Source organism: Budorcas taxicolor, chromosome 22, assembly GCF_023091745.1.
Source record: "Budorcas taxicolor isolate Tak-1 chromosome 22, Takin1.1, whole genome shotgun sequence".
Classification (NCBI taxonomy): domain Eukaryota; kingdom Metazoa; phylum Chordata; class Mammalia; order Artiodactyla; family Bovidae; genus Budorcas; species Budorcas taxicolor.
This window is the reverse complement of record NC_068931.1, coordinates 47,999,022-48,143,200: the sequence shown is the minus strand read 5'-3', so window position 1 is coordinate 48,143,200 and position 144,179 is coordinate 47,999,022. Positions and strand designations below refer to the sequence as shown.

The following is a 144,179-nucleotide window of genomic DNA, read 5'->3' as shown; positions in this document are numbered from 1 at the left end:
GCCACTGCATCCATCCTGGAACATTTGCCTCTGCCATTGTTGTGATACAAGAAAAACAATCCTTCTTTCCTTAATGTCACTGTAGTAAGGTTACTCTGATGTGAGGCTACATGCCATTGCTAGCCGATAGAGCAGATTAGAAAACCAAGGAGATGGATTTCCCTGGTGGTACAATGGTTAAGAATCCACCTTCCAATGCAGGGGACATGGGCTTAATCCTTGGTTGGGGAGCTAAGAACCCCTCCATGCTGCAGGGCAACTCAACTCTTGTACTGCAGCTAAAGAAGCCCGCATGGCACAGTGAAGATGCAGTGCAGCCTAAATCAAAAGGAAAAAGAAATAAAACCAGAGGAAGAAAAGAAAAGTCAGATAGCCAAGAATCAAAAAAGTGTAGCATCTCAGAGGCCAGGGGTTTGCACCAAAGAGGGTCATTTGCTGGCGGTTGTAGAATGAGCCACATGCAGAGAGGGCCCTCTAAGGACAAGTTCAGCAAAGCCAAGCCCTGAGTGAGATGGTGAGGGTGTCAGGGCAGCTCTGTGTGGAGTCGAGGAGGCAGAAGTCAACACATTCATCATGTTGTTGACATGAATGTTGAAAGCTACTGGGATGATAGCTGTGTGGAAAGAAAGAATGAGAATCAGATGCCAGAGAGTTATCTAGGAGCTGAGAAATGGGCCCCCTAGAGGAGGACGAATGTTGCCTTGAAAGAGAGTAACAGCTGGCCCCCAGATAGGGTCTCACCAGACAGTCTTGTCCTGGTGGTATCACAGTTTGTTTCCATTTTATCTATAGTTGGCCAGGTGCTCAGGAACCACACTGCTCTCCAGATTAATAAAGTTAGACTCAGAAACCCATGTGCCTATTGACTTAGTGGGAAATATGCCTTTTCTTGGATCAGCACACTCGGAATTATGTCTGTTCTTCTTGGCCCCCTTTACCTCGTATCCAGGTAACTGGGAAATCAAATCCACAGACAGAAGAGAGTTTAATGAGCCAGCACTAAAATGAGAGCACTCCTGCTTAGATTAGTGTGCTTTTTCCAGAGTGGTGGTTCAGATGAATCCCCTCGTGCTCCTTTCTGTCTGGCTGTGTGCATATCACTTAACTCTGGTCCCCTAGTCTTTCTTCATGCAGAGCCCCTCGGGGCTGCCTGGTCTATGGCCTTCCTCACGCTGCGATCTGAGTGTAAGGCTATCCACTGGGCAGGCCTGATGCAGGTGTGTCCCTTGTCATCTCAATAATTATTTAGCTATAAATGAATATATTACATTATTTATTCTTTGCCTAGAGAATCCCATGGACAGAGGATCCTGGCAGACTACAGTCCATGGGGTTGCACAGAGTCGGACACAACTGAAATGACTTAGCATGCACAAACACGCCTTTGCGAGCTTGTGGACTGTAGCGTGCCAAGCTCCTCCGTCCATGGAATTTCCCAGGCACTAATACTGGAGTGGGTTGCCATTTCCTACTCCAGGGGATCTTCCCATCCAAGGGATCAAACTCACATCTCCTGCATTGGCAGGTGGATTCTTTACCACCGAGCCACCTGAGAAGCCCATAAAATTATATATTTATGTATTTATATAATGTATATGAAATACCATATAGACATAAATATAGACAGCTATAGCTAGGTGGAGAGACTTCTGTAGTTGGTTATTCTCATCTATCATGATTAGTACATTTCACTTTCAAACAATAACTGTTAACTAGGTGAAGTGAAGTGAAAGTGAAGCTGCTCAGTCTTGTCCGATTCTTTGCGACCCCATGGACTATAGCCCACCAAGCTCCTCCATGGGATTCTCCAGGCCATTTTCTTCTCCAGAGGATCTTCCCGACCCAGGGATCAAACCCAGGTCTCCCGCATTGCAGGCAGACACTTTAACCTCTGAGCCACCAGGGAAGCCAAATCAGGGAGTGTATTACTGATATTCCTATGAATCAAAGACGAATGTGGATAAACATCAGTTTAGCTCTTCCCAAGTTGACTTCATAGTCTTCAAAGAACAGCACAACTCCAAATGGTCGCCACACTTCTCCCTAAACTTCCAAGAACCAGAGGGAGCCCTTGGGCAGAGTACCAGCCTGCCTATGCTTGTGCCTGCTCCTTTCTGAGCCTGCTGCACATGGGATGGTCTTCCCTGCAGAGCAGGCAAACATTTGGCTGGTGGCTGATGCATGTACTAGAAATGGCTACTCAACCCACGGGATATCATTTGTTCAGAATGTTTACAGGGAAAGTAGGGAAATATTCGGAAAAGGTGAGCAAGATCACAAGTGATATCCTTTTGTCCCTAGGCACAACTGTGTGCCTTTGGTCTGTGTTGGCCTCCGCTTTGCAGCCCTGCCCTGGTCTAACTGCCTCCTTTTTGGACAAATGGGAGCAAGGTGCCTGCCACGGAGGAGGGTGGTCCTGAGGAGTGGAAGACCCCAAAGAAGAGCAGTCTGAAGGTAAGTTTGGAGGTGCCAGGGCAGCAGTCATCATATTCCTGAAAGGACCACTAGGAAGTCAAGTTTCACCTTGATGTAAGACGCCCTTAGATTCTCTGGAGGTAGAACGGCTTATCTGGGGAGGAAATGGGCTGCCCGTGGAGGTTACCCCAGGGGGAAGTTGTGTGACACTGTCAGGAAGACCATGGAAGGAAGTCTTTTACTGGCAAAACATCACACCATAGGACTTTTGAGGTCCCTTCCAGCACTGAGGTATTAGATTCTATGGCTCGGTACTATAGAAATTTACCTTATATCTTCTGACCATTTATTGTTTAAAAATCTTCTCAATTCTCATCTTGAAAGGAATAGAAAGAAAAGTTTTGGTTGAATGTAAATGAACACAGAATATCACAGTTTTAGAGGTAAATCTTTAAGTGCTAGGTATATTTGGCATTGAAAACAAAGAGCTGCCTTGCTACATATATGCTAACATGGAACACTTGCTACATATATGCTAACATGGAACACCAGTCAAGAAATATTAAGTATAAAAAAGAAAGCAAGAGGCAACAGTATATATATATATATGTATGTATACATACACTTGTGTATTCATGGAATAACTCTGTGAAGATACCCAAAAATCTTATAACAGCAGTTGTGTCTCAGGAAAACTGAGCGGTAGAGTGTGTGAAAGAGAATGACTTTCCACTGGAATTTGGTGGGGGAAGGTTACTTCTGTTCAGTGTGCTTGTATTGGGCTTCCCAGGTGGCTCTAGTGGTAAAGAACCTGCTTGCCAATGTAGGAGACAAAGGTGATGTGAGTTCAGTCCCTGAGCCGAGAAGATCCCCTGGGGGCGGGCTTGGCAACCCACTCTAGTATTCTTGCCTGGAGAATCCCATGGACGGAGGAGCCAGGCGGGCTACAGTCCCTGGGTGTGCGAAGAGTCGGACATGCCTGAAGAGACAGCACGCACAGTATGCTGGTATTACCTATCCAAATGATAATAATAATGATAAACTTCAGCTGCTTTACTGAGAAAACCCAGTTAGTGGCAGGTGCAGGAAGCTCTGAAAAGGGAATCTTTGAAGGTCCCAGGGGGGTGAATGGTTCATATTTAAAAATAATTCATCCCTGCCCAAGTTTAGAAATCATCTGTGGAGAATTCCAAGTGAGAGCTAGATGAGTCTGAATTTAAGCCGCCCTCAGGTGGATCATAAAAATGTAAAGGATTTCATGAACGTCGATAAGTAAACAAGTGGTCTAGCCTTGATCGTGAGCATTCTCCTCAAACTCTGGTACTCCCGGACGAGCAGTCAGGACAACCAGGTGGGGTCCTCACTCTGCCACTGGCCGACATATGACCTTGGGCATATGTTCCTCTCGGCCTCCTGGAAAAGCAAGGAGCTCGTGAGTTCATTACGTCATTCGCTCTGAACCAGGGTGTGTGTGGAAAACCCACCGCAAGAGCAATAAAAACCGAAGTCTGGTCTCGGGAAATCAGAGAGCATATCAAGGAAACCACAGCAGAGCTGGGCTAAGCCTCGAGAGAATTACCATATCCTGTTTTCTGTGAGTCTCGACAGCATCTTTACCGGGTCCAGTGAGTCACCAGATCTCTGTCCCGCTCTCCTCCAGGAACCGCTCACTGCACAGATGGTACCGGGAGCCTCGCGAGCCTCGCTAGGTGGTAAATCTCTTCTCCAGCGCTAATCCCAGTAAGCATACGCTTAATTAGGCAGGGATATACCAGACTTCCCCAATACAGATGATGAAAGTCAGTGCAGGAGATGGCTCATTTTCATCTTAAAAATTTTTTAAAGAGATATATATGAAGTAAGGTGTGTCTAAATGAAGGAAAGCAATTTTGTTAACCTTTGAATTTTTATTGTATACAGTCATCCTTTGGTATCCATGGGGGACTGGTTCCAGATAGCCAAATCCACAGCTGTTCGAGTCCCTTATATATTAATACAAGGTGTGGGGACAGTGGGACTTCCGTATCTGCGGGTTCCACATTGGTGGATTCAACGCCCTGTGAATGTGGGATGCGCAGAGCCAATTGTACATAACTTCAGAGAAATTAATTTTAGCTAAAACATCAGCTTAGATTTTCTTCTGCTTTCTCTTTCATTCTGTTAGATTCCTCTCTTGTTTAAAATAAAAGCATATCTTTAAAATGTTTATTGTATTCATTTATTTCAAAGGCAATGCGTGGTTGTTTTTTTTTTTTTTAAAAAAAAGGACAATGTTCATGCACTCAGTCGCTCAGTCACATCTGACTCTGTGACCCCATGGGCTGTAGCCTGCCAGGCTCCTCTGCTCATGGAATTTTCAGAAAAAAAAAAGAAAAAAGAAAGACAGTACCAAAATGTACAACAGAAAAAAATAAAATTCAAGAAAGAAAAAAAAAAGATATCATGTTAGCAGGAGGGTCAATTACTCAAGTTACATTTCTGCATGTTAGAAGTATAGTTTCATTGTGCTTTGAAAACACTCTGGTATTCCTTGTGAGCGCCTCCCCTCTGGACGGTGGGAGCCCTTATGCTTGCCTGTGAACGGTATTCCCGGGTCCTCTGGTTAAACACGTATTTTTGATGTACAAATTCAGACTTTTCAGAAACCAGTTCCCCATAAGGCAACAACTTCTCGGACACTGGAATGATCCGTTACCTGAACCTGGTACTGCTGAAGGACACCTGTCCCCACCTGGCCTCTTGGGATGATGTTCTAGCATCCATCCACTGCTGGGGTTTTTGAGCTTGCTTCTGTGGTCCTCTGACCCTGTCAGCCTTGTTGCACTCTCTACCAAGGCACGTGGCTTCACGTGAATCCTTTGCTTGCTGCAAGCTGGCCATGGACAACCAGGAGTGTGCAGTTTGTCTAACTGTGCACCCCCTGTTCAGCCTCTCTGTGGGCTTGCCATGGGTAAGGTTTTTCTGTGTCACATCTGGGCAAGGAAACTGCTAGCCCCAGTGGCCTTGGGCTCCCTAAAATTTATCTGGATGTTCTTAAGTATATGCCTGGCATAAGTGGTAAGGAAAAAAAAATCAATCTTTCTCTGGTGTTCTCTTCATTTGAGCAGGAAAGATCTGTCTTTGTTCTCCCTGCTGCCTCGATATTATATCCTTCTTCTCCCGAAGTCAACCTATCTCGGCATTTAGCCATCATGGGCAGAAATGGAAGTTTTTTCCTTCCACACGGGAGTAGACTGCATGCTCTGAGTCCTCCTGGGTTCGTCCCTAGTCTGGTTAAATAGGAGCTACAGGAATTTACAAATCCTGTTTCTCCTGACAAAGTCTGTCTCTCAAGACTTTTACCATGCTGTACAAACCTATTTTGGTATTGAAAGCAAATTATTAACTCTTCCTTTTTCTTATGGTAAGAACACTACCTGCCTCCCACTCTCGCAGCTCTTCTCCTTTCCCTTAACTCAACACAGATGGATTTCATAGGCTGGGGAACAGCAAGTGTTCATTAAGCAAAATTAAGAACCATTAAGCAAAGTGACTTAGCAGCAGCAGCAGCAGCAGCAGCAAGCAAAGCAAAACAAACAAAAAACCCATCCAAAGCCCCACATCAGTCAGATACTTAGAAATATTACTCCAGTTACAAAACTTTTAATGTGCAATGTTTTTGGTGCCTGGTAAAACTGAACATTTTAAAAAACATCTCATGTTTATATAAATTAAAAAAAAATTTTTTTTGCTCTATATTGTATTAAGGGTATTAAATCTTTGCTTTATCTAACGCACAATGTTTCTCTCTCTTTTTCAAAATTTAGAGTATAGTTGCTTCATAGTGTTGTACAAGTGAATCAGCGATATGTGCACAGATGTCCCCTGCCTCTTGGACTTCTCTCCCACCCCACCCCCCATCTCACTCATCTAGGTCACCGCAGAATACAGAGCTGAGTTTCCTGTGCTGTATAGCAGGTTCCCACTAGCTGTCTGTTCTACACATGGCAGGGCACATATGTCAATCCCAATCCCCCAGTTCATCCCTGTTGACCCCCTCTTGTGCCTATGTGTCCATTTTCTATGCCTGCATGTCTATTCCTGCTCTGCAAATAGGTTCATCTGTACGTTTTTCTAGATTCCACATATATGTGTTAATATATGTTGTTTCTTTCTTTCTGACTTACTTCACTCTGTAAGGTACAGTGTTCCTATAAAATGTTTTTTGGTCTTATGTTTTATGTAAACAGATATATCATTCTTGCATTTACATTTCTTTCATAATTTTATGCTTAGAAAATCTGTCCCAAGACCATTTAAAATATTCGCTTATATTTCATTCACATTTTTAATCACTAAAATTCATATGACTTTTACTTTTTTCACTTTGATATATTGGGAATTTATTTTAGGCTATAGCGTAAGGTGAAGGTCTAATTTGATTATCTATAGATAGCCAATTTTTCCAGAATCCTTTGGTGAATATTCTAGAAACATTAATATATTTGTTGCTGTATTTGCTGCAAATGCATTTGTTTATGCTTTTTTATCTCTTAACTTCTTTTAAATGGCAAGCATATACATCCTTTTCTATCCAAATGAGTGGTTCCCCTTCTGAGTAATCTCTTTAGAAGATTACGTAACTATTTTAAGGATGCTTCCACTGCCGGAAAGTTTTTTGCTGATTTCATTTTGGAAATTTTTTTGGGAAGCAGCTTTTGAGCCACATAGAAAATCAGTCTTATAACTTAATAATGCTTTTCTCAAACCTGAAATTGCATACTGTGGCTTGATTTGCCAGATAACATGGTTCCAAATAACTCCTTCCTATTCCAAAGAGAAAATACACATTTGAAGCACATTGAAGATGGGCAGAAGGATGGACCTCAGTTCTATGTTTGTTTTAAAATTAGTCTTATGATTTATGGTTGCATTTAATTAGATATGTGTATTTGTTGTTGTTGTTTAGTCGCCAAATCGTGTCCGACTCTTTTGCAACCCCATGGACTGTATAGCCTGCCAGGCTCCTCTGTCCGTGGGATTTCCCTGGCAAGAAAACTGGAGTGGGGAGCCTTTCTCTTCTCCAGGGGATCTTCCCAACCCAGGGATCAAACCTGGGTCTCTTGCATTGGCAGGCAGATTTTCTACTGCTGAGCCACCAGGGAAGCCCAGATGTGTTTACGCATGCACGCGAAAAATTCAATCTTCCTGCCTTGCATTGTTGACTGTAACTATAAATTAAAATCCAATCTGACAAAGAGAAGCATAAGAAAGAGTCATGTACCCTTGGGGGGAAAATGGTCTAATAAAGATACTGACCTCTAAACAAAGTTGAGGATGAGACAGTTGGATGGCATCATTGACTCAACGGACGTGAGTTTGAGCAAACTCCGGGAGACAGTGAAGGAAAGGGAAGCCTAGAGTTCTGCAGTCCAAGAGTCAGACACAACTGAATAACAACAACGGGTGAATATGGCGGCTGAGGAAAAGCTTCACAGTCCAATGTACTCAACTTTTGAAGCGTTGATTGTGCAACCACAAACAGTGCATCATTGACTCAACGGACGTGAGTTTGAGCAAACTCCGGGAGACAGTGAAGGAAAGGGAAGCCTAGAGTTCTGCAGTCCAAGAGTCAGACACAACTGAATAACAACAATGGGTGAATATGGCGGCTGAGGAAAAGCTTCACAGTCCAATGTACTCAACTTTTGAAGCGTTGATTGTGCAACCACAAACAGTGACCATGACTTTTTTTTTGGTGCAACTTTGGCTTAGGAAGTGCTTTGGCGCTTCTTCTCAGACCAATCACTAAGCCAGTCAACACCGGTTGTTGTATAAAATCCACTTTTTGTCACAAGTCACAATCCAATAGAGAAATGGTTTGTTGTTGTTGCATAGAATAAGAGATGACACTTCAAAACGATAGTTTTTTGTTTGTTTGTTTTCTGTCAGCTCATGAGGCACCCACTTATTGTGCTTTTTCATGTTTCCAATTTGGTTCAAATGCTGAACGACTAACGAATGGTCGATGCTGAATTCTTCAGCACGCAGTTGTAAGATCAGCTTTGGTGATCCTCTCGCCTGGTTGTTGTCAATTTCCAACAGCTGGCCACTTTGCTCCTCATCTTCAAGGCTCTTGTCTCTTTTGCAAAAGTTCTTGAATGACCACTGCACCCATACACTCATAAGCAGGTCCTGGGCTAACTGCATTATTGATGTTGTGAGTTGTGTCTGCTGCTTTATGACCCATTTGGAACTCAAATAAGAAAATCGCTTGAATTTGCTTTTTGTCTAACATCATTTCTATAGTCTAAAATAAATATAAAATACACGGCAAGTAATAAATCATCAGCAAAAAAAAACACAAAGCAAGAAATGAGCATTAAAATGATGTATAACACAACCACTTGTATTTAAGAATGTATTCCAATATTAATCAAATGGCAAAGTTCAACAATGCAAGACCGCAATTACTTTTGCACCAACCTAAGAGATATGAATTCACCAGTGGGATAACAAAGAATTCATGGAACAAGATGAGCTCTATTCGTCAGTAGCAAAACCCATGGTTCCATTTAATTTTTTTAGGGCTCCACACATATCTAACAACAACGTTGTTTGAAGAAAAGAAATGCCAAAATTGATTCCCTCTGGATTTTATACATTTTCCAATTTTCTAATTGCTACAGAGACTGCCAACAGAACACAGTGAAAGACTGCCCCATGAGGAGAGGTCTCAGAACACACCACAGGATAGGATTGCAAATTTCAGTGATTACAAACAATTAAAGTGGGCAGCCAACATGTAATTTTCTTTTTAGGCATGGACATAGAATGAGAAACTACTTACTGGGTTGGAATAGATAGAGACAGAGCCATTTCTCTTTGTGTAAAAATCATACTTGATCAAGTTGAGATTAAAGCTAATGTGTCCTCCCGCATTAGCTTTTAAAATTGAGGGATGTGGAAATTAGTGGAATTAAACTCACAGCTGCATTAGTTGCAAGTAACAAAAAATTCCGTTTGATCTTGTGTAAACAGAAAAGAAGAATGTTTTGGTTGTGGAAGAATAGAAAGAGTTGAACATCCAAACAATGGGAAAGGCAGGGAGGCAGTGGAGCCTCCAGGAACAATTGGAATCGTGGCCCCAAAATGACCAGAAGCACCTCCCTCTCTTCTGTATTTGGCTTCTTTCCACCAACTGACTTCATTCTGTCTCACTGCAGACCAGCCTTCTCCATGTGTCAGAGTGGATGACTGTCCTTGGCTCCTGAATGTTATCATCAAAGACATTGCCTGTCATATTGTTTTTAGTTTGAAGTTCAAAAATCCTGCTGGAGAAAGTCACTGCACAAACTCAGGGGCACTGTTCATAGTGTAAATATTGTAGATTTCAATAATTTCCTCACATGCATGCTTGCTAAGTCACTTCAGTCGTGTCTGACTCTGTGCAACCCTACGGACAGCAGCCCACCAGGCTCCTCTGTCCACGGGATTCTTTAGGCAAGAATACCGGAGTGGGTTGCCATTTCCTTCTCTCAGTTTCATCACAGATGGCCATAAAAAGAGTCCTGAGGAAGGGACGTCTTTTCTAATTCCCACAAAGTTGCCATATGGGCTGGTAGTGGTCCTAGGTAGGGTTCTGATTGCCACAGATGAAGTCAGATACTCTTCACCTCCAGGCCAATCAACTGTGGCCACAGGATTGAGGTAATCTAAGAACATGGCAGCCTTTGTGGGATCTTCTTAAGTGGAAGAGGAGTCGTTTGGGCAGGCAAATACTGATATTCATTGTTCACTATACCACGAGAGCAGTGTTGTGAGTCTGTTGTACCTTTTCTCTCTCCTGTGAAAGTATTTCTAGGTCTTTTTCTCTGATAGGACAATGACTGAGGCTCCATATGTTCCCAGACCCAGGGCAACTATCATTTGTTAAAAGAATATATATATCAGTTCATCTTTTAGATAGTTAGTGTAAGCAGGCAACATCTTCATTGGATTGATTAACTTATTTTCTTTGGTTTTAAACTATCATATAAAATTCTAACTAGGTAGTTACCTTAGGATGGTACTTCGACTCTCTACCTCCATCTCTTCTTCACACAGGGAAAGTTCTATGTGCCCAGACCTCTTTCAGAAGGTGTTGTAAAGCCACAAGAGCAAAATTAACAATGTGAAAGTGTCAGTAACATAGGAAATGCAATAATATGTGCTAGGAAATTAAGATTACTCTTCAGGCATTATTCAGTAACATCACTTCCCTCATCAGAAAATGACAGGTTCTTCTTACTGATTTTGCAATCCTAGTAAGATCCCTAATTATAGGCTTTTGTACTTCTATCAGTTGGCTCTTAGAAAATAACTGTGATGTGGCCATTGTTATGGGGGAATTAAAAACAATGACTGGTTAAATTTCATAATCCTATATCACATAAAAAGTGTTAGACTAAGGGGAGATAAATACTTTTCTAGTTCCAACTCATATTGTTTCTTTTGTCATTCTGGACTTGGGTACATTGACGAAGTACATTTTCCAACTAAATTCTTTTTGTTTCTTCAACTTCATTTATCCTAATTACCTTATTTTTCACATTTTAATCTTATTAACATTATAAATGGCAATAGTTACTTACTGAATCCTACAAGTAATATTAATAGCTATTTACTGAATATTTTGATGTGTCCAAAAATATGCTTACTGTGTTATTCCAATTAATTCTCCCCCAAATCCAATCTGATAAGCATTATCATCATCTCCATTTGACAGAGGAGGAAAAAAGGCACATGGACAGAAAGTTGTGGTGCTGAGTGTGTCTGATACCAAAGCATGGGCTTGTCTGGCTAAGTGATAAAGCAAAATCCCTGGTAAATTGTTGCTGGACAACATCATCTTACAGAAGAATTGATGCTTTTGAACTGTGGTATTGGAGAAGACTCTTGAGAGTCCCTTGGACTGCAAGAAGATCCAACCAGTCCATTCTAAAGGAGATCAGTCCTGGGTGTTCTCCAGAAGGACTGATGTTGAAGCTGAAACTCTAGTACTTTGGCCACCTCATGTGAAGAGTTGACTCATTGGAAAAGACTCTGATGCTGGGAGGGATTGGGGGTAGGAGGAGAAGGGGATGACAGAGGATGAGATGGCTGGATGGCATCACTGGCTCGATGGACGTGAGTTTGAGTGAACTCTGGGAGTTGGTGATGGACAGGGAGGCCTGGCGTGCTGTGATTCATGGGGTCGCAAAGAGCCGGACATGACTGAGCGACTGAACTGAACTGAACTGAACAGTTTTAAAGGCAGGTTCTATGTCATTGCCTTTATAATTTTTACAACTATTATCATGTCTTGCATATAGCAGGCACTCAATATGTGCCAGCCACTTTAATTTCTTTTTAGCACATTGACTTGATTCTCATTACAAAATCCAGAGATATATGTCTTAATTATTATCTCTGTTTTGTAGAACTGAAGCAGATAAATCAAAGTGATTTGCTCAAAGTGGCCCAGTCAAGGTAGAGGCCATGTCTTGACCTTTCCCTCCACCCCCTCCCCCCAAGTCCCTGTCCTACAGTGTGCTCCTCTGGGACCCTGCCCTTGAATTCAAGATATGTAGGCCTGCGCTTGCTGGTTGCAGATGCTGTCTTGATACAGGGCTCAAGCCTGTGAGTTTTTGCTCTAATCTTCTCCCAATGAGCCTGTTAACCCTCCTCCAACCAGCAGGGTTTTCTAAACGATCCATGGGTCTTAGTTCTTACTATTGTTATTCAAACTTTCCATAATCTGTCTAATTTCTGTCTACTTGATATAGGAATTTCTAAAAGAGGCAGGTTAATGTTCTACATTGGGGTGGCAGATTTGTCCATTTCTCCCTATAAATGTATCACTTTTTATTTTGTGTAGTTAAAAGCTACATGATTAGTAAACATATGTTTATGAATATTGTATATCCTTTTAAGATCATTACTTTTATTGTTATATGTCTTCCCTGATGGCTCAGATGGTAAAGAATCTGTCTGCAATGCAAGAGACCCAGGTTTGATCCCTGGGTCGGGAAGATCCCCTGGAGAAGGGAATGGATACCCACTTCGGTATTCTTTGCCTAGAGAATTCCATGAACAAAGAAGCTTGGCAGGCTACAGTCCATGGGGTCACAAAGAGTTAAATAATACTGAGTAACTAACTTTAACTTTATACCCATTATCCCTATGTGGGGTTTATGCTGTAAATTTTGTTTGGTGTTATTGCTATTGTCCTTATTTTCTTTTGGATAGTATTAGCATGGTATATATTTTTTCCATTCTTTTATTAACATTTTTTATATGGTTTCGTGTAGATGTGTCTTATAAGCGACATATAGATGAATTTTTAAAATCCAATCTGATAATCTGTCTTTTATTATGTGAATTTAATTCTTTTCTATATATTAAAATTGTTAACATATTTGTTTCTACCATCTTAATTTGTTTTCTATTTACTATATTCTTCTTTGCTTCTTCATTTCCATTCCACTTTTGTATATAGATAAAATTTTCTATATTTCTATTCTTAAATCCCCTTTTTGAGAAGCTAGAGATACTATTTTTATTCTTTAAAGTGATTACTTTAAATATTTAATTTGTACATATTTAACTAATTTTTAAATATTTATACCCTTCTTTAAAAATGATAACATGAATACACTTTAGCTATTGCACACTGTGCCCACAATCTTCTAATTAATTTACCCTCCCTTTGTACATGTATCATCATTTTTTATTCTTGTTACAGTCAGTGCTAGTGAAATTTATGGAAACATACATTCTCATTCTGTACTCACCATTTCTCCTTGTACAGGCATACTTCACTCTATGGCATGTCATTTTATTGTGCTTTGCAGATGTTGCATTTTTCACAAAGTGAAGTTTGTGGCTGCCCTTACAGAGCAGTTCTATTAGCAAGTCTTTCAGTGCCATTCTCCCACCCACATTTGCTCACTTCATGTCTGTGCCGCATCTTAGGAATTCTCGCAGTATTTCAAACGTTTTTGTTATTATTATATTTGCTACAGTGATCTGTGATCAGGGATTTTGATGTTACTACTGACACTCATTAAAGGCTCAGATGAAGGTTAGCCTTTTTTTTTTTTTAGCAGTAATGGATGTTTAAACTAAGGTATGTATATTGTTATTTTTAGATATAATGCTATGGCACACATAACAGACTGCAGTATAGCGCAAACATGAATTTTATATGCACTGGGAAACAAAAAAATTTGTGTGCCTCAATTGTGATCTCCCTCTTTTTGTAATGGTTTGGAACTGAATCCATCACATACCATTTGAGGTATGCCTATATTTCAAGGCTTTGCTTTACTTTCTTTGAATATTTTCTTCCTTTTTTCTTTCTTTTCTTCACCTTTTTACATTCTTAAATTTAAAAGTTTAAGTATTCCCCTTTAGTGGGGATTTATAGGCAGTAAAGTCTCTTAGATTACGTGGATGTGTCTATACTTTGCTGCATCTTGAATGACAGTTTGTCTAGGTATAAAATTCAGGCTCACCAAATATAGTTTTTTGCATTTTGACGATATTATTCCATTGCTTTTTGTCCTGTATTGTTGCCAATAAGAAATCTCTGCTGCTGCTTCTGCTGCTAAGTCACTTCACTCATGTCTGACTCTGTGCGACCCCATAGACGGCAGCCCACCAGGTTCCGCCGTCCCTGGGATTCTCCAGGCAAGAACACTGGAGTGGGTTGCCATTTCCTTCTCCAATGCATGAAAGTGAAAAGTGAAAGTGAAGTCGCTGAGTCGTGTCCAACTCTTAGCGACCCCATGGTCTGCAGCCCACTAGGTTCCTCCGTCCAAGGGATTTCCAGGCAAGAGTACTGGAGTGAGGTGCCAGAAACCTCTAGGAGTCATTTATTTTTAGGTGATCTATCTTTATCTCAAACAATTAAGATTTTTTTCATTTAATAGTTTGCTGCTGCCGCTAAGTCACTTCAGTCGTGTCCGACTCTGTGAGACCCCATAGACGGCAGCCCATCAGGCTCCACCATCCCTGGGATTCTCCAGGCAAGAACACTGGAGTAGGTTGCCATTTCCTTCTCCAATGCATGAAAGTGAAAAGGGAAAGTCAAGTCACTCAGTCGTGTCCGACTCTTCGCGACCCCGTGGACTGCAGCCCACCAGGCTCCTCTGTCCATGGGATTTTCCAGGCAAGAGGACTGGAGTGGGTTGCTGTTGCCATTCTACTTTAAAGTATCTAAGTGTGGATTTAAGTATCTTTCTCTTCCTTGGTATTCCATACTTGTAGACCAAGAGTTGTATCATGTCTTAATTTTGGTAAATTTTCAGTTACCACTTCTTACTGTTTCTCCTTCATTCCCTGCATTCTTCTCTTCTGAAACTTTTATTAGATGTATTGTGTAGCTTTTCAATTTATTCTCCACATTTCTTAACCCTTCTTTAAAACTTTTTATGTGTTCTGTGCTGCATTCTGAGATGTTTTGTGATACTGTCATCAAATTTACTCATTTGTTCTTTAAAAGTACTCAGTTGCTTATGAGGTTTTAATTTCAAAATCTGTATTTTTATTTCAAATTTTGAATCAGTTTTTTTGCCACATATAACTGTTCTTACTTTTGCTTGTTTGTTTTCCTATCTTTCTTATTATGGATGTGATTTTAGCATGTTGAAATACTTATGTTTAAGTCTTCTTCAGAACAGCCTCTAAAATGCATTTCTAATGGAACAAATTTGTATTTTCATTACTGATTATGATTATAGTCTTCTTAGCCTTAAATGTCTTCAAATGCCTTGCAGTTATTTTAGTTTGGAAATTCATTTTGAGAGGGATATTTGTTTTTCTTTCTCTCTTCCCTATTTAGCAGGTTTGTGGTTGCTTCTTATGTTTTCCCCCACCCTCAACACAGTACACACAGGGGCTTCCATGGTGGCTCAAGCATAAAGAATTCACCTACCAATGCAGGAGACGCAGGAGGCATGGGTTTGATCCCTGGGTTGGTAAGATCTCCTGGAAGGGGAAGTGGAAATTCATTCTGGGATTCTTGCCTGTAAAATCCCAAAATCTCATGGACAGAAGAGCTTGTGGGCTCCGGACTACAGGGTTGCAAACAGTCAGACATGACTGAGGGACTGAGCACCGTATATATATATAGTTGGGGATTCTGCCCGATAACGTTACTGAGGATGCTTCAGATCCAGTCACCAGGCCAGTGAGCTCGTTGTTTTTGCTCCTGGTTGTGGGCCTGTGTGTCTGTCTCCTACCTCCATAGACTTCCCTGCTGCCTCTATAAAAGCTGTAAGCTCACACATTGATCAACAACAGTTTTCTTCTTCAGCTTTCCTTCCTGGTCAGGTAAACGCTGCTGGCTGCAATACTCCATTGCATGTGCAACACATTTAGTCCTTTATGATTAACCTAGACAGCATATTCAAAAGCAGAGACATTACTTTGCTGACTAAGTTCCATCTAGTCAAGGCTATGGTTTTTCCTGTGGTCATGTATGGATGTGAGAGTTGGACTGTCAAGAAGGCTGAGCACCAAAGAATTGATGCTTTTGAACTGTGGTGTTGGAGAAGACTCTTGAAAGTCCCTTGGTCTGCAAGGAGATCCAACCAGTCCATTCTAAAGATCAGCCCTGGGATTTCTTTGGAAGGAATGATGCTAAAGCTGAAACTCCAGTACTTTGGCCACCTCATGTGAAGAGTTGACTCATTGGAAAAGACCCTGATGCTGGGAGGGATTGGGGGCAGGAGGAGAAAGGGAGGACAGAGGATGAGATGGCTGGATGGCATCACTGACTCGATGGACGTGAGTCTGAGTGAACTCCGGGAGTTGGTGATGGACAGGGAGGCCTGGCGTGCTGCGATTCATGAGGTTGCAAAGAGTCGTACACGACTGAGCGACTGAACTGATCTGAACTGAACTGAACTGATTCTGCAGAAGTGAAATTTCTAGCCATGGCTGCTGCCTCTAGACCCAAAGCCCAGCAAGCTGTGGCTTCAGCCCTTTTTATTTCATGATGTTTCTATTTTGTTTCTGGGTAATGGAGATTTTTATCTTGTTTTGAACCTGGTTGTGTTGTTTTCATTTCATTTTTACAGCCAACTATGACTGCTATAATTTGGAGTAAAATGGAGGCTTGAGAATTTGCCATCTCTACTGAAAATTTGAACTCAATCATTTTACAGTAAAGGGGAAAGGAACATTCCTCAGGTTGAACAGTAGTGTGTGCACTTATTTATTTATGCTTTATTCCATAAATAATTTGAGGAATTTTTATATAACACACATAAAAGAGTAAAATATAAATTTGCTTTAAGAAAAATAGACTAGAATTGAATATTAAGATTGTGTGCATGCTAAGTCACTTCAGTTCAGTTCAGTCACTCAGTCGTGTCCGACTCTTTGCGACTCCATGAATCACAGCACACTAGGCCTCCCTGTCCATCACCAACTCCCAGAGTTCACTCAGACTCACGTCCATCAAGTAGGTGATGCCATCCAGCCATCTCATCCTCGGTCGTCCCCTTCTCCTCCTGCCCTCAATCCCTCCCAGCATCAGAGTCTTTTCCAATGAGTCAACTCTTCACATGAGGTGGCCAAAGTACTGGAGTTTCAGCTTTAGCATCATTCCTTCCAAAGAAATCCCAGGGCTGATCTCCTTCAGAATGGACTGGTTGGATCTCCTTGCAGTCCAAGGGACTCTCAAGAGTCTTCTCCAACAACACAGTTCAAAAGCATCAATTCTTCGGCGCTCGGCTTTCTTCACAGTCCAACTCTCACATCCATACATGACCACAGGAAAAACCATAGCCTTGACTAGACGGACCTTAGTCGGCAAAGTAATGTCTCTGCTTTTGAATATGCTATCTAGATTGGTCATAACTTTTCTTCCAAGGAGTAAGTGTCTTTTAATTTCATGGCTGCAGTCACCATCTGCAGTGATTTTGGAGCCCCAAAAAATAAAGTCTGACACTGTTTCCACTGTTTCCCCGTCTATTTAGCATGAAATGATGGGACCGGATGCCATGATCTTCGTTTTTTGAATGTTGAGCTCTAAGCCAACTTTTTCGCTTTCCACTTTCACTTTCATCAAGAGGCTTTTTAGTTCCTCTTCACTTTCTGCCATAAGGGTGATGTCATCTGCATATCTGAGGTGACTGATATTTCTTCTGGCAATCTTGATTCCAGTTTGTGTTTCTTCCAGTCCAGCGTTTCTCATGATGTACTCTGCATATAAGTTAAATAAGCAGGGTGACAATATACAGCCTTGACGTACTCCTTTTCCTATTTGAAAACAGTCTGTTGTTCCATGTCCAGTTCTAACTGTTGCTTCCTTACCTGCATACAGATTTCTCAAGAGGCAGGTCAGGTGGTCTGGTATTCCCATCTCTTTCAGAATTTTCCACAGTTTATTGTGATCCACACAGTCAAAGGCTTTGGCACAGTCAAGAAAGCAGAAATAGATGTTTTTCTGGAACTCTCTTGCTTTTTCCATGATCCAGCGGATGTTGGCAATTTGATCTCTGGTTCCTCTGCCTTTTCTAAAACCAGCTTGAACATCTGGAAGTTCATGGTTCACGTATTGCTGAAGCCTGGCTTGGAGAATTTTGAGCATTACTTTACTAGCATGTGAGATGAGTGCAATTGTGCAGTAGTTTGAGCATTCTTTGGCATTGCCTTTCTTTGGGATTGGAATGAAAACTGACCTTTTCCAGTCCTGCGGCCACTGCTGAGTTTTCCAGATTTGCTGGCATATTGAGTGCAGCACTTTCATAGCATCATCTTTCAGGATTTGAAACAGCTCAGCTGGAATTCCATCACCTCTACTAGCTTTGTTTGTAGTGATGCTTTCTAAGGCCCACTTGACTTCACATTCCAGGATGTCTGGCTCTAGGTGAGTGATCACACCATCGTGATTATCTGGGTCGTGAAGATCTTTTTGGTACAGTTCTTCCATGTATTCTTGCCACCTCTTCTTAATATCTTCTGCTTCTGTTAGGTCCATACCATTTCTGTCCTTTATCGAGCCCATCTTTGCATGAAATGTTCCCTTGGTATCTCTAATTTCCTTGAAGAGATCTCTAGTCTTTCCCATTCTGTTCTTTTCCTCTATTTCTTTGCATTGATTGCTGAAGAAGGCTTTCTTATCTCTTCTTGCTATTCTCTGGAAATCTGCATTCAGATGCTTTTATCTTTCCTTTTCTCCTTTGTTTTTCGCCTCTCTTCTTTTCACAGCTATTTGTAAGGCCTCCCCAGACAGCCATTTTGCCTTTTTGCATTTCTTTTCCATGGGGATGGTCTTGATCCCTGTCTCCTGTACAATGTCACGAACCTCATTCCATAGTTCATCAGGCTCTCTATCTACCAGATCTAGTCCCTTAAATCTATTTCTCACTTCCACTGTATAATCATAAGGGATTTAATTTAGGTCATACCTGAATGGTCTAGCGGTTTTCCCTACTTTCTTCAATTTAAGTCTGAATTTGGTAATAAAGAGTTCGTGATCTGAGGCACAGTCAGCTCCTGGTCTTGTTTTTATTGACTGTATAGAGCTTCTCCATCTTTGGCTGCAAAGAATATAATCAATCTGATTTCGGTGTTGACCATCTGGTGATGTCCATGTGTAGAGTCTTCTCTTTGTTGTTGGAAAGAGGGTGTTTGCTATGACCAGTGCATTTTCTTGGCAAAACTCTATTAGTCTTTGCCCTGCTTCATTCCGCATTCCAAGGCCAAATTTGCCTGTTACTCCAGGTGTTTCTTGACTTCCTACTTTTGCATTCCAGTCTCCTATAATGAAAAGGACATCTTTTTTGGATGTTAGTTCTAAAAGGTCTTGTAGGTCTTCATAGAACCGTTCAACTTCAGTTTCTTTAGCGTTACTGGCTGGGGCATGGACTTGGATAACTGTGATATTGAATGGTTTGCCTTGGAAATGAACAGAGATCATTCTGTCATTTTTGAGATTGCATCCAAGCACTGCATTTCGGACTCTTTTGTTGAACATGATGGTTAGATATAATGATCATCTGAGTTAAATTCACCCATTCCAGTCCATTTTAGTTTGCCGATTCCTAGAATGTCGACGTTCACTCTTGCCATCTCTTGTTTGACCACTTCCAGTTTGCCTTGATTCGTGGACCTGACATTCCAGGTTCCTATGCAATATTGCTCTTTACAGCATCAGACCTTGCTTCTATCACCAGTCACCTCCACAGCTGGGTATTGTTTTTGCTTTGGCTCCATGCCTTCATTCTTTCTGGAGTTATTTCTCCACTGATCTCCCATAGCATATTGGGCACCTACTGTCCTGGGGAGTTCCTCTTTCAGTATCCTATCATTTTGACTTTTCCTACTGTTCATGGGATTCTCAAGGCAAAAATACTGAAGTGGTTTGCCATTCCCTTCTCCAGTGGACCACATTCTGTCAGACCTCTCCACCATGACCCGCCCATCTTGGGTTGCTTCAGTTGTGTCCAAGTCTTGTGATCTAATGGACCACAGCCCACTAGGCTCCTCTGTCTGAGGGATTCTCCAGGCAAGAGTACTGGAGTGAGTTGCTATGCTCTCCTCCAGGGGATCTTCCTGACCCAGGGACTGAATTCACATCTCTTATGTCTCTTGCATTGGAAGAAGAGGTTTTTTTGTTTGTTTGTTTGTTTTTTAATCACTAGTGCCACATGGGAAGAATAGAATACTAAGAGTAGGAGGCAAATATAAAATTCACATATTCACATATGCAGAGTATAAAGTCCTCCATGTTGAGCTGTACTCTGAGCTTCCAGAAAAGCCAAAGTGAACAAACACAATTGATTATGTAGTTCTCCCTTTCCATGAAGAAAACCCTTGCCAATTCTTTGAGAGAAGTAAAGCTTTTTTCTGGCACCGAATTCTAAAACAAATGTCTCCTGAGTGCTTCATCTACTATGTGAGCTGAAGTAGATGATGCAGACAAAGACTTTGCTGAACCTAAGTGAGGAAGGCTGGTCTCCCAGTGAAATCTCCAGGTATAGTGTTCACTCAGTGAGCAAACGGCAGAGCTGAGACAAACTCAGGAATGAATCTTCGTCCAATGCTCTTCAAATCTCACCATACTTCCTCCTCTCTAGGGCTCTGAAAGACCTCCACGTATGAACCATGGGTTTGATCACTCAGGCTAACATAAAGCAAGAGGCAAATTCATTTATTCTTTTATTCTTTTTATTATTGTTGCAAATGATAGAAACTCCACTCAAACTAGCTCAAGCCAAACAAAATGAAAAGTTTTACAAAAGTTTTATTGAAATCAAGCAATCATTGTAAATGAGGGAGGGTAGATCTGGTTACAGAGAGAACTGACTGTTGGGAATCTCACTGCTAGGATCCTCTCTCCGTGTTCTCTCTGCTTCTGTCTTTGTGTTGCCCTAAATCTTTCTCTCTCTCTGTGAGGCAGTGTAGGTTGCCATGCACGTGTGGATGTATGCTGAGTCACTTCAGTCGTGTCTGACTCTTTGTGACCCTATGGGCTGTAGCCCACCAGGCTCCTCTGCCCATGGGATTTTCCAGGCAAGAATATTGGAATGGATTGCCGTGCCCTCCTCCAGGGAATCTTCCCAGGGTTCGAACCCAGGGATCCAACCCATATCTCTTTTGTCTCTTCCATTGGCAGGCAGGTTCTTTACTCATGCCACCTGGGAAGTCTGAAGGTTGTTGTGTTAGGCACTCAGTCATGTCCGACTCTTTGCAGCCCCATAGACTGTAGCCTCACTCCAGAGTCCTTGCCTGGAGAATCCCAGGGACGGGGTAGCCTGGTGGGCTGCCATCTATGGGGTCACACAGAGTTGGGCACGACTGAAGCGACTTAGCAGCAACAGCAGCAGCAGACTGTAGCCCACCAGACTACTCTGTCCATGGGATTTCCCAGACAAGAATACTGGAGTGGGTTGCCATTTCCTTCTCCAAGGATCTTCCCAACTGAGGGACTGAACCTGGGTCTCCTGCACTGCAGGCAGATTCTCTATCTTAGATAGCTGCAAACTTCCAGCCTCATAACCAAAGAGGAAAGACAGTGCTTCCTCAATGGACTGAGTTTTAGCAACCCTTGGGAAGGACTGACTGGTGTGGTTTACATCACGTGCTCATCTGTGGGTCTCTACAGACATTTATTAAGCACTAACTACGTGCCAAACCCTATACTAACACCTTTAGGCAGATTATATTATTCACTCTTCAGAACAACTCTATGGGAGAGGCAGAAGTCAAATAAAAGATAATCATTCTTCCCTACGTGTTTTTGCCTAGTCTTTGGCCTCTCAGTTCCTTGATCCTTTACCTGCAACGATCTCACTCTCCACCCCACCAAGTCACACATCCCCAAGGTCATACCTTAAACTCTGTCTTCACCAATAACTTCATAATCTCAGTTTCAAGTGTCCTACTCTCTAATCATTATGTCTGGAACCTAACTCCAAATCTTTAATCTCATTGGCTCCTCAGACCTGCTGGTCCTATCACCTTTTACTGTCTTTCAACCGTTTTATCCCCCACGCCTTCCATCATGTACTTAATTATCTCATTTCTTGGCCTAAAAGCTATGATTCATCATTGTCCTGTTTGGTTCCCTCAGAAGATGACTCTCAAATAAGAATTTGAGTGCAAGCAGTATATTTGGGAAGTGATCCCAGAAAGCATTGGTAGGGATATATGAAAGTCAGACGTGAAAGGGAAGGAAGTGAATAAAGGGCGTTTTTTGAGCAGGTATGCAAACACTTATCAGGTTATTCCCTCCCTGCCATACCCAGGGGCAAGGAAATGGGGGCATCCCATCCATCACTGGCTGAAGATTACTCCTGAGGGCACTGGCTTCCCAGCACTCCTGGCCTGCCTGGATCACAGGCCAACAGGAAGTTGTCCGATGGAGAGTTGCAGGTGCTTGGTGTGAAACCCAGCAACATTCATGGTGATGGGGACCACTGAGAGTGGGTGGGACAATGATGACAGGTAGAGTCCTTCTTTGGGATAGGCCCCTCCCCAACCTCTGATTAAACTGAGCAGCTAAATGTGGTTGGAGAAACGCATACAAATGTGCCAATGGGTCTCATTTTAAAATGTTCACTGGCATCAAGTGAGCCCTTAGTTAATTCCCAATCCTAACCACCAAAACATCAATTTCAAACTTTTTCATCTCCTGTCAAACCTACAGAACTCCCTTTTATCTCCTAACATTTGATTCTTCTTGTTCCTATTTCATTAAGGAAATAGATGTTATCAGAAGTGAGCTTCCACCTTCCCTGCCACAGCACCCAAATACCTACTATCTATACATATGTCTTGCCTTCTTTTCGGTTATGATAGACTAGTAGCAGCAGTAGCAGCAGTATTTCTCAACCCTTCTTTTCATTACCACACTCCTTAAAGAGTCTTTTTAGATATATTCTTCCCTAACTGTGCCCCACCCCATGAAATATTAGTCTTATAGATACTCTGTATATCTGTTTCTATACTATATGTATATCTGAAGTCTATACACAAAAAGAGTAAGAACCAGTGTTCACCCCCATGGAGAATGTATGCATCAGGTGGACTATCCATGCAGTACATGAAACCATCCACTCTACACCAGGTCCCATCCACTCTCGCCAACTTAAGGACGTCATTCCCACCACTATCCTCCCTATCCTGTACCATTAAATCCCTCTTACTAGTCTGTCCCATTTTTCTATTACTCTTTACGAAATAACTCAAAAGACATGTCTTATCTTTGCTGTCCTTACTTTCTCTCCCCCATTCTATCCTTAACCCATTCCAATCAGACTTTCATCCCCATGGGTTCACTAAGCCTGTCATTGTCATGATATCAACATCCTCCACTTTGCCATGCCCAAGGGCATTTCTCAGGCTTATCTTTCTGACCTGTTATTAATAGCAACGCCACACACAGTGGATCATTTCCCTTTTCTTGAAACAATCATCACATTCTCTCGGTTTTCCCACTACCATTATATTCTCCTTGGCCGGATTCTCCTCATATTTCTTACTTGCAAATGACAGAGTTCACTCTAAGAATGTTGCTATGGCCTTTTCTTGCCCTTTAACCACACTCTCTCTTTAAACAAGTTCAGCTGGTCCTGTACTTTAAACATGATTCTTCTTTGCCACTTCTCCCATCAAGGGATGGAACCTATGTCGCCTTTCCTTGAATCTGGGCTCTGTAACTACTTGACCAGTAGGACATGGTGAGGTGACATTGTGCCCATTAAGACACTGGCAGCTTCCACTTTCTCTCAGGACACTCGCCTTGGGAGCCCTGAGTGGCCATTTAGGCCATTTCGGCTGCCTCTGGGCTGTGAGGAAGCTGGGCTGCAGGGAGAGACCGTGTGCAGGTGTGCTGGCCAGCCACCAGCGTGAGCCGCCAGACATAGAAGTGAAGCCGTGTCCACGCATGGCAGCATGAACCGTGTCGGCCTGCCCTCCAAACTTCGGGTTTCCCAGGTGAGACCCCAGACGTCATCAAATGCAGAAAAGCCATCCCCACTGTGTCCTACCCCAATTCCTGACACACAGATCTGTGGTTGTTTCTGTATTTTAAGGTAGCTGGTTCCACAACAATGGTAAGTGGAATAATTCATCACCGTAATTACTCCTCATTCCTTTGCCTGCATGAGCGCTGAGTCGCTTCAGTTGTGTCTGACTCTTTGCCATCCTATGAACTGTAGCCCGTCAGGCTCCTCTGTCCATGGGATTCTCCAGGTAAGAATACTAGAGTGAGTTGCCATGCCCTCCTCCAGGGCACCTTCCCGACCCAGGGATTGAATTCACATCTCTTATGTCTCCCGCTTGGGCAGGTGAGTTCTTTACCACTAGCACCACCTGAGAAGCCCGCTCATTCCTTTGCCTGCTCCCAATTCTTTATTTAGGGATGGCAAAAGCCCAACCCTGGCCAATCCACCTATCTCTTTATTCCACCCCTGCAACCTCAAAGGTGAATATGCCAAGGATCTTCATCTTATTCTGTGCCTTATTTAGAGGCACAGTCCCTAAAATGGCCCCTACCCACAGCCCCACCCTGCCCCTTCCCCACTCTCCTCCTTGCTCACTCTGCCCCTCCTTGTGCCTTAACTGGCCCGCCTGGCCTGCGCCTGCCCCGGGACCACTGCCCTCACTCCCCGCTGCCTGAGGATCTCCTCCTCACATGTCTACTCGGCTGGCTCCTTCACCTCCAGCAGGTCTCAGCTTCTGTGTTACTGAGAACTGCAAGCTGCCCTCTCCCCTACCCAAGCATGTCCTATTCTCCTTCCTTCTTTATCTCTCTCCTCCAAAGTTAACGCCCAGATATTTACTACCCATTTTTCTTATGTTCTACCCCCTGCCCCCTCAATTCGAATACAGCACCCCAAGAGGATAGAGATTTTTTTTAATACTGTTTGCTGTGTTCTAGGGTCTAGATTGGGCTTCTCCGGTGGCTCAGTGGTAAAAAAATCCACCTCCAATGTAGGAGCCACAGGAGATGTGGGTTCAATCCCTAGGTTGGGAGATCCCCTGGAGGAGGGCATGGAAACCCACTCCAGTCTTCTTGCCTGGAGGATCCCATGGGCAGAGGAGCCTGACAGGCTCCAGTCCATAGAGTTGCAGAGTCAGACACGACTGAAGCGACTTAGCACAGTGTCTAGAACAGTGTCTGACACACAGCATATGCTTAGTAAATATGTTAGGACAAGATGCTCTCCATTCTAGGGAAGAACTCCTCCATTCCAGGCAAGTAAAATTTGCTCAGTCGTGTCCGACTCTTTGCCACCTCATGGACTATACTGTCCATGGAATTCTCTAGGTCAGAATACTGGAGTGGGTAGCTTTTGCATTTTCCAGGGGATCTTCCCAAACCAGGGACTGAAACCAGGTCTCCAGCATTGCAGGCAGATTCTTTACCAACTGAGCCACAAGGGAAGTCCATTCCAGGCAAGGCCACGCTAAAACACTGTAGCAGAAACCCCCTGCACCAGTAAGCCTGACTGTACCCCAGTCTTCTTGCTGGGAACACTTCCGTCTCTAGTCCTTCTGAAATGCAGCCCACTGACCACATAGCCTTGTGGCTTTGGTGCCTTTGGGCTACATTCCTGCTGTATCCAGGTGAAAGCATCCTGCTCCCAGCTGCAACTCTTGACCTCTCTGGGCTCCCTGGCTCCACTCCTTGAGTTCCCTGCACCCAAGGATACAGTCGCATCTTGGGGGTCCAAGGAGATTTAGATAGAATGTGTTGGGGTGATCCAGGCATGAGCAGCAACATGCCTGCCCCTGTTCTTCCTCCTAGATCTGGAAGTAGAATCAATGCCTTGCAGAAACACACTCACATTTCCCTGGTGGCTGCCCAGGTCCAATCTCCAGGTCTCAGAACATCCTTTCCTTGCCTTCCACAAAGAGTAGATATGCAAACAAGACCCCTAAAGGTCAATTACGAGAGAACCCAGCCTCGTTCTGGCTCAGCAGAACAAGGAGGTTGCCCAGATGTCTGCACTTGGTACACACTTCCTGGGTTTTAGCTCAACTGGAAATGTCCACTGTAGCTTATTGATCTTAGGCAAGCTATTTTACCTCTTTGGAAACTTGGCTGTTTAGAAGAAAAATTTTGTATTTCTGGGGTCATTTGAAAATTAATGGAGATAAAGTGAGCTTTAGGAGCCATGCAGTGATAGGACTAGCAATAAACACTTGCTGTCTCCCCTGTCCTGAGCTCCCTTGTTCTCAGTTGAAGTTCACTGGGAGAAGGAACCACACCTGCCATGCTTTGTACCCTTTCATCCTTTGTACCCTTCCTATCCGCATAGCCCACAGAATGGTGCTTTGCTCATAATGTCTAATAAATGTGTATTTATTACACTCCCATTGTTCTACCCTGAATTGAACTAGAGAACAGAAAGATTTCCAAAGCAAAAATATTTAAAAGACTCTTAGTTGAAGGCCTCTTGGTGTAGGCTCTTTTTTTTAAATTGCATTAATTATAATTGTGCTAAGGAGAAAGATTAGTGTCCAGACTCTGATTTTGTAGTGCTGTTTTTCTAAGTAATTCATTCAATACATATAATATATAAAATATTTTTGCATTCCTTTCACTTTCTTCATGTCTTACTTGATTTACCATTTAATCCCTGGAAGTGAAAATCCAAGCATTAGGAAACATTTTATAGCCTCAGAGAAGTGAGTAATCTATTCTATATAGGAGGGTCTAAGTTCATATTTATTAAATGATCAAATACAGCGGTTTAAAACATTACTAGTATTACAAGTTGATACCAAATTTGAACCTTTTGATTAAAAGGAAATATATTTGCTCCTAATAAGAGGATTGAAAAATAACAAATCGTGATTTCTTTTTCACAGTGTATGTTTTCGAACAAGTTCTCATGTCTGTTTGTTTGTTTGTTTTATGAGTCAGCCATTCTGTGACTGCTCATTTCTGCTAAATTGTTAACCCTTCAGGCAGTGATCTTCTCTTTACTTGGTGTTCTTGTCCAGTTTCATCTCTTTCCCCACCTCCTCATGCCCTCTCCTCTCTCTCTTTTCCTTCTTCCTTCCCATCCAGACATGTTCCTCTCACATCTGGCCCTCTGCACACCTGCTTTCCTTTGCTGTCTTGACTCTTTGTCTGGTTAACTTCTGGTGGTACCATCTTGGCTATAGTTGCTTCTTCTTCTGGGAAGCCTACCCTGACCAAACCCAGCAAGCTGCCTCCTCTAACAGGATAAAGGACCTTGTAGGGCAAGGGCTGTGCCCTGTCCCTTCTCTTCCCAGCAAAGTGCACAATCCTTAACACAGGGGAGATTCTCCAGGAACACACAGCTCTGTTGAATGAAAGGAAAACTTGGCTTCTTGGCATCTCCAAACAGAAGTCACAAACTGTCATTTGAGAGATAATTGTTTCAATGAAATACTTTATATATTGGTGGCCAACTCCAAAAGCAGCAAGGCTGTATGTTTGCCAAGCTCTCAATATCCATGAATGATTCTTTATAAAAAGCCTGGCAGAATCTTGTAAATTGATGGGCAGCATATTTAGAGCTGATCAGAAAGGGAGAGGAAATTTGAGAATAAAGTTAGGATCTACGCAGTAGTATAAAAATCGTGTGAGAATGCTCAAAGCAGCATTATTCATGAAAGCTCAAATGCAGAAACAATTCAAATGCTCATCAACTTCTGAATGAATAAACAAGTGTGACATACACATACAACGGAATATCATCTGGCTGTGAAATGGAATGAAGTTCTGAGACGTGCTACCACATGGATGGACTTTGAAAACATTGTACTAAGTGAAAGAAGTCAGTCCGTTTACATGAGACATCCATAATAGGCAAATTTACAAAAGCAAAAAACTAGATTAGTGGTTGGCTAGGGCTGGGGCAAGGCGAAGAGAAAGGGAAGAGAATGCAATGGTATGAGGTTGATTTTTGGGGGGTGACAAAATGTTCTAAACTTTTGTTGTGATGATCACTGCATAGCTCTGTGAACATACTAAAAACCATTGAACTGTATAGTTTAAATGGGCAAGTTGCATAGTATGTGAATTATATCTCCGAAAAAAAAGCTGTTTTTGAAAAGAAGTAGAGAACATTCATTGCAAAATCGTATCTCACTAGGCTGTAAAAAAAATAATTTTTAAAGATAATCCTTACTTGTAAGAGTTCTACTTGGTGCTTCTTGATAAGTGAAAAACCAAATCTCTAAAATCTGGGCCTCAGGGCTTCCCTGGTGGTCCAGTGGTTAGGAATCAGCCTGCCAATGCAGGGGACACGGGTTCGATTCCTGGTCCAGGAAGATCTCACACGCCATGGGGCAATTAAGCCTGTGTGCCACAACTTCGGAGCCTGTGCTCCACAATGAGAGAAGCCACTGCAATGAGAAGCCTGTGCACTGCAACTTGAGAAAGCCCACTGGCAGCAATGAAGATCCACTGCAGCTGAAAATAAGTAAATAATAATGAAAGAAACAAAATCTGGGCTTTTGAACTCCTGCGTGCATAGTCCAGGGAGCCCCACTCACTGCTGAGTATTCAGGATTACAAGATGCTAAAGATGCCAGCCAAGCTGCTATAGTGTGATGAACTCTAGGGAGAAAGCTGTAAATGAGGTGAGTAGAAAGATTATTCAAAGGACATGGGGAATGAGGGAGGAAATAGCACAATTACGCTTCGAGCGTAAAATGTAAACATGTACCTGGAGACTGACACCTTGTAAAAGCACCATTGCTTCTGTGTAGACCTCTCTTGGCTAGTTGTCCAATTTGAGGAGTCTTCATTTCAGACACTGTTGTGACTGGAAGGAGTGCTAACCTGGGACTCAGGACACCCACCTTCTAGTCCTGGTTCTGTCATTTATTCGCCAGTGAACGGACAATTATTATAAGCCTACTGCATGCCAGGCACTGCGTCTAGTTCTGTTGACTCATAGTTCAAAGGCACACACCCTACCTCAAGGATCTTATTTTTCAGAGAAAGATGATTTTAAAAAGTATAATAAGTGTTGCGAAGGGGAGGGGGAGGGATGTATTCCCTTTTGAGGAATAAAGAAAGAAGAGGTAGGAATGAGGAAGAGGCTGACCATTTAGCTTAAGTTGTATGTTACCTGCTTGTTTGCTGTCCCACAAGCATGCCAGCTCCTTGAAGAGAGAGCTTTCTATCTTATTCATTAAAAAAAAAAATAGCCACAGACCACACACGCACCAACTTAAAGTATGCATGCGTGCTAAGTCCTTTCAGTTGTATTTGACTCTGCGACCTGATTTACTGTAGCCCGCCAGGCTCCTCTGCCCTTGCGATTCTCCAGGCAAGAATACTGGAGTGGGCTGCCATGCCCTCCTGCAGGGGAATCTTCCCGACCCAGGGATCAAACCCATGGCTGTTAAATCTCCTGCACTGGCAGGTGGGTTCTTTACCACTAGTGCCACTTGGGAAGCCCAGTTAAGAGTATACAATTCCATAATTTTTAGTATATTCACAGATTTGTACAATCAATACCACAATCTATTTTAGAACATGTTTATCCCCAGCAAGAAACTCTAGCTGGGGATAAAAATGTAACTCTAGCAGTTACTCCCTATCTCATCCCTCTTTGCTCTTGGACCTAGCCAACCACAAATCTGTTTTCTATCCTTATAGAATTGCCTATGCTGGCTGTTTCATATAAATGGAATCATACAGTATGTGGTCCTCTGTGACTAGCTTCTTTCTCTTAGCACAGTGTTTTCAAGGTTCATCCATGTGGCAGCATGCTTCAGACTTCATTCCTTTTCACCACCAAATATTACATTGTATGGATACTCCACACTTTGTCCACTCATCAGCTGATGAGTGTTTGTTTCCACTTTTTGGCACTTATAAATATGCTGTGAAGAAAGCTGAGCGCCAAAGAATTGATGCTTTTGAACTGTGGTGTTGGAGAAGACTCTTGAGAGTCCCTTGGACTGCAAGGAGATCCAACCAGTCCATTCTGAAGGAGATCAACCCGGGGATTTCTTTGGAAGGAATGATGCTAAAGCTGAAACTCCAGTACTTTGGCCACCTCATGGGAAGAGTTGACTCATTGGAAAAGACTCTGATGCTGGGAGGGATTGGGGGTAGGAGGAGAAGGGGACGACAGAGGATGAGATGGCTGGATGGTATCACTGACTCAATGGACGTGAGTCTGAGTGAACTCTGGGAGTTGGTGATGGACAGGGAGGCCTGGCGTGCTGCGATTCATGGGGTAGCAAGGAGTTGGAGACGACTGAGCGACTGAACTATGAACTGAAATATGCTGCTATGAACATGTGTGTGTGTTTTTAAGTGAGCATATGTTGCCATTTCTCTTGGATATATACCTAAGAGTAGAATTGTTGGGTGGCTCAGATGGTAAAGAGCCCACTTGCAGTGCAGGAGACCTGAGTCCAGTCCCTGGGATGGGAAGATTCTTGGAGGAGGGCATGGCAAGCCACTAAAGTGTTCTTCCCTGGAGAATCCCCATGGGCAGAGGAGACTGGTGGGCTACAGTCCATGGGGTCTCAAAGAGTTGGACATGACTGAGAGACTAAGCACATGGTTACTCTGTATGATCTTTTGAGGAATTGCCAGAGTTTTCCAAAGCCCACCATTTTACATTCCTCCCATTGATTTCTTTACATCCTTGCTAACACTTGTTATTTTCGTTTTGACCATACAGTCCAGTGGGTGTAATCACTTCAGTCAATTTTGTATCCCAGTATCCCTCCAAGAGAACCTAATACAGGCAGATGTCAATTTATATGTTGACAGAATTTGAGAACATTTGTCATTTGGGGTTTCCCAAAATCTGATCCCCTTTCCTTTTTGGGGGGATAAAGATTACTGGAGAGAAGCAGATCCCATTTACAACACAGATGTCAAAAAACATCACCTCTTTACATTTCCAGAGCTGCCTTCAATTAGAGCAAGGAATATGTGTTAAACCTAACGGGTCTGCCACAGACTTCAAAGAGAGAGCCCAAGTAATACAAAGTAGGTTTGGTGGAGAATCCATTCTGGCGGCAATAACAGGCACTGCAGTGACATTTGCCTTCAGGACCAAGAGTGCTGGTAGTGCCAGCAATGGATGGTACCTGTGTCCAGTGCTGTTGAACCGCAAGTATAAGCTGCAGTATCCTATTTTGAATGGTGGTGGTCACCTCCTTTGAAGCATTGTACCACGGTACTGGTTGTGATGCTAGCTGCTGCCCAGACTTCCTTGTTCTTGCTTACTGTCTGAGACTGTTTCTGGAGACTTCCCAGCAATTGTCAGTCACCCAGTATCCTTCCATGAACTCCCTTTCTCTTAATTCAGCAAATACCAGCTTCTGCTGCTTGCAACTAAGAAACCTGTTTACAATGAACCCTGGATGGATGAGTGGGTGGGTGGAGGGATTATCAATGGATGAACTGGGGTTACATGGAAACAGTGTTTTGAAGTATGAGTAGAGGTTCATCAGGGCTCCCAGGTGACTCAGTGGTCAAGAATCCACCTGCCAGTGCAGGAGACATGGGTTAGATCCCTGGGTCAGGTAGACACCCTGCAGAAGGAAATAACAACCCACTCCAGTACTCTTGTCTGGAAATCCCATGGAGAAAGGAGCCTGGCGGGCCACAGTCCATGGGGTTGCAATGAGTCAGACACAACTTAGTGACTAGCGACTAAACAACAAGAGGTTCATCAGGCACAAAAGCATTGCAGGCAGGACAAAGAGCACAATGTAGGCCCTGAGGCGTGGAAGAGTATGGTGTGGGGAAAAACACCAGGAATTCCGCCTGGCTGGGCTACAAGGGCAGGGTGGGGAGGGCTGAGGTGTAAAGCTAAAGAGAGTAGCCTAGGACAGATCATGAAGGATCTTTTGGGTTATGCTAAAGATCATGGCATCCGGTCCCATCACTTCATGGGAAATAGATGGGGAAACAGTGGAAACAGTGTCAGACTTTATTTTTTTGGGCTCCAAAATCACTGCAGATGGTGACTGCAGCCATGAAACTAAAAGAGGCTTACTCCTTGGAAGAAAAGTTATGACCAACCTAGATAGCATATTCAAAAGCAGAGACATTACTTTGCCTACTAATGTCCGTCTAGTCAAGGCTATGGTTTTTCCAGTGGTCATGTATGGATGTGAGAGTTGGACTGTGAAGAAAGCTGAGCGCCGAAGAATTGATGCTTTTGAACTGTGGTGTTGGAGAAGACTCTTGAGAGTCCCTTGGACTGCAAGGAGATCCAACCAGTCCATTCTGAAGGAGATCAGCCCTGGGATTTCTTTGGAAGGAATGATGCTAAAGCTGAAACTCCAGTACGTTGGCCACCTCATGCGAAGAGTTGACTCATTGGAAAAGACTCTGATGCTGGGAGAAATTGGGGGCAGGAGGAGAAGGGGACGACAGAGGATGAGATGGCTGGATGGCATCACTGACTCGATGGACGTGAATCTGAGTGAACTGTGGGAGTTGGTGATGGACAGGGAGGCCTGGCGTGCTGCGATTCATGGGGTCGCAAAGAGTAGGACATGACTGAGCGACTGAACTGAACTGAAAGAGACTTGATTCTATCTTAAAAAAAAAAAACTATCAATTTAATCAGGATAGTAGATCAGATTTGCATCCAGAAAATACGCTATAAAAAAAATTTCTGGCAGCAGGAAGGAGACTGAATTGGAGAGGAAGACTAAAGATGTGAAGACCGGTTAAGGAGCTATAGCAAGAATTTCAATGAAAGATGCTGAAGGTCTGAATCAAGGCAGTGACCTTGGACAAGAGGTATTGGAACAGAGATGTATTAAGGAGATAGAGGAATTTGTGTCAATTAGATATATAGGCAAGAAGAAAAAGATCACAGACAATTCCAAGGTTCTGGCTTACATTTGTCAGAGATGGCGATGCCATTTACACACGCATTCCTTCAACAAATATTTCTCTCTTATTGTGGGTGGCTGCTGCTATAATGCAGTGAAGGAAGCCGACCTGCTCTTAAGCCTGTTGTGGTAACAACTGCTCTACAGCAGGCCCCATTCATGTGACATCTCAGATTTTCTGGGCCTCTTGCTCTGTCCTAGCTGCTACCATGAGTGACTTAGTTAAGTCCCTCATGATTTGACAGCCTAAGGCAGACCAGCCACATACCAAGTTTTTTCCTACCACTTCTGGCCTCCAGGGCAGGGACCTGCTTTCTGAGTGGCTATCAAAGGATATAGATCACACACCTGGGATGTATGGGAAAGTTAGCCCCCTGTGGGGCAAGCTGCAACCAGTGGGCGACTAGAGACAAGATAAAATTCCTTCCTTCCTCAGATGTTCCAAGGCATGAGTGCTCCATGTTGTTCATCTGGCCAAGTGGTTGTGCTTGTCAAGGCTTGCTATGAAGCAGTGTTCAGCACAGTCATGCGTTGCTATACGTTGCTCTCCATTCTTTCTTGCCTTTTCCCTGTCCCTGACCTGGGATAATATCTCCTAAAGAAAGCGTCAGCATCCTTGATTCAGGCTCTGCTTTCTAGGGAACTGGGATAGAAACACCCAGAGAGGAAAACAGAAGATAATGAGTTCACTGTTCACATGCTTTGAGTTTGAGGGAACATTATCCATCCATTCAAAAATATGTATTGAGTACCTCCAGGTATGCTTGAATTAGGGACAATATGGTGAACGAAATAGGCATGCTTGAGTAGGGGATACTCTGGTGAATAAAGCAAAGTTTCCTGCTCTTACAGAGCTTACATTCAGCAGGGAGAAGTGACAAATGATAAATCAGTAAAGAAATAAATAGATATAATTCCAGATAATGATAAGAGTTCTGAAAAAAAAAAGTTTAAAGGTGAAATGAGAGTGTCACTGGTGTGTGTGTGTGTGTGTGAGTGTGTGTATGTGTAGAAGGGTTGATTCTAATCTAGAACAGAGAATAACTAGAAGCTGGTTTTCCATAGGAAATGTCTGGAGAATAGATTTGGAGACAGACGTATTTGCCTAGTGTTGGAGTTCAGGTGTGGAGGAGAAACCTGCCCTATTTTCACTGTGAAGTTTGGTTAGGACATGTGCACAGAAGGTAAAAGCAAGACTGAAGAGGGTAGCAAAGGCATAGGGGAGGGCGTAGACCAGGGGTAGGTCAAAGTCGGCAGGCAGTGCCCGAGCAGCAGAGGCACTGTATGTATAGCCCCTGAACGGGTCACAGGACTTTGGAAAAGCCCGGGCTTCAGTTTCCTTAGCTGCAAATAAGAGCTTTGATCAGGTTCCATAAGGGGGAGCTGATAGGAAACTTCTCCGTAGCTATGTAATTCACCCCTTGAAATCCACCGTTGAAGTCCTTAGGACCCAATAGTAATCAGCTCTCTTCCATCATTAATTACATTCTGGCCGCTCATCAGCTAACACAATTGTCAGACTCTTTTAGCAAAATGTCTTTTTCATAGCCGAGGACTGCTTACAGTAAGGACAAACAATGGGGGCTCATTAATTCAATCATTAGGACACTGATTATGCATCTATTGTCTACTCCAGTCAGTTAAGTAAGCTCTTCAGTCTTCATCAGAACAATTATGCTAAAAAGCTTGAAATTTTCTAAGTGTATTATACCTTCATACACTTATCCTGCCTAGCAGCAGCCTGGCTCAGTCAATATTGTCACATACAGACAATTATAATCAAGGCATAAGGCCCTATTGTTGATATCTGACTACCAAATTATCCCTCTCACAATAGAACTTTAAATAATTTGTCCATTGTCCTTCTAGGATTTAGACAGTGGCCCCTGTTTAGTTTATTTCAAATACAGAGATCTCAGATAACATTTAAAGTCCTTTATGGGAATGCTCATTTCACTGGAATTGTAATTTTCCAAGTAATATTTGAACAATCATTGGATTAGCTATCTCACGATAAATAATCCAGTGATTCTTTATGCTTTCAAATGTACAGATAGAAATATTATCAGATGCCTGGATAATGATGATAAATACAACTTTTCTCCAAATGTATCTCTTTCAACCACAGCCATTTCTCTTCCAATCTCATTTTCTTTAACTGAAAAAACCACTTGTATGTTTTACTTTCTTGAGTGATTTTTGCCATGGAATGAGAATTCTCTGCCATGAAGAACCGATGCTTTTATGATAAGCATATAAGAGATATCTGATAAATACTTGCTGAAATTCTTTTTTCTTGTATATGCTTTATTCTCCAGCATTTCCTATCAGATATTACATATTTTTTATTTTTAGTAAAAATTAGCATGTGAATGTGTGTTTGTAGAGGCAGGTGTACACATCTTCAACATAACTTTATTTAAAACATGAAATTTCATTGTGTTGAGATAAAAATTCAGTTGGTATTGGGTTTCTTCATTTACAGCAAGAATAACCCCACACATTTGTTCTTTACAACTTTTGCTTAGGTCATCTCATTAATCAGTATCCTTTCAGTTACAAATAACTGAATCTTTGAGATGTAATACCACAACTTCCTTCCATGAGGATGAGCAAATATAGAAATTGGATGTTCACAAGATACTCAAAGGTTTTATTGAGGGCAAATACAATCTGGAAGGGGCAAAGCTGTGTAGAATGCATGGAGACCTCTGACACACATACAGCCTTTTTCTGCTATACAAATGCTGTTATTTCATATTTCTTCAATTATGTGGTATTTTATCTCAGATTGTGGGGAAACAACAGAACAAGATGCTTACTGTCCTTGTCCTTCAGGAATTCACAATCTAAATGGCGAGACAAAACACACACATGAGAAGTTAAAAAACTACTCAAGACTAAACTAACAGATCAAGACATTAATCAAAGCAAAGTCATGGTATGTAAATCTTTCTAACCATGAGAGAAAATTCATACGTGAGTGATATCTTTTGGGCTGGAGTAACAAGGAAGAGTTTAACAGATTTAGCAGAAAGGAGGAATGTGAGTTCTAGCCTTTGAAAAATAAATACGTGGAGATTATACACACACATATATATTATTAAAACTCAAGCTACAAAAGAATTAATGATTAAAGTTTTCCACTCATGACTTCAAGGTGCTCCTTCTAGAAGCAAATGCTGTTACCATTTTCCTTATGTGCCTTTCTGAAACATTTTACTACTTTTAAATAGATTCTTTATTTTGATTTTTTAGTATCATGCCTAGTAAAGTGTTAAACAAGGTGTCTATTCATATAAACATAAGATTTTAAATGTAACTTATATAATTGGGGCCTACTGATAGATCTTGAGGTATCCTAATGAATTTCTAAGTTGATTGCTGCCATGGCGATCCCTGTTCCCAGCTGCCTTCAGTTTCTATCTTGATCCACTTTGGCTCAGATGCATTTCTAGCTGAGGGGCAGAAGGCATGCTCCTTTCCTAAGCCTTTTGGGACTGCACTGGTAGCCAGATTGCCCCTGCTCCCCTTTCCCTGATCATACAAATCCTGGAAGGCTTCCTAAATGGAAGAGTTAGGGATCCAAAGTCTGACACTTTGGAGAGATGGTCTTAGACCTCAAGTATATTATCCATTGAATTAATGTGCCTCTCAAAGTACCTACCTCTCACACTGGGAGCAGATTCTTCTGGAATTCCAGTCAGATCTGCTTCCACTTGTCCTCACTCACATGGACACCCAAGTGCACACCCTGGTCACATAGGAGAAAATACTTGTGTGACGCAGGTAGATTTTTATAGGCTATTTCATACAAAAACTGGTGGTCTGTTAGTAGGAAGAAGGACCACAAACCTTAAACAGCCTTCCTGCTTCTACATCAAATAAGCCTTTGCCCTAGAACATCCTCCTTGGTGGCTCTGGGAAGTGGAAAGGGAAGTCTTAAGAGGTGGAACAGCTCCACCAATTGGCTTCCTAGCTCTCCTTCACAAGCTGTTTTTATAAAAGAGGTGAGTATAACTGCCTCTAAATTTACAAGAGGAGACGCCATCCTGGAGGTAAACTTTTGAAGGTAAGATTTCTGCTGAGTGGGTTCATCTTGACCTATGTGCCTGCAGGCAACAGAAGGGAAGAAATGATAACGATTATTGGTTTTCTTCGAACTTCAAAACCATGTGCTATTCACTTTCATATTTACTACTTTCTTTAATCGTCACACAACTATATTTATTTATTTTAATTGGAGGCTAATTACAATATTGTAGTGGTTTTTGCCATACATTGACATGAATCAGCCATGGGTGTACCCCATGGGTGTTCCCCATCCTGAACCCCCCTCCCACCTCCCTCACAAAACTATAGTTAAGCAGCTATTATTGCAGGAGAATTTTACTTGCCAAAGGTCACAGATTTGAAGCGCAGCTGCATTCAAAACTACAATTTGCCCAACTCCAGGGTTCATGCTCTTCATCACAAACTTGATGAGAAAAGTACTTCCATGTTCGAGGAGAGATAGTAGAAACGGAGATTTTTTTAAAAAAGGATATTTGGAAAATCTGTAGCACTCAGAGGATGACCAAATCTCTCTCCAGGTTCAGCATTAGGTATCCTCCTAAGAGAAGCCTTCATTTCTGAAAAGAATGTATTTCAGAAAGCCTTACTATTTGAAATGGTCATCTGGTACTTCCTGCTTGCTGATTTGTATTGCCAGTGCTGCTCTGCCTCGAGTCCTCTGTTAAATTCACGAAGTAGTGTACATGTGAGTGCCAGACAAGAACCAAGAAAACCATGTTACAGGTCTAATCTCTGCCACCAACGACCTATGTGAGACCCGAATTTCTTCTCAACTTGAAGTTCTATGGTGTTCTCTGCCTAACATCGTACATGCTTGATAATCGCTTCATATGATTGGCTGGGTTCAAGATTTCAGGCAGAGGCTCGGGGTCTGCAAGGAAAAGGCGACCAAAGTTTCTAGCAGCTTAGAGGCTTTGCAGTGCAGACGTGCGAGGATGGGGTCTAAGAACAGTGCCTGAGCAGTGCAGAAATGAAGAACGGGGCAAATAACTCAGCAACTGAGGGATATCGTGCCAGGCACTTGTGTTCTAGACTTCACAAGGAGCATTCAGAACACGCATGATGAGCCCCATTTTTTCACGAAGACAGGACCAAGTTTCCGTTCAACAAAAATACCTGTGACCTCCCCCGCCCCCCCCCCCCCCCCCCCCCCCCCCCGCCTCCCCACCAGACCCTACAGCCCAAGCAAAGAGCTCGGCCCCGGGCTTATTTACATCTCGGACCCCGCCCCCGTTTACCACCACGAGGGCCGCGCCCACTCATTCGCACAGGGCGCCCCACGCGTGGGTCCGGGACGCAGGCTTTGGCACACCCCTCTTCGGCCCCTTAGCTCGCCCACCGTCGGGGCCTCCCACCCCGAGGATTATAAGCACGCCTCCACTCCCGGCTTGACTACAGAGAAGGTGGGCCGGGCGGCGGCCTCCGACAGGCCCCACCCAGTGGTGCCGGCCAGAGACGCCGGGACGGAGGACCAGCCGCGATCAGGACGGAAAGGTGGTCGCCCTCACGGCAGGTTACGCGCCTCCCCTCCCCGCCCCCCACTCCCTTTCCCAGAGTTTCCCGTGCGAGCGCGCCAGAGAAGAAGCCAACCGAAACCGCGGGCATCCCACCCCGCCTAAGTCCTCCGCCGCCCGCCCGGCCGCGCCTCGCCTCACGCTCTACGGGGGAGGCGGGACCAATCAGCGAGCGACGTCTCCCTTCCGATTCGAGGCCCCCCGACGCGCGGCTCACACCCCGAGCACCCAGCGCGCTGATTGGCTGCGTGCACCGCCGGTCCGGCCGGGAGGGCGGGGAGGCCGGAGGGAAAGGAGGTGGGGAGGTAGCGGCCCGCGCCTCTCAGAGCCTACAGCTCGCGCCCTGGCCCTAACACGGGCGCTCGGGCCTAACCCCTTCCCTTTCTTCGCTGCCCGGGTCTTCCGCGCGCGCCCCCAAGGCCGCGCGCTCGGCCAGCGTACCTCGCGCCCCTAACGGGCGTCCGGGGGCGCCAATCAGCGGGCGGCAGGGTGCCAGCCCCCCGGGGCTGCGCCGGCGAATCGGCGGGGCTCGCGGCCCGGGGTGGGAGGCGGGGCTACCGCGCGGCCGCGGCGGCGGCGGCGGCGGCGGCGGCGGCGGAGGAGCAGCTCCCAGCCACCAGCCAGCGAGCGCCGAGCGAGCCGCCCGGAGGTGGGTGCGCCGCGCCGCTGCGGCCGGCGGCGAAGGGCGCAGGGCGGAAGCGGAGGTGGGGCCGGCGGGCGCGGCGGGGGAGGACGGCTCGGCCGTCGGGGGCCGCCCGGGTGGGGGCGAGGCGGGCGGGCGCGCGCCCGAGGGGAGGAGGGGCGGCGGTGGCGGCGGCGGGACGCGCGTTCCCACCCCCTCCTCCCCGCGGGCGGCGGCCGGGCCCGCGCCGCCCCCTCTCCCGTCCCCTCCCCGCGCGCCGGGGCCGCCGGCCGGGCTCCGGCTGGGGGGGCGGGGCGGCCGCCAGAGTGTTTTCAGTTCCGCCTCCAGTCGGCCCATTCCCCTCTCCACTCCCGGCCCCTCCATCCCTTTCGGAAGAGGAAGGAACAAAGGTCCCGGACCCCCCCGGGCTCTTGACGGGGCGGGACCCGGAGCCTCGGTCCAGGTAACGCCGCGGCGCCCGGCGGGGCCTCGGGGCCGGGGTGTGTCTCTGTGGGGCTCGGGGTCGGTGAGGCGGGCCGGCCGCGTCACCTGGCCGGGCCGAGGGGCCGGGGTGTGGCGAGGCGCCTGGCCGCTCGCGGGGTGCGGGAGCGCGGGGCGGGGCGGCGGGGGGGACGGGGTCGGCGCTGGGAGCCACCCGCCCGCTCGCCCGCCCGCCCGCGCGCGCGGCCCGGGGCGGGGGCCGGCTGTGTGGCCCGGCCCGTCCCCTTCTCCTCCGTGGCGGTCACCCTCGGTAGTTTGTGGTGGTGATTTTCAAATCCCGCAGAGACGAGGCTCTGGTTTCGGGGACTTGTTGGGAAGCCCGAGTTAGGAGCATGCGAGACTTTGCTTCCACTCCCCCCCCCCCCCCCCCCCCCCCCCGGTGCTGTAACCTTTGTTAACCATTCTGGTCTCGGGGTTCAGAATCGCGAGCGTGTGCTCTCACACAAACACGCACACGTCTGGTACTCCGTCCACATAACTTCTCCACTAGCTTGTGAAAGTTGCTCTTGTGAGCGGAGCCTATTAGTTTTTTTTTTTTTTTAATCACACGCCTTTAGAGAGCAAACTAATTGATTTCAACGTATTTCAAACTTGGTTTTCAAATCCTGCAGCTTTAATTGTTTTCTTCTCTCCTGGGGAATACTGCCCTTGGATTGAGTACTTTTGTCTTCTACTTACTTAATCCTTTCGTGGTTAATGGTTTCCTTTTGATCCTGAACAAAAGAAAAAAACAGTAGTTAGGTTGGTTTTGTTATTCCTTCCTCTTGACCCTTGAAAAAGCTAAATACTGCCGGTTTGTTGTCAACTAACCCTTTATTTAAAAAGAGACGTTTCCCGGTAAAACGAAAATGAGGTAGCATTTTTCCATCAGTCTTGTCATGTTTGTTACAGTTTGGGGTATCCTAAATTGTGGTGTTTTAGCACGACACAGCTAAATTTGTTGTGAATAAATAAATGATCTCGCGAACTTGCTTGGAGTAATTGCATCTTTTCAAAAATTCCATCTTTTCTTCTGATTTCATATGAATTGAACCTTCACCACTGATTGTAAGGGTGCTTTCCTTGAGACTAATAGATAATACACTTTCTATTATTTTGATAATACATTAGCTGTTCTAGTTTTGATCCCTTAAAAAAGTTAGGGTTAGGGGGTGTGTAAGGTAAATAGTTAAATTTGGGAAGTTGTAAACAAGTAAATGAAGCAAATATTCAAGAGATGAAAGAAATAATGTAAAGTGGGCTTCATAAATGTGTCATAGTTTGAAGATGTTTTTTTCATTTGCCTTAAAAAAAAGTACCATACAAGATATTGATAGAATTTTCTCCAACAGAAGTTCATTTAGCAAACATTTATATCAAAGTCAGAGACCAACACTGATTTTATTTTTAAAGTTTAAGTTTTTTTTCTGCTGTAAAATTAGTTGTAGTAAATAAGAACAGTTCAAATCTATTGACATTTCTAAGATGAGTGCCCACTTAAACCCTTAATGTTAAAGTTGAGTTTGAAGTAGTTCATTGGTCTATTTTAATTAATGTAAGGTGTTCGGAAACATCCATTCTGGGCTTTTTTTTTAGTATGAAAGTGCTGTTAGAACTTGGTTTTTATACTTTGTAGCTATACCTTCTAGTGATTTCACATTCTAAGTGTTCAGCAAAGTTTGGCTTTTTAAAGTTGTAACTTACCTGTATCTAGTCATAAGTGGTCAAATCTCTACACACACATCTGTAAGGTTCATGAAATAATAGTTTGCAAGAAACTGTGCAGAGTAATTTCCTGTTGTTTGTGGCTTGTCAGGCTTGGTATGTGCTTTAACTCTTAAGTAGGAATTTGGGGATAGTTTTGTATATTTCAGCAGAAATTCTCTTTAGTAAGAACAAAGGTTGTTTCTACTTCAAGATGGCAGAAGGTCCCCTTTTCATTTTCATACTGTAAATACCTCAAACATGTTCCTGAAATCTTGTTACTTCACATTGAGGGAAAATCTGAGTGACAGAATAGTTCAGCTGCATAACTTGATCAAAGACCTGCAAAGAAGTTATTTTGCAGATATTTTCAACTGTGGCTTTTATAAAAGGTCCGAAAGCACTCCTTATTCTTGTTTGGTTTTGTACTTTAGGACTTCTGAGGCCTCGTTTTTTGTAGCAGCTTTTTTATACAGGTGTTTCTGTAATGCATATAAAATCTGTATTTAGTGCAGTCGGGCAGATGGAGCCTTATTCATATTCTTGGGACAAGAGTCATTTTTAGAGGCTGGAGAGGGGCATGTCTTTTGATGGGAGTAGAGGAGCCATTTTTATCTGTAGATGTTTTCCACTAAGTATCACAAAGGTATGTCAAGAAAATGTGAACTAAAAAGATTTCAAAACCAGTCCAGGCAAGGTTATGCATTTATTCAACAAGTAACTTGTATTTATTGAACAGGTAACATTTACTCATTTATTAAACAGTAAAATGATGTTTTGCTGTGTGTCAAGCCCTGAACTAGGCAATAAAGTAACAGGGAACAAGTATACCCTGTTCCTTAATGGAATTTGAAAAGTGGGAAGTCTTCATTTCTCCTTGCCCTGTCCTCCGGTGTTTAGAAAATCATGTTAACGTATTGATACAAATTGAGGGAGATTGTAATACAGGACTGAGCCACTTCCTGAAGTATGCTTGCACTGCTTTCTTTTGAGCATAGAGCGCAGCACTGGGGAAGGGGTCACATGTTCACGCTCATCATCTCTGGGAACAGATCATGTAGTTTTTTTGGAAAGAGGGAACTTGTCACCAGTTTTACACAATCTCTACAAATTGAAGGTATGACCAGTCTTTCAGAAATTAGTATTTGTTGCTGAGCTGGTGAACACTTGAAGAGCTAGCCTAATTTGGCCTTGGTTTGATTATTCGTTGCCATTTATATCTTCCCTGATAGCACAGTTGGTAAAGAATCCACCTACAATGCTGGAGACCTCAGTTTGATTCCTGGGTCGGGAAGATTTCCTGGAGAAGGAAAGCCTTCCCACTCCAGCGTTCTGACCTGGAGAATTCCATGTGGGGTCACAGAGTCGGACACAACTGAGCGACTTTTGCTTCACTTTGTAGAAGATGGTTAGGGAAAGAAAGCAACCCTGAACTGGTCAGGCTCCAATGAAAGAGCCAGAAATAAAGTATAAAAACAGTTAGCTAACCAAGACCAAGCATTGGGCTGCAATCTTGTGTAGTGGAAAGGCCCTGGGTTTCGGAGTCAGAGAGACCAAGGCTTACAGAGTCAGTTTCTCGGTTTTATGGACAAATTAAAATGGAGCTGATAGCACCTACTTCTTAAGGTTATTAGAGTAAATGACTGTGATGAGGGTATGAAGGTATCTAAAACAGTGCCTGAGAAGACATAACGGTCTTCTCAGATATCTCTTTTGTTCTCTTCTGGTTGTAGTTTTCACTTGTTTTCTTACTAGTTCAGATGACTCTCCTACCCTCTTCTCCTTGACCTATGATAACATGCGTATGAGAAACAGACACTAAGCAGGAAGGCCAAGGGTAGCCAGATTGTCCCGAGTCCATACGTTATAGCCCTAGTCACGGGAGAGTCATCGCTACCCTTAATTAGATCCTGTTGGCATTTATTTCGTATGTTTCTAACAAGCAAAGTTCTCTTACTTCTAACCCACAGAAGATTAGAGACAAATAGATTGTGGGTAATGTGGGAGGTTGAGGCCAGTCTAATGGGGAGTGGACTAGGAGGATGGGGAACTGTTAGCCTACTGTCCATTGTAAGATAAAACAGATAGCAGCTTGGTGAGGATAATGGAGATAATCTACAACACACAGAAGCAAATACTCAGAGCCTAGCTAGCAGGTCTGGAACCATTCAGTGCAGGACCAGACCTGAAAGCATAGTAATGAATGTTCATCAATTAGCTTAAATCATATTTGGGAAAATCTATTTAAAGAGCGTGGTAATCGACATAATATACTTTAGATCGTCATTCAGGATGATTAACACATGTTCTTAAAGGAGTAGAATGTGATTCTAATGATGTATTTCATGAAAGATCCACAGTACCTACTATGACCAAGCTGCTCTTTAGTTTTGCCATTGTGGGGGCCTTGATTCCAGACTGAAAAATCCTTCATGCGAGGCCAGTAGTAAAGGTGATCTGAATGGTACAGCGCCCACGCCTGTTCTTCAGAGGAAGTCATTCTGTTTGTCAGTCTGCGGGGATGTCATGTACAGTTGTTCACTTGGGTTTTAAGATAAAGTAAGTATGCTAGTGATTTCTAGAACTAGTGTGGACAGTTGGCTGGTTTGTCTATTGAGGGCTTCATGCCTCTTATGACTTCTGTTCAATATTAGCCTTGATAACTTTTTCGGATCTTCCTCCTTCCTATCTCCAGGTTGTACTTTCTAAACCATCTACTCCATCAAATATTAGTATTAATTGGTGACCTTGTAATTATAGCCTTAGCTATTTGGGGGGAAAAAAAAAGGACTTTTAAAAAAACTAGTAGTACAAAAGTAATCCAGCCCTTTTTGTTTAAAAATGCAGTTTGAGGCTTATTGCTTATCTCTGATTTAATTTTGATCATTTCTCCAGATTGGTATAATTGTGATCTGTTCAATTAGGACATACTTCAATACTGATTATAGGTAGATATCTCAAGGATAGCTCTGAGTTTCAATTTCAGTAGGTTCATATAGGAAGAATGTAACTTTGCCAAGTCAGACGGGTTTGGACCCTGCCTCTGGTTTGGCTAGTTAGCCAGAAGTATTAAGGTAGTTAACATGATTGTGGCTTACACACTTGCCATACATTCTAGAGTGTACTGATTGCTTTTGGATTATAAGTGAGCCACACTGATAGAGAGCAGATACCTGCTCATTTAGATCTGTCTTTAGGTTTGTGCTTTTAAGAAAACAAATCCTAAAGTGATTCATTCTCATTAAAATATTACTATGAAATTGTCACTAACTCTTCCAGATAGTTCTGTAATTTTTTCAAAATCTTGGGATCACTTTGGAACAATGGGATGTGAGTGCAGACTTTAGTTTTGGTCTGTTCAGTACCCATGTCCAGTTTGCATCTGAAAAGCTGCATTTCCTTAAACAATCTAGTGCCCTTTCCCACCTTCTCTCTGAGGGGTAGGTCTAGCTTCAGGTTTAAAGTATTCAGCTAGTAAGGAAGAATACTGGGAGGAGCCGCTGCAAGTTCATCACATTTATTACCTTGAGTCTTTCAATTCAAAAACTCCATCTGAGGACATAGTGTACTAAGTCTGTGATCTTGTAGTTTGCCTGTTTAAGATAAAGTACATTTGCATATGTTACTTCAGCTTTTTCCAAAAATTCTATAAAGAGATAATGGTTAAGGATTTGTAAATATTAAAGAAATGCTCCAGTTTAATCACACCCTTCATTACAAAATGTGAGGTGGTGAATCTGGTGTTCAAAGGTCACAGAATGAACTCCTGATAAATTGTGCAGTGGAAGCTGGGCACATGGGCTTTCTTCCTTGATTTGAATGAGCTATGGAAACTTTTTTGTTGACTATAGAGTTGCTCTATCTATGGCAGTGAATGCAAATCTTCCTTGTTTAGACCATGTTTTTACTTTATAAACAGGTGGTTAGGCTGTAGTTCAGGTAAGCTGACCAGTTAAACTTTTTGTGTAATGTTTTAAGTATCAGGAGGGTCCTGCTTTGGCCTGAGGTTTGTGCCTTGGTCGTTTTTGCTCTAAACCACTTTTTAAACCTCACACGGACCTGTGTGCACCCAGCAGCAGCCAGAAGGAAGGCTCCTGCCAGCAACAGCAACATTATGCAGAATCTCAGAATGTAAGCCAAGTGGCAGTTACTGAAGTCCTGCCTGTGCAGTTTTCCTGTCATTCTTTTACCGCCCCCCGCCAACCCACCCCCGGAAGCCTTTGAAGCTCTAGAGGAATAATAGATTGTAGAGAAGGATCTTTGGCGTAGACCCACACCATTCAATATAGTAGACACCAGCTACATGTGACTATTTAGCACTTGAAATATGGCTACTGTAACTGAGGAAATGAATATTGAATTTAATTTTAGTTAATTTCAAAGAAAGTTCTGTTGGGCATTCTCTAGTCTTTGTTTTAGTTGGACTTTTACACTCTGAGGACTTGCACCCAGTTGATGTGGGCATAAGTTGTTGCTTCAGCAGAAGGTCAGTACAGACTCTGGGAATTTGAGAAGTTGGAGTACTGAATACTTGTGCTGATTTGAGTCTGAGCTTGTGTAGTCTCAATAATTGCATCCTTTTTTACAATCCAGGGATGATAAACGAGTATGTAATTTTATGTTTATAAACTGAATATAGGCCTATGGATTCCACACAACTCATTAAAAGTGAAAGGAAAGTAGCTGAACTGAAGAACAGATAGACTCTTTGCTCAGCAGTTCTCCTTTAATGTGGACTTTCTCTCAACTAATGACCTGCTTTTTAGGGTTAAATTCAAGCTCTGACATTAGGTTTTAACAGTCCATGAAATTGAATACATGGATGTTTCTCTTTGCTTTTGTTTAAAAGGCATATTACCCATTGCTTTCCATGGGGCCAACTTGGGTTTCCAGTTGGCAGTGCCTTTCCTTACTAGTGTACAACTTTGGGAATAAGACAGTTACAGTGAGAATTGAGAAATGTTTTTTTTTTAACTGGCTTTTATGTGTGTGTGTTCATTAATGCTTTCTATTGTCCTGGTTTCTTTGACTAAAACAGTTGTAAAAATCCAGGTCATTAATACATCTTGCTTTTTTCCTTGTCTTGTGTGATACATGTTTGAATGTGGATTGCCAGAAACCTCATAGTGATTTTTTATTATTTCAGCAGGAACTTAGGTGTTCTTTTTGAGGCAGCACCATCACATTTCACGTATTTTATGTTGAAATGTCTAACTTGATTTTCTTCTGAAATAAATGTATAGGTATTGGGGGAATATTTCATATTCGCTGTTGGAAGATGTTTGGCATCCACGGTCACTTTCAGCACTGAATGACTTTCTTTGTTCGAGACTTGAATTTTGTGGGTTTTTGTCACCTATTTCCATATTGCGTTCCTGCTGTCCTTAAACAAGTCATCACTGAATTCTGAACTGCCGAGGTTAGCAGTCTTTATCCGTTATCATACTGCTTCAGTGTTTGCCGTCATTGACTGTATTATCTAGATTTCTTAAAACCATACAAAGAGACATAGATTAGACCCTTTCCTTTTCCTTCAAATATGGGATAAAATGCACAACTTTTTTTGTTTTATCAGCTATATATATATATATAGCTGATCTAGAGAGGGCAGCAAGGGAGAAAAAAGTTTCCAGGTATCAGAAGCTTAGAAAATCAGTTAGTATCAAGGAAAAGCCTTGGGGAATTTATTAGATAAATAATCCAGTAGCTGGGGCTGGGCTTCTATGGCCATTTGGGAAAAGGAGATAAAATTCTGGAAACTGTACACTAAAATGCACACATATATATACACATCTGTTCCAGTATCATTGAAACTTCTGTGGGCTCTGAGAAAAACAAGCTTCAAGCTTCTCTATGGAAAAACTAGAAAAACACTAGTCGTTGTATCCCATGAATGCCAAGCATGGTAAATAAAAAGCAGACACTAGTTAGATGTAGAATAGTGGGTTTTGGGGGATTTTTTGAATAGTGGGCTTTTTAAGTAGGTAATACATTATTGTATTCAAACTTGAAATTCAGAAGATACACACTGCAAAGTCTCTTGCTACGCCTTACTCAGTTGCCTTTCTAAAGGCAAGTAGCATTATGAGGTTTTCTTGTATTGTTCTGAAAGTGTTAGGCGTTGTTCTGAAAGTTGCATATATGAACAACTTCGTGCATGCGTTACCTTTTAGTACAAAAAGCGGTCCTGTATTTTGCTTAATAATGCATCCTGTAGGTTATTCCTTGTCAGTATATAATAAATACTTCTTAGCTTTCTTTTGGTTGCACAGTATTTTTTTGTATGTGTGTCTATAATGTATTTAATCAGTCCTCTGTTGATGGATGTTTATTTCCAGTCTTGTGTTAAAAATAGTGCTGCAACAAATAACTGTTTCTGCATCATTATATACATCCATAGAAGAGATTTCTATAAGTAGGTCAGAGGATATCTACATTTATAATATATTTTAGGAAGTGTACTTTATTCATTTTTTGAATAATAAGAGCACATGATGCCAGATTCAAAAGGAACAAAATAGTAAATGATGAAAAGTAACTCTCCCTCAGATCTCTTACCTCCTACTATCCAGTTCTGTATCCTTCTAGAGCTGCTCTGTTCAGTAGATAGCCACGAGCTGTATGTGGTCCTTGAACACCTGAAATGTAGCTAGTCCAGACTGAGATGGACTGCATGTATAAAACACACTGGATTTATAATACTTAAGTAAAAAAAAAAAAATACTGTAAATAAAGTATTTTCATCTTCAATACTGATTACACACTGAGATAATATTTTAGATGTTTGTGTGTATGCTGAGTCGTGTCCAACTGTTTGTGACCCCGTGGATTGCAGCCCGCCTGGCCCCCTGTCCATGGAATTCCCCAGGCAAGCTTATTGCAGTGGGTTGCCATTTCCTACTACAAGGAATCTTCCCAACCCAGGGATCGAACCCTTGTCTCTCTGTTTCCGGCATTGGCAGGAGGGTTCTTTACCACTGAACCGCCTGGGAAAACCCTTTTTGGATATGGTAGGATGAATTAGTACATGCTGCAGTTCATGGGGTCGCAAAGAGTCGGACACGACTGAGTGACTGGGCTGAACTGATTGCATTATTAAAATGATTCAGTTCAGTCCAGTCGCTCAGTCGAGTCTGACTGTTGGTGGATTACTTTTAACTTTGATTACTTTCAACTATTTTTACTTTTTAAAAAAATGTAGCTAATAGAAAGTTTACAAATACATGTGTGGTTTGCATCCTGTTTTTGTTGAGTGGCACTGGGTCTAAAATTCCATATGTATGTAAACATGTCTGAACGTATGAGAGTTCCTCTTAACAGGCAGGTTTTTTTCCTTTGCATTCTAATCTATGGGATCAGAAATCTGGATGTTAGTTAAAACAGACCCGGTGGTTATTTATTGTCACATTCACTCTGAACATTTAGTGGGTCTCATCAGTGGCAGTCATGCTTCCATTGACTTTTACAGTGTTGGTCCACTTTGGAGAGAAGCCTGGTATCATTCTTGCTGCATGTTGTTTGAACCCGTTCCACTCTGCACTGGTTGCTGACACTGGTGCGCAGCAGTTGTTCTGGAATCCCCCTCCGCGCTCTTGGGGTTCCTTAGCCTTTCTCCTTTGCTAGATTTCTTATTCTTTTGCTTTCCCTTCTTTTTACAAAACATATCCTTTCCTTCAGGACTTTCCTTGAGAGAGAGTGTATATGGAAAATATTTGGAGATATTGTATGTCTGAAAATACCCTTATTCAATCCTGGGTGGCCAATAGAATTCTTGGTTGAAAATAATTGTGTTTCAGAATTACGAGAGCATCGCTCTGTTGGCCTCACTTAGTTTTACTGTTCCGAAAATCAAATCCATTCTGATTCTTTTCTATATGACCTTTAACAAAATTTATATCTGGGAACTTTTGGCTCTTCGTTTGTGTCCTCAGCATTCAGAAGTTTTACAGCCACCAGCTTTTATGTGGGCATGTTTGATCCGTTGGCCTCGGGTCTTAATGGACCTTTTCAATCAGGAAGCTCCAATCTTTCAGTTCAGGGGATACTTCTTGATTGCTTTGATAATTCCCCCTCCTTCCATTGTCATCTCTGATGTTTGAACATTGAGCAGTCCAAGAGCTGTCTGTTACTGTTTGAATGGTTCCCTTTGTGAAGCTTGTTTCCTCTGTAAAACATGCTACTCTTGGTCAGGGTTGCTATAGTCTCTCATTTCTCTGGGTGTAGTGGTGATTTTGACAAGTGTTTTCTTTCTCTATATAAACTTAAAGCTGCATTTTTCTGTCTTTGCTTCACTTTCCCTCGAATAATCCAAGTAATCCTTAATTAAGAAAGTAGGGGTCTGAAAAGCTGATTGGAAACTGTGCATATGGTAGTCTCCTTTCAGTTTCATTGAAGAATAATCTGGGTGGACTGTTTGTTGGTAGAGTCTTGATTTCAGTGTCTGTATGTTTTTCCTCCTAGGTTGGTCAGATACCCCAGAGAGGAGTCTTGTTCTGACTAAATGGGTAAAGGTCTGGCTTCTAGTATTTTTGGGAACCAGAACTCAAGGAAGGAAAGGGCTGGGGAGTGTCTGCATTTAGCATGCCTTGTGTTCATTTACTCCATCTCTTCTCCTAACAGGACCAGACTGTTCTCCAGTCCAGGTAGACTGATTTCCTCTCTGCCAAGAATAAAGGTTTAGTCTTCTGCAGAGGGAAAGGGGCAGTTACCCAGCGGGGGAGCGGGGGAGTAGGTGATTGCTTCTCAGATAGCTCTCTCTCAATCCTGTCTCTTTTTATCTCCTTCCCCCCTCCCAGTCCTTAGCTCCTGCTATGCCTGGTGGTGTCCACAACTTAACCTTTGGAGAATTCTGCTCTGTAAATAGAATGGTTCTCTACAGGTAGCTTAGAGTTAGTAGTAGTTTCTGAAATCTGTTCACAGTTATTACTCATCCATCCATTTTCCAGTTATCAGAATTTTGCTTTTCTTCTTACTCTTCACCTATCCTCATGAGATTGTCTTTTCTTTTGAAATTCCTTCGTTTGTATTTTATTTTGGTTTTTGTTTGCTGTCTTCACCTACAGCCACTGATTAAAGTTTTCCATGAAAAATTTAAGGAGTGCCTCCTGAAAGAATTGAAATAGAATGTGTAACTCCAGATCAGTGGGGATGAAGGGGTTGAAATGATGAATATGTGATCATTCAAGCAGAAGCCAGGAAAGGGGAAAAAAGAATTGAAGAAACTCCTTAGGAATTAGAAAACAAAATAAGATGATAGAAAGTTAGCTTCAATATCTCCATAAACCAGTACATAAGTTCACATTAAGCTTACTAGTTAAAGGAGAATGAAAACTTAGAAAAAAGTTTAATTAAATGCTTCTTCTTAGTAGAAACACTTAAAACTAGGATGACGTAGTTTTAAAGTAAAGAAATGCAAAAAGTTGTGCTAGGCATTATCTGGAAATCTAATTCCCAGTGTGATGTTATCTGGGGATGGGGCCTTTGGGAAGTGATTAGATCATGAGAGTGGAGCCCTCCTTAATGGGATTAATGCCCTTTTAAGAGAGACGCCAGGGAATTCCCTTGCCCCCTTCTGCTGTATGAGGTTACAGCAAAAAGACAGCTGTCTATGAAGTAGGAAGTGAGCCCATACCATACACCAAATCTGATGGCACCTTGAAGTTGAAATTCCCAGCCTCCAGAATTGTAAGAAATAGATTTCCACTGTTTAATAAGGCACCCATTCTACAGAATGCCATTACAGCAGCCCGAATGGGGATTATGCCTAGCACAATGTTTTTCATTTCTTTACTTTAAAACTACATCATCCTAGAATTTGACGGCTTCCCTGGTGGCTTAGACGGTAAAAGCGGCTGCTTACAATGCGGGAGACCCAGGTTCAATCCCTTGGTTGGGAAGATCTTCTGGAGAAGGAAATGGCAACCCATTCCAGTATTCTTGCCTGGAAAATCCCATGAATGGAGGAGCCTGGTAGGCTACAGTCCATGGGGTTGCAAAGAGCTGGACACGACTGAGCAACTTCACAGTATATAAGAATTTGGGTGCAGGGCAAGGTGGGTATGCTAGGGACAGTCTGTAGCGATCTATACAGTAACATTGGCAGAATTACAAGGATAAATAAACAAATGTTTAATAATTGTACTAGGAGATTCTAATATACATCACAATAATTTAAGAAAAGATAGGTAAAAAATAAGGTTATACAGGATTGGAAATGTGCAGTTAGCAAGCATGCAGTAGTTACAGACAATATATTTTTTTCTGATACCTGTGGAATTTTATAAAACTTGGTTATGTATCAAGCCTCAAAGCAAATGTTGACAAATTCCTAGGAATTTGTACCCTGCAAGTCATATTTGGGACCCTAGTATGGTCAAGTTAGAAACATCGCAGGAGGATAGCGCCAGCTCCCAAATCTATAGTGGTGTGCTGGAAAACATTTCTCAGTTTAAGGACGAATCATAAAAATGAGAAGTGTTTAGGATGATGAAAATGCTGCTTATCAAAACTGGGTTACAACAAAAGCTCATTTGCCTATCTGGGAAATTTAGAACTTTAAATGTTTACTGTAGAATTAAGAATGTTTAGTAAAGAAAAATAAATGCATTAACTATACAATGTAATGAGTTAGAAAAAGGAAGGAAATAAAGTTGAGGAATATTAATGGGGGAAAAATATAATTGAAATGACTAAACCTTTATGATTATACAGTGGAAGTGAGAAATAGATTTAAGGGCCTAGATCTGTTAGATAGAGTGCCTGATGAATTATGGACGGAGGTTCGTGACATTGTACAGGAGACAGGGATCAAGGCCATCCCCATGGAAAAGAAATGCAAAAAAGCAAAATGGCTGTCTGAGGAGGCCTTACGAATAGCTGTGAAAAGAAGAGAGGCGAAATGCAAAGGAGAAAAGGAAAGATACAAGCATCTGAATGCAGAGTTCCAAAGAATAGCAAGAAGAGATAAGAAAGCCTTCCTCAGCGATCAATGCAAAGAAATAGAGGCAAACAACAGAATGGGAAAGACTAGAGATCTCTTCAAGAAAATTAGAGACACCAAGGGAACATGTCATGCAAAGATGGGCTCGATAAAGGACAGAAATGGTCTGGACCTAACAGAAGCAGAAGATATTAAGAAGAGGTGGCAAGAATACATGGAAGAACTGTACCAAAAAGATCTTCACGACCCAGATAACCATGATGGTGTGATCACTCACCTAGAGCCAGACATCCTGTAATGTGAAGTCAAGTGGGCCTTAGAAAGCATCGCTACGAACAAAGCTAGTGGAGGTGATGGAATTCCAGTTGAGCTATTTCAAATCCTGAAAGATGATGCTATGAAAGTGCTGCACTCAATATGCCAGCAAATTTGGAAAACTCAGCAGCGGCCACAGGACTGGAAAAGGTCAGTTTTCATTCCAATCCCAAAGAAAGGCAGTGCCAAAGAATGCTCAAACTACCACACAATTGCACTCATCTTACATGCTAATAAAGTAATGCTCAAAATTCTCCAAGCCAGGCTTCAGCAATACATGAACCGTGAACTTCCAGATGTTCAAACTGGTTTTAGGAAAGGCAGAGGAACCAGAGATCAAATTGCCAACATCTGCTGGATCATGGAAAAAGCAAGAGAGTTCCAGAAAAACATCTATTTCTGCTTTCTTGACTGTGCCAAAGCCTTTGACTGTGTGGATCACAGTAAACTGTGGAAAATTCTGAAAGAGATGGGAATCCTAGAGCACCTGACCTGCCTCTTGAGAAACCTATATGCAGGTCAGGAAGCAAGAGTTAGAACTGGACATGGAACAACAGACTGGTTCCAAATAGGAAAAGGAGTATGTCAAGGCTGTCTGTTGTCACCCTGCTTATTTAACTTCTACACAGAGTACATCATGAGAAATGCTGGGCTGGAAGAAGCAGAAGCTGGAATCCGATTGCCGGGAGAAATATCAATCACCTCGGATATGCAGGTGACACCACCCTTATGGCCGAAAGCGAAGAGGAACTAAAAAGCCTCGATGAAAGTGAAAGAGGAGGGTGAAAAAGTTGACTTAAAGCTCAACATTCAGAAAACGAAGATCATGGCATCTGGTCCCATCACTTCATGGGAAATAGATGGGAAAACAGTGTAAACGGTGTCAGACTTTATTTTTTTGGGCTCCAAAATCACTGCAGATAGTGACTGCAGCCATGAAACTAAAAGATGCTTACTCGTTGGAAGAAAAGTTATGACCAACCTAGATAGCATATTCAAAAGCAGAGACATTACTTTGTCAACAAAGGTCCGTCTAGTCAAGGCTGTGGTTTTTGCAGTGGTCATGTATGGATGTGAGAGTTGGACTGTGAAGAAGGCTGAGCGCTGAAGAATTGATGCTTTTGAACTGTGGTGTTGGAGAAGACTCTCGAGAGTCCCTTGGACTGCAAGGAGATCCAACCAGTCCGTTCTAAAGGAGATCAACCGTGGGATTTCTTTGGAAGGAATGATGCTAAAGCTGAAACTCCAGTATGTTGGCCACCTCATGCGAAGAGTTGACTCATTGGAAAAGAGTCTGATGCTGGGAGGGATTGGAGACAGGAGGAGAAGGGGACAACAGAGGATGAGATGGCTGGATGGCATCCCTCACTCGATGGATGTGAGTCTGAGTGAACTCCGGGAGTTGGTGATGGACAGGGAGGCCTGGCGTGCTGTGATTCATGGGGTCACAAAGAGTCGGACACGACTGAGCGACTGAACTGAACTGAAACCTAAGGTGCTAAATTGAAAAGACTATGTTAGCCGAGATTGATAGAGGAGAAAAAGAGCACAAATACATTAGAAATGAAACAGGGATAGGACTGCAGACAAACTGTGGTTTCAAAACTGAGACATGTGAATAGCTTTTTGCCTTTAGATTGGAAAACAGGTTGAATGGAAATCTCTAGCAAAATAAATTACCAAAAGTGGCTTAAGGATAGGAAACCTGATTATAATTTTAAAATCTTAATTCATAGTTAGAAAATACAAGGAAGTGAAATTAAATAAAAATTTCAAAAAATCCAAACCCCAAATGAAAATCCCAGATGGGCAAGTTCTACAAAACTTATGAAGAACCAGTAATTCCAGTGTCATGTAAAATGTTACGTGGTCTGAGTCCTGATAGGAGAAGAGATGCAGTGAATGAATATATGAGAAAAAATCATTTTGCTGGGCTACTATAATCTTAGTACCACGAGCCGTCAGGACAGATGTAGTATCAGAAGGGAAACATACAGGCTATACCTCAATAATAAGCACAGCAATGAAATTTTAGATAAAAAGTTAGTATTTGCTCATAACAAAAAAGCCACTGTGATTAATTAGGGTTTGTCTCAAAATGTAAAAATGATTAAACATTAGAAAACCTGTAAATGAAATTCATCACATTAACACATCAAAAGAGGAAAAAGCTCTACGATAATCTCAATGGGTGAAGGAAAGCAGATGATAAAATTCAGTACTTATTCTTAACAAAACTTCTTAGAAAATTAGGAATATAAGGGAACTTGATTAATTTGAGTAAATGGTCTTTGTTAAAAAAAAATAGAAGTGTACCTGTGGCATGATTACAACTTTGTGAATTTCTGTAACAGACGAAAATTGCTTTGATATAAATCAGGAATATGAAGGGTATATTGACTCAGAAGGGATCCAAGGAAACTTTCTGAGACAGTGAAAATATTCTGTATCTTGACAGGGATGGTGGTCCTATGGAGGTATGTATTTATCAGGACTCACTGAATTATATATTTAACATCTTGTGCATTTTATTGTATGTAAGCATTGCCTCAATAAAGTTGATTTTTTTTTAAGTTAATACAGTTGACACTTGAACCGTGCCTGTCCACTTCTGTGTTTGTTTTTTTCCCCCCAGTAACTATGTACTACCCCATTCACGATTGAATCTTCAAATGTAGAACTGTGATATAGAGGGCTAACTGTAAAGTGACATGTGAATATTCAAATGTGTGGAGGCTCAGCATCTCTAATGTTGTCGTTCAAGGCTCAAAAACCAATGCCAGCAACAAGCAAAATCTGAATTTAAAAAAGACACCCTTTAAAATGGCAACACAAACTACAAAATACCTAGGAAAAAATAAAAACATATGTGGGACCTTAATGGAAAAAATTATAAGACCCATATAATATTCAGTTATAAGAAAATATACTTGTGTTTATGAATAGAAGATACAGTATCATAAATATCAATTTTCCTCTACTTATTTATAAGTTCAGTGTCATTCCAAGTAAAATCGCAGAAAGGTGAAAGAGAATTCATTTTGTCTGATACCAAGACATAATTCTGTAGCTTTAATGGTTAAAACATGATGGTATTTGTTTCAGATATAGACTAATGGAAGGAAAGGGAAAAAAAGCCTAGAAACACAGTAGCGTTTGTAATCACTAGGGAAGTGATTCAGTATATGGTACTGGTGTACTTGATTATTTCTGCTGGGGAGAAGATACCTGCCCTACATCACACACCAAAATAGATTGCAGCCAAATAGAACAGCAAAACTTTGCAATTTGACTTTTAAAAGGTGACCGCATATGGAAAGATCCAAGAAGGTATAAGTGTATACATAACTTAAAATACTGATAAATTTGAGCACTTTAAAGTGAAATACTTCATTTTAAAAAGGCCATTAAAAGTCACTTGCTAGGTGAAGATATATGTGGCTTGTGTAATTAACAAAAGATGATTATATGAAGAATTCCCAGGTAGCTCAGCTGGTAAAGAATCCGCTTGCAATGCAGGAGACCCTGATTCAATTCCTGGGTTAGGAAGTTCCCCTGGAGAAGGAAATGACAACCCACTCCAGAATTCTTGCCTGGAGAATTCCATGAACAGGGGAGCCTGGTGAGCTACAGTCCATGGAGTTGCAAAGGGTTGGACACGACTGAGTGACTAAGTGCAGGGACAAGAAAAAGATGGTGAATGTGAACAAATAATTCAAAGGAGCAGGATCCTGGAAAATCAGTAAACATGAAAATATTCTCAAATTTTTTTGTAATTGGGGAAATGCTAAGTGTTGACAGCCCTCCTCTCTGTTGCACTCATGCTTTTGATGAAAGTTTGAGGGACCAAATAATGTGTTGATGATAGTGGATAAAATAGGAACTTATTTTTCCCTGGTGGGAACAATTAGTGTAATCATGTTGTTAGTACTTGGTAAAGATGTATATGTGCATGTCCTGCTGGGCAGCATTTCTGCTTGTTGGTATATGTCCTAAGGCCTTGTTTTCCATGTTTCCATGGTGGGAAATACATTGATATTATATGAGACACAGGCTGAATTAAAATTTTTGAAATTGAGTGTGATCTGTTTTCTGTTTTTTTAAAAAAGCTACTGCTCAGGATCAACTAAGTTGATTTCATAGTCATCAGTAGTTCACAACCCTCAATTTAGAGAGATGGCAGAGGATAACATATAATAAAATGCCTGTTTTAAGTGTGTGTGTGTGGGGGGGCTGCAGTGAAAAATCGTTTTTCTTGCTGTGGGGTTTCTTTTTTGATCAGAAAGTTCAGAAGTTTCTGTCCTTAAAGAGCTCTCCTTATGAATGAGAAGTTATATGCCAGACTACTGATGGGAGCTTGTAAGAGTGGATAATTGGAAACAACCTCCTCTTTAGAAGGAGACTAGACAGGGAACTGTGTTGGAGTCATACAGTGGAATGCTATATGACAGCTAAAATGAATGCCCTAGAGTTGAAGATTATTTATGTTACCTATCGGCATGAAAGAAATGCAGCGACATGAGCAGTGTCAAAGTTTGACACAAATTTATAGAAGTGTGCAAAACTTTATTGTTACGGATACCACGTGTATCAAAACCTCTTAATGACCGTTGGGGAAAGTCAAAATCATGGCTATCTCTTGAGAAGCAAGAGGAAGGACAGTGGGATAATAAAGGTGTTCATAGGGGACTTTAGCTGAATCCATCTGTCATGTCTTATATCTAATCATATACTACAAAATGCTAAGAGTTGACAGAGCTGGATGGGAGATCCAAGGGTATTTCAATATATATTTTTGTATGACTGAAATACTTATTTTAAAAAAAAAAACTCTAGCCACAATAAAATTCAAGATAACTGGAGGAAAAAATAAATTTAATGAGATGTGTAACACCTTTATGCAGAAAATTAGACAACTTACTGATGGGTATTAAGTCCAAAATAAGTGGAAATATCTCATTTTCATAAGTAATACATAGTGTCATAAATTAATACAAATTCATTGCACTTCCAAAGTTCTATAGGGTTTTGGTGGAATTTGACAACATCAAATTAAAAGTCATTGTTAGTCATTAAAGTGAAATTAAAAGTCGCTCAGTCGTGTCCGACTCTTTGCGACCCCATGAACTATATACCATCCGTGGAATTCTCCAGGCCAGAATACTGGAGTGGGTAGCTGTTCCCTCCTCAAGGGGATCCTCCGAACGCAGGGATCAAACCCAGGTTTCCCACATTACAAGCAGATTCTTTACCAGCTGAGCCACTGGAGAAGCGCAGTCACTAAGGTGCATCCAATTCTTGCAGCCTCGTGGGTGTAGCCCACCGGCCGCCTCTGTCCAGGGGATTTCCCAGGAAGAATACTGCAGCGGGGAGCTTTTTCTTCTCCAGGAGATCTTCCCAACCCAGGGATCGAACCCGAGCCGCCTTCATTGGCAGGCCAGTTCTTTACCACTGAGCCACCAGGGAAGTCCATCAAATTAGAAGTAACATCCAAATTAAAAAAAGAGTGAGGGAGGACTCGCTTCTCAAATATCGCAACTTGCCTGAAAGAAGTAGCAGTAGTGTAGGTATGAATAAGCACGCCAGGGGGCAGAATCGAAGTCCCCAGTGAGACATTGATTTACAGGGCTTTGGTATGTGACAGGAGTGGCATTTTGAATTAGTAAATAAAAGATAAACTAATAAGTGGTGCTAATAAAATGGGCTTCCCAGGTGGCTCAGTGGGCATGAATCCGCCTGCAGTACAGGAGATCCGGTTTCCATCCCTGGGTCAGTAAGATCCCCTGGAGGAGGAAATGACGACCCACTCCAGTATTCTTACCTGGGAAATCGCTTGGACAGAGGAGCCTGGCGGGCTAACTTAAGTCCATGGGGTCGAGGAGAGTTGGACACAACTGAGAGACTGAGCGTGCACACACACGCTGGTAAGATAGGCATCCTTAGAGGAGATACTGAGATTGCCCTCTCACCCCTTAAATGGAAATTCCTGTTAAGTTAAAACCTAAATGTGAAAAACAAATGTAAACTATATGAATATCTAGAAGGAGCAATATCTTAAAAAAAATCAAGGTATCTGTTTGTGTCTCAGATTCCTCATTTGTAAAGAACAGTACCCACCCCACTGAATTCTTAAGAGAATTAAATAAGTTAATGCTTACCTGTTAAGACTGTGTTGTGTCATTGAGTAAGCACTTAGTAAATGTTTGCTACATTTGAATGCAGAAAGAGATCTCTTTAGAAATTAACGAAATTGTATCATAAGATATTTTGATTTAAGTATAAATTTGTATGCTAAAAGACAATGTAAGGAAATGAAAAAAAAACATGCTAGGATTTGGAGGGGTTTTTTTTTTTTGTAATACACATTCAGTTGATAGGGTTTTTTATCAGAATAAAAAACAGTGTGCAAAGAATAGCAAATTGAAGAAATGTAAGGAGTGCCATTTGCAGAACTGTTTTACAGTTATTAATAATTTGAGGGCTTTATTTGCTAGTTCGGGATAATCACACCTCTTAACTGAAACTTTCCAGTGAGTAATCTTGAAATCCCAATTTTACTAAGATATCATTTGATAAGCTTTCGTCTTTGGCTGTGAAGTGAAGATTTCCTATTCTGTTGAAATTTGCAGTGTTTACCACAGCTGGAATTAGGAGCAGGGTTAGTATCTGAACTTTTCAATTTTTGCAGATGTTGAGAAAAACATTTCTGACTTAGTACAGAGCTTGGTACCACACTATTGAAGAAAATCTGTATGATGTAAAAGATTCATTCATATTTTGATAACTTGATCATAAATTTCTTGTTTTCTTACTCTATTTTGTCCTCAAGTTGGAACATGCAGAAATCGATACCTTATAAAAACCTAAACTCAATCTGTTTATATTTCAAAACTTTTGGCCAAATATATGATAACTTAGCTATTTAAAATGCCCAACTAATTAGCATTACTGCAAAAATTATTTTATTGCATAATTGAAAAATTCTCCAGAGATAATTAGCCAGGAGTTAACCAGCCATGATTACTAAGACATGACAAGTTAAGACTGGTAACTTTAAGCGATCACATAGTTCCGAAGTGATCATAACTGCTCTTTCTAAGACATGGGACACTGAAATCATGGCCGTGCTAGGTCATGAGGTCACTCAGATGACCCAGAATAGGTTTAAACTTTCCATGTTTCATTTCCTTGAAGAAAAAAGTTTTTATAAAAGACTTTATAGAAGGTTTTCAAATCCCTAAGAATACATCTTAACTCACAATAAACATTTTTCCTAACAAAAGTGAAACAGAGACTCTGTTTTACTCAGGTTCTTCCTGACACTGGGAATCCCTTTCATTTTGCTGGTAATATAAATGTTTGATTTTTATTCATTTTCCTAGCTGCAATTCTCATGGCTGAATTAATTGAACTAAAGGTATAGGCACTTTTAGATAGCATCTTGTTGTATTTGCTTGTTTTGGCAGTTTTTCGCAAGGAACAGGGCTCTTTCCTATAACTTAGGAATAAGTTTTGTTCTAAGGATAAAATGGGTGTGGTGCTTGTCCGGCGCCTGGAGGGTCCTCTGAACTCGAGCCTTCTCCGCAGGGCTGCATGCTCGGCCTTGCCTGGGTGTGCACTCTGCTCCGCTGACTACCCTCTGCTGGGCCTCTGCTGTGTTTTCTGTTGCCCCCGGTCATGTGATGAACACGAGTAAGGCCGTGTATTAATACTGACCCTGTAGCCTGTTTTCAGATTGGCTTCTGTTTCTGTGTTCTGAATAGTGATTAATGCACCATTCCGTGCCGCTTAGTTTACACTGGTTAGTGACCATTATCTTCAAATCCTCCTTTTCCCTAGACTGTCCATATCCACTTGGCCAGTAACACATGTGAACTGTTTGTGCAATCACTGAAGTGATGCTCTTAATATTAGCGGTAACTTCTGCCTTCAGTGTTTTAAATTGGACTGGCCTCACTTTTCCCTCTCTCCTACCTTGTTGCTTCCTTGTACTCTGTGTTCCAGCAATACCTGCATTTATTTTTCTTTTTTTGTAACTCCTAAAACGTTTCCTGTCTCTCAAACATACTGAACTTTCTGCCTGCTGTTCGTTTTCTCTCTCTCTTGTCACACTTCTGCTTTGTTGTTGATTTTGTGATACATCTCCCTTCCAGAGGTTGAATTAATAAGCGTGTTCTCAGCGCTCGGATAGGACTGTCACATGGTATTGAGGCTCATGCAGCTGGCTCCACTAGAGCGTGCTTTGTGACACACAGTAGGAGCTCAGCAGAGTTTAAAACATAGCCAGATACGCTTTTTGCTGTCTGTTAGTTGCAAATGTCTGCTTTGGTTTGTAAACGTCTACATGTGTTTGGTGAAGTTTTATGTGTCTGCTTTATTTTGTCAGGTTGTAGTTTTATATACTATAGTATTTTCAATTATAATATTTAGTATACTATAATATATAGCATTTTTATGTATGTTTATTTGTGTGCATTTTTACAGCGTCTGTCATTCTAGACAGCTTAATGTGCTATCTGCTGTGCAGTTCTCATTGTTCTTTACTTCCCTCACAGTGGGAAAACTTTAAAGGAAGTCACATAATCTTATTTTTTGACTCCTTTCAAATTTTTAGCATCTAAATCACAGTTGGGCTATCAAGGATGTCAGGACAGTGTTGCTATGTGGAATTCCAGAGATGTCCCTATAAAAAAGTTACTATGGCCAAGTAAATCTATGAAATTTGGGACCTTTGGGACAGTCTCCTGAATTAGGTTGGGGACCTGTTGTTTTTTCCTTTTGAGGGAAATGAATATGATTATAATTATTGATAATTAGGTTGTGACCATTATTTTCTAGCAAACTATACCAAGGCCTCAGTATCTTTAGCTGGAAGATCATTTTTGAGAATGACCGTTCGAGAATTCAGAGTCCTTTTTTGAGAGTTACACTTGCTTATTGAATAGTAAGCGTATTCTCGTTGTACAGCAGCCTTGCCACCACTGCGCCAGTTAAGTCTGTGATTGGATGTCATTTGGGCTCTGAGTTTTTGTTCTTAGATAACAACCCCGCCCCCCACCACACCTGTCCCTGTTCCCCAGCGTACACCTAGAAGTGCTTGTAGAGGCTCACCTCCGGGTTGTGGGCAGACACATGCAGGCTTACATACATTGTTGGTCAGCTGCCACCGCCTCCCTTCTGAAACTTCCAGTATGAGTTGGCGTATTGAAGGTTTGGTAACTTTTTTAGTTAAGAAACCTTTTTAATTTTGCTTATTTGGAACTTCTTAGTGTATTTGTTTAGGTGCTTTTTAATTTTTTTGAGTTGTAATTTACACGTGACAAATGCCCAAACCTTAAATTTTCAGTCTGTGAGTTTTGGTAATTGTGTACTCACATGGAATTACTTCTCAAAAAAAGATAGAAAACAATTTTATCATGCCAGAAAGGTGTTTGTGCCTCTGGCCAAGCATTCCTCTGTGTGTTCCTACCTTTTCCTGAGACAGTTATTTTGACTTTTGTCGCTTCATTAGTTTCCCCACTTGTTAGAAGTCATAAGTGGAATCAGTATATATTTTGTATATTTTGTTCTTAAGTAATAACTTTATCATTTTTCCCCAGCATGATCGTTTTGAGATTCATCTGTGTTGTGAAGTGTATACATAGTTCCCTCATTTTTGTTGCTGAGCAGTATTCCATTGTGTGAATATACAGCAATTAAATTTTTTTTTTCCCCCTGTTTTCTTGGTATTTGGGCCATTTCCAGTTTTGGGCCATTGTGAATATGACTGCTGTGAACATTCTTGTACAAGTTTCTTTTTGTGAACCTAAGTTTTCATTTTTATTGAACATATGTCTAGGAGTGAAATTATTTTGATATAGGGTAGATGTATGTTGAACTTTGTAGGAGCTTGCCAGTCTTCCAAAGGCACAGAACCATTTTACATTCATATCACTAGGGTGTGAGCATTCTGGTACACATGTCAGGCCGAGTAATGGTCCCCAAAGACACCCATGTTCTAATCCCCAGAACCAGTGAATATTACTTGATATGGCAAAAGGGATTTGCCAGGTGTGGTTCAGGATCTTGAGATGTAGAGGTTTTGGGGAAATACCTGGATGAACCCTAAATGTAGTCACAGGTGTCCTAACAGGAGGGTAGAAGGACGTTTGGTTACAGAAAGCGGAGGCAGTGTGACAGTGGAGGCAGAGATGGAAGTGATGTGCTTCGAAGATGGAGGAATGGGGCAAAGCCAAGGGATGCAGGAGGCCTGCAGGAGCAGAGGGGAAGGAAGCAAAGTCTCCTCTTAGACTCTTCGGAAGGAACCGATCCTGACGATACTTTGACTTTCTTTAATTTATTGAGACTCATGTCGGTAACTGTATTGTTCTAAGGCACTGAGTTTGTGATAATGTGTTATAGCAGCAATAGCAAACTAGTAGATTCTATGTCTTCACCAGCATTTGGTGGTGTCAGAATATTTTTAAACCATTTTAGATGTGAAATGTATTGTGGTTTTAACTTGTATTTTTCTGAAGAATGTTGATATTAAACATCTCCTAGTGTGCTTATTGCACTCTGTATCCTCTTCATGAAATATCTGTAATTTGTCTTTTGCCTATTTTTTTAAAAACAGAGTTCACATTTTTCTTTGACTTTCAGTTCTTTATATATTCTGAATAGTAGTCCTTTGCCATATATATTTATAACATATTTTTTCTCTAATCTGTGACTTACTCTTTTTTTTAAAGGTGTCTTTAGGTAAGCAAACATTTTAAGTTTTGATGAGGTTTGTGTTATAGTTCTTTTATGGTTAGTGCTCTTTATATCTTAAGGACATAAAAGTATTTTTTTGTTTCCCTCTGGAGATAAGATTTTCCTTTCCCGTTAAGGATGGTATAAGATCGTGATTGAGGCTTACTGTTTTCCATGTTGTTGAAAAAATGTTTAAAATAGATTGACTTGGTGCCTTGGAAATCTTGGTAGCAAGGGCTTCCCTGATAGCTCAGTTGGTAAAGAATCCACCTGCAATTCAGGACACCCTGGTTCGATTCCTGGGTCAGAAAGAACTGCTGGAGAAGGGATTGGCTGCCTACTCCACTACTGGGGTTCCCTTGTGGCTCAGCTGGTGAAGAATCTGCCTGCAATGCTGAAGACCTGGGTTCAGTCCCTGGGTTGGGAAGATCTCCTGGAGGAGAGAAAGGCTACCCACTTCAGTATTCTGGCCTGGAGAATTCCAGTATAGTATAGTCCATGGGGTTGCAAAGAGTCAGACACAATTGAGTGGCTTTCACTTCACTTGGTAGCAAATGAGTTGACTGTATATGTGTGTGTCTATTTCTGAACTCTTGTATTTCACTCTGTTTATTTTTCTTATGCCTACTCTATGATCTTGATTACTAAGTCTTGAAATAAGGTGTTATAAGTCCTCCAAAATCATTCATTTTTCAAGATTGGTTTTACTGTTCTAGATCTCTTGTTTCCATGGGAATTTTAGCATCAGCATATTGATTTCTTAAAAAAAAAAATCCTGCTGAAATTTCAACAGGGCCTGCATTTATGTCAAACTGGGGAGGATAGACATTTAAATAATATTGAGTCTTCCTGTTTGTAAACATGGTCTCTATTCATTTCAGTCTTCTCTCATTTACCTTAGCAATATTTTGCATTTCTTAGTAGAAAGGTCCTGAGTATCTTTATTTAGATGGACCTACAGGTTTTTTGTTGTTGCAGTTATGTATTGTATTTCTTTAAATTTCCTTTTCCATTTGTTCTTTGCTTATATGTAGAGATAGTTAGTTTTATATGTTGACCTTCTATCATAAAACCTTACTGGCTCACTTGCTAATTTTACCTGTGTTCTTATAGATTTTTATGCAGTTTCCGATAGAAACCACCATATCACCAGAGAATATACTTCTTTCTTTCCAGTCTTTATGTGTTTTACTTCTTTCTTGCCTTATTGCAGTGGCTGGAACGTCCAGTGCGTTATTGAATAGAATGGTGGCTGTGGGCATCCTTGTCTTATCCTCAGTCATAAGGGAAAGAGACTTAATGTTGTTTCATCATTAGATATGTTGCCAACTGTAGTTTTTCAGTTATCCTTTTCCAGAATGAAGAACTTCTTGCTCCTCTCTGTTTCTAATTCTCTTCAAGAGTTTTTGATCGTGGATAGATACTAAATTGCTCCCGTGGTGGCTCAGTGGTAAAGAACTGGCCTGCCAATGCGGGAGATTCAGGTTCGATCCCTGAATCAGGAAGATTGCTGGGAAGGACATGGCAACCCACTCCAGTATTCTCTCCTGGGAAATCCCATGGGTAGAGGAGCTTGGTGGGCTATAGTCCATGGGTTCACGAAAGGGTCACACACAGCGTAGTGACTAAACAACCATAGGTGTTAAATTAGCATTGTCGTGTGCTTCTCTTTTCCTGCATCAGTTAAGAGAATCATAAGAATTTTTCTTGTATACTGTAAATGAGGTGCTTGATTTTTTTTTTTTCTTTTAAACTGGTAAACATGGCACCCCACTCCAATATTCTTGCCTGGAAAGTCCCATGGATGGAGGAGCCTGGTGGGCGGCAGTCCATGGGGTCGCGAAGAGTCAGACACGACTGAGCGACTTCACTTTCACTTTTCACTTTCATGCATTGGAGAAGGAAATGGCAACCCACTCCAGTGTTCTTGCCAGGAGAATCCCGGGGACGGGGGAGCCTGGTGGGCTCCCGTTCATGGGGTCACACAAAGTCGGACACGACTGAAGCGACTTAGCAGCAGTAAACCAGTTTTGCTCCTTGGAAAAATTGCCACTCTTTCTGCTTTTCCCCATTTATTCGCCATGAAGTGATTGGACCGGTTCCCATGATCGTAGTTTTCTGCATGTTGAGTTTTAAGCCAGCTTTTTCACTCTCTTCTTTCACCTTCATCAAGAGGCTCTTTAGTTCCTCCTCACTTCATGCCACTAGAGTGGTATCATCCACTCTCTGAGATTGTTGGTATTTCTCCCAGCAGTCTTGATTCCAGCTTGTGATTCATCCAGCCCAGCATTTCACATGATATACTCTATATAGAACTTAAATAAGCAGGGTGGCAATAGATAGCCTTGTCAAACTCCTTTTCAAATTTTGAACCAGTCTGTTGTTCCTTGTCCAGTTCTAACCGTTGCTTTTTGACGTGTATTTAGGTTTCTCAGGAGACAGGTAAGGTGGTCTGGTATTCCCATCTCTTTAAGAATTTTCCACAGTTCGTTGTGATCCACACAATCAAAGGCTTTAGTGTCAGTGAAGCAGAAGTAGATGTTTTCCTGAAATTTCCTTGATTTCTTTATGATCCAGTGTATGTTGGCAATTTGGTCTCTGGCTTCTCTGTGTTTTCTGCATCCAGCTTGTACATCTGGAACTTCTTGGTTCACATACTGTTGAAGCCTAGCTTTGAAGGATTTTTGAGCATAACCGTGCTAGCATGTGAAATGAGCACAGTTGTATGGTAGTTTGAACACTGTTTGGCACTGCTCTTCTTTGGGATTGGAATGAAAACTGACCTTTTCCAGTCCTGTGGCCACTGCTGAGTTTTCCAAATTTGCTGACATATCAAGTGCAGCACTCTAATAGCATATCATCTTTTAAGATTTTAAATAGCTCAGCTGGAATTCCATCACTTCCACTAGCTTTGTTTGTAGTAATGCTTCCTAAAGGCCCAATGATTTCACCCTCCAGAATGTCTGGCTCTAGGTGGGTGACCACAGCATCATTCGGGTATGAGCTTCATCAAATCCCTTACAGTTATACAGTGGAGGTGACAAATAGATACAAGGGATTAGATCTGAAGAACTACAGTGTTACGGAGATTGGTAACATTGTACAGGAGGTGGTGACCAAAACCATTTCAAAGGAAAAGAACTGCAAGCAGGCAGAGCGGTTGTCTGAAGTTGTTGTTTGGTTGTTCAGTCGTGTCGGACTCTCTACAACCCCGTGGACTGCAGCACGCCTGCCTTCCCTGTTCTTCACCATCTCCCAGAGCTTGCTCAGACTCATGTCCATTGAGTTGGTGATGCCATCCAACCATCTCATCCTCTGTTGTCCCCTTCTCTTCTTGCCTTCAGTCTTTCCCAGCATCAGGGTCTTTTCTAATGAGTTGACTGTTCGCATCAGCTGGCCCAAAGTATTGGAGCTTCATCTTCAACATCAGTCCTTCAGTGAATATTCAGGGTTGATTTCCTTTATGATTGACTTGTTTGATCTCCTTGCTGTCCAAATAACTCTCGGGAGTCTTCTCCAACACCACAGTTCAAAAGCATCATTCTTTGGCGTTCAGCGGCCTTTATGGTCCTACTCTCACACCCATACATGACTGCTGGAAAAACCATAACTTTGACTATCTGGACCTTTGTCGGCAAAGTGATTTCTGCTTTTTAATACGTTGTCTAGGTTTGTTGTAGCTTTTCTTCCAAGGAGCAAGTGTCTTAATTTCATGACTACAGTCACCATCTGCAGTGATTTTGGAGCCCAAGAAAATGAAGTCTGTCACTGTTTCCATTGTTTTCCCATCTATTTGCCATGAAGTGATGTCTGAGGAGGCTTTCTAAATAGCTTAGGAAAGAAGAGAAGCAAAAGGCAAGGGGGAAAGGGAAAGATATACTAACTGAATGCAGAGTTCCAGAGAATAGTAAGGAGAGATAAGAAAGCCTTCTTAAGTGAACAATGCGAAGAAGTACAGGAAAGCAATAGAATGGGAAGCACTAGAAATCTCTCAAAGAAATTGGAGATATCAAGGGAACATTTCATGCAAGGATGGGCATGATAAAGGATAGAAATTGTAAGGACCTAGCAGAAGCAGAAGAGGTGGCAAGGATACACAGAAATACTATATTTTAAAAGTCTTAATGACCTGGATAACCACGACGATGTGGTCACTCATCTAGAGCCAGGCATGCTGAGTGTGAAGTCAGGTAGGTCTTAGGAAGCGTTTTCAGATAGCTTTTCTTTGTACTCATTCTTCAGCATCAGGGCACGTTTGTCTGCTGCTGCTGGTGGAGCTATTTCCTGCCTTCCTCTAGGAGTAGACCGTAGGGATGCTACACATGAACAGCTTGTCATGTGGCAGGTGCGCAAGTAGGTTTTGCTACCCCCACCCTCCCAGATCGGGTTCTGCTCCTCCCTCTGAGGCAGGGGATCTTCCCTTGGGCCTGGGAAGTGGGAGGCTTTCCTGCATCTGCTGTCCTGGCTGAAGGCTTTGTTTCATGTGAGATGGCCGCTTAACAGGAAGGAGCTCTCCGTTATCTTTACTTTTATCTTTAATATTCAGTAGGTTGAAATATTCAGCAGATTGACTGTTAGCTGTTTCTTTTGCATCTGTGGGTTGATGTCTGATATCAATTTGGCAGTGTTCTTGACCGTTATCTCTTCTTATGCTTTTTCTGCCCCATTTATCTCCTGGGACCCCAGTTATACTCCACTCAAACCCAAGTTCACATTTGATGTTGGATGTTCTGGGATTTTTTTCCACACTTTTTTTTTTCTCTTCGTGTTTAAATCTGAGCACTTTAATTTGGCCTGTCTTCAAATTCACTGCTTATTTTTGTCTGTTTCTAAATCCATCTAAAGAGATCTTTAATTTCTGGTATTGTATTTTTCATTTCTCACATTTCCCTGTGATCTTTTTTTATAGCTTCAGTGTCTGTGATGAAAATCTCTGTTTGGTTATTCATGCTGTCTATCTCTTCCATCAGTTTTCACCATAGTAAAAAGTGTGTCTGGTAATCTCCAAATCTAGACCCTCTGATCTGATTATATGAATACTGTCCTCTTCTGACTGTGGTTTGCTCCTCTCTCTGTCTTGTAATTTTTGAGTGAATGCTGAATGTTTGTGTAAAATCAGTGCAATGGCCCATCATTTCTTGCGAGGCTAAGTGATAAGATGTGTGTGTAGTTGACCTAGTTCTCGGCTTGTTTGCAACTTTAGCTTGATTAGCTCAAGTGTTTTAAGAGTAGGGTTAAGACTTCACATTCTACAAGATTTGTTGTCTTATTGTAATTTTAGTTCTTTCCCTGTACTTGGTATCTGAGCCATCAGCTTTCTGAACTGCGGGTGATTTCTCTGTTTTTCTCTGGGTTTTTTGTGATTCTGGAGTGCTGCCCTCAGGCTCTTGTATCTTCCAGTGCTTTCTCTCAGCAATCGTTTCCTACCCTAGCCTTGTTAGTTCAGTTTACAGAGTATCTCCGTAGAAGTTCTTGTCTCAGCTCTCCTGTCCCACCTCAGCCTAGGCAGCTCAAGTGTCTGGAATCTCTTGGATTACTTTCTCTTAACTCTCCTTTGCAAGGCATTTGAAGACCTTTAGCTTCTTGGGTTATCTCAGCTTTCCAGCCTTGTCCTCTACCCTTTGGCACATTTTGGCCAACACTTGGCGCAGGTCTGTGGGATTGAGTGGTTGAGTAGTGCAGACTTGTTCTGTGGAATCCTTGGAATTCTAGTATATCTTGTCTGCTTAAATGTTACTGTTGAAATGTGTTAAAATTTAGGTTGATGTCTGCTTATTCTCACTGTGGTGGGATTATTCCTCCATAGCTGCTCTACCAGGAAAGAGACCATCTTTGGGTTCCTTTTTCTATGAAGACTCAACACTTTTTGGAATTTAGTTCCACTCAGGTTACTTTGCATCTTAAACTTCCTGATGGGTTCAGAAAAACCATGATTTTATATCTTTCCTGTCTTGTTTTGATTGTTAGGGTGAAAGTAATGATCTGTTGTGATCTTTTACATCCTAATTAGAAGTGGAACTCCTTTATGGAATACTTTCTGGTATATAATCTAGCAAATACTTGATAAAGTTTGTTAGCAAATACCTGATAAAGTTTGTTATTTCACTTTGCTGTAGTTGGATTTTCTACTGAATTCTCAGAGCTAGATTTTGAAATATTTTCCATTCTTCTCAAATCTGAACTCTGCAGTTCTGTCCTCAAGTGGCAAATTATCTTATCTCTTACTTTGAGATTAAAGCCATTGACATTAAATTGTAATTGAAAGGCTTGTGGAGAGTGTGGGAAGAATTTGCAGTAGCTGCTTAGAAAACTGGGTAAATGAAAAACTAACACAGTCAGCTGTAGGGAAAAGAGCTGTACAGAAAGGAGCACATGATTACACAGTAGAGTACTACTAATGTCATCAGGTACAAAGCTACATTTGGGAGATAGTTATTTTTAAAGTTGGAAGAAAGCAAGTGGCTCTGGTGTAAATCCTGGTTTTCTTGTAGAAAAGTCGATAAGTATATCTAAACTTGATATTTCAAGGGCTATCATTACTGAGGTATAAATAGCAAAAATAAATTGAAAAGATTTTAAGGAATTTGTACCTTGGTGTAAGAAGAGGAGCTGTATTTGACTTTATTCCTTATACGTGTTGTTACTTAGATAAAAATGAACATTTTTTAAAAGAAGCTTAATTGAAAGTCTTCTCGGGGGATAGTGAAAGTGAACCAAGTCTTTTCTTCACAGACTCTTTTTACTTTTATTTCTTCCTGCTTGTTTACTTCACACTTGATGCCTTTTCCTTTGTTATAACTTTAGATTTTCCTTTATGATAATTAGCTATGAAAGTTTAAAACTTTGGGGTTGTTGGGCTTGTAAATTAAAAAGTATCTTTTGTTAACGAGTTTTGAGAACAGATTGAAATGCCAAAAGGTGAGGAAAACTTCTTTTGGTGAAATATTTTATTGATCCTATTAAAATTAAAAAGAAAGTAGTATGGGTAATGAGAAACTTGTCCAGTGTTGATAAAGATACGAGATTTTACTTGCAAAAGTATTATATTTATCCACTTGTAACATTGCCTTGTTTTTAGAAGAATTTGTTTTTTTCACAGTTCATTTAAATTAGTAAAGATATTTTCAAGGGTGAAAAAGATAACTTTTGAACATCTCTTGTGAAAATAATAATTTGAATTTCTCTTTCATCTTGTAATTGCCTTTTGGTATTGTGCTGAAACTAGTGGTTGATCGTAAAGTTAGCCTCTAAACTATTCTTTCCGTGTCTCTTCTAGGTTAGATTAAGGAGGATATTTTCTTAGAGTGGACCACGGCTTTTGGTAAGAACATGTCGTCCATCTTGCCATTCACTCCACCAGTTGTGAAGAGACTGTTGGGATGGAAGAAGTCAGCTGGTGGATCTGGAGGAGCTGGTGGAGGAGAGCAGAATGGACAGGAAGAAAAGTGGTGTGAGAAAGCAGTTAAAAGTTTGGTGAAGAAGCTGAAGAAAACAGGACGATTAGATGAGCTTGAGAAAGCCATCACCACTCAGAATTGTAATACTAAATGTGTTACCATACCAAGGTAAGTGTTGTTAGATAAGAAATTTGAGGGCCTTACTGTTGAAAGTTGCTTAAAGGAATCTAAGGGAATGTTACTGAAATTTTTTTACTTTCAAATCAGTAGTGATTATTAAAATAAGATAGCTGTTCTTAACCTATCACATTAATTTGTTTGACTCATTAAGACTTATTTTATAAATCATTTTCTTGAACAGTGAGAAGGTTTAATCAAGCAAAATAAAATACTTAGACTGTATTTTTATCTTCACTGCCTTCGTTTACCTTCATTGCCTAAATGCTTCATTGTATACTTTTGTAGTTTCTGTGATCGAATTTGAATAAAGAGTCAAAGATTTTCTATCACTAGCGCAGTAGTGGCTGACCGTTTTCTCCTCCTTTGGTCAAAACTTCAAGTAAGGAGTTAACAGAGACAGCTCACATTGTGATGAATTCTGTACAGTTTTTATTTGAGTTACAACATTACTTCTAACAAAGAACCATATGTAAGACAGCTTCCTGTGGGTCATGGTTGGTCAGAACCTGTCTTGAAGACCTGCCTCTTGTATTAGAAGGGTGTGTTACCTAAGAGGTTGAAGTTTTATTAGTGTACGTTTAATCATTTTCAGAGTAGTGCCACTCTCAGAAGCAGTGTTTTTTAAAATAAAGTAGCAAGTGGTTTTAATTTGTACTGCTATAATTGTGCACATTATAGAGTTTGAGGGAGTGTCAGTTTATTGCATTTTCTAAAATGATTGTTTACAGTGTCATACACATAGGCTAGCATATGGCATGTGAAACCATTCTCCTTGACATGTTTCTAATGAGTTTTGGGAAATACACTGTGGATGCTTGTTGATAATAGAGCCTAGTAACACCAGCCTATCTACTTGCAAATACTAACAGAATGTTTCCTGCCTTGTTTGGTAGATTAATTATCCATTTCTTTTACCTTGCTTGTTTCATGTATTTCTTAAGTAAGAGTCACTTTTCCTGGTTTATTCTTTCATTTTAGAAATGTTTATAGATGCCTGGCATTTCAATTCAGTAAACAGTTGTTAATATCAACATATAGTCTTTGCTGTTGAGTTGCTTACTTCCTAGTAAGGGAGGTTAACTTGAAAAAATAAGAAAGATAGTTTTATAACATACAGTAGGCATTCTGAAAGATGTATGCTCAGGGAGTAGTGTCCAAAGTGGGAAGCCTTCCCTATTCTGCAGCTTGTGAAAATTTGCCTCCTGAAGAAAGATTGGTGGCCGAGTTGGATGGATGTCAAGGAGGAATTTAGTTAGGAGAAGCTTGGTTCACCCAGAGTGGTGCTGTAGTGTGGCGGTGGGAAGGGCCGCTGACCGGGGTCCTGCGAGTGTAGGGGAGGAGATGGGGGACGGCCCGCCTCAGAGGCTGCGTGGTAGTGAAGAAGCGCTGCATGGGTGAGGGGGGAGACATCAGAGAGTGTCAGGCAAAGGAGTGAGGAAAAGGGCTGTGAGACTGTCAAGAGTGGAGGTGGGAGACTGGATAGTATGTTTCCTCCTCATCCAAGGGAGCAGTGTGGTCCGGTCCAGGAAGACATGGGGCCGTGGTTCTGCACCGCTTCGCTTAAGGCTCTGCTGCCAGTGCAGTGAAGTGTTGACGGAGCGGAGCTGCGAGGAGAGTCGTGCAGTCCTGCCTCTTAAGGAGGTTCAGTAGGTAGCAGCCTCTTGATTGAAATGTATGGACTTTGTATTTAAACTATGGAAGTCCCCTTAGTCAGATTTCTTTTCCTTCTTGTCCATTTTTCATTTTACACACTAGTTTTAGAGATTTTTTTTTTTACATTCTTTTTCTTTAAAGATTTTTTTTCCCTAACACTTTTACCCGATCAATGAAAGTGAAGTGTTGCTTTTCCAGTATCTTGTTTTTCACTCTTTAATAAAAGTTCCATGAAGCTTAGAAACTTGCTTGTCTAATTTGGTGGTTTTTTTTTTTTTAATATTGCAAGAAATGTAGATTTAATATTGGCTGTTATCTGTCGAAAAATTTAAGTTTCTTGTACTGTTTGGAACCATATATTTTTTGAAGTTTGCTTTCTTGTTAATAGTTGAGAATTGTATCAGATTATTAGTCATTTCTTAACTACCAAATATCCTTAAACATTTGGTCAGCTTATCATGGTGTCAACTGTAAAACAGGGAGAGTGGGTGCAGAAAGGGCCCATTGTGGAGGGATCCAAACCACAGCTTAAGCAAAATTATTTAAGATGTAATGCAAAATGGGTTTACTGTAAGTCTGTTAGCTTAAATTGCAAGTGAGTTGTTAATAAAATACCTTTAGGTATTGATGCCTTGATGTTTTCATCATGTATTGATGAACTTGAAGCATAAATTACTTAATTTTTAAAATGGCAAATATTCTTAAGTGGTCAGTGTCTCATTGACTGTCCACCGTTTCTTGCCCTCCACCTCCATCTGCTGCTGTTAGAGTGGGACTGAACTGTGGGTAGGAACATAGACCTGACTCTGTGTCCCTCCCGCCCACCTCGTATAATTAGCTCTGCCTTCGTTGCTTTGTCTCTGAGGACACGGAGAGCTGTAGCTGCACGTATGTGTCCCTGCTTCCTTCCTACTGTTGCGTGTGGTGACAAAGTGATTCATGGGTAAAACTTAACCTGCTAAGCTACAGTGAGCTGAATAGTATGGATAAAGGTTCATGAAGCTTTTCCATCTTGAGACAACTCAGTCAGAAATCAGAATGGCAGTTGATGTTTAGGTAACGAATCAGTCAAAAGAAGAAAAATTGGCTTTCAGTGCATATTATCTACAGAAAAACAAAATCCAAACAGCAGTGGAGATGGAGAGCTTGTAAAGTTAAAAACAAGAGACTGTGAGGTCTGAATGCTAATTTGATAATGGTCGTTGTACGTAAATAAGCAGGAATACAGAATTTTTTTTTTTTGTAAACATAAATTATAAGGACTTTCCTAAGGTGATACTTTGTGTTTGACCATTTATGCCATTTTGATGGTTCATCCTAAAGAAACAGTCAGGAGTGTGGTCAAAGATTTCTGGTGTTCATTTCAGCATTGTTTTTAATAGCAAAGAATTAGATAAATCCAATCATAACCCATAGTTTCCTTAACTATAAAGGAAACTTACATAACTCATTTTATACCAGAATTGAATGGTAAAGTAAAATTGAATAGCAAAGTAAAGTTTATACCAATTTTACTTGTAAAAATAGATGCAAAAATTATAAATAAAAAAGCTCAAATTATAAAAACAAAACCACCAAATCATGAGTAGGTAAGGTTTACTGCAGGAATGCTAGTATGATTGACCTGTTGGAGGTCCATTATTATGAGGCACTGCATATTCATATTTATGAAAGCTCTGACCTTAATGGATCTAGAAAGGGCTTTTTATAAAATCCAGTGCTCATGTTAACAAATTAGGAATAGGAATTTTCTGAAGTTGATAAAGCATAAAAATGTTAATGTTTAATCTTGAAACTTCAGAAGAAATAATGCCAAATTGTTAATAGTGATTACTTATGGATTACCTAAAAAGAGAAATGTCCTATAATATTTCCCTAATATTTATCTATGAAGGTATGTTTTACTTTTGAGTCAGCACAATTAAATGTTTAAAAAGAACTTTTTGGCAATACGTAGACTATTCTTATATATTTTTTAAAACCCTTGAAGTCAACTTTCCTGTTACAGAGAAACAATATTTTCATCTTCTTAACATTCTAATACATGTGTTTATATTTTTTCCTTTAAAAAGAATGTTCCTTAAAAAGATAAAGTAGTATGTGTTGTACATGATTCCAAATTCAAACACAGATTATACAGTGGGAAAATTCCTCCCTCTGCCTCCCGTCATCACCCATATCCTCACCCAGTTGTATTACTATTATCTTATATATCCTTCCAGGATACTGAGTATCTTATTAATACCATCACAGACATTTGGATTTTGTTTTCCATCTTCCAGATTTTTAAAACATCAGAGTAATTGAAGTAAACTTTATGCAGATTGTCAGCTTTTATTTTTATTTTCATATTCCTACTCTTTTGCTTCTCTGGATAACCCAGAAAGAATTAAAGAAAAGTCTTTAAAAACTGAAGTATAGTATCCTTCAGTTCTCCTTAAATTAGTGCTTTTTTATTTCAGAAGAAACTAAGAATGATTGTTCCTCCCTCATACATCAGCGTGTGTGTGAGATAATATATATGGAGTACTATGACAGAAAGAACTCTGAATTTGAAGTTTGATGACTTATAAGCTTTCTTCAGTACTGATGAATGAGAATCCTGAGGCATGTAACTGTATTTTTTACTATTTCTTCATCTGTGAAAGGGGTCAGTACTATCTTGAGTTCTTTCACAGTACTCTTTTGGGGTCTTTTGAAATACTATAACCATTGGTTTATAAGCTGTAAAGCACTATAGTCATGAATATGATTTATTTGAAATGTTCCCAGGTATTCCATGTCTTCATTTTCCTTCTAGGTTTTCTCCTAGAACTCATATTGAATTATAATTGTCTATCTTTGCTTAGTAAATGCTTTTACCAGATAACTATCATGATTTAATATAACTATTATTTATAAAATCAATTAGTCAAAACAATGAAACATGTATAAATGCAAACTAGAACTTTGAGACTTATCAGCCTCAGCATCCAACTTGTCATTTGCTGTATGATCTGTGTATAAGTTGTGAAAGCACTTTTGGTGAACACTTCATTAGGCTCCTGTGAAACACAGTTTGAAAGACATGTTGCTAAGACCCTTAACCTTTATCTGATGCTTACATTTACATTTTGATTGTTTCTGAGGTAGTTAGGATCCTGGTATTCAAAGTCCTTTTGTGTATATAATACATTCTTCCATGGGGCATTTTTATCATTTACCTTATCAGAGAAAACATACCTGCCCTAGAACCTAGGTTCCTTTATAAAATTACAGAATTAATACCCAGATTTATTATTACCTATTTAAATTTAACACTCATTACAGTAAACATCATCCTCACTTTTCTTGTCCCATTCACGTAATGTATTTTGCTTTGAAGAATTCACTTAACAGCCTAGAATCAACCTAGCTAAAATAATACACATCTAAAAAATTGTAGCCATGTTTTTAGATGCTACAAATGATGCCTTCCCCAAAGAGTAATTAACTTTTTCTTAGGTAGACAGGCTGATCACTTTAATCTCAGTGGCTGATCTGGGCTGAGGCTTGGTTGCCATTTTAATTTGTTTTAGTCTGCACTGGCACATGCCTTTTATTTATTTATTCCCATCGTTAGCATTGTGGGAGATTCATATCAACTCTTCTTCCATAATTTGAGTTTGGTGCCTGATCCTGATGGTTGCATTTTTAAAATAAGGCAGACATCTTTGAGGGAGGAGAATCTTGTGATTGTCACAAGTTTGACCATGTTTATTTTCTTCATTAGAGTTTCTTTTCCCAGACTGAACCTGTGCTCAGCTTGTACCTGGAATGTACAAGTGACTCCAGGGGAGGAAATGGCACAGACAGTGTTCTATTCACCAGAATAGATGTCTTCTCTTCTCTCAGTCTTTGTTCGTTTGGATCTCATTGCTTTAATTGCTCGCTGTGCTCACTGTTGTCTTTGAATAAATTTTTTTTTGTTACCTTTTTCCCTTGAGTTTTTGCAACAGGGAACATTAGCTTGCTGTGCATGACCTGCTTATATCTTACCTGGAAGTAAAATTGTAACAGCTAGTTAAAGTGAGACTTCTTATATATATTCAGAGACCCCCCAAATCTGAGACCTGGTTACAAGTAACCTACAGTCAGAATTGAGGTGCTATACCATTTATGCAGGAATTGAAGGAAAGATTAGCTGAGACAAGTATTGTTAGGTTTAACCTATCACTGACCTCCTCGCCGTGATAAAGAGTTCGTGAGGGAGATCCCATATGAAAACTTGGAGAGAGTAGGTTTTGCTCTGGCATTTCCCTTCTCCTTTTATCCAGATTGAGGGGCGTCAGGGACCTCCTCAGTTTGAATTGAGGTATGGGAGATAAATAGACTGGTACTTGATTGTCACCTGAAAAAGCCTAAAAATAAAAGAGAGCAGTTGAGCTGCTCTGTATCAGTGGAAGTTTCCCACGGGCCAGGTGGACTTTTCTAAGGTAGTTGAAGTTGACTTACCTTGAAAAGATCAAGAGGCTCAACTTGGAGAGTCAAAGTGACCCAAGCCAGACAGCCAGAGAAACTCTTGCAGTAGGAACTAACTGCAGGAAAAAGGTAGCATTTGGGCTTCTGAACTTATAGGGCTCTTCCCTCCTCATTCTGGAAGAGTGGAAGTTAGCAAAGTTGAATGAGAGAATAAAAGTTTCGATTTAGATCAGAGAAGTAAAATAAATTTTTTCAAAGAGGTTTTTGTTAATTATATATATATATATTTGTATACTATATATATATACTTTATATATTTATATATATTGTGTACTAGAACAGCCATGTGACCTTTTTGAGATTTTATGCAGAAATGAGGAAAACAGTTTGAAAAGGAGCTTGCTTGAGGGTAATGATATGGGAATACTGAAAAGCTTTTCAAAAAACTGTCTATATTCTCCTCTTGAAAACTAGGGAACCCACATTTAGTGACACTGGGGACAAGCAAGCTGAATGGGGAGAATGGAGGAATGTTACCTATGTCTACATGAAGTGCATAGCTTTCTCACAAATTTTTTTTTTTTTACAAAAAATCTTGACTGTATACCTGTTAAATTATCCAATGATGCTTTTTCCCCAGGAACTATTTTATTACAATAGAGTCTTCTTTTATTACCATCACATTTTTTTTCCCCCTTGAACTGTTCAATCTCTGTTCTCAAAATCCAGTGTTATTTTAGCTTTGGGTTATTATAAACAATGTGAATTGGTTGTCTTGAGACTCGTATGAAACTTATCATGAATAATGCTTAAATTAGATCTAAAATATGTAAAATTCTTGATTATCTCCCTCACCCCAGACTTTTTTATGAACCTTGCTTATGTTTATGGCTTTTTATGTATTAAGAGGATATAATTTTTCTGTAACTAGGTTTACCCTAAGTTTGCTAGGCTAGTGGGGGAGAAAAAGTTAAGGGAGGCTGTATTTTTATTAAGGATAATGTAAAAGTTCAGAGTTAGATAGTGAAGAGAAATTTATAGTGAAAAGTAATTAACTTACAGTAATTTTCCCATAATTTTTATGTGATTGCTTATATAATTTGCATTATGTAAAACATTTTAACCTCTACGTGTAAAATCCCACTGTCAACTTCAAAGTGGTATACAAATGTGAGTTAATTTTTATCTTCTAGGATGCTAATATTAAAATTGTCAAGTTAAAAAAATCATTTCTTTACAGCCAAATACAGCATCATAAAAATGTGTGATTGATAAGTTTTTTACAGAACTCTATTCTGTCGTGCAATTCTTGTTTTAAGTTTTATGCATTTAATAGATTGAAATGACCACGTAGTTATATTTTGTTAGGATTTCTTGTTTTTTAGGATACTAATTTTTTTAATTGTTAAAAACAGAATATGTATTAAAATAAATTTTAAAAATCCATCAGCTCTATTACTAAAATAAATGTCCTTGAGCCTACTTTGGTGCTGGCTTTTTTTTTTTCCCTAAGTAAAAGTTTCTGTTTTTTAGGAAGAACTTGAAATATTTTGAGCAACTATTTTTAGAATTGATATTTAAATCTTTTCAATGATAGGGACTATTTTATTTATGTGGGGGATATTTTGCTATTTTTCAAAGGCAGTAGAAGCACCTAGCAAGATTTCAAAGTAGTATTTTCAACATAACATTTAAAGAGAAAGGTTGGTAACTTTTTCAGTCATTTCTTGGTCCTTTCTTCTGCTTCTAAGAAGAGCTGTTTCAAACCAAGAAGAATAAAAGTATCCCTTTTATCTTACTGGACTCTGGAAATTCTGTTGTCTCCTCCTGTTTTAATTTAGGAGTGACTCTACTGATTTCATTGTCCAAAGAATGTTTTTTTCCTGAGAAATTAACTCTTGTAGTGACTGCTCTAGTTTTATAGTTAAGCACATTCTGTAATGCTTTACTTATCTAAAATGCTATACCAAAGTTATTGGTTTAATTTTATCTTGCCATATTTTTATTTTTATTGAACTATGTAAGAGGCAGAATAGAGTTGGTAATTAAGAATGCAGCCTCTGTCCCCATCCCTTGCTAGCTGTACAACCTTAGACATGTCACTTTATCTCTGTGCTTTGATGATCTCATTTGTCAAGTGAGTTAACTGCCTTATTTGTGGGTTGTTGGGAGATTAAGTGATCTAGTATATGTAACAAGTTAGTGCTGTGCCCGATGTATAGTAAGTGCTTGATCTGTGTGAACTGTACATGGGATGAATCCCTCCCCAAACTTGATTTTGATGTGAGACTGATGAAGCCAAACGTATATTAAAAGGGAATGAAAAAGATTATTGCTCATATGATAAAGCTTTTGGGAAAAGCAGGACAGGCTTCCAGACTGGTCCAAAAATTACTTGAGAAAGAAGTAATGGGAGTCGTGGGGCTGGATTGATAATTCTTGTGTTCCTGTGTGTACCCAAACTTTCTTGCTTTAAAATTAACACCAGCCACAAGGATTTCCTTAGCAGTTTGCTCACATTTGAGGCAGAGGGTTGAAGACATGGGGGAACTTGAAACTCTGCACATCAAAATAGAGTCAGATTTCTCATTAAACTCAATAGGGGTAAATGAAAGTAAACTACACCAAGTGCATCATAGTCAAACCCATGAAAGAGAAAATCGTGGAAGCAGCCAGTGAACAGTGAGACGTGTTACATACCAAGAAATAATGATGTGAAGGACATGTGACCTTCTGTAGAAGCAGTGGGGCCAGAAGATGATAAAATGACATCTCTGAGAAGCCATAGCCATAAACATGTATCTAGTTACTAAAACTTTCAAAATATATGAGTAAAACTTGATAGAATTAATGTATCAGAATCACAGATTTGTGGCTATAGAGAGTTAAATAAGACCAAAAAAGTGAGGAAATACATGGAAGATCTAAATTACATTACTGTTTTGATATTTATAGAAAAGTAGATCTGAATCGGTGTGGTAAGTCTTTTCAAGTACTCATGGTACCCTCACCAGGAAAGACTTATCAGCAGGGTTCGGTAAATTTTAAAAGATTAAAAGTCAACAGAGTATGTTCTCTGCCAAGAACAGAACAAAATTAGAAATCAATAAGACATGTATTAAAACATGGAAATTATCATAATTCTTTGACCCATGGGTTATTTAGAAGAAAACTGTGAGCAAAATTAGAATATGTATCAAAACTAAAGGATAATCAGATTACACTATGTAAAATAAGTGGGATGTAGGTAAAACAATGCAGAGTTCCAAAGAATAGCAGGAAGAGATAAGAAAGCCTTCTTCAGTGATCAGTGCAAAGAAATAGAGGAAAAGAACAGAATGGGAAAGACTAGAGATCTCTTCAAGAAAATTAGAGATACCAAGGAAACATTTCATGCAAAGATGGGCTCGATAAAGGACAGAAATGGTAGGGACCTAACAGAAGCAGAAGATATTAAGAAGAGGTGGCAAGAATACACAGAAGAACTGTACAAAAAAGATCTTCATGACCCAGATAATCATCATGATGTGATCACTCATCTAGAGCCAGACATCCTGTAATGTGAAGTCAAGTGGGCCTTAGAAAGCATCACTATGAACAAAGCTAGTGGAGGTGATGGAATTCCAGTTGAGCTGTTTCAAATCCTGAAAGATGATGCTGTGAAAGTGCTGCACTCAATATGCCAGCAAATTTGGAAAACTCAGCAGTGGCCGCAGGACTGGAATAGGTCAGTTTTCATTCCAATCCCAAAGAAAGGCAATGCCAAAGAATGCTCAAACTACTGCACAATTGCACTCATCTCACATGCTAGTAAAGTAATGCTCAAAATTCTCCAAGCCAGGCTTCAGCAATACGTGAACCGTGAACTTCCTGATGTTCAAGCTGGTTTTAGAAAAGGCAGAGGAACCAGAGATCAAATTGCCAACATCTGCTGGACCATGGAAAAAGCAAGAGAGTTCCAGGAAAACATCTATTTCTGCTTTCTTGACTATGCCAAAGCCTTTGACTGTGTGGTTCACAATAAACTGTGGACAATTCTGAGAGAGATGGGAATACCAGACCACCTGACCTGCCTCTTGAGAGATCTGTATGCAGGTCAGGAAGCAAGAATAGAACTGGACATGAAACAACAGACTGGTTCCAAATAGGAAAAGGAGTACATCAAGGCCGTATATTGTCACCCTGCTTGTTTAACTTATATGCAGAGTACATCATGAGAAACGCTGGGCTGGAAGAAGCACAAGCTGGAATCAAGATTGCCAGGAGAAATCTCAGTCACCTCAGATATGCAGATGACACCACCCTTATGGCAGAAAGTGAAGAGGAGCTAAAAAGCCTCTTGATGAAAGTGAAAGAGGAGAGTGAAAAAGTTGGCTTAAAGCTCAACATTCAGAAAACGAAGATCATGGCATCCGGTCCCATCACTTCATGGGAAATAGATGGGGAAACAGTGGAAACAGTGTCAAACTTTATTTTTTTGGGCTCCAAAATCACTGCAGATGGTGACTGCAGCCATGAAATTAAAAGATGCTTACTCCTTGGAAGAAAAGTTATGACCAAACTAGATAGTATGTTCAAAAGCAGAGACATTACTTTGCCGACTAAGGTCCGTCTAGTCAAGGCTATGGTTTTTCCAGTGGTCGTGTATGGATGTGAGAGTTGGACTGTGAAGAAGGCTGAGCGCCGAAGAATTGATGCTTTTGAACTGTGTTGTTGGAGAAGACTCTTGAGAGTCCCTTGGACTGCAAGGAGATCCAACCAGTCCATTCTGAAGGAGATCAGCCCTGGGATTTCTTTGGAGGGAATGATGTTAAAGCTGAAACTCCAGTACTTTGGCCACCTCATGCGAAGAGTTGACTCATTGGAAAAGACTCTGATGGTGGGAGAGATTGGGGGCAGGAGGAGAAGGGGACGACCGAGGATGAGATAGCTGGATGGCATCATGGACTCGATGGACGTGAGTCTGAGTGAACTCCGGGAGATGGTGATGGACAGGGAGGCCTGGTGGGCTGTGATTCATGGGGTCGCAAAGAGTTGGACACGACTGAACGACTGAACTGAACTGAACTGAACTGGGAAATTTATAGCTTTAGATAATTATATTAGAAAAATTATCTAAGATGTCCCCTAGGAAATGAGAAAAGGTTAAAGAAAATAGTAAGTAGAAGGAGGATAAAATCAAAAACAGCAGGAAATCAGTGATTAGAAAAGAGACAACAGAGATAATAAATCCGAAAACTGATTCTTTAGGAAGATCAGTAGAATTGATAAATTCTCCTATAACACTGATGGACATAAGAGTGAAAGAGCCCATAGCCGTGAACTAGCTATGTATGAGATGATAGAGGTAATATTATGCTAGATCCTACAGACATTAGAAGCATACTATGAATATATTTTCAACAACTTTATGGCAGTAATTTGTAATGGTCAAATTTAAGAACATGTTACTGTGGCTGGTGCAGGAAGAAGTGGAAAATTTGGATAGCCCTATATCAATGAAAAAGAAACTGAACTCATAATCAAAATCTCTCTCACAAAGAAAAGTCCAGGTCCAGATGGTTTTACTGGTAAATTTAAAACATTTGTGCAAGAAATAACATCAATTTCACAGAAACTCAGAAAAACAGTTATTTTATGAGGTCATGGTAACCCTGATAGCAAAACCTGACAAAGATAGCACAAAAAGGAGAAAATTTACAGATTATTAGTCATTAGCAAAGGTATAAAAAATTAACACGTATCTTCCAGCAATATACAAAGAGCACATCATGACCGAGTGAGATTTAGCTCAACAGTGAGAGGGTAGTTTATAATATTCAAAAATTAATCAGTGTAATTCAGAGCAATAACAAAGGGGGAAAGCAGTGTGATCACTGTACTTGGTTAGAAGCATTTGATAAAAATTCATCATCCATTCATGATAAACACTCCCAGCTAATGAGAAATGTAAAGACATTTCCTCAGTCTGATAAAGCATATTTGAAAAACTGACAGCTTAAGATTATACTTACAAAATAACATGTTTTCTCTAAGAGCACAAGGATATCCATTCTTATGTCTTCTTCAGTTCATTATTTTATCAATAGTTGAGGACCTAGGCAGTGCAGTGGGGCAGGGAAATGAGATGTAAGAGGCATAAAGAGCTCAAAGAATGGGTCAAATCGCTTATATTTGTAGATGATGTGATTATGTAAGAAACAAGGGATCTACAAAAACAGTCACTAAAGCAAATGAGTAAATTTAGCAAGGCTGCATTTTACAAGATGAGTTGTATTTTCTTTAAATACTCAATACATTAACAGCAAACAAGTGGAATTAATATTAAAACAATTCTATAAATAGCATCAATACAATTAAAATATCTAAGAATTTTTTTTAAAGATCTGTATATTAAAATTTCAAAATCTTAAAGATTAAGGACTAAATAAATAGGGAGAGAATTCTTCTTGCATAGATAATTCTTTTTATCAGACTTGCACTCCCTCAGATAAACCTTATCAACTCTGCACAGAATAAAAAGAAAAATAAGGCACTACAGAGTAAACAGAATAGACATTTTGAAGGAGATTTGACCCTTGGATGGAAGTGACAGGCACATTTTCTGTCTTTATTGCTTTTATCCATGCAGAATGGATAGAGTAGCTAAAATTTCAATATGAATTTCACCTTTTCTGGCCTGAAAAACCAGAGATTGGGGTTGGGGACAACCAGAGTTGCTGATGAGTGACAAGAGAATTCTAATATGGAGAGAGCCACTGAAGGGAAGTCCCAAGTTTTCCTTTAAAAAACTCTGCCGAAATCACTAGGCTCATCCTTAAACTCATATGTGTGTGGGGTAGAGTAGTGCAGTCTGGCTGAAGGTAAAAACTGATTGAAATTGCTTGAAGACTTAAGAGTTTGCAGTTTGAGTACAAACAAGTTAATTACATGCCAAAACAAAACCAGTTAACACTTGGAGGAATCTAGCATCTCCATCATGTAATGTTCAGTGTCCAACATACAGTCTTTTAAGTTACTCAACCTCTGAGAAACAAAGAAAATGGGACCTTTTCTCAGGAGGAAACCGATGGAGACACCTCTGAGACAACCTTCCTGTTTAACTATCATGCAATAAGCTGACATATATTTGTCTATTGAAGCACTCAGTAGTATTAATTAAGTTCTCTTTCAGTTTAATTTGAATCAAATCAATCTCCATCAAACCCTAAAAATATATGTATTTGTTTTTCATAGAATATATGTATTTGTTTTTCATAGAATATACACACTTAGCCTAAAATTTACATGGAAATACATAGGACCTAGAATATCCAAAGCAATTTTGAAAAAGATCAACAGTGTTCAAGGACTTAAATTATCTGACTTTGTATGAAGCTACAATAATAATACATTGTGATTCTGTCATAAAAACAGATAAATAGGATAAAATAGAAAACGTTAAAATAGATGGTTCTATAAAACTGTAAGGGATGTGGGTTCTTGGTTATTGGGGCCACCTGATGGGAAGAGCCAGACCCTGATGCTCGGGAAGATTGAAGGCAAAAGGGGAAGGGGGCAGCAGAGAACGAGATGATTACAGAGCATCACTGACTCAATGGACATGAATTTGAGCAAATTCCAGGAGATAGTGGAAGACAGAGGAGCCTAGCGTGTTGCAGTCAGTGGGGTTGCCAGGAGTCAGTCAGAGCTTAGCAACTGAAAAACCAACAAATGGTTATTTGATTTTTGACAGGTTTGCCAAAGCAATCCAATAGAGACAGGAAAGTTTTTCAGCAAGTAATATTGGGAGAATTGGACTGTCCATGTGGATGAAGGAACCTTGGTCCCACCTTACACAATTCAAAAAAATTAATTGTAAATGAGTCAGAGTTCCCATCTAAAAGCTAAAACTATCAAGCTTGTATGGGAAAATACATTTGTGACCTTGTTGTTGTGAACAAATTGAATTATGTTTGTTCAGTTGTTAAGTCATGTCTGACTCTTTGTGACCTCATGGAATGCAGCACACAACCTTCCCTGTCCTTCACTATCACCTGGAGCTTGCTCAAATTCATGTCCATTGTGTCAATGATGCCATCCAACCATCTCGTCCTCTGTCTTCCCCCTTCTCCTCCTGCCTTCAATCTTTCCCGGCATCAGGGTCTTTTCTAGTGAGTCAGCTCTTCGCATCAAGTGGCCAAGTCAGCCTCAGAAACAGTCCTTGCAATGATTATTCAGGGTTGATTTCCTTTAGGATTGACTGGTTTGATCTCCTTGCCATCCACCGAACTCTGAAGAGTCTTCTCCAGCACCACAGTTCAAAAGCATCAATTTTTCGGCTGTCAACCTTATCTAACTCTCACATCTGTGCATGACTACTGGAAAAACCGTAGCTTTGACTGTCTGGACCTTTGTCAGCAAAGTGATGTCTCTGCTTCTTAATACACTGTCTAGGTTTGTCTAGGGCTTCTCAGAACCTTTCTGGTGGTAAAGAACCCGCCTGCCAGTGCAAGAGACATAACGGTTGGTTCAGTTCCTGGGTCAGGAAGATCCCCTGGAGGAGGAAATGGCAGCCCACTCCGGTATTCTTGCCTGGAGAATCCCATGGACTGAGGAGCTTGGTGGGCTGCAGTCTGTAGGGTCACAAAGAGTTGGACATGACTGAAGCGACTAAACACACAAGGGTTTGTTAAAGCTTTCCTTCCAAGGAGCAAGCATCTTTTAAATTTCATTGCTGCAGGCAGTCACCATCAGCAGTGATTTTGGAGCCCAAGAAAATAAAATGTCACTGTTTCCACTTTCTCCCCATCTATTTGCCATGAAGTGATGGGACCGGATGCCATGATCTTAGTATTTTGAATGTTGAGTTTTAAGCCCACTTTTTCACTCTGTTCTTGCACTTTCATCAAGAGGCTCTTTAGTTCCTCTTCACTTTCTGCCAATAGAATGGTCATCATCTGCTTATCTGAGGTTGTTGATATTTCTCTCCCCACAATCTTGATTCCAGCTTGTGATTCATCCAGCCCAGCATTTTGCATGGTGTACTCTGCATAAGTTAAATAAGCAGAGTGACAATATACAACATTGACAAACTCCTTTCTCAATTTTGAATCAGTTGTTCCATGTCCAGTTCTAGCTGTTGCTTCTTGACTTGGATACAGGTTTCTCAGGAGACAGGTAAGGTGGTCTGGTATTCCCATCTCTTTAAGAATTTTCCACTTTGTTGTGATCCACACAAAGGTTTTAGCTAAGTCAGTGAAGCAGAAGTAGATAATTTTCTGGAATTCCCTTGCTTTTTCTGTGATCCAGTGGATATTGGCAGTTTAGTTCTTGTGCGTTTTCTAAGCTTGTGCATCTTGGAAGTTCTCAATTAACGTACTGTTGAAGCCTAACCTGAAGAATTTTGAGCATTACTGTGCTAGCATGTGAAATGAGCACAATCGTATAGTAGTTTGAACATTGTTTAGCATTGCCCTCCTTTGGGTTTGAAATGAAAGCTGACCTTTTCCAGTCCTGTGGCCACTGCTGAGTTTTCCAAATTTGCTTACTTACTGAATGCACCTTTTTAACAGCATCATCTTTTAGGATTTGAAATAGCTCAGCTGGAATTTTCTCACCTCCACTAGCTTTGTTTCTAGTAATGCTTCCTAAAACCCAGTGACTTCATACTCCAGGATGTCTGGCTCTAGTGAGTGACCACACCATCGTGGTTATTGAGGTCCTTAAGACGTTTTTTGTATAGTTCTGTGTATTCTTGGCACCTCTTTTTACTATCTTCTGCTTTTGTTATGTGCTTACCATTTCTGTCCTTTATTGTATCTATCCTTGCATGAAGTGTTTCCTTGATACCTCAAATTTTCTTGAAGAGATCTCTATAGTCCTTCCCATTCTATTGTTTTCCTCTGTTTCTTTGCATTTTTCACATAAGAAGGCTTTCTTATCTCTTCTTGCTGTTCTCTGGGGCTCTGATTCAGTTGGTGTATCTTTCCCTTTCTCCTTTGCGTTTCTCTCCTTTTCTAAGCTGTTTGTGACCTGGACGTAGGCAAGGTGTGTGGTTTTTTTTTCTTAAAGGATATGGAAAGCAATAAGAGGACATTCAGTTAAACTTCCATCAATATTAAAAACCATGTCATCAAAAACCATTAAATGAGTAAACAAGTTGAGTGGAAGAAAATATTTGCAGAACGTGTTTCTAACAAGAGGATTGTATCCGCACTTTATAAAGTATTTAATTCGGCAGTGAGAAGGAAATTGCCTATTTTAAAAATGGACAAAGGATTTGGATGCATCACAAAAGAAGATATGGAAAGGACCCACTGAGCAAATAGAAAGTGTGTGGTATTGTTAGTCATTGGGAAAACGCACATTGTGAAACCACTATGAAATACCACTGTACAGCCACCATCATGGGGGAAAAAGATTGCCTTTGGGGGTGGGAGGGGATGACAGGGATTCACTGAGAAAAGGGGTAGGAGGGGACTTCTTGTCAGGATACAGAGTTACCCAATTTATATATTTGATAAAATTTAAACCTAACAAAATGGTACCATTAAGATCTGTTTGGCTCTGTGTAAATGTTACCTTTGAGAAAGTGATCAGTGAACTCTAGTTAACTATATACATATGCTTTCAGTGTCTAGATTTAAAGTACCTACAACTTAATTTTGAATGCATCAAAAATAAGATGGATTTAATAGATCCTGGGGCAAGGACAGCGTGGCTCCGAGCTTTCATTGCAGTTTTCCAGGGAAGGAGTGACAGTGCGGGACGGACATGCTGAGTTACATTTAGGGTTAGGTAGTTTTAGTAAGTTTGGTCAGTCTCTGGGCTGTAGAGGTGATTCCTAGATGTCTAGTACATACCCCTAGGTTGATTTAGGGCAGGAAGAACGTTAGCTTGGTGTGTCAGAGTTTGATTAATAATAGAGGTGTGAGCTCTGAATCTGTTGGTTTGTGTTTGAAAGATGAGCTCTGAACGGAGTCCCTTGCTGTCTCTAGACGTGGGAGGGGGGTAGTCTCTCTGAAATCAAAGCTCCAGATGCCAGCGTGTGAAGGATACAGAAAACGAGAAAATACGGTTGATACGTATTCATATAAAAGCTTAAAACTACAGATTTTGAACCATCATTCTGCAAAGGTATACCTTGAAAAATTTAGGCTCTTAAGCCATCCAGAAGTAGATACAAATCCTGGCTGTTACCTCAGTAGCTTTGTGACCTTTTGAGATATTTTAACTGCTCACATTCATTTTTTTATATGAAAACAATGTTCATGTTAATTCACTTTATAGGGTTGGTATGAGTATAAATTATGTAATACATATGAGGAATAGTGCCAGGTACATAGCAAATGCTTAAAATAAATGTTGGCAGTTTTTCCTCAAGTTTTCTGTAGCCAATGAAAATTTCTCAATTGTTCCTTTATATTCTTTGCTAATTGTTAAGAACAAGGTTGTTCCTAAAGCTCCTTTCTTGGTGATGGAGGGAAGGTTAAAAACTATCTGGAGGTAGGCATTTTCCTGTTTTCTGTTCCCACGCCTCAGCTGTATAATGGTGATAAAGTGAAGTATACAGACACATACAGTATGCAGAATTATAGAGACCAGAATTTATTTTTTTACTACAGTTATCAGCTCTTGATTCCTGAGCTGATAAAAACTTTTAGCCTTGCTAGTCACATACAGAATGGAAGGACTCCTTTGTTGTAAGTAGAAATAGTTTTAGATGGGTCGATGCAAATTATTTCATACAAGTTCATGTATCTGCATGCATGCTGAGAGTCAGGTCAGACCCTTTGTGACCCTGTGGACTAGCCCACTAGTTCCTCTGTCCATGGAATTTTCCAAGCAAGAATACTGGAGTGGGTTGCGATTTCCTGCTCTGGGGGAATCTTCCCAAGCCAGGGATCGAACCAGCGTCTGCTGTGTCTCCTGCATTGTGAGGTGGATTCTTTACCACTGTGCCACCTGGGAAACCCCTCGTATCTCATGAGTACATCAGTAATCGGACTGGAGCCTCCAGAAAAGTTTCTTTTGTTGATGCCGTTCTGTTAATTTTACTCAGTGTTCAGCGTTGTATATATGGGTTTCCTCATGACCGTCTAGATCCTTACTTCTTTTGATTTGTAGAAGAAATAAACTCTTTAGGCAAGAAAGTCATGAAAAATAATGAATTAGTCAAACATAATGAGGTTTGTTGTGAAGAAATCTCTAGTACAAGGTCTGCAGGACTTTGCATGAGATTCTGATATGGACATGCTTGCTCATCTGATCGAATCTGTGTGAGGACAGCTTTGTAAATGACTTAGGCTTGGGCTGTTATGTCTTATTTTAGCATATTATTGTATGCTAATTGCACTGGTGAACTATGTCAAATTTTGACCAGGCTGGGTTTATCTGAGACCAGTTTTTGTTTTTAACCAATTAGCGTGCAAAATTTTTTAAACTTTTGCGTATTTAGACTGTCCTAAAGTCACTGAACTGAACTGAAAGTCAGTCAAATTTAGGAAATGTTGAGCTAATGTGTATGGGATAGTGCTATTACTACAGTTTGTTCTGTAATTAATAAAGTGTAATACCTTCTTTGGAACATGAATTTCTCCTATTGAGTATTTTTATCCGTTTAATGTTTTCAGACCCATCTTTCTCTTCCTTGTAGCAGTGAAGCGTTGATATGTTTCACTTTCAAGTGATATGTAGACACTTCTTGTGGACTTCTTAATGTTGTTTAAATGTGTAGAAACATAATTTAGTCAAGGTTTATGATTATCAGAAGGCTAATTTATACTGAATTCTGTAACTGAGAAAATTCTAGCATCAAGTTAATGATTCGTTAATATTGATTTTTTGTTTCCATTGTGATTGTGGTGCTGAATGACTAAGGTTCTTTTAAGGTCAGCATATTATCATCTGCCCTGTATTGCTAAATTCTTTACCTCTTTTCTCTAAGAGTACTAGGAAGCATAGTTTATTTAGCACATCCTAATACCATTTGGCCTTTTTGGTGTGGTCTCGTCACTCACACGTTAAGTCAGTCTCTCTGCTTACCTTTGGTGCTGAGGTGATTGTCAAACCCTGATCCAAACTGAGGCACTGAGATGATGCCGCAGAGTGAGACTGGTGTTTCCCAGGTTATCACGAGCACGAGTCTAGAAGGTGTGTTTACCAGGTTATCCCGAACATGCATCTAGAAGGCTTCTGTTACAGTTTACTCGGGATGAAAATACAACTTAAAAAATTATTGCAGACTCCCGACAGTACTATATTTGAGGTGCCCAGGGATCCCCAGGTTTCAGTCACGAAATGCTGACGGAGGTGCTGTGAAAACAAACTCAGAAAGCTCTTGGTGAAGTGGAAAGTGTTGGACAAGAGTGGGCTGGAATCTTGGCCCTGCCGCTTGTTAGGAGATTGTTTTACTGTCCCTCTGAGGCTCAGTTACCTTAAATTTAAAGTGAGATAGTAAGTAGCTTGCAGGTTCTTATGAGGTCCATAATATATTTAAAGTCTCAATTATGCCTGGCATATGGCCTGGCTGACTTATAAAGGTAATTGTTATTACTTATTTCACTGGTTTCCAGATGTACATTTCTTCACTTTGGGACACATCATACAAATAAAATTAGAAGTTTTTTCTTATTTAGTATAAGATAATATTGCATTTTGGATTTATTGAAATAGAGAACATACAAAAGTTTTATAAAGTAGTTGTAATCAGTGCTGTTTTTCTGATATTTTTCCTGCGTTTACTTCTTTTAATATCTTTTAGGAACTGTCCATATTTGCAGTTATAACTTGCCACTCCTTGTTAACAAACTGAAACCCTGAGAGAGCCATTTTCCTCACTGTTGTTTGAAGTACTATGATATAATGTGCCCAGGAACATTCTGATTCAGTCTTTATGCTATAAAAATACTAATTTAGTCACCAGCTACCTTGCTTGCTATGTGGTAGGTATACAAAGACCTTTGGAAGCTCAAGGTCTTATGGGGTTAATTTTGTTCATAAGTAAAAACTTTGGGTTGAAAGACTCTTTAAAGAAGAGGAAGTAATTAAAACTGCCTGATTTAAATCCCCTAGACTACTAGGTCTTAAAAATTGACCTGTTTTGCTAGGCATACCTAAAGAATTAGTAGTCAAGTTAAAAGGGGGCTAGGTGCAGGCCATTGACATAAATGCATGTGGAAGAAAATGGGTATCAAAGGCTCATGTTAGATAGAGAGGACATTTTGCTAGAATAAACAGGCCTCAGACTGGCATTTGTTATCTCCTTTACTGATGCCCTAAGTGAGCTGAAATGGCACAGAATAGAAAATAACAATCTGTACTTCTTATTCTTAGTTATCTAAGGTTAGAAGCATATCTTTTAATAGAAATGTCAAGACAGCTTGACTTACGTTTAATTCTGTGGCAGTATTCTTTTGTTTGATTTGTTTAATTTTGGTAAAAGGCAATACATTGGCATAGTTTTAAAATCTGTATATATTCTATGTGTACACATATGTATGCATGCATATGTAAAAACAGAATGAACAAACATTGAAAATTTTTCTCTTCCCTCCCTCTCCCCACCTCAAGTAACTCTGGTTCACTGTGTGTGTGTGTGTGTGTGTGTGTGTGTGTGTGTGTGTGTGTGTCTTTCCTGTACACTTGCGCAGATACTGGAAGATATTTTTACTGTCCTTTTTTTTTACACAGAGTAGCTTATAAATACTGTACATTTTTTTCAACTTCATATTTTATTTGCTAGCTCTTTCCTTGTCAATTAATAGGGAACTTTATTATATACTAAATTAATATATAATTTTTTTGTTGCTACTTTCCACTTTTATTATTTCAGTGTTTGAATCCCTCCTCCCGCTTGTATTTTTCCATAAAATTTTCAGATCATAAAGTGCGCAAATCACCATGCTCAGTAGGTTTTGATTTGACAGATGCACATAGAGTCAGTCAGTTCGCTTGCTCAGTCATGTCCAACTCTTTGCGACCCCGTGGACTGCAGCACGTCAGGCCTCCCTGTCCATCACTACAGTATATCAAGATAAAGAAGGTTTCATTCAGTCACTCAGGAAGTTCTTCGTTCTCTTTCCCTCCAGAGGCAACTGCTGTTGGGATTTTTCTCGAATTTATCGAATCATTCAGAATCTAGGCTTTCATGTTCAGCTTCTCTGAGTCAAATATTTCTGAGATTGATCCATGTTGTATCAGTAATTCTTCTTTTTCCAGATATTTTGCCTTTGAAGATCTTTTGCCTCGGGCTTCCCATGTGGCTCCAGCGGTAGAGAACACACTTGCCAATGCAGGAGACTTCAGAGACAAGAGTTCCCCTGGGTTGGGAAGATTTCCTGGAGGAGGGCATGGCAATCCACTCCAGCATTCTTGCCTGGAAAATCCCATGGACGGAGAAGCCTGGCAGGCTGCAGTCCATGGGGTCACAAAAGAGTCGGACATGACTTAGTGATTCAACAACAACATACCATAGGGTCTGTGGATGACTTGTCATTACATGCCATTCTTTTCAAAATACATGATGATGGAAACTGAGGGAGTCCTCTTGGGAGGTCTTGAACTACATGTCCGCATACATAAAGACTAGAAGGAAAGAGAAAATTGTCCTAAGTTTGGTCTGGTTTTTTATAGTGATGTAAATTGAAAGCCATTTCTGGGAAGAAATTAGCATTTCTAGAAAAATTTAGGCAATTTTCTAACCTCTTCTAAACAACCAGGCACTTACCCACCCACCCGCTGATTGTCAGGCACTGTTTTGCTCTCTTTGTTAAATATTGTGTGTATACTTGAAGCAGATTCTATAAATGTCAGTTAGATGGTGGTTGATAGTATTGTACAGCTCTTATTATGGTATATAGATTTTTTTTTTGATAGTCTGACTGTCCTAAGAGTTAGTGAGATAACTCTGATGACTGATTTGTTCATTTCTTTCCTTAGATATGTCAGTTTTTAACTTCATGTATTTTGAAATGCATACAGGTCTTTGATGAATTGGCCCTCTCAATGAAATATGTCTGTTTATCTCTGGTAATATTTTTAGACATGAGTCTTACTGTTTCTGGTACTATGCTTTATTAAACTCACTGCTTATATGAACTATATTTCCACTCGTGTATTTTCAGCCCATCTATATATTATATTTAAAGTATGCCCTTTTTGGTAGACATTTTGCATACTGTATTCATTCTGACAAGTCTTTCTTAATTGGAGTATATGGTGTATTTATGTATAATGTTAACACTGATAGGGTTGGGCCTACTCTTTGTTTTACTCTTTACACTTTACTTTGTTTTCAGTTATTATCTGTTATTTGTTTTTTCTTTCCTTTGGACATAATTTTTAGTATTTTGTTTTATTAATAGTTTTCTATATGCACTTTAATTATATCTCTTGGCTGTTTGAGGAGGGGGTTCCTTTCCCAGTGATAGTATGTATTTTTAGCTTTGCAATAGTGTAGTGATTCTAAAAAGCCTCTTGTTTCCTCTGCTGCCCTTGTCATTTAAATTACACCCACAGACCTTTAGTTACAGGTTTTTTTTCTGTTGTTGGTCATAATCTTTCTGTAGAAATGAAGAGCTGAAATGAATACTATTTTTTATATTTGCTTACATACCTATACTTTCTAGTTTTTTAAAAATTTCCCCCGTGATTTAACTTACATCTGTTGTCATTTCTCTTTATCCTGAATTTTGCTGATTATGGATTTTAGGTTGAGGGTTTTTTTCCCTTGGTGCTCTTTAAAGCTGCTATTCCATTAACCTGCAGGCTTCCATTGTTTCTAATGAGAAATTGTTATTATGCCTCTCCACGTCTGAATTGTTGTGGTTAGGCAGCTGTCAAAGTTAAAAGCTACGTGTCGTTGGTTAAAGCTGATAAAAAGCAAATTTTATTCAGTAACTATTGCCATCAGAGTGGCAAGATGTGAGCCCAATTCCAATTTGCACAGAGGTGACTGGAATAACGAGTAGCATGGGGGTCAAGGGTGGGGTCTGCAACATAGTCAGAGAAGTGAACAATTATATACAGCAAGTGGGCTAGAGGTTTGGTCCGTGTCACTGATTTAGGCCATCTGTGTTTGGCGAAAAGCATTTATCAGAAGTTAGGGTTCTGCCTTTCCTTAGAGGGCAGACTGGGAGGCAGACAGACGCCCTTTTTTCCTGATGATCAGTTACATTTCAAAGGAATGGTGTTCAGGTCCTCCCCTCCTGAGTTGTAGGAGTCATATATACATTTCAAAGAGACAGGAAGGATTTACAATTGTAGGCTTTTTTAAGTAGATGCTCCTCAGGAAAAGGAGGTCAGAAACCTATGTATCAGTATTGGCTGGGACAAATGGTAAACTCTTTTGGCAGTCTTGAGCATTTCCAGACCGGAACTCCAAAGGGTCTGTGTCGCACGACGAGGCCTTAGGTTTCTGGAAGCCATGTTAGAGTTTGGTCAAGTCTTCTACTGCAGAGGTTTGGATGGAGTCCTTTGTGGAAAGTTTTCATACTTCTCACCAGCTTAAAGATTTTCTTTTCAGCGTTTGTTTTTAGCAGTTTGACAGTGATATGCCCTAGTGTGTTTTTGATTGTTTCATGGGTGTTATTTTTAAACTGCTTATTATTCACTGAGTTTCTGGGAAGTATAAGTTTAGTTTTTCACTGAAGTTGAAGAGTTTCAGCTATTATTATTATTGCAAATATTTTTGTCTGTTGTTAATTGTCCTCTTTTGGGGACTGCACATGCTACTGAGACTTTTATTTTGTTATTCAGTCTTTTGTTTCATTTTAATTAGATAACATCTGTTGATTCATCTTTAAATTCACTGACTCTTCTGTCTTCTCCCACCATCAGGTTAATTTTTAATTTCTGATTTTGTAGTTTTCAGTTCTAGAGTTTTCGTTTGTTTTTATAATTTCCCTGAGATCCCTATTGGTTCATTAAGTCCATGAATGTGCTCATAGCGGTTACTTCAAGATTCTTGTCTGTTAGTTCATCTTAGTGGTCTGTTTCTAACGGCTCTTTTTTCTTTTAACCAGAGGGTAACAGTTTCTTATTTCTTCACATGCTTAGTATTTTGTGATTTTTGTATTGGATATTTGGGACAAAATATCATAGAGACTAAATTCTCTTATCTTTCTCTGAAAAGTGTTGATTTTTGTTCTTACAAATAGTTTTGGGTGACCTTAAAGTGCAAACTGCTTCTGAGGAAAGGAGTAGCTGAAATCTGAGCTTAGTTCTTTCAGACTTTCAAGTGCTGGTTTTCAACAGGCCTCCAGAGCCTCTCCCACAGGGACAGTTTAGGGTCTGGCCAGAATTCACACTCCTGGTTTGATGTGTTTTGTTTTTTTTTCCTTCCCCCTTTGTGGCTTCTTTCCTTCATTATGGGATTTCCCTCTTCTTTTTCCAGCCTTTCCGGTAGCCCCAGATCCACCCTCTGATCCTGCAGGTCGTTAAAAGCGCTGTTTTTTGCTTCAGGTCTAGTTCCCCTGGGTGGCTTCCACTGTGGGGTGCCTTAAGATGCAGAGCCACTCAAATGCATCTCTCACCTCGTGTAGTAGCCCCTTATAGAGGTTGACTTTCCTTCAGTTTGCGTCTGTTTTTTGTGTCTCTCCACTGTTTTCAAATAATTGGTTTTGTTTTCCAGTAGTCAGTTTTATTATATTTTGTCTAAAGGCTATCATTTTTATCCACAGGAAGGTTTGCCTGATTGAGGCTGCTCTCCTGGCAGAACCTCTGTTCTGTTGTGTTTGTGCATTCCTTTATTAATTTCATGCAGTTTCCACTGTTGAAGATTATAGTGTGTTTCAGGAACTAGTAGAGCCAGTTGCTTCTTCATGGGCGTTTTCTTGGTCATTCTTGTAATTTTTTTTGATATGTTATATTTTGGGCAATTTTGAGTCTTAAAATTGTTTTTTTTTTAATTTTTGTTGAGTCCATCAAATATAGAAATTTGGCAGAAATGATATTGCTATCATGTTAGCTTCCTATTTAGGAAGAGGTATGTGTTTCTCTTTGGTTGATTTTTGTGTTCTTTAGTAATAATTAAAACATTTATTTTTATAGTTTTGACACATTTATAATTACATTTATCCTAGGTATTTTGTATATTTTGATATAAATTGATTCTTTAAGAAAATTTTCATGTATAAATGAGGAAAAATTTTACTTGATAGAAGCAAATTCCTTATTTTTGAATAAACCTTCCAATTTGCATGAGAGAGATTACAATGGTCAATAGAACTGAGGCTTAAATACCCTGTGATGGCAGTGGAAAAGTAGCTTAGTTAAGAGTTGGGATGTAGTTCTGTCTGCCTCTAGATTGATTGCATGCTTTTAACAGCTACTGTTCATTGTTCTCTGATAAATTTCAGGGCTTGAATAAAGCACAACTTAAGCTCTTCATGCCCTGTTACATTTCTGCTTCTCATGTCAGCTCCAGAGTTTCTTGAATGAAATATTTATTTTAGCCTCAAGAGCAGAATAGCCACATTATGTACTCTTCTCAGTCATTTTCCTTCAACTGTTTTTAAAGAGAGAAGAGGAAGATGTATACTGTTCCTTCAGAGGTTTGAATTCAGATTCATGAAACTCCAGAATTGGGTTGGTTTCATTGTGTTTTAAACCACTTGGTGCTATATGTTTCCAGTAGATATTTGATAAGTATCTTATTTAAAAGAACCATTTGTGTCATGGTTTTTTAGTCAGCGCACCTTTGGGAGAAAAGAAAAGGTCTGAATTAGCCTCCAGTTTGGCCTTTTCTGACTTTTGTAGTCTGAGAAGTGGAAGTTAGACTTGTGAAGCCTAAAAAATCCAAGAGAATCTGTAAAAATGTTTCAACAAGCTGCTCCAAAGTGTCTGAAAATGCATTTTGCAAAGCCACCCCGAGTGCAGCTCAGTAACCCTGCAGGAGGCCCTGAGCAGCCCCACCAGACTGGACGACTTGCCCAGCCTCAGGAAGGCAGCGCTTTTCACATTGACCTTTGAAATGCTGAGTGAGTGAGCTCCTTAGCAAAGGATGCTCGAAAGTTGTTTTGAGCTGTTTCTTTCTCTTCCTTTTAAGTTTTGATGATTTTGTAACAGGTAAGAAGTTGGAATGGAGTTTCAGAAATTGTTTTTTGACTCTCGTTTTTTAAAAAAGTACGACTTGCTACCCGAGATCCCTTTGGCAGTCATTAGTTCGATTCCAGACTGTTTATTAAGCTCTTCTTTTCCTCTCTTCTCACACAGATGAAGTGGTGGCAGGGAAAATAGGCAGACTTTTATCTGGGCTGTCCTTGTTCTTGAAAGAAATGTGGAAGAAAAATTTTGATTTTTGAAATTTCAAATCAGATTTTTCAAAAAATCTTTCCGGTGTATGTCTTTCAGGTTAAAAAAAAACTAGATACAGCAACTTTGTCATAGTCATAGTGTCTTTTACAAATTTTGTACTTTCACATATCTTTAATCCTTGTAGCAATTTCTTAAAAATTTTCAGGTAGTGTGCTATGCTAGGATGGCTTCAAAATCCATTTCCTTGTCCTTTGTAGTAATAAGAGCAATAATAATTTTCAGTGAAACTGAATATGTATGTATCTTAAATAAGCTTGAAATTTTAACTGGATATATGTCTGTTTTAATTGAAATTTTATCTATGTTAAAAATACCAGTTGACATCCATTTTTAGATTTTTTTTTAAACTGGATTATAAAATGAAGCACTGTTAGTAAGACTTAATGGCATAGGAGCCTCTGTTGTGAGCAGAGGAAATTGGAAAAGGCACAGGTATGATTTCATTAAGCTAGAGAGCATTGGTGTTCACATTTTAAAAACATAATCATGACTTATCTGGAGTCACATGTTCCATTTTATTGGCTTCCTTCATATAGAAAATATAGAAATCAGCACTAAATGCCCATGTAAAAGTGAAGCAGTGTATATTTTCTGGGTGAAGGAAGTATTCTGTACATTTTCCATGTTTTACATCATGGTAATTTGAATAACCATGCTTCCATGTTCACATCAATTTTTTGTTTTTCAATTTATGCACAGCACTTGCTCTGAAATTTGGGGACTGAGTACACCAAATACGATAGATCAGTGGGATACAACAGGCCTTTACAGCTTCTCTGAACAAACCAGGTGAATATTCTGCCCTCTATGGAATCCTAGAGATCTTGTGGGAGGGAGGGTGTTTTGGAAGACCTAAAGTGGGTTGCTTAGTATAATTTTGCCTAGGATGTTTCCTTAATGTAAAATAAGGCATGGCATTTAAAATAACTGCTTGCCACTACTAAAAATATATTAAATGTTTCCGCTGACGTGTTGATCAATGAAATTCTAGTTTTGAATCTTCTTTAAATTACTGCATCCCCTAAAGAATAGGAGCTTCAATAACTATATTCTCATTTTAGTGTGAGGGTAGATTATAATCTGTTGTTGGCCTAATTTTTCAGTAGATACATAACCAGTTTTTGCTAAATTTCTTGCTGTCATCTAAATCTCATCTTTATACTAATAAGTACATGGTTATTTACTGAACCCCTTATGTCACAATTAATGGTAGGCTGACTTGTTTTGGTTATTTTTATCTTTCTGTCACAATTAATGGTAGGCTGACTCGTTTTGATTATTTTTTTTAATCACCTTATTCTCTTTTTGAGCATATTGGTATTTGTCCATTTCATCTCATCATTTTCATCACCATCTGCATTTATGTGTGAGCTATAGAAAATATACCTCAGTACTCAAAACAGTCACAACTGGGTAATGAGTCACGTTCGTTTTAGTAAGTTACTTTTACATCATTGTTGGTATCTGTCATTCTTCACACTAGTTCCTTTTTTGATAGTTCAGTCACCTGCAGAAGTAACGCCCTTAAGCCTCCCTGAGTAAGAGTTTGAGTCACTAAAGATAGAAGTTGATAACATTTTTCAAGTGTAGCTGTATGAGACTTTAAAAAAACAAAACAAAACATTTTTCCTCCAAGCGGCTACCTGTTCATTGATTGACGTTTGAGTCATTTGTGTAGCATGTTTATAAGAAAAATACCCTAGTGCTGCTGCTTACCTTTATATCAGATCCATTAGATAGTACGTTTTCCTTCCTTGTACTCACTAAAACTAACTAAATGTCTGTCATTCCTTTCTTTATGCTCTTAATGTACTAGTTTAGCCCAATTGAGTATGTTTATTTTTTTTAAAGTTCACATCTTCTCCCCTTGCTTCCCAACAGGTCTCTAGATGGTCGTCTTCAGGTGTCCCATCGAAAAGGACTGCCTCATGTAATATATTGCCGATTATGGCGCTGGCCTGATCTTCACAGTCATCATGAACTCAAAGCAATTGAAAACTGCGAATATGCTTTTAATCTTAAAAAGGATGAAGTATGTGTAAACCCTTACCACTATCAGAGAGTTGAGACACCAGGTAGGAAAATTAGTTTTTCCCCTCGTTTTAGATAAATGCTTGAATTTAAGTATATTAGGTACTCTTACACCTAATTGACCCAGGAAACTTTACTATAAAACTCTAATAGTGAAAAGTGAAAGTGTTAGTTGCTCAGTTGTGTCCGACTCTTCGCTTCCCCATGGACTGTAGCTCACCAAGCTCCTCTGTCGGTGGCATTCTCCAGGCAAGAATATTGGGGTGGGTTGTCATTCCCTTTTCTTCCTGACCCAGGGATCAAACCCAGGTCCCCCGCATTGCAGGTGGATTCTTTATCATCTGAGCTACCAGGGGAGCATAAAACTCTAATTAAAGTTGCCTTGAATTCAGTATATTTTTTGGCAGTAATTAAAAATACTAAAAAAATGCTGATTATATGTTATGGAAAAATGTATCTTAGAGGGAAAGATATGTTAGTTTCTTGAAATAACATTTCACATCAAAGTACATGTCTAGGAAATTCTAATCCTATAGACACACAGTCTGCCTAGAACTGAATAAGTCTCATTACCTGTCTGCTGCATTAACTGTTTTAAGTCATTTCGCTCTTTGGTTTTTTGATGTGTTTCAATGATACCATTTGTAACTAAGCAGTTTAGTAAAACTCAGAGCAGGACTTAGTTTACTTAGTACTTGAAATTTACTAGAATGCTGCTATATTTAGGGGGAAAAAAGCTTGATTTCACAAATCTTTTTGCAACCTTTCCAGTGAGGATTTATGAACTTCTGTGGTCATGTAATACAATCAGGATCACTCTTTCCCCAGAAGTACGAGATAAGTCAGAACTTGGAGATTTAGATTGTGGACTTCGTGGTAAATTAAAATCATAATCAGGTTTGTCAGTTTCTCAGTAGCCAAATAATACCAAATAAGTCGATCCTAAACTTCAGAAATTAATCGGGCTGATCCTTTTGTGTGTGGAAGCTTTGAATAAAAGGGTCCGCCCTCATCTGCTCTGCCATTAACTTGGATTTCTCCCTCTTTCAGTTTTGCCCCCGGTGTTGGTGCCCCGGCACACTGAGATCCTAACAGAACTGCCCCCCCTGGATGACTATACCCACTCCATTCCAGAAAACACTAACTTCCCAGCAGGAATTGAGCCACAGAGTAATTATATCCCAGGTATTTTTGCCTTCTGAGTCTCCTAAACTGTGAGATAGATGCAAATTTTGTTCATAAACATTCATCTATTAATAAATTAATAAGTTATGGTTTGGCTTTTTAAAAATTTTAGTTCTGCAGACATAGCAACATATATGTTGTACTGAAAAATGAGGAAACTTCTATTTTAGTTCTGTTTCATCTGGGACTCAGTAATGCTGAAAAATAAAATGAACTACATGATTCTCAAATTCTGCTCTATTACATTATATGTCCAGTACAAACTAAAGGTATAAGCATGAGTATTTAGCTGTACATTGGATTTTTTGGTGTTTTAATTTTTTTCTCCGTGTGTAGTATTTATCTATTCCACTTTTATGTTTTATTTATACCACTGAAAATGTGTAAGGAACTTCAAGTTTCAGCTATAGTGAAAAAATTGTCTTAATGTGTCTCATCGTGGAAATAATGCTTGTTCATTGGAGGTAAAGACTTTAAAGACAGCTAATTTTAAGGTTAAAAAGTGTTTTCTGACTATCTTAATGCTTTTTTATTTTATTACTGTTTATTCCAAAATAAGATTTAAAGCTGCTTTTATTAGGAAACATAAACATTTTGAGGAGTTAGTGCAGGGCAGAGTTTGTTGTGGAAAATAGGGGCTAGGACAAGTGGAAGCAAGGTGAACGCAAGGCATTTTGTAGGGAGAGGAATTTGACTGGAAGTAGTTACATTTGTGAGTAGTGTGTTGGATTGAGGGAGTCCTTAAATCTGATGTAGAAGTTAGTATAATTCAGCAATCCTTAGGAAACTGAGGTGTAAGCATTTGCTCTTGTAAGACACCTACCCAGTGATTATGTAGAAAGATGTTAATCAAAATGTTTGACTTTTACCTGTGGAGATATTTGGGCTGATTTTCCATCATCTTTGTGTAAATTTGGGTCTTTTACAAAGTGGAAAATCACGTGTAGATTATGCTTAACCCGCTTTTCCGGACAGTGCCTTGATGTTCACTTTTTATTCCACTGCGAAAGAAATTGTAACATTTCCTCCAAGACACTAGTTATACCTTTGTTGTCTACTACTTTATATATAAATAGTAATGGAGAAAAATGAAAAAGAATAGCATATTTATCAGTTCAGTATTTTTCCCTGTTTATACCTTTGAGACCTGGTGGTTAAACTGGCAAAGCTTAGCTCTTTTTAATTTTATTTAACTTTTAAAATAGCACATAACTGAATATATTCTTATTTTTATATTCTTTGTTGTTCGAGTATTACTATGAAGGAATTTATTTTATTCTCATATTAAAAATTGGGGGGCACTGACATTTAAAATGAAAAGTTTGATACTTAAGTTAAAACTTAAAATTAACTTATTGAAGAGAGATTGTCAAGAGTTCATGAAGGAGACCTTTACCCTGCATCACCTAAACTTCTGTTTCCTGCTTGGAATTGTGATTGGTAAAATTGTATAAATTTTTTATTTTACATGAAGCATATTCAGATATTCAAGTACTTTCTGAATATAAATATTTTGTTCATAAACCATTTTGGAAATGACACATTCGAGTCTTACGTATTTTCAGAAAGTAAGTGACCTCAGTTTTGTGTAGCAGCAGTCTTATTTGAATTTAATTTTCTGCCTCAAGCATTCAGGATTTACTGTTTAGAAATCACTCAAGCAATCTACTTTTTAGGTAGAATTCAGGCTAGACCATTCCTGAACTATATTACCATATTTTGCCCTATAGAACCTAGTGTAGTATGTCAGCCTGTTATTACTTTGTAATCCTGAAACCTGTGTGCCTATGTTGTGTGTCTAAGTACCATTTATGATGGCCATTAGTTAAAAAATTCTCTTTGATTACTAATTTCTTTTAAACATACTGATTAAGAACTGAGGCATCTTTGAAGTTATATTTTTGGCTCTTGCCCCAGAAAATATACAAATGAGAATGAGCCAGCTATGTAAATAATAGCTAAGACAATATGCACAGAGAGCTCAGTTGTGTTACAAGTGGGTTTTAAGGATTCACCTATAAGGTTTGGGTCAGAACCTGAATCATAAGCCCTCAGTATCCAATACTATTTTCTATAGTGATGTTATGTAACACTATATGTTATTTGGAGTGATTTGTTGGTTATCTATGGTAGCTGGGAGAAAAGGCATTGAGATTAAATTGAAGCTGTACTTGATTTGTTCCAAACTTTTGTAGAAACGCCACCTCCTGGATATATCAGTGAAGATGGAGAAACAAGCGATCAGCAGCTGAACCAAAGCATGGACACAGGTAAAAAATACTTTCAAAGTTACTCAGTAATTAAATACACAATTTTGTCATGTTTGAAATTCACTAAAATTATTACTAGCCCATATATTTAGAAAAGTTGGGACACCTATCAAAAAAAAAATGGAATCTTTTATTTTGATTTAATCATATTTGAGCAATCAGAGAGAGGGTGACTCTCTTTGTCAGTGAAAGATTAACACGTACTACTCTGCAGAATAATTGTTAAGATTTCCTCTTATTAGAGTTATATAAAAATCAGGGAACACTCAGATATTTTTAAAGTGTTTCGTGGTTCTGTTGAAAGTTTTAGGGACTTTATGAATAAATGTCTTCGTGATGAAAGACTAATTAACCCAATAACAGGTTTTCAGAGGAACTTGGAAATAAGATATGGGGATCAGCTTTTTAGTGCTCTTTCAACTTAATAGTACTGATTTATAGTAGATTGCTTACATAAAGTACCTTGTATATTGTACTCGACCTACTTCAATTTCTAATACTTCGCTGTCAACTTTAAACACAATGAAGAAAAAAATTTGACATGTAATAAATGTTACACACATAGAGAAGTTGTTATATAACAGAATGTGTATAACCCATCATAACTAGTAGGTTACCAGTGAAGTAGCTGTGATGTCCCTGTAATTGTATATCTTGATCTATTCCATCCTGGTTGTATCTTAAGGATTGGACACCTTAATATCACAACCTGCCAAGTTACAGCATAGCTTTTCTACACAGTGTATACTAAGGCATTCTATATTTATGGTAATCTAAGTGGTTTTCTCGGAGAAGGCAATGGCACCCCACTCCAGTACTCTTGCCTGGAAAATCCCATGGATGGAGGAGCCTGGTGGGCTCCAGTCCATGGGGTCGCTGAGTCGGACACGACTGAGCGACTTCCCTTTCACTTTTCACTTGCATGCATTGGAGAAGGAAATGGCAACCCACTCCAGTGTTCTTGCCTGGAGAATCCCAGGGACGGGGGAGCCTGGTGGGCTGCCGTCCGTGGAGTCGCACAGAGTCGGACACGACTGAAGCGACTTAGCAGCAACAGTAGCAGCAGCAAGTGGTTTTCTAAATGGCAGGGGCTTGGGTGGTTGGCTTTATAATAATTCTGTTGCTTAAATTCTTTCATTATTTCGATTTCCAAGTAAAGAAGCTTCTGCTATAGCTAATCATATTTTATAGCTTTTCAGAATAGTAAATAACAAAGAAAAGTAGATGATGGTCATTTGATATAGCATGTTGTGAATCTTTTTCTTTTTTCATTTTGGCTGAATGACTTACGGGGTTCTTCATTCCCTACCCACAGCACAGAGCCCTAGCCACTGGACCTCACAGAACTGTATTCCTAAATCAGCCATGTTCCTTTTTGTCCTGTGATGGACAGTTGCTTCTGTGACACTTAGACATGAATACCATAAAAATATACTCTGATGACATCATTAGTCATCAGGGAAAATGCAAATAAAATCATAGCATATCACTTCACACCCTCTAGAATGGCTGTAATAACAAAGTCCAACTCTTTGTGAACCCATGGACTGTAGCTGCCAGGCTCCTGTGTCCATGAGATTTCCCAGACAAGAATCCTGGAGTGGGTTGCCATTTCCTTCTCCAAGGAATCTTCCTGACCCAGGGATCAAACCCAGGTCTCCTGCATTACAGGCAGATTCTTTACCACTGAGCCACCAGGGAAGCGCCATAATCAGAAGAATAAGAAGTCTTGATGAAGATTGGAGAGGTTAAGAGTCTTCATACATTGCTAGTGGGAATGTAAAATGGTTCAGTTACCTTGGAAAGATTTGCTGTTCTTCAAAGTTTAATATAGAATAACAGTAAGACCCAGCAGTTTCACTCGAGAAAATTGAAAGCATTTCCAAACTAAACTTGCACATAAATGTAAGCATTATTCATAGTAGTCTGAAAGTAGAAATGACCCAGATTGTCTATCAGATGGTTAATGGATAAATTAAATGAGTTATATCCATACTTGGGAATATTATCCAACCACATAAAGGAATGAAATACTTGTGCATGCTACAACATGGGTGAACTTTGAAAGCATTATATTAGGTGAAAGAAGCCAGGCACAAAAGGCCATAAGGATTCCAATTTGTGCCCGTTGGATCCTATAGGTGAAACATGAGAGGAGCAATAAGATGAATATAATCACTGGTTAGGCACATCCCTGGTGGCTGAGTCAGTAATAAATCCACCTGCAGTGTGGGAGACCTGAGTTCCATCCCTGGGTCTAGAAGATCCCTTAGAGAAGGAAATGGCACCCCATACTAGTTTTCTTGTCTGGAAAATCCCATTGACAGAGGAGCCTGGTGGGCCACAGTCCAGGGACCTCTCTGGAATGGTGGAAGGTTCTAGGTGTGTGCTGTCCACATGGCCACATGCTGCTAGGAGTACTTGACGTAATTGGTGCAGCCAAGAACCTGAATTTTTATCTTTATTTGATTTAAACAGTGACATGTGGCTAGAGGCTGTTGTAACCCATCTGATGGCTCTCGTGCAGGTGGTGTTTGGGGTCAGAGATCAGCTGTCTGCAGGGCTGCGTCTCCTGGAGCCAACCTAGTCCTGAGCAAGTGCTCAGGGTTGGAGGACCATGGCCATGCCCATGGGTGACCCCACGAGAGAGCACCTCTGAGTATGCACACCTCATCTTGGGACTGTGGGGCGAGGGTGCAGCAGGAACAGGCCTCACTCACTGCCTGACTCTCTGGACCTGTCTCCCCAGCTGCATGGAAATCCATGGTCACCGTGTAGGCCAGAGCTGGGAGGGTGGGGAGGCCGCAGGCCAGCCCCTCTCCCCATGTCCCAAGGGCTGCCGATGCCCGGCTGACCATGCGCCCACCTGCCCGCAGCTGTCCTGTGCTTCTCAATGAATGTGATCAAGAACACACACTTTGTGTTTGACCAAGACCAGGTTCACGGATAGCCATTGTGATGGTGGTAGCCACTGCCTGTTGGTGGTGGCCCAGGCCTTCATGAACTTTTGCTCCACATCCAAGCACAAGTTGGGCAAGGACTTGCCCTCCAACAAGCTGGTCTATGCCAAGGACGTCCCTAACTACAAGACTGTAAGAAAACCTTGAACTGTGTGGATCACAACAAACTGTGATCTCTTATCAGACCACCTTACCTGTCTCCTGAGAAACCTATATGCAGATCAAGAAGCAACAGTTAGAAACGGACCAGTTCAAAATTGGGAAAGGACTGTGTTAAGGCTGTATATTGTCACTGTTTGTTTAACTTACATACATCATGTGAAAAGCCGGACTGGATGAATCAGAGGCCAGAATCAAGATTGCTGGGAGGAATATCAACAGCCCCAGATATGCAGATGAAACCACTAATGACAGAAAGTGAGGAAGAACTAAAGGGCCTCTTGATAAAGGTGAAAGGGGGGAGTGAAAAAGCTCAGTTAAAACTCAGCTTTCAGAAAACTCAGATCATGGCATGTGGTCCCATCACTTCATGGCATATAGATGGGGAAATAATGGAAACAGACTTTATTTTCTTGGGCTCCAAAATCACTGTGGACGGTGACTGCAGCCATGCGATTAAAAGATGATTGCCTTGGAAGGAAAGCTGTGACAAACCTAGACAGAGTATACAGAGATAGCAGAGACATCTGCAGTCATGTCATACAGACGTGACTATACGACAAAGGTCTGTATAGTCAAAGCTATGGTTTTTCTAGTAGTCGTATACAGATGTGAGAATTGGACCATAAAGAAGGTTGAGCCAAAGAACTGACACTTTCAAACTGTGGTGCTGGAGAAGACGCTTGAGAGTCTCTTGAACAGCAAGGAGATCAATCCAGTCAGTCCTAAATGTTATCAACCTTGAATATTCATTGGAAGGACTGCTGCTGAAGCTCTAGTACTTTGGCCACCTGATGGGAAGAGTCAACTCATTGGAAAAGACCCTAATGCTGAGAAACATTGACAGCAAAAGGAGAAGGGGGTGGCAGACAGATGGGATGGTTGTTAGATGTCACCACCGACTCAATGGACATGCCTTTGAGCAAACTCTGGGTGATAATGAAGGACAGGGAAGCCTGGCATGCTAAAGTCCATGGGAGCCCAAAGAGTCGGACATGACTTAGCAACTGAACAACAGTAATCACTAGTTATGGTAATGGATCAAAATCCAGTGGGGGGGTGGAATAAGCTGAATCAAAATGAATTCATTGTTTTGGGGCTGGCTTTGAACATAACCTGATATTTCTAATTCTGTTTCAGTGGAGGAAATGTTACTATCTTTTTCAAAATGACACATTTAAAAGTATTTACTGTAAGGACAGTGACAGCGTGAATATTTGAGATGCTAAAAAAAAAAAGTAGCTTTAATACTAGTCTTTTACCTGCTATCTATTCTCTTAGCGCAATGACAAGAATTTTCCGACTGCTGCAGGATCCCAATTTAGAACAAAATTGACCTCTCTTTAAACTCTGGTCCATACTTTTCCTGAGGGAAGACATGATTAAATTAATCTTTGAAACCCTTCTGGGATAGAAGGAGTTAATAGTTTTTAAAAGGGTAACCAGAGGGGGCATTCCCTGGTGGTCCAGTGGTTAGGACTCTGTGCTTGCACTTCAGAGGGCACAGCTTTAATCTCTGTTGGGAGAACTAAGATCCTGCAAGCCTCCGGGCCAAAATAAATAAAATTTAAAAAAGAAAGCCAGTGGACAAATAAAGTAAAATACAGAACTGTATGAGCAGGTACATGTTATTTTTTGCTTTGCTTTATGTTTTTAATTTCTCCGGTCAAGCCTTCATTCTTTAAACCCTGTGGACATTAGGGCTCAGGCTGAATGAACATCATAAGAAATACAGGTTTGATTTAGTTCTAACCTTCTCTTCTTGGAACCTGGTCATTTTGTGTACCCCTAGATAAGGTTCACGTGCTCTACTCAGAAGACAGCATCTCTAACCAGATGCATGGCTGCTGGATAGCATGATTGGCCTCTGAACTAGACTACCTGGACTTGAATTGTCCCTCTGCTCTATGCTAGCTTGATAATGGCATGCAGTTTCCTTATCTGTAAGCTAGGGGTAGTATAGTACCTAACTCATAGGGCTGTGGAACTTCCCTGGTGGTTCAGACGGTAAAGCGTCTGTCTACAATGCTGGAGACCTGGGTTCGATCCCTGGGTCGGGAAGAATACCTGGAGAAGGAAATGGCAACCCACTCCAGTACTCTTGCCTACAAAATCCCATGGATGGAGAAGCTAGGTGCAGGCTACTGTCCATGGGGTCGCAAAGAGCTGGGCACGACTGAGCCACTTCACTTCACATAGGGCTGTAACAGTAGCTGCTACTGCTGCTAAATCACTTCAGTCGTGTCCGACTCTGTGCGACTCCATAGACAGCAGCCCACCAGGCTCCCCCGTCCCTGGGATTCTGATGTACCTAACTCATAGTATATACTGTATGCGTGTATTTAGAGAAAATATAAAAAAGATGAATTAACAATTAAGAAAGAGAAGAAAGTTGACTGCATGGAGATGAGAAGTAAATTGAGGGAAGTGAGATCTCAGAGCAGGAGCAGTCCATTGTCGTGATTAGGATCTTCTCAAAATAGGAAAGTAATTTGCCAGGAAAAGAGAGTCAGGTTTGTGAACGTTAGAGTAACGGTCTTACTGGGTGTGCCATGTCTGCAGTGTTTTATAGCTTTTAGCATAGATGTATAGCTGTTATGAGATGCATGCTTCACTGTTTTAACCTTTTACTGTTATTATAAATTTATTTTTCAATTTTATTTTTCAATTGTTTATTCCTAAAATATAGAGTAAAATTTGATTATTGTCTGTTGATTTTTTTCCCTGAACTTTGCTAAAGTCACTTTTCGTATCTAGTATTCTGTAGATGCCTAAGATTTTCTGAAAACAGTTTTACTTCTTGCTTTCTCATTTTTATGCTTTTTTCTTTTTCTGTCCTGGCTAAGACCTACAGTAAACTGTTGAATAAAAATACTAAGAATGGATATTTTTACATTGTTCTTGATCATAGAGCGAATACATTTAATAATTCCTGAATAAGTGAGATGTTAATTATGGATTTTTAATGGAGTATCAGATTGAGGATGTTTCTTTCTGTTCCTGGTGCTTTGAATGTTTGTAATGAATGGCCGTGAAATTTTGTCCATACTTTTTCTGCGTCTCCTGAGAGGATCATGCAGTTTTATTCCTTTTTGAAGTGAGTTTCACGAAGTGATTTTTCTGATAACAAACCAATTTTGACCTTATTTGGTTATAATAAATTGTACTTTAATAAAAATTTTTATGGGTTTGATTTGATAATTCTTTTAAAGGGTTTTCAAGTCTATATTTATAAGAGATTTTGGTCTTTAGTTTTCATATAATGTTTTCCTGTAGCTTCAGTATCAGTAATGGACTCGAAATTGGATGAGATTTTCTACTATTTTCTGAAAAATTTTGCATAGGATTGTTATTATTTCTTCCTTAACTACTTGATAGCTCCTACTAGAGAAGCCATCTCTTAAAGGGAAGGGTTTTTTAAATTGAAAGTTGTTTAGATTCTCTATTTTCTGTTTTTTATGTAAGTTTGGTAGCTTGTGTCTTAAAAGATAATTGTTCATTTCATCTGCGTGGTAAATTTTATTGCTATAAAGTCATTTCTAATGTTTTGTTATCCCCTTGATGTCTGTAAGATCATGCAAATCTTGATGTACCATATTTTACTTATAATACTGATAATTTATTTTTTTCTTCTTGATAAGTCTTGGCAGGGGCTTAATCAGTTAATATTTTTAAATATCCAGTTTGGGCTTCTTAAATTTTTCTATTGTGTTTCTCTTTTTACTACTTGATTTGTTTCTATTCTTCGTTATTTTCTTCTACTTAACTTTGCATTAAATTTGGTCTTTTTAGAGCATTGTGGTTTAAATTTAGATCGTTGATTCTTTTCTATTTTTTTCCCATTGATTCTTTTCTAATGTAAGCTTTTAAAACTGAAAATTGCCTTCCAACCCTTATTTTAGCTTCATATCACAAATTTTAATGTTATTTTTCATTATTTGTTGTTATCATTTAAGTATTTTCTAATTCCTTTTTGATTTCTTTGATCCATGATTTTTTAGAAGTGTAGGGGCTTTCTAGACAGTTTATTGATTTCTAACTTAATTCCATTATGTTTCATATATATTGTGTATGATCTCAGGCCTCCGAAATTTACTAAGAATTATTTTATGCTGCAGTGTGGCATACTTACTTTGATTTACAGTTCCATTTACAGCTGAAAAGAATTTTGTGCAGTTGTAGTGTTACTCTAGGTGTCATTTTTGGTTGAGGTCATTGCTGATACTGCTTAAATCTTAACTCTGACTTGTTTCTAAATGTGACTTTGGGTTTATCTCTTTCTCGTTTTAGTCCTGTCAGTTTTTGCTTCATGTATTTTGAGTCTCTTATTAAATGGTACACATTTCGAATTACATCCTTCTGATGAAGTGACTCTTGTTATAGAATGTGTCTCATATAAACATAAGCATCCATCAACGTTGTGTATAAATGATGAACCCAAGCTTTCATTGGTTCAGAGATCTTGCTTGTTTTCATATCTTTATTGCATGTATCAGGGACCCAGATGGGACGGCCGCATTCCAACCTCATAGACTATGAACGCTTTCCCTCATTTCTAGTCTGATAGAAGGTGAGGTTTACTTGGAATTTTCACCTGCCTTCAAGTCAGATATGGGAGTTAGAATTGGCAAATGAAGAGGACTGTATCTGTGCTTGAGCTTCTCCGATTCCAGTTGCCTGTGTGTGGCCGTTAAATTTTTAGCTGGTTTGTCCTTTGGCAAAAACAGTCCTGTGTGTGCTAACTTGGCAGATACTCCCAGCAATGAAAATGGTTACCACTCCCTACTTAATGTAGGAAGAGCTCATCCCTTTCAGTAAATGACTTATAATTTAAATGAATCTGTAGTTTTGGGGTCACTTTTGGTAAAAATACAATTTTTAAGTGTTTCTGATACTTATTGTACAAGTTACTAATAGAAACAAAAGAAGAGCAACTGTATTCTCATTTTGAACACAATTCATGCTTATAGAACACTTGGAAATACATAGAACATAATAAAGAAACATGAAGGAAGTATGTATTTTTTAAACTGGATTTACATAGTTCCTATATCTTAGTTTTGCTTTATCTCAAATTTGTACCATTCTGTGTCAAAAGTTCGACAGTGTTTTACAGATTAAACTTCTGATGCAGCATTTTGAATTATTCAACAAGTGGATATTCATTATGAAAAATTAAAAGCAGGTATTTTAATTCATAAAAAGCAGTACCACAATGAATGTCATAGAAGGATAGATAGAAAGAGACAGAGGAATTTGCACCTAGGATCTCAGATTCTAGAAATTCTGTTCCTGACTACTACACTATTGCATTAGGCTTTCTCTGGCTTGTTTCAGAAGAGATGGAGAAAAATGCCTGCTTTTGCAGTATTTGCTGAGGTAGGACTTGGTTGGTGGTCAGGTAGGGATATGGTGGAAGGAGTAAACCAGCATGATGATCAGTTTTTTGAAAGGTTTGTGAATGTGATTGGTCTCTGTATTCAGTAAATGAGTTTTTTTTAAAGCATATGTTTAAGCCTTTTTTGGTATAAAAACAAAATCATAGATAATTTTAGTTCTTTGGGACTGTTTTTTGTAATTTGAATTTAAAGATGATAAAATGAAATTATTTTAAGGCCTTTAACTTTTCTGTCTTCCCATATATGCCTTTTGGAAGAATAAGTCTATTTTTTTATTGGAAAGATAATAATTTATGGTTAGTTTGTATACTGAAACTTAAAGTAAAATATACATTTCTTTGCCATTAATTTTGCTCAAGAAATTCAAACTAATTTTAATATTTCTCAAAAAGTTATAAAATAGATACTAAATATGTAAGTCATATCAAAATGAATCCCATTTGGAGAGAACTTGAAGTTTTAAAATAATCTGAGCAAGAATTATGGAAGATATAAAACCACAGAAGAAAGGATTGTAAACTTAAGTAAATGACATTTAGAACATTACCGCTCCATACCTTTAGAATGACCAGAATCTGAATTCTGGCAAGGAAGTGGAGCAGTAGGAACTCTGATTCATTGCTAATGGGAATGCAAAATGAATGGTATGGCCACTTTGGGAGACAGATTGGCAGCTGCTTACAAAGCTGCACATACTTAGCATACAATCAGCAGTCATGCCCCTCGGTAGTAACCTAAAGTTGAAAGTTTATGTTACGTACACCCAGAAACTAGCACTTGGTTATTTATAGTGGCTTTATTCATTAATTGCCAAAATTTAGAAGCAACTAAGGTGTCCTTCAGTAAGTGAATGAGTAAATGAACTATGGCACATCCAGACAATGTTATTCGGCGCTAAAAAGAAATCTGCCAAATAAAGGCATGAAAATACATGGAACCTTAAATGCATATTACAAATGAACTAAAGGACATACCTGTATGATTCCAACTGTATGACGTTCTGGGAAAGACACAGACAGCTATAGAAACAGTAAAAAGATCAGTGATTGCTAGGGATTTAAGGGGAGGGAGGGATTAATACACAAAGATTTTTAGGGCAGTATAAGTATTCAGTATGCTACTACTATAATGGTGAATACATGTCATTGTACATTTGTCAAAATTTATAGAATGTACAGCAGCCAAAGATGAACCCTAATATAAATTATGGACTTTGAGTGATAATGTCTATATAGGTTCCTCAGTTGTAGTAAATATACATTGTGATGCAAGACACTGATGACAGGGGAGGTTGTACATTTGTGGGTAAATGGGAAGCCTTGTATATTATTAATGCTCAATTTTACTGTAAAGCTAAAAGTGGTCTAAAAAATAATATTATTAAAATTTTTTTGATTTTGAAAGATAAAACCAAAAAACTTGGGGGAAATATGTATAAGAAGTCTCATAATTGATTTTAGATTTAAAACCACAAATCAAGAGGTTAAAGACAGTGCTTAATAGATAAATGGACGTAAAGGACATGAGTGCACTATTTATAACAAAATAAAAATAAATAAAAATTTTAAATGTAGGAGTTGCCCCATTTAAATCTTTCAAATTGTCATATGTCAAAAGGTAGTGACATAGAGTGAAGAAATGCTCATAAACTGTTGGTGGGACCAAACATCCTGGGTGGGTACTTTGGTACTTATAAAAATTTAACCTCACATTCCTTTTGCTCAGCATTTCCTTGTTGAAAAATGTATCCTATAAATATATGCAAACTTGTGTGCACAAGGATTTCTCTAGATGTTTTAGCTTCAAGTAATAGAAACTAGCTTTAAATAGTTAAGTTATTGCTTCTCATAATTGCGAGTCCCAGACTTAAGTAGTAGCATGTATATATGAACAACTAACAGATTAATCATAATTTAACCTGGCTCTCTCTTTTTTTTTTTTTTTTTTTTAGTTTCTAAAAACTTCTGCTACCTAATACATTTTTATCTTAATTTAACTTCTAAAAATTTTGTATGTGATTATAACCAACTTTTTGTAATCTTCAGTTCTAACTTTCATCACATACGACTAGACTCAGTCAGAATTAAAAAACCATGACTCTGCTGGTCATTTCTAATAAGTATTTAATAGAGAGAGTAAGCAGTTAAAAGATGTGAAAAATTGGGCCGTTTCCTCCATTTCTAATAGTGGCTCTGTTTATTTTATCTTAGCTTCAGGAAACAGCAGTGGGTTTTAGTTCATTGTTCTAAATATATTTTGACCTTTCATAGCTGTACCTGTTATGACTTGCCAACAGATTTTTCAAACTGAGGAACAAAAAAAGAACACAAGAACTTTGTTATAGAAGGCTGTTCTGGCTTCTCAAAAATCATCACCTGTTCTTTATTTTGTGATTCGTTTGTTTACGTGGGGGCTGCCGTTTTTCCCATGTTGCCTGGTGTTTTCGTTCATGGTCGGGGTGTGGAGAGGGAGGGGCACACCAGGGGGCTTCTGGCCTTACTCTACATCTATGCCATTGCTATAATTTTAAAACTGGGGAGCTGCAGGTCTTGCTTTTTCGGGTAACATTCTCAACATATGTAGAGGATAATGATGAGAAAACAAAGTGTATCCTATAGTTATGATTATTTAACGACAGTTTACGGCAAACATGGTTCAAAATTTGCCTGAAATTGAGTGAAGTGACGTCTCACTCTTTCTTCTGTCTGTGGTGCTCCTTTTTCTTAATTTTTTGTGTTTGTGCCCCTTCCTTCCTTATTTTCTTGATTAGATTTAACCAGTTTACCTCAAACTGGAAGAAACAAATACTTTTTTGTGAGAAAATATAGTTTACCGAAACTGACTGCAGAGAGTAGAGCTGTCTTAACAGTCCTCTTTTGTAGAAGAAATAGAGTAATGTCTTAGAATAAACCCTAGAAAATTATTAACTGTAAATGATCTCACACAGGAGTTCTACCAAACTATTAAAGCATATGTTATTCCAGTACTACGTAAACTGTTACAGAACACAGAAAAGACGTAAAGCTTCTAGCTTGACTTTATGAGGCAGCATAACATTCGTGCTTATAACATAAATCTGCAGCTCTTTACTGCTTAAGAATGATTATTTATGTAAAATTTCTAAATAAAGAATTTTATCTCTCATCCTCAAAGCCAGCATCATACTTAATGGGCATATACTAGAAGTATTTCTTTAAAGTTAAGAGTAAGAAAAGAATTTCCCCTATCACCACTTTTATCAAACTGTCACATACCCCGAAATGATTGATTAATCATGTCACATAGAAGTTTTTAAATTCTGTTTAATCAAAATTGGGCTGAAAAATAAGACAGATGAATAAGTATTTGCATCCCATACCATGAAAGGACTAATATTGCTAAAACATAAAGAGCCTTCTGTAAATCAGTGAGAAAAGTGATCAACACCACAATAGAAAATTGAGCAAAAGAAAAGAACAGACTATTTACAGGAAGGAAATAAAATATAAACAAATATCAAGCTGCTGGGTGTCATTTATAAGGGAAATGCAAATTAAAACTATACTTGTTGAGACCTTGTTCTCATTTATCAGCAATAACACATGAGCCTCCCCTCACTATTTTGTGACTGGGAGTGTAAACCGATACAACCTTTGAAGATGACAATTTTGGCAAAATTTATCCAAGTTACAGATGGAGAGTCCTTTGATTTGGCAATTTCCCTTTTAGAGTCTGTCCTTCAGATACAATTCAGATTATGCAAAATGTGCAAGATTAGTAACTCATTGGAATCTTGGTTTTTAAAAGCAAAAGATTGAGAGTAACCTGAACACCTGTCAACATGGAATCATAATATACCATAATGTAAGGGGAGGCCTGGCGTGCTGCGATTCATAGGGTCACAAAGAGTCAGATACGACTGAGCGACTGAACTGAACTGAATACAAAAGCAAAGTTCAGAATTGTGTTTACCATTTGTACATAAAAAGCAGGAGGCAAAGAAATATATTTGCTTGTATGGTTTGCAGAATATTTCTGGAAAGGTACACCAAGAACTGGCAACATTGGATGCCTTTCAAGAGGGTAACTTGAAACCAGGACTTTTTTCTCTCTTTTATATATTGAAGTTCCTGAAATTAAACATCCCATTAAGCATTTGAATTCTTGGCAAATTATCTGTGTTATTACTTATGATTATTAATACAGCTAGATAAAATAAATTTTATTATTTGGTCACAGGTTTTGAAAATACTTTCTTTCATAAGCTGTTTTAAAATTGAATCCTTTTGTTTCAGGATCTCCAGCAGAATTATCTCCTACGACTCTTTCCCCTGTTAATCATAGTTTGGGTAAGTTGCAAATACTTAGAAATACTCTTCCACCTTTTTATTTAAATGTCCTTTCTGGTAATTATTTTCCGTATATAGGAGAAAGAGAGCTCAGTGAGTAACAGATGATTGTTCAAATTAGTGCTTTTTTAAAAATGATATTGAAAATGTGCCTCAATATTACTAAAACACCTTTCCCCTGGCACATAATGAACATAAGAAGTTAATTTTTATTCATGGAAATCATATCCATTATTCATGAGGAATTTTATGTCCTGTATGGCTAGACTTTATGGGTATATTTAGTTCCTATTATATTTTGTAATAGTGATATGGGAGATATATACGTGTGATTGCTAACGTGTGTGTATTCGTGTTGATACATGTGCATATGTATGTTTGTGTGTGTGTATATGCACCTTGGTCTTCATTTTATACAGTTTCACAATTTCTCTTTAGTTTCTACACATTGGAATTTATTCTGCAAAATTGTCGTGTTTTTTTCTGTGGTATTCCTTATGCATTTTAATCAAAATTACAGCACTGAAATATATATGGTCCTTGTTTTCCCATGAAATATGTAGATTCTTTTGCTTTATACTGTGTTTCCACTTGCATCCTTTGTGTTGTATTACTTTTTGTTCCTTGTGTATATGCAGGCTTTCTCTTTTTGTAATTAGGGTAACTCGGTGAGAATCTCATGTTAAAATTGACAAATGTCATGTTTTGTATCCTGTCATGACAGGTTTTGTTTTGTTTTTTAATCCTTGGCTGTTGATGTATTAATCCTTGCGTTAGCTTTGTTCTACTTGATCCTACCCAAAATTAATTGTATAATGCAAATTGACTTATTTTACATGTGGTGCAGTTGGGGTAGAATTACTAATAGAACAAGTAATGCACCATAAAGTCTAAAAAAGATGTTTGAAGATTTAGATGACTTAAGGAGATAGGGGAAATTTGAGAAATTGAAAATCTGCTGTGATCTTTGGAATCTGGGGTTCGTGATGTAGATGTTAAGTCTGTTTCCTGGGCTGTTGCCAGTATAGGCTGGCATAGAACACGTAAAGATAATGATATTCAGTCTATTCTTGGCTTGACATGGCTTGAATTGTTCATACAACATTTCTTTTATGGGTTTGTTTTTCTCCTCTGCCAGACTTGCAGCCAGTTACTTACTCAGAGCCTGCATTTTGGTGTTCAATAGCATATTATGAATTAAACCAGAGGGTTGGAGAGACCTTCCATGCCTCACAGCCCTCACTCACCGTAGACGGCTTCACAGATCCATCAAATTCTGAGAGGTTCTGCCTAGGTTTACTCTCCAACGTAAACAGAAATGCTACGGTAGAAATGACAAGAAGACATATAGGTATGTTTATTTTCCTTGTGTGAAAAACCAATGCCATTTACTCATAACGTGAGCACTGTGTGGTTTACCACATCAAGAGATTGTGTGCAAGAAAGCCTGCCTTCTCCCTGTCAGCTTAAGTGCAGTCACGTTGCACAGCTTCACCTCCTTCAGTAGTGATCCTGGTGATCTTTCCTCTCTCTGCGAACTTTTATCTTCAGTTCCTCTTTATTTGGCACCCTCGACACTGGGAAGTCCATCAGTAAATATGTGTTAAAATGCCTTTGCTGAGCCTCTACCAGTCATAAAATTGTCATGTTCAGATTTTAGGGTTGTAATTTTAGCAAATCATGAATTTTTTTCAGTTTGTTTACATCTCCTAGTTTTTTCTCCGCTTCAGTGAATTCATATATTAGATCTGTACACTGTTAATCTAAAGCAAGATATCTAAAACAAAAACCACCATTAACTTGTTCAGAAATAATTCAGGGGATCTTAGAATGTGGTGGTCCCAGGTACCCTCTCAGAGAGTTTATGAGGTGAAAGCTATTTTCGTAATGGTACTAAGATGCCGTTTGCCATTTTCACTCTCTTGTGACTCGACAGTGAAGTATTCCAGAGCTTACAAGGCTTGCGATTTTGCAAGAAGTTAAACATAGACTCTGATGAGAATTCTTCTGTCTTAAGCCAGACATTAAGGTTTGCAAAGATATAAAACTCTTCTCACTAATTTTTTCCTTACTTGGGAAATAACTTTTTATAAACTTGTTTATGTTAATATGTAGTAAGTGTACTATTTTGATTTTCAAATGAATTAATTTTTTTGAATCTTTAGTTTTAACACATAATATGGTAAGTTTGCATATATTTAAGACATGAATAGCAACATTTTGGGTCATTGGGGTTTTTGTTTGTTTGGTTTTGGTTTTTGACAATGAGGGAAAAAATAGTTTGAGTGCTACTAAAATAACCGAACATAATTCTCATCACCTTAAAGAAACTTCTTTTAATAATAGTGTGCTTCTGTTTTCATTTAATTAACCATTACCTCCTATGAGAAGTAATGCTGATCAAAGAGTCAGTGTGATATTACAAAGTGCTAGTGATTTCGGAGATGTTAGTTGGCTCCGTGTGAAATTTCTCAAATATTGCTTGATGTATAGATTTTATATAATCTCATTGAGGTACTCAGATGTCTTGTAGGTGACGAAGGCCTCTGAATATCCACCCTTCTTTAACTAAAATAGTTCTGATTTTTCTATGTTCTCATTAGGGCTCTGCATAGAAATTTAACAGGACGTTAACCTTACCATATTTACTTCTAAATAAGTAGGTTTACCCTGCTTTTTCACCCTACCTCATCTGAAGCTTGAGGTCCCCTTCCAAGCTCACAGGTGATTACTACAGGGTCCACTTCCTTGAAGTTGTAGCACTGAGATCCTCATTTCCTACAGACTGTCCCCTAGAGGCTACTCTCAGCAACTAGAGGCCACCTGCATGCCCTGCTCCATCTTCAGTCAGCAGTGACGACTCTGTTCAGTTCTGCTCCCTCACACTTTGAGGCACTCTCGCCAGGACCAGCCCAGCCCCTTTAAGGTTTGTCACCTGATTAAGTCAGGCCCACTGAAGACAGTCTTCGTTTCTTGGGGTCAGCCGACTTAAGAACTGTACATCTGAAAAATTCCTTTAAGCACTACTTAGTGTTTGACTGAATAATTGGGAAGATAAACATACCAGGGACGAGACTGTTAAGTGCTGTCTTAGAATTCTGCTTTTCACAGTTTTCATTTTTTTAATCTTTGTCTTTCTTATATTTTATGCATGTTTGATTTGTCAAATTCTGAAAGAGGTATTTTAAAATCTCCCGATATAATTTTTTCTTACCTCATTCTGCTTTTGTAAATAGAGATCTGGTTACCACAATAATAAATAGTTTTAAAAGGGGCAGGTGATAATTTTTATTATTTTTTTTCTTAAGCATAGTGGATTCTTTGAAAAGGAAAACTGTGTATCATAATGAAGGCATATTAATCTAACATTAGTTAATTCCTTCAAATGAATTAAATTGCTTTATTCAAAAATATGATTTGTTTGGAATTCTCTATTTTGCTTATCCACTTTTCTACATTAAGCACTTTTAATGAGCATGTATTATCTTTACGAATCAATAAAATCATTGTTGAAAAAATACTTGGAAAAATATATAATAGTATGTTTCAAAGTTAGATTTCAGAAAAGCATAGCTGTGAGAGAGATCATCAAGATACTTTATACCATTTTACTTTTTCCTCTAAGAATCCTTCAGAAATGATGTTGAAGTAGTAAATGTTGTAAAACTAATTCCATGTCTGTTTCGTTTCAGGAAGAGGAGTGCGCTTATATTACATAGGTGGGGAAGTTTTTGCCGAGTGCCTAAGTGATAGTGCAATCTTTGTGCAGAGCCCCAACTGTAATCAGAGATACGGCTGGCACCCTGCAACCGTGTGTAAAATTCCACCAGGTATGGATGCAGCAATGTGAATGAGCCTATCATGTCAACTTGCTGAGTTTTTCTTTGCTATTAATTTTTAGAATCAGGAGATGATTTGCATGCTCGTATTCAAATGTCTGTTGGAGAAGGAAATGGCAACCCACTCCAGTATTCTGGCCTGCAAAATCCCATGGACAGAAGAGCCTGGCTGGCTAGGGTCCAAGGGGTTTCACGACTTAGCAACTGCACCACCACCACCATTCTAGTATCTGTAGCTCTTTCAAAATGATTCTCTGATACTATCTTCTTTGTACATAATGTTTCTATATTTTTTTTTCGATCATAGGCTGTAATCTGAAGATCTTCAACAACCAGGAATTTGCTGCTCTGCTGGCTCAGTCCGTTAATCAGGGTTTTGAAGCCGTGTATCAGCTAACTAGAATGTGCACCATAAGAATGAGTTTTGTGAAAGGGTGGGGAGCAGAATACCGGTATGAAATACACATTCAACTCTTAAATTTCTAGTGTAATTCTTTTTCTTCCACTCCTTGAATCTTCTGAAGTTTATCCGTATTTTCATTGAAGTTTATAGAGAGCAAATTTTTATGTAAAATAACAAAAGAAAATTGGAGGCCTCTAGATTCAAAACTAGTACAAATTCCTGTGCTGGCACTATAGAACATAGAATTAAAACATTATGGACAGGCATTGTAACAGAATGCAGAGTGTTAAATACTGTAAATGGCATATTGGAAGGGTTATCAGTTCATGGAAGGAGAGCTGTTTTCCTGGGGCCAGGAGAGGTAGAGATGGCCCAGAGTCTGGGTTCTAAAAGGTGTCTAGGATTTCAGTAGTCATAGGTGTACAGGGGTGGAAAGTGATGATCCTGGCAGTAGAATACAGTTCAGTTTGACTGGAGTATAGAAAGTAAAGAAGGATAGGACTGGACAAAGAAGTTGAGATGACTTCAATATAAGGTTAAAAGGTTGAACGTTATTCAGTAATAGAAGGGGGTATTTAGGTACTAGGCACTGTGCTGTGTTTTAAATGCAGTATCTCATGCCTCTCAGCATGGCTAAGAATTACTGTTGCTGTTTTTATTTCTTTATAAGGTTGCAGTCTTTGTAAAGTTTAAAAAAAAAAAAGGTCCAAACTCAATATTTATTTGGAAATAGACTTGGGTGAGATTTAATAGTTTGCCCAAGGACACGTTCTCAGTGGTAGAGATGGGACCTGAGGAAAGCTCTCCTTGACTCTTCTCTAAGGATAGTAGTAGCAGTTACATAAGTGAGTTTTACCAGAACCAATCTGTCATCAGGGAGTAAGATCAATTAGGCTGTTGCTAAATTAAACAGTTGATTGGATTCCACATCAAAGAAAGGGAATAGTTCATCAGCATAATAATGAATAAACTATAAATAAAATACTTAGCCTTTTTCCAGTTCACATTACTTACAGTCTGAATGTCTGCTTAAGAAGATACTCATATGGTATAGTAATAATACTCCTGTTTCATTAAGCAGTTTGTGCCCTTCTTAGAATTTTTATTTCATTTGAACTTGATTCCCTGTCTTAAATTTTGAGGTGTATGACTTTTGTGATGATGAGATTTGAGATCTACTGGTTTGACTACTTCTATAAAAATATACAATGTGTTATATATTTGTATCTAAAGTGAGACTTGTCACTGTTTTGTCCAAGTTATGTTAGTGCAAGAATTCATTTTTTGACTTTGCTGTAGCTCTCTTTTGTTTTAATCATTTCCCCTTTGAGATTGGAGAACTTTAAACAATGCTGAGTTTCTTTTTCCCTTTGAACTTGGATTGAGTTGATATTAAAATTAGATTCAGATAGTACTGTCTGATAGCAGTTTATTAGGTCAGACTTCTTTTTTCTCCTTCGAAAGATTATAATGTGAAGCATGGCAGAAATAGAGTGGCATCAAACATGAGTTACATAGGTCAGGGAGAATTCCATGTACACCTATGGGTCTCCTGTTAAGACGAGTGTTGATTGGTGGAAAGAGATACTGTCTTTCATTCACTGTGGTCTCTGCTGTTCTTTAACCCAGAGATAATATAAAATCTACACAAGAAGCAGTAATACACAGTATGTATTCATGGATAGTGGAGTTCAGGTACATCTACTTTGGATAATAAAGCTTCCTTTAACATTTACAGATCAAAATAACTTAGATACTCATATATCTGTGAACTGTGGAACCTTTCATCCTTAATGACAGAGGTGCTGAGGAGATAGATTTGATGTTTGGATTTCTAAACTATTTTTCAGTTTCTTTAAGTGCCAGCTTGATTCCCAGCATAAAAATCAGGAGACATAGTAAGGGGGAATACAGATGTGTAAAGAATTCATGTCTCAGTCAAGTGAGTTACAACTGAAGTGAATAATCAGGCAGGGGCACAGATAATGTGAGGCTCAGACCCTGAAACAAGGGTCTGCCTGCTGGAAGTTTACCCAGGAAATGGAGGGAGCCCTGCCAAGGAACGAGGGAGTAAGGAAGAGAGGCGGGGGAGGGAACACGACTCACACCATTCTTAAGCCTCCTCCTCTAGTGGGTGGGCCACTAGAGCTGTTCTCTTAGGAAAACTTTGGGGAAAGAGTAAAGGACACTCAGAATTGCCCCATTTGGAGGGAAAGGAAACTGGGCATTTAAATGCCAATTCCTGTGTCATTGGTTGAGGTCTGTTCCTGGAGATGTTAATTCACTGGCACTTCTGGTCTGTTCCATATATGGACAGAGCAGAGGTTCGCAGGCACAGAAATGCAGATACCTACAGTTGGAAGTGGGCTGGAGAACACTGAGAATCTGAAGGGAGTCGCAGGGCACCACTACCACCTGCTGCGGAAAACCACATCCTCTGAAATACAGTGGTAGTTCTAGGTTATGCTGAGCATGTGTCGCTTGGAGGCGAAGAGTTGATCGTGGCCTTTCCTCACGTTTGCAGGGTTGTCATGTTGAAGCAAACAGACTTACTGACTTACTGTATATAATAAATAAGAACTAAAATCTGTATGTGGAAGTGACAGGATGTTCTTGAACAGTTTGTGATTTTTATAGGATAGCTTGTTTAGTTGAAGTACTAGAGGTATTTCTTATTAAAAACCTGCATGATTTTGCTAAAAGGGATGTTGGTTGTTTGTTTTGTCAGGGGACATTGAACCCCAGCTTTGAACATTCTGTGGTAAGCTTGGGTCAGAATTTTTGTTTTGATATACTTTAAGTCTGAACTCTGTTCCATTTGGACTTCATTTTCTATTTGAGTATTTTCTATTCTTCGGATGATTAATAAGTAAAGTGACTATATATATTCTGATTTGCTTGGGACAGTGCTGGTTTATGTCTCTTGCCCTGGCAGTGATTATTTATAGCATTATAAGTACTTTGTTAGACTTTAAGGATTAAACAGTTTTCAAAATAATAGATGTCCAAACTTAATACTCGTTCAAAAAGGAATCTAGGTTTTTGTATATACAACCTATTGATTTATCTTAGTTCTTCCATATCCCTGTTATTCTTTTGATTTCGTAATTATTTTCTTTCATTCTTTTAAACAGAAGGCAGACGGTAACAAGCACTCCTTGCTGGATTGAACTTCATCTGAATGGACCTCTACAGTGGTTGGACAAAGTATTAACTCAGATGGGATCCCCTTCAGTGCGTTGCTCAAGCATGTCATAAAGCTTCATCACCAATCAAGTCCCATCAAAAGACTTAATGTACCAACTCTTCTGTCATAGTATTTGTGTGTGGTCCCCGTGGACTGTTTACTATCCAAAAATTCAAGAGAAAACAGCACTTGAGGTCTCATCAATTAAAGCACCTTGTGGAATTGGTTTCCTATGTTCGAATATTAGATGGGAAAATTAATGTCTAGAAATACTCTCCCGTAAAGGAGGAAGAGAAGATTTTAAAGACTTTCTGATGTCTTGTTGGGCATAAAACTGAGTGTCCCAAAGGTTTATTAATAACAGTAGTAGTTATGTGTACAGGTAATGTATCATGATCCAGTATCACAGTATTGTGCTGTTTATATACATTTTTAGTTTGCATAAATTAGGTGTGTGTGTGCTGCTTCTTGATTTAGGCAAGCCTTTATAAAGTTACAGTACCTAATCTGTTATTCCCACTTTTTTGTTATTTTTGTGTGTCTTTTTTAATATATAATATATATCAAGATTTTCAAATTATCATTTAGAAGCAGATTTCCCTTGTAGAAAAACTAATTTTTCTGCCTTTTACCAAAAATAAACTCTTGGGGGAAGAAAAGTGGATTAACTTTTGAAATCCTTGACCTTAATGTGTTCAGTGGGTCTTAAATATTCATTCTTTCTGTGTTTGTTTACTTACTGCTAAATCTCATTATAAGGAAACTTTATGGAAATCTTTCTAAACCTCTCCTCCATTTCTACTTTTCCATCAAAACAGTGTAGCATGACATCCATCACCATCAATGGTTGTACTGATACTGCCAGCACCAGTTAATTCTGGGTACAATGATAATTCATATGGAGTAAGTCCCTTTTGTCTTACACCAAATTTCAGTTTCAACAGTTAATAAGAGGCTTGTATAACCTGGCAGTCTTTTGATTTATCTTTACACCTCATAAAAAGTGCACAGGTGGCAGTATAATTATTTTCAGGGATATACTGCAATTATTTCAATATATCCTTTCTGAAAATTCAGTCTAAAAATATAAACCCCCTTTTTAAAAGATACTTTCAAATATTTCAGTAGCTAACCTCTTTTGAGTTGAATTTCATTGGATTTAATTACCAGATTGTGTTATGAAGTGGACCTTTTGTAAATGTAATTGCTTCTGCAGAATACCTAGAAAAGCAGTGCTGAGGTCTGATCAGCAGATAGGGGCCATCTGCTTTTAAGGTATGTTGTATTAAATTTATAGAATCTGTGTTATTTTACATAATTGTGAATTCTGAATTGTAAAATTTGGGGGAGAAGCCGTTTAGCAAGTTTTTTATCTTATGGATACCTGTGGTCTGAGCTGTTCTTAACTAATCCTGAATATGTGGTGACGGTTAGAAGCCACCATGCTTCATGCTCTGCAGGGACAGGCGTGACCAGAGGTGTCAAAAGCTCTGTTGGAAGTCATTCTACAGCAGATAATCCTTATTTTACTTAGTTTATTAACTCATTCCAGTTTAAACTTTTCTTGTTTGCATCTCAGTAGAAACAGCCAGTAACCACTCCTGGTCCCTTTCTAGTAAGTTTTCATATTTTTAAAGACAGATTATCTTTGGTTGGTACTTGTGTTTTATAACCATATTCACCTGTATGTACAGGGGTTGTTTTCAGTACTTTCCGCATTTGATTGTTTTCTGTCGGATGTTCCCCGTTTTCCTGTGTTTGTGTATGCATGTATATGTTCATGTGAACATGGTAGAGTGATTTTTTGTTCTACAGATATTTATTGTTCACCTGTTACGTGTGCCAGGAACTTTCTTAGCCTTTGGGTAAAGGTGAACAAGACAGCTATGGCCCTTGCCTTTGCCGAGATAGCAGTTACTCTAACACTCAATTAGCATATTTGTCTGTGAAGGAGATAAACAGGGTACTGTGATAGAGCAAAGCAGAGGGAAAGCTTCTGTGAAGTAGTGATGATTGAGCTAACACGTGAGAAAGGAGCAAGCCATGTGGAGAGCCCGGGAAAAATAGGCATTCTTGGCAAAGAAAATGGCATCAAATGCAAAGGCATATTTTAAAGGAAACTCATCATTTATTAGGTGTTTATGCTTTATACAAAAACCTCTTCACAGATCCAAACTTGAGGATCAGATTGGTTCTACAATTTATAATAGTTGAAGGTGGCCTTATTTTGTAATGGACTGCTTCATGTGTCATTCTTGTTAGTATTTCCTCTTCCTCAAGTCCTTACTATAAAAAGTTTGCACCAGGTCACTGCCATTTAATGGGAGCAACCCTTTCTTTAATTCTGCCTTGGGCAGATTTTCACGACTGTAGCAACTGGCTGCTTGCTTCCAGGCATCCTGCTGCCCACTGATTACTACTTGTACAGCCCGCCTTGTGGATGGTATAAAAGTCCCAGGTATCACCACTGTCAGACCTGTTGAAAGTGTGGAGGCCCTGTCCTTTGTACTTGAGAAGTCGTGTAATGTTAGGGAATACTGCTCCTTGTCTGGGGTCAAAGAACAACTCAAAATGATAGAAAGTCCGGGCTGTTACTCTTGCATTGATAGGTTAAGCAAAGCAGTACCGTCTGTAGCGTTTCAGTAATGGGTCACATCTCTGCAGTTATGGTGGGATTCTTACACACAGTATGAAGCGGGGACTCAGCTCTTTGGAAGCACCTATTGTATTCAGCAGTTAGGCCAGTCAAGCAGTTGACTCAGTGGTGGTGGTGGTGGTTACATTTGTATGAATATGTTCAGTGGTCTTAATTTGCTTTTTAATGAGATGCTGGTTTTGCTTTTTGTTTTGTCCACTGTGGCCTAATTTTTGCTGAATTTTTTTTTTTTTCCTTTACAGGGTTTGTTTTCATTCTTCTAAGTGATACAATCTCCTCTTTGTAGAATTTTTTCTTTATTTAAATTAGCAACATCATTTAGAATTTCTTCTACACAGTGCTGGTAATGTCCTCAGTTTAACAACATGAGAACTGAAGGATCATGCCTTCTATCACATTTTCAAAATAAATGGTGGTTTTCACACTGGATTACACACATCTTAGGGCTGGTTTAGGGAATTGGAGGCTAGTTTATTCCCACTGGCTTCAGCCTGGCTGGCCAGTGGCAGCTTCATTTTTATTCTGTATTGGAGTTCTACATAGATTTCTTTTTTTAAAAGTTCCACTGCTTAAAAAAAGGTTGACTTTCCTGACTGGGTTTGAACTACACCATACTAACTAAGTGTAATTGCACGTTATGATATACCTTCATTCAATGAACACTTACTGATGCCTGTTCTTTACCCAGCCAGTGTGATAGATGTTGAGTGGTAAGATGAGTGGGATTTGGTACTGACTCTTAGTCTTGTGGGATTACTTTCTCCCATAGGACCTGTCACTTTGTCAGAAGAAAACCTGCCTAATTTTTCTTGAAACCTAAATATTCTTGTTCTGTATTCTGAGTATATACTTGCAAGTTGTTAATATCTTAAGGTTTTTTTTAAACCTTAAATCATATTTAAGGTTTTTGCTTACTTCATCTGTTCTTTAGACATTGCCAGATTTTCTTCTTTGTTAAAATTATTTCAATTTCACTTTATTTGTGCCTTTATTGTCAGTTTCATCAAGACTAAGATTTTGAAGGTGAAAAACAATCAGTCTAGTCTCTTTCTAGTTCAAATCAAATAAAAGAGTATGTGTACCCAGTTGGTTTCTCTACCTCTTCCAAACACTGTCCAGATATATCTTTAACATCTTTTTTAAAAAAATAATTAAATACTTTGAGCATTTGTTCAATAATCAGCACCTTCCTAATCTGGTTGATGGTGGGATATAATATAATGTAAGACAATCCTCACTGTTCCTAACATCTGTCTTTATGTACAGTCTTGACTTTCATAGCTGAATGGTTCTGGTTCACAGATTGCTGCCCCTCCACCATTGCCCCAGTATCTCTTTAGATAATTAAGTAGTCTGTGGACATAAGCAACCCATGATCTTGTCTCTCACTCTGGTGCAACACGTTGAGGTTTAGACATAACAAATAACTGCCTATTTTCTTTCCTTCATGAACTCTGTTTTACTGAGCCCTTTATATTCATCAGCTGAATTTCTTTCTTTCTTCCTTCTCTTGACAGCACGAATCCCTAGTGGTTTTGCTGGTTGCCCCCTTCCTTTCCAACCATGTTTTATCTGCGTACATCAGAGTGTTTCTATCCTTTGAAGTTTACTAAAGACCAAAAAGGATGGTGCTGTTCATACCCAGGGTCCTGACTTTTTTCACCGCGAAGGTTGATATTCAGTCACTTATAAGTGGCTCAGAAATTCTGCCCAGTTAAATGTGTGTGTGTATGGGTGTGACGATCAAATAGCATGAATCATCACATTTTGTTTAAATCGTGTTTAGGATTATGAACTTTTCCAGCAGTTGCAGCCAGTAATTTCCCCATAATACCATCCCAGCTTCCATCTTGCAGCATATTGAGTTGTGTTTAGTGCAATCAAGAGTAATAACGATAGAGTGTGGTGTCCAGAGGTTGTCAGAATTCTGTAGAGTTCTTTTTAATATCTTCCATTTCAAGGTTTTTATAAATATTTTGTCTGTTCAGACTACCTTTTGTGTGTGGGGATCAAGGGGCAAATTTTATCTTGGGAGTGGAATTCCTGTGTTGGGAGCCTCGACCAGGAAATGTGAGCTATACTGGATACAGATAGCCTCATGATTGCTTTTATGATAAGTTGTCTGATGTGTTCACATAATTTTTTTGGTAGGAACTGTTTTCTCTTGGATATTATAGCTAACTTTATATATAGCATAACTGCCTTAAGTCTTTTTAGTAGGAAATAAATTATATAATGTGTATGTATGGATTTATATATACATATACACTCATATAAAAATCTTAACAGTAGGGGTTGTTTGCACACATTTTACCAATATTCAATGATTTTATTTGTTAGATCTCAGTAAAAGATTCCTAAGTTGGCTTGCAGACATCTTCCTTTCATGGATAGACCATCAGGGTAAATTTTTTATTCTGCCAGGGTCCTAATTTGGTGGTTCTGTTAATATGCCTTTTTTAGGCAGCTTGACAACTAAGAATCAGAACTGAAACTGACATCACGAAAAAGCTCTTGAGTGGTCTCTGTGAAAGGTGCTGACCAGATAACATAAAAATTTTTTTAAATAATAATGTTCGGTTGTGTGCCCCCTGCCCTTGCTCTTTCCCCCTGGCATAAGACTGCTGCTTTACATAACCTGGGAAATACCACTACCAAGTCAAGTTTTCCTGTAATTAAGGATAGCCTAAAGATGACTTTCTTAGCTGTGCTCAACAGAAATGAATTTTCCAAGATTCTCTGGGTCATTTCTGATTTACAGAGGATCTGACCAGCGTGTATTATTAGCCTGCATTAACCTCAGTGTCTGTTGGTTTGCTGCCATGAGATCCACAATAGACCCAGATTTTCACCGTTGGTTGAGATGTAAGGGCCCTTTGAAAGAATAATGCCGCTGATGAAGGAAGTGAGTATTCATTAACTCCACACAAAGGACTTTTAGATTTTTCTCCCCCCACCCCTGATTATATTCTTCTATCCTCTTTTTAAAAAACAAAAAACCCTCTTACTCTCTCCAGAATATCCAGTCTGCTCTTTTGCAAGGTTGGGGCGGGGGGGGGGAGGGGGCCTGCTGGGAAAGGTTTTACTTCCTCTTCTGATTAAAGATGCTTATTTATTGAACCGTGAAATTCATAATATATTGATTTAAGGACAGAAGTGAAGTTTTAGAATTGTAAAAATACTTAACTATTATATATTTTTCATTTCACACTTGACTGTTTTTTTTCTCCCTGTGGCTTTAAAGCTTTTGGCTGTTTTTCGGTGTTAGTCTCTAGGTAACTTGCTGTGTTTCTGGTTCTGTATTAAGTCCTGCCGTTTACAGCGCTGTGGCATAAAGTTGGTTCTCAGCATAGAAGTCTTCCTAAAGTCTTTTTCTTCCAAAGAGATTTTCCTTTCTCAGTAATTCCTAAGATGATAACTTGTATGTCACTTTCTTTATTCACATTCTTGGATTGTTCAAACAAAAAAAATTGTTGGTGAAAAAGATTAGGGTCCTTTTCTGATGAATGTATGTACCTGCATTAAGAATGTAGTCATTTGTCGGTTTTATGTAACTAGTGTGTACACAGATTAAATCAGGAGAAAGAATTATCTCATACATAGCATGTAGGTAACATGCATGGATTTTACATTTTTAAAAAATACCCTATTTTTTTGGCAAAATGTAGAACCCAAAATGGTCATTTCTTAGACCAGCTTTACCTCAGGCTTCATTTTTGCTGTTTTGACCCTGAGTCTTTAAGGCATAAATATTTATATCTTTTTATTATTGATAGTGAAACTGTGACACTAACCATTTCTGTAATACAAGGCAGCAAAACAAGAAAAACTATAAAGATTAAGATGAAAGTAGTTGTGCAGTTGTTGAGCTAGATCACAGCGTTGTAGGCAAAATAAAAATGTGCATATCTGAGAATAATTTTTTTGCCGTCTCTCCCCAAGGCCAGACCTTCTGGTAGAGCACAGTTAAAAGTAACATAATTCTGGGCCTTTATAATCTGAGGGAAATGGCTCCAGTTGGCAGTCTTCTTGTTAACATATGAAGCCCGAATGTGGGAAATAGTTGGCAAAGAGTATTTTCACATAAAAAAAATATGAAAAGATATAAAACTGGATTATTCATTTAGCTCTGAAAAATCTCAAAAAGATACAGTAAAATACTATATAACTGGACAAAACCTGAAGAACCTATAGAGGATTTATGTGAAAACAGGCTTCAAGGATGAACTGTTTCATGCTCACCAGTATGCTTAAGTTTGATCAACCTGTTCTTAAAGTAAGATATTTGTGGACTTCTAGGAACTAGCAATTAACAGGTGTCCTAAAAAGATTTTTGAGCTGATTCCCTGATATGTAGCCCTATATGCTCTTGAAGATTCTTACCTTTCCTCTATTGATCCTAAGGGAGGAGTGAGGAGTGCTCTTTAGGGTGGCAACCTGCGCTGGCATGCCTGGGACCGAGGTTCATGCCTGGGACCCTTGGATGCAAAACTTGTGAGAGCTAAACCCAGGAAAGCCCAGGCCCACACAGCAAGGAGGAGCTGATAGCCCTGGCTGTTCTTGTGACTTAACCTCACCTTAAACATTATACTAGTTTCAATTAAGTTCCACTGCCATACGGCACGTGTCCTCCGATCACTTATTATTGTAGATGGAATGTGAGATTTATGGCAAATAATAGCTAATGGCACCAGTGTGCTCTTGGTAGTGAGACTAACAGTAATCCAGGGAAGATACCCAGTGGTTGAATGAAACAGAAGAGGCATCTAGACAGTGAAGTTCTTCAGAACCTGTGTGTATATGTAAGTACAGATCATGTCTTTATGGGGTTAAATTATTATATCTGAACTTTAAATTCTCATGATAAAACTGAGGAGCGTGGATTTTTTCTCTCGAGGAAGGATACAGCCTTCTACTGCCTTCCCCAGACTGTCCTGCTCAAGAAGCCAGAATGTGGCATTATTATGTTTATTCTCAGTGAATGTCATATTGTGGTTACTAAATGCATCAGCCAGTGGCAGATCAAGGAACCGATGTCCTGATCCACACTGAGCAGCACCCTCAGTTCTGATAGCCTCCTAGCCCTCAGGTGCTTACCAGCTACGACACCGACCACGGGAGGCAAGGTTCCTCTAAGACAGCGTTGATTTTGTGATGCAATATGAAGGGTGCAGACTCTGTTCTTGTTCCCCTGTGGTAGTCCGCAGACTGCTTCCTCTCTGTGCACTGTGATGTAGACAGTAGATGTGTTCTTTGTAAGCTTTAATCCTATGATTGTCAGAAGTATGATGTGGTGCCGTTTTTAAAGAATTAAACAATGAGCTGAGGCTTTATTTCAGCTGGTTTTCAAGTTAAAGTTGTGAAATACTGGTTTCCTTCCCTCCACCCACACCAAATACTTTAGTCTATTTAAAGTACAAAAAAAAAATAGTTCTACTTAAGAAAACATTGCTTAAATGTCCTGTGATTTCTGGTCAAATTTTATATATTTGTGTGTGTCTGTATGTGCTTCCACTTTTTACCTTGTTGGCTCTCTACCTGTGTTAACAGTACTGTCACCATTGAAAGGTGAACATTTTTCCTAGCATTAAAAAAAAAAGCCATTTGAGTTGTTAACCATGTTATTATGGGACTAATTTTTTTATTGTTTTTATTGATCTTAATTTAAACTCCTTTTTTTAAGAGGGGATTATATTTTGCTGACCACACTCTAAATTATATGGAAACAGAAAGTTTTGTTGTGTGTATTTCACATAATGGAATTATGCTATTGAGTGCCTCTTTTTATTTTTTAAGTTTGGTGTTATATGAAAAGTTTATCCCACTCCCCTGGCAGACAGATATACACTGCTTGGTATACACGCACACAGCACATACCTCACAGAGCTGGCTGATTAGGCATTTTAGTTTATTTCAGAGCTTTCCTGTGGCAAAGTAACGATCTGATACACATGATTGTTCAGTGAGAAAGAGAATAGAAGGTGAAATTCACAGTAACTCTCAAAATGTACTCTTAGCAAAAAAAGCAATTGGTATTTTTAAAAGACTTCATTGAAAAATAATACATAATACATACTCAGAATTGTATCATTCTTATGAAATAATTGAGAAACAAACTTTTTATATCAACCAGACTCTCTGTGCCTTGCCTTCCTGGGATGAATCAATACTTCTGAATCGTCGTTAGCAGGCTGTTTACTTCAGACCATTTAAGACACTTACTTTAGGATGCATCAAAAAGGACTTCAAAAGCTAAAATGCACTATGCTACTTGGTACCGAACAGCCCAGAAACTAGCTTGATTTTGTTAACAGTTCTGTATTGGTAGGAAACCTACTTAAATCCTGCCTAAATTGCTACACCATACAGCTCTATTAATCTAAAAGGAGCCATTGATTTTCAGCATGACTTCAGTTGACAGATGACTAGAACAGATCCTTTTCCCGTCGTCACTTCACCCTGGGGACATCCCTGCGTGTTAACCTACTGATAGCGATACTGGTTATCTGCACCATGAGATTTTTAGGACAAACCCCTGTGTCCATAATTGCACGTATTCAGCGGGCCGAAGAGTAGGAGAGAAGTATTGTTTGCATGTTTGGGCTTTCTCCGCATTTGGCAAATGCTTTTATCCTACTTGCTTCAAAATAGATCGAAAGTCCCAGTGTGGGAAGCATGCCTACTAATATCGAACAAATGTATTTCGGTGCACTCATGTTTGGCACCAGGTGTGCCCAAGAACTAGAGTGAAGACCACATTCATCTGCTCAAGAATATATTTGTACCATGCAGTTGTCTAGCTTCTTTTTAACACACGCTCATCCTTTTCATCAAAGTAATAACAAGACAGTGAAAGTGAGTGAAGTGAAGTCGCTCAGTCGTGTCCGACTCTTTGCGACCCCATGGATGGCAGCTTACCAGGCTCCGTGATCCATGGGATTTTCCAGGCAAGAATACTGGAGTGGGCTGCCATTTCCTTCTCCAAATACAAGATAAGCCCAACCTAAAAATTAGAAGTTTGCCAATGTAGGAATCCAAAATAAAACAGCATACATAAAAGCTGTTTGCTGCTGCAGTGAATAGATACTGAGATGCTAGTTTGCATTCTTAAAGTCAACCACATTAACTGAGGGCAAGAACATTGAATCAGACTTACGGGTAGCAACTTTGTGATAAGACCACAGGATCTTTGGGAAGGTGCAAGAGAATACAGAGTAAATTACTGTGTCCCAGTCCAAGCGTATTGTTTCAGAATAAATGGAGTTTGGGATACGTATCTGCCATAGATTTTTACAATCTTCAGTTGTTTTGTTGGCTGCCTTTGCACCTATTAATACCTAATAAGGTTGCTTAAAAAGTAGTTTGAAAGAGAAGTTGCTCAGTCATATCCGACTCTCTGAGATCCCATGGACTGTAGTCTACCAGGCTTCTCTGTCCCTGGGATTTTCCAAGCAAGAGTACTGGAGTGGGTTGCCATTAGGAAAGAGATAGTATCACAAAGAGATGGAGAGGACTTTTGGGGCCAGTCAAAATGAGATCTTGGAACCAAGCTTGTGAATCTGAATGTGCATGAAAGCTGGACAACTACTGAGCTCCTGTGTGTGGTTAGCAGGAAGCTGACAACCACAAGCTGGGTAGGTGCTACTGCAAAGCCCACACCTAGTAATAGAACCTAGATAGCCAGGAGGTAAAAGCCACAGCTAGCTCTACACCGTGGGTCTCAATCTGTATAGAGATTGTGCTACTGAGCTGGCTGGCTGGAGGGCGTGAGAACACCAGCCATAGCCCCAGCCCAGGGAGGAGTGCTTGTTTGGGGCAGGGGGAACTTAGACACGTACATATACATGTGTGTGTGAAGTGGAATTTAACATTTTGCTCACAGCTGGAGAGGATTGTAGAGAGCCCTCTGAGATTTTATGCAGAATTTTGTGTATATATTTTATGCAGACTTTCATGGTGAGAAGTGGTACTCAGCAGAGAGGCCTTACCTACTGCCCAACAGCGATTCCATTGAGACCACCCATCTTGAGCTTAGAATTAACTCTGATTTTAAATCTTGTTTAAGGGTTTTTTTCATGAGAGATCTTGACTCTTAAGTGATATTAATTTCTTCTTGGCAGTATTTGATCACAGTATTTAAAATATAAATGCTATGTAAATAAGACTAATATAATCGATGACTCACTTTGAAACTTTTCATTTTTGAAGTATGTTTGGGCTGCAGTGGAAAAAAAAAAATTTTCACATGCCCAGCTTAACATCTGGAATCAAAAGTATTCTAGGTGGCCTTTTTATTGGGTTGGCCCAAAAGTTCATTCAGGTTTTTCTGTAAGATAATGTATTGAAAATATTTTTACATTGAAAAAAATGGAGTCTGTTTTACGCAAGAACCACAAGCTACTTCATTCCAACTTTTAAATCAAGATCGTGAATAATAGCATGTGGTATTACCACATTTTAAAAATGTACTTAGTCAATCACAAACACATTTTCTAAGGAATTGAATTTTATAGAGATAATTGAATGCTTTCATCTGTAACAGAATTAGTGGCCTGCAAACCACTGTGGTTTCTTGCTTTGTTCTGAAGTTGTTAAAGGGGGAATTTTCTGCTCCAAGTTATATGTATAAAGGAAGCACGATGCAAAGTTAAATTCAATTTTTAAATTCTAAAGCAACAACCACTGACCAAGTGTCCTCTAAAAGTTTAACGACTCTTTAACTAAGCAGCTGTTTTCTCGTCTTTTATCATTCCAGTATCTAGGTGCTTAAATTTAACCTAAGTATAAAGTCAAATATATTAGTAAAATCAAGCTAAGCTAAATTTGAAGTAAAATTTCCAGTAATATCTATATAGTATCGGCTGTGACTTTCATTCACCAAAATGTTACTTACTTCTCTGTGCTGCTTCCCCCTATTTCCAGCCCACCCTTATAAACTTCTGTAATTAAAGTAACCCTAGAAAACTGCCTTATCTTAGAATATTTAATTGATTTGTTTCTAAGTTTTGTAAGAGCCAAAATCACAAAAGGGAGAGATGTCTGAGAGTCTGGTTTGTTATTACATCTTTCAGAAGATCACCTTTAAAATGGGTACATATTTCATATATACTCTTTCAATTTATATTTTCACTGGTATTTCACTCTGGTGGTGGTATTGCCACCAAGGAACAACTAACCTTCACATTTACAATTTACATAATTAGTGATTGGCTGAAGAGGAGTATTGAAGATAAAATCTAAGATACAACTGAGAAATGGAGATTTATATCATTCAGTCTCTTTTGCTTGTCTGGCTGTTTCTCAACTGAATAGCAATGTTTTAAAAGACATTTAAGCAACAAGGTGCTAAGGGTGGAATGCTTGAAGAAAACAGCCCTGTAATGGTCAACTACTTCAGTTATCTTGAATAATGAAATAAAACGCAGTTGCCTTTTTAAACAAACTTTTTCTGTCTTGAATCACTTTGGACAGAATAATATTCTGCTCGTTGTAAGCCTTGGTTATCATTTCTGATGTAATGGAAAATACAAGTGAACTCAGAGTCAGAGGGCTTGGGTTTGGGCCTTAATTCTGCCAATTGGTGGTGACTAGATAATTGCATCAGTTTGCTTCAAGTTCCTCCTTTCCGTCAGACCTCCAAAACGAGGAAGTTGCTGTTCAGGGTAGTTGGGAGGATCACCCAGAAGAGGAGCTCAGTGCTGGAGGACTGAATCCACAGTCGTCGGAGTCTGAGGAGGTGGTAGCGGGGAAGAAGGTCTTTGCCACCAAACCTGTTTCAGAAAAGCTGCGAGAGATCCCGTACCGAGAGATGTCGAGTCATGGGAGCAATTCTCCATTGCTGCAGAAGTAATGCACAACAGCCATAAAAGCCCAGTGGCATGCAATTATAAACATGCAGCGTACAAATTAGGTCAGCGATTTAGACGGGGCGTCTCTGCGTAGTTCCAGGTTTGCCTGGCTCACTAGGGAGGTGGACTTGACTCAGCCCTTCTCTGCGTGTCATCCTCCTGCAGCCGCCTCAGGCGTGTTTTCTTGAGGGTGCAGGAGGGGGAACGGCAGGGGGGCTCAGCCCCACAAGCCACTTTCCGGTCTGCTGCCTCCCTGCCGACTTCCCCAGAAGGGAGCCCCCGACTCAGCTCAGCATGGAAAGGCGCCACAGTGAAATAGTGGAGGCGGAAGGTGCCAGGAGGTGCGAATCGGGGCCGGAGGCCATCCACGCAGCATGCCCAGGCTTTGTACTTACTTGCCAGTGAGAAGTAAGAGGTGAAGGTCCCACGCTGGGATCTGTTCAGCTCAAGTGTATTCAATCCATGCAGCATTCAGTAGACACCTCTTCTGATACACACCGTGAAGGTGAGTTAAAACCAAAGCCATGCACTTCCTGTCTACTCTAGGTTCTTAAATTGCGGTTGTCCCTGGCCATCGTCACGTGACAGAATGTTACATGATTCACACCACTTCAAAGCCTTTCTGGGACTTCTGTGCAAAGGAGCCGTTCACCTCTTGTACCTCACACTGACCCTTTCTGGAGACCTGCCATGCTTTAGGGAAGCTTCACCAGTAAGAACGACGGGTCACAGTATGTCGTAACTCTGATACACATTTTAAAAAAAGGAAACACCACAATTATCTGTGTCCTCTTGATTACAAATATTGCAGTTGTATGGAGAGTCTGAATCTCTGCTGTTTAGGAGCGTTTCTCTGTGATTTGGCCCAGCTTGGTAGCCCCTGAAAGTGGAGTTGACTTTTTAGCCCTTCAGCTTTGTGTGCCCAGTGTTTCCTTACCAGGTATCTCAGAAGACTGGGTATTTCTCTTCGAGCGTAAGTTTGAACGAGCTCCCCACACTCCCGTTTAATGGTCACCACTACTATTGATGATCACATTCATGTAAATACACGAAAATATTTTGTGGACTTTTATTGGGAGCATAGAGATGGAACTCCTTTTATTTAACTTTATAAAATACCCATTATTTTTGTAAAACATAAAAACACCAGAAAAAAAAAAAATCACCCAACCAGAAAAAAAACCACTGCATGGTGTCATGTTTTTCCTCTCCTCCTTACTTTGGATATATGTATTTTTAACAGGAAATGTTTGAAGCATCTCCAGCAACACATTTAGTTAGAGGAAGCTATTACAAATCGTAAGGAAAAATCTCTAAAATGCATTAAGCAAGCCATAAATGACATGTATTTTTTTAACTTGCTTTGAGCAACACAAAAATTTGCTGTTGGACAGATTTTAGACATTTCATGCATGATTTTTTTATGTGCCTCACCTTGACTGTTTACTTTGGTTAGTGTATTTGGAACCAAACGTTTCTTTGTCATGTCTGTCGCAAGCGTCCTGAAATAAAAGTGTGCAGTGGAACCAAGGAATTTTGTTGATCAACTAGTATTGTGTTCAGATATTATGAACATAGAAAATGTTTTGGACTTACATGTTAAACATGCCACGCTAATCTATTAGTAACATTACATTAAGCCATTTGTGGTTACTTTCTTGTTCATGTTTTGGTAAATCATTTAGGCAGTTATTAGGTGAAGTTCTGTCTTATTTTCCAACTTAAAAATGTATTATCCAAAAGTATATACTTTATATACAATCCAAAACTGTCACAATATGCTTTGGTATTTTTTTTAAAAAAGCTACACGCTTATATAAGGATTTTTTTTTTCATGAAAAGAAATCAAAACTTCTGAACAATACATAGATATGGTTTAGAAAAAAAAAGAATTTCCTTCCATTCCAATCCACTTCCACAGCCCACCCTGAAAAAAGCCTTTGGTATTTTTGTCTTTGCTAAACATGGACTAGGAGCTAAAATTTGCAAGGAAAGTTGATCTTATCTCCAGGTTCTGAGAGGCCCCGCGCTGAGAGGTGTCTTTACTGTCCCTTGGGTGTCCCCCCTGCTAGTACCACGTGACACTCCACGAATTTTCCTTCTCTTCACCACCAGTTCCTTCCCCTCCCCTCCTCAGTCCAATGGCAGAGGAATACTTGTCTTTTGTCAAGACTAAGCCGTGGACTCCGACCCCAGGTGGTTCTGTGTGGCTTCTCTAGAGGGCTTCCAACCAGTCATTCCTTCTCAGATTTTCAATTCTCAGTCACCATTTGCCCCTTCCTATAGCCTGTACATATTCAGTAACTCCCATGCTGAAAGACAACAGGAAATGCAGACAGACATCCTTGCAACCCTGTTAGGACTGTCCCGCTGTTCCCAGCCACATGTGTTGAGATTTGTTTGTACCAGCCACCCTTGACTGTCCATCCTACCCTCTTACTAAAGTCACCTTTCTGTTCCACTTCCCTTGGATGCTGCACTGGTCTTTTCCCTTTGACTGGGAGGAAGCTGTGTCCTGTCCAAAGCTAATTCTTGAATTAATACCAGGGTTTCGATGACCAGTTTCCCAAATGGAGTCACAAGGAGAGCTTTTAAAATGCAGCTTCCCTGGCCTCCCCTGAGGAATCTTGACTTAGCAGGTCTGGAAAGGAGCGTGGGAGCTGCATTTTAGAAAGCCCGAAGTGATGGTCAGAGAGCAAACCCTGGCTTTAGAGCGCGTTCCCTGTGGGCTTTCAGACTTGCCCTGTCCATGCTATGCTCTTTTCCCACCTCCCACACACTATCTCAGACCGTGCAAAAGAAAGTCGCACTTTCTTCATTTCATATCATTAATTTAAAATTCCTCATGAGCCCCATCTAGCTTTATTTAGGAGGGTGTGGGAAGTGGGAAATGACCTTACACTTGCCAATCAAAGATAACTCATTCTCTCATTCTTGAGCGTCTAATTGCCTCTTTGGAATAAATGCCCCGTTTTTCAAGGCATCTTCCAATTTTCCTCCTGGAGTTGGCTTTAGCAGGTGGGGGAGTAGAAGCCCTCTCTGGGTGACAGGGGAAGCGGCCCTCCAGTGCGTGTGCTCAGCTCCTTGGGCAGGCTTGCTGCCAGTGATCCATCCTGCTGCCCTTCCTGACTCTGCTGGTGCATGTGAGTGACTCCGTGGCTTTTGTTCACATGTTGGTATATCCTGCTGATGACTGCAGTCTGCCATTGCTTTTGGTTTCAAGGTCTCCATTGTTCAGCAGCCTTCATTTTCCAGCTTTAGGATGATTCATCTGGTTGACTCTTGGGAAAGGAGGAGATTGGAACTTTGGGATGTCCTGAACATCTTGTTCAAGTTTGGGGAGCCAACAGACTATTATCAGACTATCTGGTCAGTTCCCTCTGCCAGTCCTGAGCTAGTGCCTCCAAGCTGTGCTGTGTTGCATATGTGCCTCTGAGTCATAAGAAGGACTTCTCTGAGTGGCTCACCAGGTTATGCCTAGGAAAGCAGTCCTCTTACCCATCATGCTATTTCTGTCTCACTGTCCATCCTCACCCTGCGTCCTCCACACACACACGAGTTTTGACTCTGAGAGGAAGGAAGATGAAGTTCCGGACATTCTTATTTCTTTACAACCTACTCTTCCTTTCTGACTCCTCCTCTGTCCCTGCCTAGGAGTCATTCCACTTTCTCCCTAATGAAATGACTCTCCTCACTGCATATCCCAAGTTCCCCCTATCTCTGTTCTAGAGAAAACTCCGCGTTCAGTTGTCCAAGCTTTGCTTTTGGTATGTGAATGGAACTCTTGGTATTAAGATCTCCTTTTTCATTCTCAATAAAACCTGACATTCAAGACTCCTTATCTTCATCCTAGAGACAGTGGAGAACAGCAAAATAATAAAAAGGACTAAATGTCACAGTTATGCTACTACTAATCTAGTATATATCCTTTTCTGTCCTGCCATTATTAAGCATCAAGGCCCAGCTTTAGTGGAAGACGGCAGGAGGAAGATGGATTCTTTAATATCAGCAAAGTGTTGGCTCTACATAGATGTTCTCACCCCAGGCTTGCTCTTCCTGGCTTCCGTGTTTGCCTGTTCTGGTCCTAGTATCTTGAATGTCCTTCCCTTTTCAATCTGATATAACACTAGTCATCCCTCAAAGTCTAGTTCACATCTCACCTCCACCATGGGCCTCTGTTTATTCATTTGTCCTTAAAAGGACAAACTTCCTTGTCCTTCTAAGCATTCCCCTTGTCATGTGTCTCTACGGGTTAGGAGAGCATTTATCATGTTATAATTAGGCCTAGGTACACTTAACTTCCTTGCTAAATCGTGAGCTCCTTTCTGCCTTGGAAAGCTCTCCAGCCTTCTCTCTGCGCTTCCAAATTTATCCACTCTTCTTGACCCAGTTTAAATTCGCTCTCCTGTGTGAAGTCTTCCCTAACCACCGTGACTGAAAATTCCCTCCCACCATGGCAACAACTGGCAGCAGCGCTTGGAACCTCATGGGAATGTAGATGCCCGAGAACTCACATGGGAGCCCATGGGGTGACATGGCCGCACGTGAAAGGAACCTCGACAGTCAGTTTAACAGGACCAGGGCCTTTGGGAAGAATGGTTTAGATTCGATCAGCACCACTTAGGTTGTAAGCTCCTTGAGGTCAGAGGCTAAAATCAGTTTTTCCCGAACATTTTTAAAAGATCTATCTTACATCATTGTGTCCACTTCAACATTTCCAGCAGTGCCTTTATGCCTAGTGGGCATGCAATAAATGTTTCTTGATCAACTGACAGGGGCTCACAAAAACTCTGCTGATTGATCCTCTTGTGATGCCTTTCTTTCTTGAGAGCTCGTTAATTTTTAAGTTGTTTTCCTCAAAATGCTTAGTATGCTTCTTTCTTTCCTCCACCACTTTTTTTGTTTTTTGTTTTTTTTGCCTTCCACGGGGTTCCCTCTTGATCAGCTGTTCTCATTTTCTTCTTGGTGACTCCAGGTTCTGGCAAGCCCTGAAATGAGAGTGAGTTTGGGGTAGGAGCAGGGTGAGAGGTGGGATTGAGGGTCAGTCCAACCCAGTTCATGGAAGTGAATGGTGCCTGCAGGTGCTAAGGTGTATCTCTGGGTTCCAGGGCAGCCTTTTACAAAGCAACAGGGGCCATGAGCCTTGTGGTTCTCATCCTTCCCCTGGAAACCAAGTGAACCTGGCTTAGTCCTTACCTTCTATTCAGGGCTGGGGAATAGGAGTTAGATTGCTCTCAGTGGAAGCTGCAGATATTGCAATGTGGTCCTAAGGAACATCCCAGGGCACTCCAAACCTTGAGGGGACAGTGGTGCTCACTCTCACAGAAAAACCTCCAGGTCGATAATTATGTCTTTGGAGAACATAGAAGTTGTTTCAACATGAGAAAACCAGGAGCAGCACCCCTCGAATGAAGGGAAGGAGGAGGATGCTGAATGGAGAAGGTGGTGCCAGAGGGAGGGTTCAGCCAGTTAGTTGCACCTGAGGATGCCTGGGGCTATTTCTATTTACATTTCTACATCACATATGGTGCTTGATCAACTAGTCTTTTGAAACACTGGTTTCTGCGGATATTGCAGAACGACTCTACCTGTTTGGGAGAACTTGAGATGCTGTCGTGGATGTAAAGCAGCGTGGAGTTGGATCAAAAGCAGTCTGAGGCACAAAATGCCTCGGGATCCTCAGAGGAGTGCTGAGGGAGGGCCAAGGTGGGGAGGGGAGGGCGGGCCGCACTGCCTTTGAGAACAAAGCCTGAGCAGAGGCACAGTGGGGATGGCGAGCGTGCAGGGAGGAGCAGGGGGTGAGTGGTAGAGAGCAGGAGTGGGCAAAGAGAAAACCCAGGAGGTCCTAGAACTGGGAAATGACTTGAATGGTGGCCGTTTCATTTCTTTTCACATGTGCACGATTTGGAATTTGCTGGGTTCCTCGAATTCCGGCATCAGGTTACTTCTTCCTAGGATGAGAAGCCATTCCAAGGCCCTGCAATATCTGGCTGCAGTGTTTGGCAGGGGCTCCTCAGTGACTGTGCTCTGATGAACTGGTCTAGGCAGCCAGGATGGTAGAAGCCCTCTGACTTCATGTCTGCAAGGGTATGTGTTTCCACTATATAATTACCAGCATTTAGCAGACTTTTATCAGCCCTCTTTAGGATGGCTTTTGGCAAATGGGGAAGAAATCTATCATGCATTTAAATCATTAGACTCAGACATAGAGAGCAGACTTGTGGTTGCCAAGGGGAGGAGTAGGGAGAGAGCGGACTGAGAGTTTGGGGTTAGTAGATGCAAATGATTACATATAGAATGGATAAGCAACAAGGTCCTACTGTATAGCACAGGGAATTATATTCAGTATCCTGGGATAAATGATAATGGAAAAGAATGACAAAGAATGTATGTATGTGTATAACTGAGTCACTCTTCTGTACCGTGGAAATTAACACAACGCTGTAAATCAACTATCCTTCAATAAAAAAAGAATTGATTAAAAACATTATACCTAAAAAAAAACCCCAAAATTGTACCTAGTCTCCTCTTAAAATGTTTTCTGTAGCAAGTCCACAGCACTCCATATCCAAATATGTCTCAGACCAAGAAGTGAAAGGAAGTAGGTAGCTTGTTCTTCGGGGTTGAGAAGGAAGAAGAACTCTCCACCCAAATAACAGGTACGTAGTAGGAACACATGACCTCTCCCTCACTACTTAGTCATCAGGTGAGGAGGGGGCGGGGGAGTGCTCTGTGTGGGGAAGCCTCAGAAGATTTAAAGAGAGTTGCAGACAGACGAGGCTGAACCTTGGATGTCATCCAACAAAGCTCTTAAACGACTGGAGTCACGGCCCTGTTTTTGAGCTCTGACCTGGACCTGGAGGTCTGGGAGACCTGGCACACAGTCAAAAGAGTGCTTAATTGTCTTTCTGGTTCTGGCTCCTCTTTAGCCCCCGAGAAGGGGGGCGAGGGGTGGGCTGTTCTTCATGACAGCACGTGTCTAGACTGACTCGCCTACTTTAACCGCCCCCTGTGGGTTTCTTGAACCTCCTCCCTGGTTCAGTTTCCAGACTGAAGGGTGTCGTCCCCCTACCCCTATCCCCTGACCCTGCCTGCTTCTAGCCAGGATAACTGACTTCCCTTTACCACCCACTGACATCCACCACATGCTTTAGGGAACTAAATAAAAGGAAGGGGGTGGGGGTGACTAGAGGATCTGCAGGCCTGACCTGCAGTGTAGAGACTGCCTGTTTCCATGGCAACACAGAGCTTCTCCCTCCCTGCTGGCCACCACCAACAACAAAGATCCAGAGGACAGACTGACGCCTGTGATGCTGTTGCTGAAGGCTTGACTGAGAATCCTCCCTTGAGCTCTGCCTGTGACACCTTCAGTAGTACTTGACTCGGAGAGGGCTCATTATTGGAAACAGCCCAAATGATGCCGTTGATGACCACGTAAGGGGCTGTTCGTTGTTAGCAATAAAGGCAGAAGTAGAACTAAAGCCATAGGCCTTCTTTTCTCCGTCATTTGTAAATTACCCCAATATCAATTATTTTTGTTAATTAATTAATTTATTTATTTTTGTCAGAGCTTTGTTTTATCTATGTATTTTTGTCGCCGAGCAGGCTTTTCTCTAGTTGCAGTGAGTGGAGGTTCCTCTCTCGCTGTGGCGGGCAGGATTCTCATCCCAGGGGCTCCTCTTGTTGTGGAACATGGGTCCTAGAGCACAGACTCAGCAGTTAACGGCCCACGGGCTTTGTTGCTCCTCAGCATGTGGGATCCTCCTGGACCAGAGGTCAAAGCCATGTCTCCTGCATGAGCAGGTGGATTCTTCACCACTGAGCCATCAGGGAAGCCCTGATATAAATTCTTAGAGTCCAGAAATATTTCCAGCAAAGCCAGGCTCACAGAGGCATATTGTCTTAGGTGTGCAGCTGGTGTGTCAGGAACTGCACTAAAGGCTCTATGTACGTTATCTCCCTGAATCCTTGCGACACTCCTGGTAACATCCTCACTTCACAGATGGGGAAACTGAAAACCACACAGGTTGGGATCTTGCCCAGGCCCCTTGACCAATGAGTGGTGGGGTGGGATTTGAGTCCAGGGCTTGAGGACCAGAGCTTGAGCTCTAAGCCCTGACACTGCCGTGCCCCTCTTGATTTTGAAGGGCATCTCTCATTGGAACATGACAGACCCACTGATTTAAGAATGCTTGTGGTACAGTCATCCTCCCTTTTGTGCAGTTTCGCTTACTGTGATTTCAGCTAACCGTATCAACGGTGGTCCAAAAATATTAAATGGAAAATCTGGAAATAAGCAATTCAGAAGTTTTAAATTGCACATGTTTTGAGTAGCTTGATGAAATCTCACACCATTCTACTCCATCCTACCTGGGATATGAAACCATTCCTTTGTCTAATGTTCAGTTCAGTCGCTCAGCCATGTCTGACTCTTTGTGACCCCATGGACTGCAGCACACCAGGCTTCCCTGTCCATCACCAACTCCTGGAGCTTGCTCAAACTTATGTCCATCTAGTCGGTGATGCCATCCAACCATCTCATCCCCTGTCGTCCTCTTCTCCTCCTGCCTTCTATCTGTCCGAGCATCAGGGTCTTTTCCAATGAGCCAGCTCTTCGCATCAGGTGGCCAAAGTATTGGAGCTTCAGCTTCAGCATCAGTCCTGCCAATGAATAGTCAGGACTGATTTCCTTTGGGATGGACTGGTTTGCTGCTCTCCTTGCAGTCCAAGGGACTCTCAAGAGTCTTCTCCAACACCACAGCTCAAAAGCATCAATTCTTCAGTGCTCAGCTTTCTTTATGGTCCAACTCTCACATACATAT

General features: G+C 39.9%; 1 protein-coding gene and 1 long non-coding RNA gene across 2 annotated transcripts; one reads left to right on the top strand and one right to left on the bottom strand.

Annotated features, from left to right (window-relative positions):
* Window positions 1-35,452: 35,452 nt before the first annotated feature.
* On the bottom strand, window positions 35,453-36,732 carry LOC128067275 (uncharacterized). Its single transcript, XR_008201382.1, has 3 exons — window positions 36,598-36,732; window positions 36,410-36,496; window positions 35,453-35,591 (listed from the first exon to the last, which is right to left on the bottom strand). It is a non-coding gene; the product is annotated as an uncharacterized LOC128067275 (long non-coding RNA).
* A 2,574-nt stretch (window positions 36,733-39,306) lies between these two features.
* On the top strand, window positions 39,307-123,448 carry SMAD2 (SMAD family member 2). The gene is made up of 11 exons (XM_052660253.1): window positions 39,307-39,415; window positions 70,401-70,689; window positions 97,792-97,881; window positions 98,974-99,167; window positions 100,174-100,308; window positions 102,504-102,578; window positions 115,371-115,424; window positions 116,563-116,775; window positions 119,117-119,254; window positions 119,571-119,715; window positions 122,801-123,448. The coding sequence occupies exons 2-11, from the start codon at window positions 70,454-70,456 to the stop codon at window positions 122,922-122,924; spliced, it is 1,404 nt and encodes a 467-aa protein (XP_052516213.1). The 5' UTR covers window positions 39,307-39,415; window positions 70,401-70,453; the 3' UTR covers window positions 122,925-123,448.
* Window positions 123,449-144,179: the final 20,731 nt, after the last annotated feature.

Excerpts from the sequence above, each read along its gene's own strand:
- SMAD2 (XM_052660253.1), top strand. The coding sequence starts at position 70,454 with ATGTCGTCCATCTTGCCATTCACTCCACCAGTTGTGAAGAGACTGTTG. Across the intron at positions 102,579-115,370 it reads GAACCAAAGCATGGACACAG|GATCTCCAGCAGAATTATCT; the intron begins GTAAAAAATACT and ends CTTTTGTTTCAG. Across the intron at positions 119,255-119,570 it reads CGTGTGTAAAATTCCACCAG|GCTGTAATCTGAAGATCTTC; the intron begins GTATGGATGCAG and ends TTTCGATCATAG.